At 44.7% G+C, this 144,179-nt stretch overlaps 1 protein-coding gene across 1 annotated transcript; it reads right to left on the bottom strand.

Moving 5' to 3' along the window:
- Nucleotides 1-49,514: 49,514 nt before the first annotated feature.
- On the bottom strand, nucleotides 49,515-142,803 carry TACR1 (tachykinin receptor 1). Its single transcript, XM_030551931.1, has 5 exons — nucleotides 142,073-142,803; nucleotides 101,442-101,636; nucleotides 55,939-56,089; nucleotides 54,586-54,782; nucleotides 49,515-51,696 (listed from the first exon to the last, which is right to left on the bottom strand). The coding sequence occupies exons 1-5, from the start codon at nucleotides 142,615-142,617 to the stop codon at nucleotides 51,405-51,407; spliced, it is 1,380 nt and encodes a 459-aa protein (XP_030407791.1). The 5' UTR covers nucleotides 142,618-142,803; the 3' UTR covers nucleotides 49,515-51,404.
- Nucleotides 142,804-144,179: the final 1,376 nt, after the last annotated feature.

Genomic DNA, 144,179 nt, shown 5'->3' with positions numbered 1-144,179 from the left:
GGCCGTCAGTGGCCAGGCAACCTAAGGGCTAGATCGTTGGTTAGGGGGGCTGTAGGGGGACCTGACCCCTCCTTCTTCCTCAGGACCTGGCCCATGGTCCTGTGTTGCTCAACCCCTAAATAGAGGAGATGGATCTTCCTCCCAACTGTGAGGGGGGAGATTCATTGCCTAGTTTCCTGGCCTGCTCCCTATGCAAATCCTTTTAGTTTGGGGCATGGCCCCACTAGTCCAGTTGCCCTGCAGTTGGGGCTTCTCTGTAGGATCCCCTTGGCCGGGAAAGACTTACTTGCCTCCAGTGGCTGCATTGGCAGGCAGGTTGCTGGTCTGTGCCTTCAGGCAGGCATACAGAGAGCTCCTGCCTCTTCGCCAGTGAGCCCCTGACTGAGCCAGGCTCCCTTCTTTTTTCCCCCCTCCGGGCCTTGCATTAAAAATACCTCTTATTTATATTTATTGGTAATTGTTCCACTCTACTGGGTCTTGGTGAGACTACAGGTGGTGTCCTGTTTTCAGTTTGGGACACTGCACTTTAAGAAAACTAGGGACAAAATAGAGAGTACAGAGGACAGGAATAAACATAAGAGGTTTGGAACATATGACCTATGATGAACAGCTGAAAGAACTGGGCATGTTTAGTCTCGGAGAAAAGGCTGAGGGAGGACATATGTCTTCACGACTAAAAAGGTCTTATAACGATGATGGTGATCGATTGTTTTCCATGTGCACCAAGGGCAGAACAAGAGGTAATCGGCTTAGTTTGCCACAGAGAGATTCAGGTTAGGCCTTAGGAAAAATTTTCTAACTCCTAAGGATCGTTAAATACTGGAACAAGTTACCTAAGGAGGTTGTGGAATCCCCATCATTGAAGGTTAAGAACAGGTGAGACAAATATCTGTCACGAGTGGCTTAGGTATACTTCATCCTGCTTTAGCATGGTTGAGAATGGACTAGATGACCTCTTAAGGTCCGTTCCAGCCCTACATTTTATGATGCTATGATAATTTGTTCCCATGCTAATTTACATGCATTTTACATATTGCGCTGACAATAGACGTTAAAAGCTAGAGTCACCTCCTCATTCTTGCCCTTTTGCTACTGCACTCCAGCAATTCCTAGCTGGTGGAAGGCCCTTTGGGGGCCACAGCCAGTTGGCATAGTGTAGGGCAGCTTCTGGGTTGATCTAAACTACTCTGAGGCTGCAGCCAGCATAAAACTGGCCTCAGATTTGGGCGAACGAAACTGGCTCCTTTCCCAAATTTTCTTTGGAAATTGAGTGCAGCAGAGAATCCAATTGCAAGGCATTTGTCTCCACAATTGAGTGTAAATCAGATTTGCATGAGTTAATTCAGTTGTACCCATGCAAGTGTTGTTGCAAATGATACTGCATGCTCACAAAGGTCAAAGTGAGTTGTCCTTGAAAATTTAGCCGTGAGTTTTCAACGCCTGAGTAGACAGGATTCACTGGGAAACTCCAGAGGTGAGCATGACCAGGATGTTATGTTCTTGTTCTTGTTAATGATTCACTTACTATTTGTGTGCATCAAGGTTCTGTGAGAAGAGGAAATGATAGCTTCAGTCTTTTGTTCCTGGCCCATCCCTCCAGTGATCAAAGGGCTGTTTGTCTGAACTAGAATGTACAACATATTATATTAGTTTTCTTCCCTAACCAAAGGGCAGAGATTAGGGGAAAGCAATATTGGTGCTGTCGAATCCAATCCAAGGAAACTTCATTTCTTTGCTAGTTTTGTATTGATTATGTTGCACAGCCAAAGTACTATCCAACATACAAATCATCCCATTGAGTGTTTCTTATTAAGCTAGTAGCAGTGCATGTACTAAAGACTTTGAAATGGGTTTGGTGACTTATGCTGGGTTAAAGATTTAGCAAAAATGTCTTGTTCCCTATAGGCAGGGTGTGTGAGTTGAATGTTGAACTAAGGTTGTAGGAATGTGTAGCTAGAGACTTCAGATTAAACATTGAAAACAATCCATTGCCAGAGACATGCACCCTCCAGCCTCGGCCACTTTGCAGCATGCCTTCTGCCATTGGAACGCCAGTATGTACTAGAAGAGTTTTTGGTGCAGTGGGGTTCCTGCTAGACACTAAGTGGCATGATGATGAATGCAAAGAGTTAGGAATGTCCTTGCTCCCCAACCCCAGAAAACAAATACATCATTTAATGGGGATTGGTGTATTGTTTTGGTGTCAGTTCTTCATCCATTATAATATTTGAGATTGTTTAGTCAGTAGAAGAGAAGAATGAGGGGGCATTTGATAGCTGCTTTCAACTACCTGAAAGGGGTTCCAAAGAGGATGGATCTAGACTGTTCTCAGTGGTACCACATGACAGAACAAGGAGTAATGGTCTCAAATTGCTGTGGGGGAGGTTTAGGCTGGATATTAGGAAAAACTTTTTCGCTAGGAGAGTGGTGAAGCACTGGAATGGGATCCCTAGGGAGGTGGTGGAATCTCCTTCCTTAGAGGTTCTTAAGGTCAGGTTTGACAAAGCCTGGCTGGGATGATTCAGTTGGGGATTGGTCCTGCTTTGAACAGAGGGCTGGACTAGATGACCTCCTGAGGTCCCTTCCAACCCTGATATTCTATGATTCTATGATCTCCATAAATAATACATTTAACTTATGTTCATTGCCTAACTAGTAGGATCTCTATAGAACCTAAAAAGTGAGCCCCGTTCTCAGCAGGAAGCACCTGCCGGCTCAATAGATCTATCCTCCAAGATTCCTCCAGAGTAGTGGACTCCTCTGGTGCCACCAATGGTGGCCCATGCCACTCCCCCTTCCAGCCCCTCGCATCGGGTGACTTTCTAGGAGAAAAGGGGTGTGACCCGGACATCCCTAAGGATGGCTGTAATTTATGTTAAGAGCCATTCCAACTCCTGGATTAGGGAAATGCTATGAGATGTAAAGACTGACCCTTTTGCCTCTTCCTGTCTGGTGCAGGGTCAGAACACTGGATAATATCTGTGCCCAGATATTCATTTAGAGGGAATTTTTAATTTCTGTTTTTAGGTCTTAAATGGTCCTTAGGCTTTGTATTGGCCCTCTGCACAGGGGTGCATCTCAGCCTGACTGGAGTGCCAAATGTTAATGCATTTTTCTGTTTAAACACAAATTTGGCCAAGATTTGAGAAGCTTCCAGTTAATTTTTGGGGGTGGAGGGGGGGAGAAGGTGCCTATCATGAGAGACCTTAAAGGTGCTTGATTTTCAGAGTGGGTAATTGGCACTTTGACAGCTGGGCTCCTTTAAGATATTTCAAGTTGGACTCTCAAAACGGGAGGCCCCCAAAATCACTAGTCATGTCTGAAAACTTTGGCTTAATTTTCAAGGGACTGTCTCTTGCTATATGTGTATCCTGCACCTCATGCAGTGGCGCCTGACCCAGTTGTTGCCTCTAGAGATGGTTTTAGGGAAAGGTGCAAAAGGTGGCACAAACTTCCCAAGGGTGTAGAAAACATTTTCCGCCTTGGCTGGTAGAATGCCAAGGGCAAGTCATGATTCTACAAATAATCAGGGGGAGAGAAATGTGTTACCAGTTTGCAACTTCTGCTTATTTTGTTTCCATCAGAACTTGAATATGTTTTGGATACTCTTACATATTTTATGACATAGGTATTTTCTTATAAATCAGACAGCTGCTTTCCTGAACTTCTCACCCCGCCTGCCTGAATGTTTGGCTTCAAATACCGAGCTCTCTGCACGCGTGCACACGTGCTGATTGACAGTGTATATAATAAAGCCAAGTGCTCTTTCCATTTATTGAGTGAAGACATGCTCCTCCACACAGTGTTGGGCAAGCAGGTCAAAGCCGTCAGACCTAAATTCCCCCTATGGCAATAGGCAGTTGGGTAATGCCTCTGCTGTCAACTCTGGCTGTAATTAAATATCATCTCTTTTCTATTAAGAGCTTGCTCTGTGCTCTCTTCTTCTTTAAAGATAGATAAATAAAAATCAGATGTTCTGAGTTTTGGCCCTGCCTGTCGGAGGGAGCTGAAACTAGCCCAAGCACTGGCAAACTGGAGACCAGCTTGGGGATTCAACATTTGCACATGCATATGGGACTGGATATCCTTTTCTTCCTTTCACTTAGTGTCATCTTGGGCTTAGAATAAGCAGTAAGACCCTTCCTGCTCCCTGCCCCCTCCCCCAGTTGTACATCTGGCTCTGCTGCTAATTCCCTGCATGCTCTGGGGGGAACAAGTTCCCTATTATGTGCCTCAGTTTCCCAGTCTGTTAATGCTTGTTCATGACACAGCGATATGACCGCGGGTTCCGTCCTGGAAGGTGCCGAGTGCTTCCTATGAAGCGGAATTGGGTTTGAATTCATTAGGCACTTGAGGGCATCCAACACCTTGCCACAGGTGCTCAGAAGAATCCAGTCTAATGTTTGTAAACCTATTCTGAGCACCTGTATCTTCCAAAGAAGAGGTGGCACTGACATTATTCTCCATTATACTTTTTTTTTGCTGGAAAATTGCATTTTTGAACAAAATGAAATTTTTTGTGGAAAGTCCTATCCTTGAAAATTTTCCTTTTTAAAAAACCAAAAAACAAAACAGAGACATTTTCTGCTGAAACAATTTTTTTCCTTTTTTGCCAAAGCTTTCCATTGGGCGTACGTGACATGGGAGGGTGGAGGGGGCAATAAAATCTTCTGAGCAGCTCCAGGGTTGTAGGATTCTCTCCTGATCATTCCATCATACTCAGTTTTTACTACTGACAGCATTGAATACAAGTAAAAACTGACTCTCTCTCATGAAGCTGACAAAATTATTTTCAGGGAGAAGGTAGTTGTTTTAATGCCAGTTCTGCTGGAGATGAGGCTAGGTCAAAAATGCCAGATCCAGATATCACCCAGCTTTGGCAACATATGACCCACCTTCAGATTCACAGAGTTAAGTTTGGGGCCCATCTCTCTCAGATAAAGTGTTGTGGGACATTGAGTTTGAAGGTTTTGTAATGTAGACAGAGCACAGGCAAGCTTTGAATCCTGTCAGAAGTGAATCTTTGATCCTGGGTGAGGGGTGGGATGTCAAAAGAATTTCAAAGGAAAGGGAAGGACAGCTGTACAGATGGTTTAATGAAGAAATCAAAGTGGCAGCAGTATTGAAAGAGAGTTAGATGAAAAATGCATGCCTGACCCTTTGGGTCTTTCTGAGGTTTTGGGAAAACTCAAAAAATTCAAGTGCTGATCTTTTCAGAGAAAAAAAAAACAATACTTGCACTAATTTCTCTCCTGAGCCTGAATGACCTCCCTATAATATCAAATTGTTTAAATACTACTCAGGCCAATAAAAAGCAGAAGGAATCCCTCACCACTACCAGACTCCAGTTTCACAATGGATTAATGGAGTTTGCCCAGTGTAAGATGGAAATAACACGTTGGTGATTTGGGTCCAGGAAATTCAAAATGACTTTAATTCTGCAGCCTCAGCCCATGCTGCTTGGGTGAGGTACTTATGCAGAATGGGCCGAATTCACATTTTGGCCCAATAACTAGAGCTATGAGAAATGAGTTTTCCCCTCCTGCATTTCCCAGTGTGTTCCATCCTCTTGTGTCTATTAATGGCAAGCTCTTTGGAGCAGGGACTGTCCTTAATTTGTGTGTATTGTTCAGCAGTGAGCAGAGATCTGACTCTAAAAGGCACAAGATTGGCTGTGGAACTCTGTCTCCGTTGTCAGACCAGATCAAAAGACAGGGTCCTGACCATTTGTGATAATCTCAGATTTCATGGTACTTTTTCCAAAACCCTAGTCAGAGAGATTTAAGGCTAGAAGGAATCGGTTATCAACTTGTCTGACTTGTATATCCTAGGCCACCCATGCGGCCTAGCGTCTGTGCACTCAACCCAGCAACCAAAATCAGACCAAAGTAATAGACCTCACAATTTCAGGCAGTTTCATTCTGCCCTATTTTAAATTCGCCCATGGAGTTTCAAGTGAATACAGTATTCTTTGCTTGCCATCCAAAATTCTTGGGTGATGGTGCTTGTGCACTGTGAGAGAGCTGCTGGTTCTACCCATAGGTGTTTGCATTTCAGTTGGGGGAGAGGGGGAGAGATGATTGTTAGATAGCAAAATCGATTTGTAAAGCACTTGGAAATTGTCTGGATGGCAGTTGCTGTGTAAATGTAAAACTCAAGTCCGTTTATACCACTGATAGATCAGCCTTACAACTATAATAGAGGCAGATTGCAACACAGTTGTCCTGAGATACGAATAGAGGGTCACACAAGTAATTGCTTATGTAGGCTGAGCTGTATACTAGTGAGCGAGAGCAGCATATTAAGCTGTGATCTATAAAGGCAGTAGCAGGCGGCTGTCAGGAAAAGTCCTCTGCCTGCAGCCCCAAACAGGCCTACTCTGAGCCTGATTTTCCTCTGACTTTCACCAGTGGAAATTAGACTTTTCTGGCTTTTCAGTTTTCACCAAAGTCAATAGGGCTCTTCCCACTGAGGCCTGGGATGTTCCCAGAAGCTGTTGATGTGATCACTGGAAAGTTGTTGCATTAGAAAGGCCATTGAGTTGAATGTAGGGCCTTGTTTCATTTGGCTAATGGCTAATGGAAAGCCTTTAATCATGGCTGGGCTAAAGGTTTGGACTGTCCAAGATTTTTAACCTCATTTGAGGGATACGGTTGGGTCCTGTCTCCACTGACATTGTGAACAAAGGTCTAAGGCAGGTCACGGAACAGCCATTCTGGAACAGGGCCTGTTGTGTAGATGTGAACAAGCTCATTCCTTCATAGGTTGGTGCCAGGATACAGGGCCAAGATTTTGAAGAGTGTGCAGTAAGCTCTAATTTTTGGGTGCTTGACCTAAGACCTCTGTAAGGAACCTGATTTTCCAGAGGTGGTGGTGGGCGGTGCCCAGTACCTGCTCAAAATCAGGGCCCTTTAAAGGAAAATACCAAGTTGGGCATACAGGCACTTTTTTGAAAATCTTGGCTTAGATGCATAAACCTTGTCCATGTATAAACCACCAGTGAGCCTATGTTACAGGTCTTTGTGCCAATCCACACAGGATATAAATTGTTTCAGCTCCCACTTATGAGATTGCCACCGTTTTTGCTGACACACTGGGGATTGAACTGGCAACCTCCAAAACTGAAAGCACAAGCTGCTACTTGAGCTACAAAGCCAAGACTCCCTAATCGGGGCCTGTAACAATTCATCTCCTCTATGGATCACAGGTTGGGACCTGTTACACCTGCTCAAAGGTTAGCCACTGAGAATGCAACCAGCCAGATGCTGATCTTAGGAATCTCAGCAAATGGGAGATTGTTTTGGAAGTGCTGATCTAGCCCTAACAAAAGCATCAGAAAGACGAATGCTGCCTCTTTAATATCTCATCTTACAGTATAATTTTGTCAGTGTTGTTTCTTCCCCTTCACCTATGGGTTCAATTAAAGATATATTTGTATCTTTTCCAGATAGTTAAACTTGTCACTCGAAAAGATGAGAGAGATTTCAGATACAGAGATCAAAGCTTTTTCTGCTAAGCTTTCTAACCTGACCGGTGTGTCATCATTATCTTCAAAACTACTACTTGTCAGGGGCCTTATTAAGGGGCTGCATTTCTGCTTCAGATTGTGTTTAAAAACAGGTAGCTTTCCAGTTAGTTCCTCCAAGTAGTGCCCTGAATTTGTGGGAACTAAAAGTTTTCATTCTAATAAACAAAAAGTGAATGGGGCTGGGAAATCACTTAACAAAGTTTGCTGGGAAAGAAGATGGCCAAGAGGTTGAGTCATAGTCTGAGACTTGGGGTTCAATTGTGGTCTCAGCCTCTGGCTGGCTGTAGCCTTGTCTAGATCTAAGATATTGGGTGACCAGACAGCAAGTGTGAAAAACTGGGACAGGGGAGGGGGGGTAATAGGAGCCTATATAAGAAAAAGATCCAAAAATCGGGACTGTCCCTATAAAATAGGGACATCTGCTCACCCTACGAAGATATGATATTAGCATGTGTTAGCTAACACATGCCAAGTGGCATGTTTTCAAAGTCTAATGTAGACAAGACACCCTGCCTTTAACATGTACGGCATTAAGGGAGAGTGTAGCCATAAGTTTATGCTTTAACATGCTAAACTGGACAAGCTAAAGTCAATGTGCAAACACTCGGCGATGAGAGGGATTCTTCAATTGTTGTAGTTGTCATAAACAGATAGCTAAGGGTTAATGTCTCTTACACCTGGAAAAAAGTAACCTGAAGCACCTGACCAGAGGACCAATCAGGAAAAAAGACTTTTTCAGGTCTGGGTGGAGGGAAGTTTGTGTCTGAGTTCTTTGTCTTTTGCCTGTACTCTCTCGGCTATGAGAAGTGATTTTTTCTGTCTCCTGCCTTTCTAATCTTCTGTTTCCCAGTTGTAAGTACAAAAGATCAGATAGTGATTTATATGTTTTTTTGTATTTTACATGGTATAGTTGCTGGAATGTGTTAAATTGTATTTTTTTGAATAAGGCTGTTTATTCATATTTCTTTTAAGCAATTGACCCTGTATTTGTCACCTTGATACAGAGAGACCATTTTTATGTATTTTTCTTTCTTTTTATATAAAGCTTTCTTTTTAAGACCTGTTGGAGTTTTTCTTTAGTGGGGAACTCCAGGGAATTGAGTCTGTGCTCACCAGGGAATTGGTGGGAGGAAGAAGTCAGGGGGAAATCTGTGTATGTTAGATTTACTAGCCTGACTTTGCATTCCCTCTGGGTGAGGGGGAAAGAGAGATTAGCTCTCGGTATTTCTGTTTTCCAAGGCTGGAAACGGGGAGGGTGGAATCCCTCTGTTTAGATTCACGGAGCTTGCTTCTGTGTGTCTCTCCAGGAACACCTGGAGGGGGGAAGGGAAAAGGTTTATTTCCCTTTGTTGTGAGACTCAAGGGATTTGGGTCTTGGGGTCCCCAGGGAAGGTTTGGGGGGACCAGAGTGCCCCAAAACACTCTAATTTTTTGGGTGGTGGCAGCTTTACCAGGTCCAAGCTGGTAACTAAGCTTGGAGGTTTTCATGCTAACCCCCATATTTTGGACGCTAAAGTCCAAATCTGGGACTAGGTTATGAAGTAGTAAATCCACCTCTCTAGAGGCGGTAGCTAGGTCTTCAGTTGACCTGACCTACATAGTGCTAGGATTTAGGTCAGCTTAACTACCTCTCTCAGGGTGCGAATTTTTCATACCCATGAGCAACATAGCTAGGGCCACCTAAGTTTTGGGTGTAGAATAGGTCAAGGTCACCCTTTCTCTCTTTCCAGGTGGTGTCTGTTTTCTCACTTGCCCTGGAAGTCATGTTGGTGGCATCCTTAAAGTTTGTCCCAAATATGTCCATCATCATTATTGTACCGTATTGGGCGCTTTAGATTGGTTTGGTCTACTTATAGTTTCTGATGTTACAAGCAACTCTTTCCAAAGGACTCTGCAGACCTTTTGCAGGCATTGACTCTGAAATCAGTTGATCTTGTCAATTTTTGTCTCAGATTTCCAAGTCTCTGATCCACAAAGAAGGACAGAAAGGATGCCAGTATTAAAAAATTTGTCAGTGCCAATCAGGATACTTTTCCAAATCTTTTTAAGTTTATGAAAGGTTTTTGCTGCTGTTGATTTGCTGCTTGTCTTCTATTCTTCTTCTTCTTCTTTTTTTTTAATTACATGTTGGTTAGCATATGTTTGCTAACCCATGGCAACATCAAATCTGAAGTCTTAGTGCATACAAAGCCTCTGTGACCTTGGTTAAGTCTCTCAAGGTAGGTTTACACAGCCTGGGGCAGCAATCCTCACAACTTGGGTCAGCAGACTTGGACTCAGGCTACCACACTAATGAGAGCTGTGTAGATAGGGCTTTGAAGTTGTTATTCGGGCTCTGAAGCCTAGGGTGGGTTTCAGAACTAGTGCCTCAGCACAAGCCGCAACTTCATGCAGTGTCTATGCAGCTGTCTTTAGCGTGGTCATGTGAACCCGCTTGCTGCCACAGGCTGACATACCCTTTGGGTTTTCAAAAGTGCTCTGCACTGACCGAATTCAGCTCCCACTGATGCTAATGGGAGTTCTACTGCCAACTTAACAGGGAGCCATTAGGTCAATGATGAGCAATTGTGAAAATCAAATCCCATCCAGGGGTACTGGAACGGGGGGAGGGAACGACACAGGGGACCATGCCCTCCCATTTTTATAAAAGGGAGGGCTATGCCCTTTCATTCTTACTGGGCATAAGGGCAAATGACAGGCAAGAGGGGGCAGAGAGAAGCGAGCAGGGGGTGAGGTCTTGGGGAAGAGGCGGTGCAGGGTCTTGGGGGAAGTGGCAGATGTAGGGTGGGCGGTGCCACATTTCAAGTGCCTGTGGACCACCCACTTCAGTAGTACACCATCTGTAAAAACAGATCTAATAACCCTTCCTTTGACTGGTCTGAGACTGTACGTACAGCACCGGGCATGATGGAGCCTCAATCTCAGTAGAGACTGCTGAATGCTACTGTAATAATAATACATTCCTGCCTTGAGTAATTTATATTCTTCCCTCCTCCCCATCCACAGTCCATTTAGCTCTTTGAATTAGCATTTTATAATTAGCATCTCTGCTTTCTTTGGCATGTTTTCAATTTCTTTTCTACCCAATCCTTTGTGGTGGTTGCTGGTTTGTTTTTTTTGAAAAGGAACTTGTGAAGTAAAGGCACATCCCAGGGAGGGTTAAGCTTTGGCCCAATTAGGCAGCTTTGTCACCTCTAATTGTGCTGCATTTACATGTGCGGCTTGACTAAGAATCTGCCCCTGGCTATGAAGGAGCCAAAGCTTTGCCTAATGACTCTTGACCGATTAAATTGATAAGCCCATACCTGAACATGGGGAGGCCCTGATGGGGAAAACGCAGCCTAATCTCACCTAAAAATGGCTGTGCTGAAAAAGTCTCTCCAAGGCTGCAGACATAAGACATAATAACGTGTACAGTTTTACAAGTGAGAGTAATTAAGCACTGGAACAATTTACATAAGGTCATGAAAGATCCTCTCCATTACTGGCAATTTTTAAATCAAGACTTAGTCAGAGCAGAAAATCATGTTAGAAAACCATCTAAGCAGGAATTGTTTGGGGGAAATTCTCTGGCCTGTGTTATACTGGAGATCAGATTAGATTATTCCATTGGTCCCTTCTTTGAATCTATGAACGTGAGCAGAAGGGAGTATGGCTCTTAATGCCACTAGTGATTTAGGGAGGTGCTGGGGCAGTGTCACTATGTTGTAGCTGGAAAGGACACAGTGAGGCAAACACAGCCAGGGAACATACTCTAGCGTAGTATTCTGGCTACCTGATGTAATGGAGAGGACTTTCTGCTCCTCATTGTGTTCCCACACAGGGGAGCCAGACCCTACCCCAGTTGGTGTCACACCAATATTGTCTACATTGGACTTTTAGACACTATTGTGAAGCCTGGTCTACACTACGCATTTAAACCAAATTTAGCAGTGTTAAACCCATTTAACCCTGCACCCGTCCACACAACGAGGCCCTTTATATCGATATAAAGGGCTCTTTAAACCGGTTTCTGTACTCCTCCCCAATGAGAGGAGTAGCACTGAAATCGGTATTGCCATGTCGGATTAGGGTTAGTGTGGCCGCAAATCGACGGTATTGGCCTCCAGGCAGTATCCCACAGTGCACCATTGTGACCTCTCTGGAAAGCAATCTGAACTCGGACGCACTGGCCAGGTAGACAGGAAAAGCCCCGCGAACTTTTGAATTGCATTTCCTGTTTGCCCAGTGTGGAGCTCTGACCAGCACGGGTGGCGATGCAGTCCCAAATCCAAAAAGAGCTCCAGCATGGACCGTACGGGAGATTCTGGATCTGATCACTGTATGGGGAGACAAATCTGTTCTATCAGAGCTCCGTTACAGAAGACAAAATGACAAAGCATTTGAGAAAATCTCCAAGCTATGATAGACAGAGGCCACAGCAGGGACTCAACACAGTGCTTCAAGTGTACTACAAGTGTAATGGAAAGCCAAAGAATCAAATGGATGCTCACAAAGGGAGGGAGGGAGGGGGTACTGAGGACTCCAGCTGTCCCACAGTCCCCGCAGTCTCCGAAAAGTATTTGCATTCTTCGTTGAGCTCCCAATGCCTGTAGGGTCAAACACATTGTCCAGGGTGGTTCAGGGTATATCTCATCAATTTACCCACCCTCCCCCCTTGAAAGAAAAGGGAAAAAATCGTTTCTTGACTTTTTTTCAATGTCACCATATGTCTACTGCATGCTGTTGGTAGACGCAGTGCTGTGGCACTGAACAGCAGCATCCTCTTCCCTCCCCACCCTGGTGGCAGACGGTACAGTATAAAATGACTGATAGCCGTTCTCATCATTCTGTGAGTGCTCCTGGCTGGCCTCAGGTGAGGTTGGCTGGGGGCGCCTGGGTAAAAATAGGAATGACTCCCGGTCATTCCCGACAGATGGTACAGAACGGCTGGTAACCGTCTTCATCATAGCAACTAGGGGCTGAGCTCCATCAGCATCCCCTTTTCATATCTAAAGAAAAGATTCTGTACTGCCTGGACTAGCATAGCAGCGGGAGGCTGGACTCTTCTCCCCTTCCACCGTTTAATGTCCTGCCTGGGCTATTATAGCAGCTGGAGGCTGCCTCCCCCTCATTTAATCTTACTAAAAAGTCAGTGTTTCTTATTCCTGCATTCTCTATTACTTCATCACACAAATGGGGGGACACTGCAACGGTAGCCCAGGAGGGTTGTGGGAGGAGGGAAGCAATGGGTGGGGCTGTTGCAGGGGCACCCCCTAGAATGGCATGCAGCTCATCATTTCTGCGGAATCTGACATGGAGCGGCTGTGCTCTCTGGTTCTCTGGTACCCTGGTTCTCTAGTACACTTGCCCCATATTCTAGGCAGGGCTGAATCTATTTTTAGATAAAACATAAAGAAGAGAATGACCCGGGGACTCATTCCCATTTTTGTCTTTGTGCCCTCGGCCAACCTCAGCAAGGCCAGCCAGGAGCACCCATGACAGCAGCAGACGGTACAGAACGACTGATAACCGTTGTCTCATTGCCAATTTACAATGGCATGGCAGATGGTACAATAGGGATGGTAACCGTCTCTGCTACCTTGCAAAGGCAAACGAATGCTGCTGTGTAGCACTGCAGTACCGCCTCTGTCAGCAGCATCCAGTACACATATGGTGACAGTGACAAAAGGCAAAACGGGCTCCATGGTTGCTGTGCTATGGCATCAGCCAGGGCAATCCAGGGAAAAAGGGCGCAAAATGATTGTCTGCCGTTGCTTTCATGGAGGAAGGAATGAGTGACGACATTTACCCAGAATCACCTGCGACACTGTTTTGGCCCCATCATGCATTGGGATCTCAACTCAGAATTCCAATGGGCGAGGACGACTGCGGGAACTATGGGATAGCTACGGGATAGCTACCCACAGTGCAACGCTCCAGAAATAGACGCTAACCTCGGTACATGGACGCACACCACCGAATTATTGTGTTTTGTGTGGCCACATGCACTCGGCTTTATACAATCTGTTTTACAAAACCGGTTTATGTAAAATCAGAATAATCCTGTAGTGTAGACATACCCTGACTGTGGTTGCATTATTTACGCCAGTGGCTAAAATCCCAGCACAGAGAAGGCGTTGAAAACTTATTCTTTTCAATAATCCCTGGGGCAATTTTAAGATCTCCAAGGTCTTCAGCAAAAGTCTCCTCACTTTTCTTTTTGTTTCATGCACCCTATGCTGGATAATAACACGAGAGGGCTCCAGGCTTGTAGAACTAAATCGACTCTTTATTTAGAGAACTATTTACAGAGGTTCTGCAACTGCAGTTAATTTCCCAGCCACGTGCATACAGACTGACTTTCTGGTGCATCTTCCAAACTCTTTCCTCCTGCAACCTGTGCTCTTTCCTCCAAGTTTCATGCAGGCATCTCTTCTGTTCCTCACCATTGTGCTTTTCAGGGCTATCTCCCCGAGTGGGAATCAGTGATCCATGACATCAGAAACCCTGTTTGTGGAGCTTATTCTAGAGTTAACGAAGATCTTACATCCGCTTTGAAGGTTGGCTGGTTTTGACAAAGCTCCAAGCCCAGGAAGACTGAAGGAAAAGAGGGATGACGGGGGAATGAGGAGGGAGAAATTACATATATTTTATGCAACTGCTTGGAGAAAGGCCTCTCTGATGAGGCTGTGAACTGACAGTATTGTTCAGGGAAATACAGTATCACTGGGGACAAGAAGAAAACTCATGGAAGAATGGGAACTTCAAGTCCCTATTCAGAGTTCACAAAAGCCTCAGGCAGAAAATAGTATGGAAAGAACAATATTGATTCAGTGTGAGAGATGTAGTTCTGTAGACAACCAGAGCAGAATTGGAAAGTACACTATGAGAAATAAATGAAGAGGCTCTTGATGGCTGCTAATCTTTTACAGAGCTAATTTATAAAGCAGAACTGAAGAGAATTCTGTAATAACCATAAACAAGGAGCCTCTACATGAGGTCTGCTTTGCAGAACGGCAGTTGCTGCTGCAGAAAGCAGGCTCCTAGAGATCTGAAGCAGCTTTTTACGCAGAGCAAAATAAGTCACAACTGCAAAACACCGTGTCAGGCTGACATTTTCTAATCCAGCTAGGGGATTTAGCTACACAACTTTCATTCATTTCCAGTGGGAGTTGTAGGCGGTAAACCTCAATGTTTGATGCAAGAATGGTTAGTAAAAAAAAAAAACAAACTTATGTCAGGTTTGAATAAATTTTTCTGCACTTTCCTTAAATAGGAAGAAATATTTGGGGATTGGCAATTAATAATGTACAACAGCTGTGAGGAAAGGTACCAGGGAGTCGTGCTGGCTTCTTTCCCGCTGGTGCTTTCTACCAGGCAAATTAGTCTGTCCCTGCAGCCTCCAGCAGATTGAGGGATATGATCGTTCCCCTCTATTTGGCATTGGTGAGGCCTCATCTGGAGTACTGTGTCCAGTTGTGGGCCCCACACTAAAAGAAGGATGTGGAAAAATTGGAAAGAGTCCAGCGGAGGGCAGCAAAAATGATTAGGGGACTGGAGCACATGACTTATGAGGAGAGGCTGAGGGAACTAGGATTGTTTAGTCTGCAGAAGAGAAGAATGAAGGGGGATTTGATAGCTGCTTTCATTTACCTGAAAGGGGGTTCCAAAGAGGATGGATCTAGACCAGGGGTGGGCAACCTATGGCACGCATGCCAAACGCTGCACGCAAGCTGATTTTCAGTGTCACTCACACTGCCCAGTTCTGGCCACTAGTCTGGGGGGCTCAGCATTTTAATTTAATTTTAAATGAAGCTTCTTAAACATTTAAAAAACCTTATTTACTTTACATACAACAATAGTTTAATTATATATTATAGACTTAAAAAGAGACCTTCTCAAAATGTTAAAATGTATTACTGGCACATGAAACCTTAAATTAGAGTGAATAAATGAAGACTCGGCAACCACTTCTGAAAGGTTGCCGACCCCTGATCTACACTGTTCTCAGTGGTACCAGATGACAGAACAAGGAGTAATGGTCTCAAATTGCAATGCGGGAGGTTTAGGTTGGATATTAGGAAACACTATTTCACTAGGAGGGTGGTGAAGCACTGGAATGGATTCCCTAGGGAGGTGGTGGAATCTCCTTCCTTAGAGGTTTTTAAGGTCAGGCTTGACAAAGCCCTGGCTGGGATGATTTAGTTGGGAATTGGTCCTGCTTTAAGCAGGGAGTTGGACTAGATACCTCCTGAGGTCCCTTCCAACCCTGATATTCTATGATTCTATGAATGGCCACTTGGCTGTGATTGTCAGTTGTATGTGCTTGCACCTGGATGGAGGATTCAGCCTTTTGGTCTTGGGGGGCAAAAGGGGTGGGGCGGAGGGCTGTTTGTGTGCTCTACAGACTTGTCTGATTCAACCACAGTTTAGTCCCGAATTTCTTTCATATTTGTACAGACCTTTTGGCATTTACCAGACATACACCACGCAAGATTATTAATGATCAATGTGGTGGTGGTGGTTTTTTCCAGTGATACTGTATGTAACCCCTATTAGATCCATATTATTGCATAAGTGAATTGGGGTCCACTGACCCAAATGACGCTCACTATCCAATACCAGTGAGTGAGCCCCTTGCCCTCTGGCATAAGGATGCTCTCACACTTTGTTAGGAGCTTTTAATTGCGAAGCTACTGTCGATTTTGTAATTTTGGGAACCCTTTGGTTAAAAGGCAAACCCCCAACAGGAATGCCTTCTCAAAGAACTAGCCACCTCCCCTTGTTAAGAAATGTGAAGATTCTCCTTTCTCTAAGATCTCGAAGGGAAGAGATGTATAGCATCTGGCATGTCAAGGGCACAAAAGCTAAGACAAGTGCCTCCTTTCTCCAGCTTCATAAAGAAAAACTTCAGTTTTAAATTGACACACCAGAATTTTCAGAATATTCCTATTAAAAACGAATTCATATTTCCCTTAAAGTTACATGCATAGTTGGGACACCTTTTGTAGAAAACGTTTATTTCTTAAATCCTTAAAAATAGCATAAGCTTCCTTGAGATGTTTATTTGTAAATGTTTTTTGTATTTAAAAGCAAGCTTTACAATAATGGCCTGATGTCATTGTTATATAAACAATAGTATGTTGTATGCACATATTTACTATCCCTGACTGCTAATATTAGAAGCCATTTGAGTACAAGGTATTGATTGGGCAATTAATTAGTTACCTAGCAGCACTTAAGCAACTTCTCTACCAAACTCAGAAAGATAATGCTTGAAGAGGTGGTTCTTAAGACAAATCAATGCCTTTTTGGAGGACTATTTAAGCTACAGACTCTTTAAGAATCACCTAAGTTCAAAAAGACTAGTTCAAAGCTAAGAAACTTGTTTGAAACGTGGTTAATGAGTTGTAGTTCTAATAAAACTCAAGGAATATTTCAGACATTGGACTTAATACAAGAAAGAGCTAAAAGACTCTACATTTTAGAGATGATCTGAGACTTCAGAATTATATACTTTGGTCCTATCTAGAGCTACCAGAGGCAGGGTCACTCTCAAAGGAGTAATTCCTCATGGCTTTCTTCAGACAGACATACAAAAGAATTTGTAACTAAAATAAACATTGTTTGTGTATTGTTTGTGTTTAATTTCCCCCCTTTAATAATAAAACAGCCAGTTAGTCATTGTGATTATTTTGTTTTTCCTAATTATGGCATCCGCTAAGGCCTGGCAAAGAACCTCATACGACTGTGAAATAGTGGGAATCACATCCCTGAATGGACATTTGAGAGTGAACTTAAGATTTGGCCCCTGTGTTTTCTTGTTTCTCTAGTTTATACATTTTAATAATTTTTTGGAATACCATTACTTGGTGCTCAACAGCTGGGATCTAGTTCATGCAGTCTTGTGACTTAACTCCCTAGTTGTCCTGCAAAATCTCAACGTCAGACTGTGGAATCAAAGTGAAGAATAAGACTCCAATACATTGGCTGTGCTTTTGCTTGATTTGAAAGGACTGGATAATTTTATGACCCACACCATTGACAGCATGCAGGATAAAATAATGTAAACTAGCTCTTACGTAGCTAGTCATTGGAGGTGTCCGGGAGGAATTCTCCACCTAGGCACAGCAACATGTATAGCACTGTATGATTGATTTAGATGCATTAGTTTTTCCCCTTCCTTTAGAAACATGTGATATTGGCCAGTGCTGGAGGCAGGATACTAGACTTGTGGTCCCATAGCAGCAGATCTATCCCTGTGTTAATATGGAGGCAGAGGGCAGGTGGTTGGGTCTCCCTATTAAGGAGTTCCTAGGGGCTGAGTCAGCTCTCAGTGCAGGGTAGAGCAGTTCCAGGGGCTGTTCTTACTTGTGGCCATGGTGCAGTGGCCTCTAGGACACAGGTCACCCTTGGCCATGTCTCCATCTGCCCCTGGCCAATTGGGACTGCTGCAGAAGCAAGACCGAGCTGATGGATTCAGCTCTATGCCCGGCATAAAGAGGATGATACCTTGGGAGAGGTTAAGACCGAGACACACTATAAGGCAATGACTAATCTATCTGGCCCATAGCGTGATCGGGGCAGCACATTTTTCTTTTCTTTTCTTTTTTAAATGAGTCTGGAGGAACCCCACTCCCTTGTGAATCAGGTTGGTATGAAGCTGGTATCTCTTTGGTCAGCTTCCATCCGCAGAAAGGGCACATAACAATGAGGTTCCAATAAACAGTATAAATACTCACAAACACAATGGGATCTGGGGACCAAAATAGAAGCAGCCCACTGCTTGCTAGTGATTCTCTGCTGGGATCAATCATGTTTTCTGGAGCTCGGTAGTAACTTCGCAAATGAACTGATGGTAGGTGGATATGAATTTTTATGATTAGTAGAAGTGGACTCTGCTTGGAAATAAGGCAGACGAAGTTTCAAGGCAAATAAGTGGCTGCACTGTAACTCCCTAAATTGGAGCTAGTTCTCCAAGCATGTAGAAAATTAATCCCTGTGCATTTTTCTCTGTTAAAATTTTCCATGCAGTTTGGATTCAGTCAAAATTATGTTGTTCTTGTTTTTGACAGTTCCTAGATATGATTGATGGTTTAGTTTGAACACCAAGTTAATTTGTTTTGTTGCTTCTTTAAATCACTCTTTTACAGATTCTGGCAATGTCTTTGATCTTCCCTTGGATATAAATGACTTTTCAGCAATTGAAATATGATTTTCCTTTGTGGTTTCTCTGTCAGAAATGTAACAACCAAAAAAACAAAAACAAAACCCTTTTTCCTTTGCACAAAACAATTCTCTGAGGAGTTTCTCATAATCTGTCAGCCAACAACCCATCTGTATCTTTGTTCTCTGCCATTTCCGCATGCCAACATTTAGTTTCACACAATGTAAAATCATTCAAAGATCAGGGTCGAGGCCACATAATAGTAAACCCAAAGTCTATTTGGTTTTATTCAACCGTACCTTAGGATCAAAATGCCCTCATAGAAGAAGTGAATTGGTATTTTGGCAGTTCATTTTTCTAAAGGAAGAACCTTGGTTTTCCGTTCAGGCCAATAATTCTTGCATTTAGATTTAACCTTACGGTATCTTAGATTAGGTTCAGAAGCTCTTCCTTTTTGGTACCTTGCCTGTGATCCAGTGGTTTGAAAGCACAGGGTATTGGTTTCCTGAATTCTCCGCCCTTCTCTGCCACTGACCTGCTGTGTAGCCTTGAGCAATTCTCTCAGGCCAACAATTTTCAAAAGCATCCCCTGTTTTGGGATGCCTCAAGTTTTTGGAAGCCTAATTAACCGCCAGGACCTGATTATTTCCCCTCCTACACACACACACCCCAGAGGTGCTGAGCGCCATCAGATCCCAGGGACTGCGGCTAGGGCTCTCAGCATCTGAATCTCTGCAAACTGGGTCAGACCAAAGGTCCGTCTAGTCCAGTGTCCTGTCTTCCAACAGTGGCCAATACCAGGTGCATCCTTAGTCTTAGCTAATGTTTGTAAAACACATTGTGATGTTCGGGTGTTAATATAATTCTCCACTCATCTCCGTCCCATGCTCCTGGCTCTGCCCATTTCCCTTCAATTAGTGCTGCCCCCAAATTCCTCTGTTCCACTTGTGTTATTCACAGGTAACATCAGATACTTTTAAGAGCACACGTGTTTGCTACAGATCCAGTTCAGAGCACAGAAATTCAGAGGTAGGGTAAAGGTCATTTTGAAAATGTGCCCCAAATTTAACAGGCCATAACTAGACTCTGAAACTATCACATAAAATTAATCTCCCCTTGCTAATGGAAGTGTTTTGCATATCCCTAAATTTTTCTGATATTTACTACTTGTGATCAAAGGCACCTATTGTATAGACAGAATTGTATAGAATTGTATAGAATTTTATTTGTATAAAATTCAAAATGATCTGGACAAATTGGAGAAATAGTCTGAGGTAAACCGGATGAAGTTCAATAAAGACAAATGCAAAGTGTTCCACTTAGGAAGGAACAATCAGTTTCACACATACAGAATGAGAAGAGGCTGTCTAGGAAGGAGTATGGCAGAAAGAGATCTACGAGTCATAGTGGACCACAAGCTAAGTATGAGTCAACAGTGTGATACTGTTGCAAAAAAAGCAAACGTGATTCTGGGATGCATTAACAAGTGTGTTGTAAATAAGACATGAGAAGTCATTCTTCCGCTGTACTCTGTGCTGGTTAGGCCTCAACTGGAGTATTGTGTCCAGTTCTGGACACTGCATTTCAAGAAAGAAGAGGAGAAATTGGAGAGGGTCCAGAGAAGAGCAGCAAGAATGATTAAAGGTCTTGAGAACATGACCTATGAAGGAAGGCTGAAAGAATTGGATTTATTTAGTTTGGAAAAGAGAAGACTGAGAGGGGACATGATAGCAGTTTTCAGGTATCTAAAAGGGTGTCGTCAGGAGGAGAGAGAAAACTTGTTCATCTCAGCCTCTAATGATAGAACAAGAAGCAATGGGCTTAAACTGCAGCAAGGGAGATTTAGGTTGGACATTAGGAAAAAGTTCCTAACTGTCAGGCTAGTTAAACACTGGAATAAATTGCCTAGGGAGGTTGTGGAATCTCCATCTCTGGAGATATTTAAGAGTAGGTTAGATAAATGTCTATCAGGGACGGTCTAGACAGTGTTTGGTCCTACCATGAGGGCAGGGGACTGGACTCGATGACCTCTCGAGGTCCCTTCCAGTCCTTGAGTCTATGAGCTGTCCACACACAACAAAAACATGGTCTGTGCCTGAAAGGGATTTTGCTGTGTTGTGAATAATAAACCCAGAGTTATATGTAATGTGACAGCTCCGGTTTCTGTGCCTGGACATCTGATTTATAGAACTATTAGTTCGGTTCTCAACTGGTGCAAATTGGCTAATTCACATAGCTTGAACTGGGCATCAGAGCTGCATGGATTCACCCCAGCTATGAATTTGTGTTCTAAATCTAACACAAGTTACGCACCCTTTGAAGACTGATTCTTCTTCCTGACATCTATAAAATAAGCATTGCAGTGTTTAATATCTTCTTAAATGTATATGTGGGCTTTAACGTTCAGCGGTGCCCATTTATTCTAGAAGCCAATGACAAATCCAGACTTGTCAAGACTCTGAACGCTCAACTCTGCTCGGTTACATTTGAATGAAGTGGCCTATTGGTTGTTATAAGAAAGAATGAATTTGTAATATATAGCAAGTCAGTCTTGCGAAACATTTTTGCTTGTCCCTTTTCAAACTCTACATAAAACTGTTTCATGCTGTGAAGTTATACTGTAGTGGTAAGAAACATGGGGCTAAAGCAAATATTATTTGACTGTAATTTTTGAGGGGTGGGGACTGTTTGTATGTGTGTACAGCTTTATACACAGCAGGGAAATACTGGAAAGTGACTATAAATATTATTAGGGCAGGTGTCACTAGGTGGCACTGTTACAAAGCTGCCAAGTTCTTTTTTTTAGCATACGAGCAAACGTTCAGTTTTGGGAAGACATTCAGTGGTGGTAGTGTTTAAGAGTTTTGGGTTATACAAGGTTCTATATCAAGGCAATGCTTCTTGGAGAAGGAAGCTGGAGAGCAGCAAGAGAGTTTTCTCTCTCCCTTAGTCTCTGTTGGAAGTCCATTCATAAAACAGAGTTGTTTCTTGGGAATTAAGCTTTGGTGTGGGGTGGAGTCTCCTAGAAGAAGAGATTGCCTTGCATGTTTTTTGACCATCTCTGTTCCAGGGGGTAAGGCCTGAGCCAGTGAGTGTCTTGTGGAGATGCTGAGCATGCTGAAATCTCACTTCAATAGCAATTGAGGGTGCTTGGCATTTTGTGGGATTGGGCCTTAGGAGGACAGCAACATACTGCAGTAACTAAAGTTCTTTACTGGTTTTGAAGATGTGCACCATGGGGTGGCCTATATAGACCTTCACAACAGAACTCAGGTGCTGCCTAGGTCTTGTTTTAGCACTCTACACAGAGTGTGCTTTGCACTGATCCAATCCTTGAGGGGGCCACCTAGGGATCTGAGGCAAAATCAGTACTTGGTCCTGCTAGTGAAGGCAGGGGGCTGGACTTGATGACTCTTCAGGGTTTATGAGATACGTATATCTCCATATATTATTAATCTGGAGGGGAGAAAGCCTGGGTAATTATGGTAGGGTCCTTATCTGAGAAAAAAAGTCACAATCTATTAGCGGGGTAAATTGGAAGAAGTCACTTCCTGGGAAAACAAGACCTCTGGCTTGTTAATCTCCACTAACAAAACCTGACTAACCATACCAGATGTATATCAGGCTATAAACCAGTGGCGTAGCTAGGAATGGAAATTCGGGGGGGGCCCTGACTTTCAGGAGGATGGGCAATGACAGACTGTGCTAGCTCATCCTCTCCACTGACGCCACACCCTCTTCCTAGCCTAGTGTGCTCAGCACAAGACTTCACCTGCCAAGCTGGGCACGTGCATGGGGCGGCTCAGAAAATGGCCAGGCAGAGCTGCCGGAGCGTAGCTTTCTGAAGGGTGGGCGCAGATCTCTGTCCTGGATTGCAGATGCCCGAGTGACACTCTGGGCTGCTGTGGCAGCACTACACCCCCGCTTGGATTTGGGTGGGCCTCAATGCTGAGCGGGTGGGCTACAGCCCACCCAGGCCCACCCGTGGCTACACCCCTGCTACAACCTCTAGCTAACGATGCATTCAGCTCTGCACCTGTTTAAAAACACCTGTGGTTTTGCATACCAGTCCTGGCAGCAGCAAAGAAGTTGAAATTGTTTCCAGCGTAGAAAACTGCCCCCTTCATTCTCTCTCAACACCAGTGACCTCTTGCCAAATTAATGTGCTTATTGCAGGAGCTTCTTTAGCCAGAGTGCAAATCTCTTCCCCCTGGCAGGCTTGCAAAAGGAAACGCATGGAGGTGTTGCCTTTCTAGTCCGGAGGAAGCAAACTACTCATCCTTTTAGAGCTGAGCAGAATCTGCATAGAGAGAAGAGCCTTCTGCTGTTTGCTTTCTGGCTGCAAAGATTCCATGGAGCACTGATGTGCTACCCTCTCCTGGAGTCTGTTCTTGCCACAGCCAGCTGGTTTGTGGGGTAGGGTGTCCCATACTGAGAAACCATGGTGCTAGGCATATTAAAAATGCCTAGCAAATAGGATTTATTATTTCTATTGCAGTAGAGGCAGAGGGGCCCAATGAGGGCCATTGTAGAGGTGCTGTATAAACAAATAATACAGAAAGCCTCTGCGCTAGGGGGTTTGCAGTCTAGGACACAGATTAGATAAGAGAAGCAAACGGGCTGACAGCTTCCCTGTATTTATATAACTTCTCAGCGCTTTTAAGGGGTTATATGCAGCTCACTATGTCAATCTTAATTACACACACACACACACACACACACACACACACACACACACACGAGATGGTGCAGCAATTAGCAATTATTTATCCCTTCAAGGTGTGGCTTTTCAAGCCTTGCGAATGCTCATAATATGAGATCACTTGGTTAAAAGTCAGAGACATTCTACTTCCTGAAACGTAATAACAATAATAATAATCCTTAGCTTTTACATCAACAGATCCCAAAGCACTTTACTAGGAAGGTCAGTCTCATTACTTCCATTTTACAGATGGGGAAACTGAGGCACAGCAACTTGGTTCAAGGTCACCCAGCAGGATAGCGACAGAGCTGGGAATAGAATTTAGGTATCCTGAGTCCCAGCCCTGTGCTCTATTCACTAGGACACACTTCATAATTTATTTTGTGCTTTTGAGCTAGGAGATCTCAAAACACCCCTCAACAAGAAGAATGTGTCATTACCCCATTTTTGTAGATGGAGGAGCAGAGACTTCCCCAAGCAAACTGGCTGAGCTGGAATTAGACTCCAGCTCTCCTGACTTTAGGTCCCATTGTCCTGAGCTGCCTCAACCCCAGATAAGCATGTTCAGACTTGTGGGCATTCAACATTCCATTTCAAGGATCCCGATTTAAGCAAGGCCTATACTAGCTGTAGAGATGGCGGTGGGTGGGGGGTAGTAGGGTAGTTTTGTGCAATAAATTTTCTAGTGCTTTGTTTGTTCTGTACGTAATGCCCAAAGCAATGGGGTTTCCAATTCCATTCCATTGGGAGAATATCCCATCGTTTAAATGTATTTTGCTGTGAGGAAGCTCTTTGCATAATCAGGCTATACAACCAAGAGATCGGTTCTGCAAATCCTATGGTCTTAAGACTAGACAAACTCTAATATTTTCTGAATGGCACAATAACTGCGCTCCTGAATGTAATTATTTCATTGAGAATGCAACTTCCTTCCTCCATAGACTTCAAACCAGTCAGGGCTGATGTAGTGTGAATTCCAGTGAGCTCATATGATTTTGCATCCTATCAATTTTGCAGTGGAGACTTGATTGATAATTCTTTCCAATAAGCACAGCCCAGACATTTTACTCAATGTAGGGGTATGTGTTTAAAAACTGGGTATAGACATGATGAGACATTGATTTAAATAAAATATATACCTCAAATGATTGTATCCTGGATCTAAAACAGTGAATTTTGAAGAGACGTGCTATTCTTGGACTTCACTTTTAAGGGAAACCATGTAGGGAAACAAATATCTGTGCATAATGCAGCTTCCATTCAGCATCAAACCAGAATTGTGTTTCAGACTTCTAGGTGCTACTGTACATACTCCTATTAATGTGTTTGTAATAAGAGCTGCTAGGTGCTGCTGAGTTCTTTTGAAAATCAGGCCTCTTTGCGTATGTCTACACTGCAGCAGAAGCCTAAGCTCAAACTCAGGCTCAGCATCAACCCCCTCTTCCATCTACAAACAATTCTGTCTGACTCGGGCCAGCAAGAAAGTGGGTTGGAACCCAAGACAGACTGAGGGTCAGGTCCGAATTCAATAACTTTGCAATGTGAATGCAGCTCAGGTCTGGGTCCTTCAGACTCTGGTCCTGAGAGTCCGCCACAACACCACGGGCCCAGGGTTTCTTGTTCTTTCTATCCCAAGATTAGCCAGTCAGCTCCCAGGAAACAGAAGCAACCCCCTGATTCAAGTACAGTTGCTCAGAGTTCTTTGACACCAGCTCAGCAAGCAGGTGCTTGGGGCGGCCAAGGAGAAGGGGAGGCACATCGGGCTCTTTGGCGGCAATTCAGCGGCAGGTCCCTCGGTCCCTCTCGGAGGGAAGAACCTGTCGCCGAATTGCTGCCGAAGAAGAAAGCGGTGCGGTGGAGCTGCTGACGATCACAATTGCAGCTTTCTTTTTTCTTTCTTTCTTTTTTTTTTTCTGCTGCTTGTCGCAGCAAAAACCCTAGAGCTGGCCCTGTTTGACACTGATGGCCCTGTTTGACACTGGGGTCAGGGAACAAGGTTGCTGCCATTCTACAAATGTCTAGCAGGCAGAGCTCACACGGGTGCAGAGAATCATTGTTTGAAAGAGAGGTTAGCTGCAGCAGTGCAAATTGCCATTTACCTTGTCTGCACTAGAATTTTGCATTGGTGGATGGCCTAAAATGACAGTTAATCCACAATGTAGATAAGGGCTTTCTCTGGAAATACTTATTGGCATATAAACGTAAACTATACAGCATGCCTAGAACTGGTTGAAAAAATTCCGATGAAATTTTTTTTTCGGGAAAATTCCCTTTCATCAACATCGCAACTTTCTGCGAGAATTTGCCAATTTCAATGGAATTTCTTTGTAGAAAAAATAATCTAAGCACAGCATGTGGATAATGTCAAAACATTTCATTTTGATTTTTCACACTGAAGTGCCATTTTGTTCCAAAATGTATTTGATAAGATATACAAAATTTTAAAAAAGGAACATTTTGATTGACAACGTGAATTTTTTTCTCAAAAGTTTAATTTTGCAGGAAATTTTGAAACTCTTATGGTTTGTTCCAATTCAGAATGAAAACGAGGATCAAAATGAAGGCGTTATCTCACAGAACAGCATTTCTGGTTCCTGCAAAGCTCTAAACATGGCACTTATTTAGTGTGCATTTACAGTGGAGTTGGAGGGGTAATTTCCACCCCTGTGTTAGCTCTGGTTGAGCAAGCATGCAAAAAGTAGCCATGTAGCTGGGGTGGTGTGACCAGCAGCAGGACTAACCACCATGAGTACAATCTTGTCCGAGAATATAAGAACGTACTCAGGGTGGCTAGCCCCCCACCACTCGCTCAGCAGGGGCTACACTTCTATTTTTAGCACCCTAGCTCTGATCAAGCTAGTGTGGGTGCGTCTACGTGAACTGGATTTTATCCCTCCAGCTCCAGTGTAGATATAGCCTTAGAGTTTGTCCGAGACGTAGGCCTGATCCTATAATTGTTCTGCCTGAAGCCAACAGGAGTATAAGCAAAAAAAATTTGCAAGCGATTGCCTGTGTGGGCCACAGACTCTTTGCAAGTGTATGTGCTCTCCTGGGAGAATTCAGTGCCATAATTCATTAGCTCAACACCATCCTTGGAGCTTGTGCACATTAAAAAAAAAACTTCAACTAATTTGCAGGTTAGACCTGCAAACTGAATCCCACTCGAGGCAGTTCTATATCCATTAAAACATAGCCTCTTGAAAGAGCTTGTGAAAGATCAGCTGATTGCCAGCTTGCCAGCTGATTGCACCCACAAAGTTAATGAAAGAGTCGGCAAGGGCAGATTGCTCCATTCTTAGCATCCTTTAGATAACAGGGTCTCTTCTGCAGTGATGTTCCTTTTACCTCTTGCTTTCTCTCTTGCCTGCAAACTACTTCCCTTTCTGCCCCCCGAGCCACATGCTCTCCAAGGGTGTTTCTACACTGCAACAAAAGACCTGCGGGACAACTGCAGCTGGCCTGGGTCAGCTGATTTGGGCTTAAAAATTGCAGTGAAGACAATTGGGCACAGGCCCCATGAAGGGGAAGGGTCTCAGAGCCCAGGCTCCAGCCTGAGCCCCACGAGCCCATGTCAGTTGACCCAGGCTCTAGTCTGAGGGTATGTCTACACTGCAATTAGACACTTGTAGCTGGCCTGAGTTTGGACCTGAGCCGCAGTCTGGCTCAGGGCTGTTTCATTGCAATGTAGACTTCCAAGCTCCAGCTGTAGGACCCTCGAATTGGGAGGGTCCCAGAGCTCAGGTTCCCAGCCCCAGCCCAGAAGTCTACACTGCAAGGAAACAGCCCCACAAGCCTGAGTCATTTGGCACGGGTCAGCTGTGGGTTTTTATTTGCAGTGCAGACACATCCTGAGACTTAGCGCTGCGGGTTTTTTATTGCAGCGCAGACCTACCTTAAGGGTTTTTTTGCTGCTCTGTGCAGATACAGAGTGTTGCGTGTATAAACACGAGGTAAAAGGTGATGTCTGAAGGGAGGGGCATTCCAGCAGTCTCTGTGCACATGCCCACACTGCTGGCAATGCATGTCATCGATCTGGTCTACACTATGCGTTTATACCGATTTTAGCAGCATTAAACCGATTTAACGCTGCACCCGTCCACACAACGAGGCCCTTTATATCAATATAAAGGGCTCTTTAAACTGGTTTCTGTACTGCTCCCCGACGAGAGGAGTAGCGCTGAAATTGGTATTACCATGTCAGATTAGGGTTAGTGTGGCCGCAAATCGACGGTATTGGCCTCCGGGCGGTATCCCACAGTGCACCATTGTGACTGCTCTGGAAAGCAGTCTGAACTCAGATGCACTGGCCAGGTAGACAGGAAAAGCCCCGCGAACTTTTGAATTGCATTTCCTGTTTGCCCAGCGTGGAGCTCTGATCAGCACAGGTTGCGATGCAGTCCCAAATCCAAAAAGAGCTCGAGCATGGACCGTACAGGAGATACTGGATCTGATCGCTGTATGAGGAGATAAATCTGTTCTATCAGAGCTCCGTTACAGAAGACGAAATGACAAAGCATTTGAAAAAAATCTCCAGGCTATGATGCAGAGTCCACAGCACAGTGCTGTGTGACAAATGTAACGGAAAGCCAAAGAATTAAATGGACGCTCATGGAGGGAGGGAGGGGGGACTGAGGACTCCAGCTATCCCACAATCCCAACAGTCTCCGAAAAGCATTTGCATTCTTGGCTGAGCTCCCAATGCCTGTAGGGTCAAACACGTTGTCCGGGTTGGTTCAGGGTATAGCTCGTCAATTTACTCCCCCTCCCCCACTCCATGAAAGAAAAGGGAAAAAAAATCGTTTGTTGACTTTTTTCAATGTCACTGTATGTCTACTGCATGCTGCTGGTAGACACGGTGCTGGGGCAATGAACAGTAGCATCCTCTTCCCTCCCTTCCCCTGTGGCAGATGGTACAGTGCAGTAGGACTGGTAACCGTCCTCCTCATCAGCCCGTGAGTGCTCCTGGCTGGCCTCAGGTGAGGTCGGCCGGGGGCGCCTGGGTAAAAATAGGAATGACTCCCGGTTATTCCCAGCAGATGGTACAGAATGGCTGGTAATCATCCTCATCATAGCAACTGAGGGCTGAACTCCATCAGCCCCCCCCACCCTTTTCATGTCTAAAGAAAAGATTCTGTACTGCCTGGACTATCATAGCAGTGGGATGCTGCCTCCTCCTCATTTTATCTCACTAAAAATTCAATGTTTCTTATTCCTGCATTCTTTATTACTCCATCACAGAAATGGGGGGACCCTGCAATGGTAGCCCAGAAGGTTTAGGGGAGGAGGGAAGCAACGGGTGGAGTTGTTTCATGGACACCCTCTAGAATGGCATGCAGCTCATCATTTCTGCGGGATCTGACATGGAGCTGCTGTGCTCTCTGATTCTCTGATACACTGGTTCTCTAGTACACTTGCCCCATATTCTAGGCAGGACTGACTCTATTTTTAGATACAACATAAAGGAGGAAATGACCCAGGGAGTCATTCCCATTTTTGTCTTTGCGCCCCCGGCCGACCTCAGCGAAGGTCAGCCAGGAGCACCCATGACAGCAGCAGACGGTACAGAACGACTGATAACCATCATCTCATCGCCAATTTACAATGGCACAGCAGATGGTACAGAACGACTGGTAACCGTCTCTGCTACCTTGCAAAGGCAAATGAATGCTGCTGTGTAGTGCTGCAGTACCGCCTCTGTCAGCGGCATCCAGTACACATACGGTGACAATGACAAAAGGCAAAACGGGCTCCGTGGTTGCCATGCTATGGCGTCTGCCAGGGCAATCCAGAGAAAAAGGACTCGAAATGATTGTCTGCCGTTGCTTTCACAGAGGAAGGAATGAGTGACGACATTTACCCAGAATCACTCGCCACACTATTTTGGCCCCATCATGCATTGAGATCTCACCCCAGAATTCCAATGGGCGAGGGCAACTGGGAACTATGGGATAGCTATGGGATAGCCACCCACAGTGCAACGCTCCAGAAATCGACACTAGCCTCGGTACATGGACGCACACCACCGAATTATTGTGCTTTGTGTGGCCACATGCACTCGACTTTATACAATCTGTTTTACAAAAGCAGTTTATGTAAAATCGGAATAATCCTGTAGTGTAGGCGTACCCATCTAATGGGTCCAGCCTGCCCCTACCAGGCTCAGTTGAGTTGTAGGAGGAAATGGGCTTTTCTTGTCGAGAGGAGACAAGGTCAGGCAGATTCTATGCTATCTGGTTACTTTATCACAGTAGTATTTATGCCCCTCTGGCTGAAACCTTGAGAGCTAGTGGCACTGATCGTCGGAGCCCTGGGCACATGGGACCCCAGTAACAAGTGAGTATTGAGAGAATGTCAAGTATCGGGGGTAGCCGTGTTAGTCTGTATCCACAAAAACAACGAGGAGTCCGGTGACACCTTAAAGACTAACAGATTTATTTGAGCATAAGCTTTCGTGGTTAAAAATACAGTCTCCATGTATCTAAAAAAGTGGGTTTTTTTATCGATGAAAGCTTATGCCCAAATAAATCTGTTAGTCTTTAAGGTGCTACCGGACTCCTAGTTGTTAGTCTGTATGCACAAAAACACAGCAACCCCTCTGATATTTTGTATTTGGATAATCTAAGCACTATACCCAGACATACAGACACTCTTTTCTTAACCTGTGTACTATATACTTTTTTAATATTAGTGTTAATAATTTTTTTTAATCCAGCCGCCTCACAGTTAGCAATGGATTTTGACCCTCACAGCAGCCCAGTGCCATAGGCAAGGCCCTTTGTTTTCAGTATTTACTGATTATTTTTTTTAATTTATTGATTTTATTTTATTTTATTTTTTTACTGAAAAATTCCTGGGCTGTACAAAAGCTATTAATTATTCTTTACAAATACTTTTTCTTCACACTAAGTTTGGAGCACTCAAGTACGTGAAAATACTGACTGCTAAGAAAATCCAATACATCCCATTAGATAGGTGTGTGTGTTAATCATAAATAGTCTAACTGTACATGTGAGGCTGTCCGTTTGAGGCAATGTAGCAGAAGTTATGTATGCATGCATGTGTGTTCATATTAGTAATGTACAGTTCACAAAACAAACCACAGCATTAAACCACTCTTACCATCAATACTCTTACTTTTCTTGGTTGCTTTTTTTTTTTGTCTTCCTGTCCCCCACAGTATCAATCCTGGTATTTACCCAGAACACTATTAACTTAATTTTTCACACTTATTTTTCACCCACTTTCTAAGTTTTATAATAAATGTGGATACCTTCCTGGGAAATGTGAAACAAAATAAAAACTGAAAAGGGAGGAACTTATCCACCTTTTCCAGAATTAAAGAGTGATTGTTAGTTTCCTAAGAAACCACCAGAAGCTTGAGAGAACTGTGGGAGTTGAACCTGTGTTTTCTGGATCTTACTGTATTATCCTATCTACTAAACCACCATTGCACTTCAGAAATCCCCTCTTGGCTCAGCCTTCCCAGCATCTTCCTCTCCCTAATGCTGCAGGGAAAATTACACTACGTGGGAATATTATGTTAAACATGGTTCTGTGCTTGATGTAGACTAGCATGATCATGTTTAACATCATGCCAGATAGTTGTGTTTTAACCCTAGGGGGCGACCTAAAGTCCTTTGTCTGTAGGAGAGTTTAACATCATGTCCATTACCATGCGTTCTGGCACAGTTTAATCCCAGTGTAGACAAGTCTCAAGTGGCTCCCCTCCATCCACAAGGACTCAAGCCAGGGTCCTAAAGATTAAAACACCCAAGATGAGATGATACCCTGCTGCTCTTGGAGGCAGAGCAAAGAACTCTCAGCTCTGGAGGAGGGAGGGCTAAGTCACCTTTCTGTCTTCTCCATTCAAGTCTCCGGAGGAGACTAGTTCAGGCCTAGAGCTATTTTATGTATTGCCTCCAGTGGGGCAGTTCTCTACTGGCTGGAAGGAGACTGTTGAAAGCCTCTTTAGTTTAGTGATAAACTAAACGGTAATAAGTCACCAAGAGCAGCTGGTATTCACCCAAGAGGTCTGAAGGAACTCAAATGTGAAATTGCAGGACTACTAAATGCCATCTGTAACCTATCATTTAAATTGGCTTCTATACCAAATGACTGGAGGATAGCTAATGTGATGCCAATATTTAAAAAGGGCTCCAGAGGTGACCTTGGCAATTACATGCTGGTAAACCTGACTTCAGTACTGGGCAAACTGGTTGAAATTATAGTAAAGAACAAAATTGTCAGACACATAGATGAATATAGTTTGATGGGGAAGAGTCAACATGGTTTTGTAAAGGGAAATCATGCCTCACCAATCTACTAGAATTCTTTGAAGGGAGTCCCTATCCCTTGTTTGCCAGAAGCTGGGAATGGATTACTTGATGATTCCCTGTTCTGTTGATCCCTCTGGGACAGCTGGCATTGGAAGACAGGATACTGGGCTAGAAGAACCTTTGGTCTGACCCAGTATGGCCGTTCTTATGTTCTCACTACACTGTTAGAGTGGTGTATAGGTGCCATATCAGGGGTGAAAATCTCATCCCCTGCCCCCAAAACCTGAAGTCTCTGGGTTTGCTCCTCCTTTATATGAATGAGTTGTCTTGGAGGCTGGACTGTTGAGTTAAGAGCTGTCATTCAAATTTCTTCTTTCTCAATCATCCTTTAAAATGAAGCAGTGATCAATTAAATTCAGACCCCCTCCCCCAGCAAGTTCTGCTCCAACAAAATCCTTCCCTCCCATCTTCTATGAAATATTTAATGCTTTGCTCTGAATGGTTGGTGGTCTCCCAGAGGCAGAATGGTGTTGTTAACTACAGAGGGAATCAGTTATGTGGAATGAAAGACACTTTCAAAAAGCCCAGACTCTCCATGTCCCTGAAGAGGCAGGAGAGATATTTTTAAACTTCAAACAAGGGGCAGGAGAGAAATGAAGAGGGCATAGGGACAGGCAGAGTAGGGTGATGGATCGCCTCACATCTTGCTGATCAGAATGTAGGGATTGCCAGACTGGATCATGTGGGGGTATTAAAACTGTGCAATCTGTCACTTTAAATTTCTGAGGGTCTTCCTGGTCTTGCTTCCAAGCTAGGGGGCTCTGGAGGGAAATGAAGGATCTGTGTCCTCAGCAGTCAGTTCTGCAGAGAGCCAGCCTTAAGTAAGGTGGGATGAGTTTAGAGAGCAGCCCGTTTTCTCCCTCTCTGGTTGCGGGTTCTTGTGTAGTATTGTTCTGAATTCTAAGAAACAAAGTCATGTTACATTGCAACCTTTCATCAATAGCATTTTGTTTTTATCTAGCGTAGAATCATAGAACCATAGGTTTTGAAGGGACCACAAGGGTCATCTAGTCTAACCACCTGCCAAGAAGCAGGATTTGTTGTGTCTAAACCATCCAAGAGAGTTGAGTCTCTGTGTGTATGCCAGGAAACATAACACATGGGACACTCCATAACATTCCAATCCCAGCTGTATCAGTGGACAGAACAAAAAGTGCCCCCAGAGAAAATTTGACTCATTCAATCTGTCTTTCAGAAACAGATCTCAGCCAACAGACTTCAATAGGATTATTAAAGAGGAGCTGATGCAAAAAGGATCAACTGGAGTAAAGATTTTCAGGAGAGACTCTTCTGTCTTTAATGGCTAACCATTTTAATTGTGTCAGCAGCCTTTGCTACTGTTGGTCATGATGTTTTCCTGACTTGCTTGGTCAGTCTTCAACGCCTCTGTCCCTTCCTCTTGAAGACAGCCCTGGGGAAGAATTGCTTAATTGCTTTTCTACCTCAAGGGGGGCTTTCTCGCAGGGCTCTGCAGAAATCCATTGGAGCACAGTTCCTGTTCAATGTGCCTATGAGGCCTCTGTTGAAATGGGGAGAGGTGTTTCTACCTGGCACCCAGTCAGTGCAGGAAAGGGTTAACAACATATTGCCTTGGGATCAGGCAAGTAGAACAAGGCTTTGAGAAGTTTAGGGCTTCATAGCAGAGTTGAAAGCAAATCTTACGAACACTCCAGATGGCTGACTGTGCAGTTCAGTAACACTATGTATTAAGTCATTTGGTGGAGTGATAAGTAGTCAGCAAATACATTATTTATTGCCCTGCAAATGTCTGCTTTGCAAAAGGAATCCTCTAACAGGGTACATACTATAGAACACTGCCAACTGGGCTGGAGCCAGGGCAATCTATGATACCCCTGAGGCTTCTGCATTATTCAGCGTGCTCCAAAAATAACTGGGAACTAGCGTTCCCCTGCCTTATGATTCAATTCCCGGGCCATTTTTTTCCTCCACTGCTCTGCGTGGTGTACAGTAATTTGCAGCAGTCCAGTGAGGGTGTCCAGTACTCCCATTCAGATTTGTATAAATGTGCCAGGCACTGGGGAATCAGACTTTAGATTCTTCTGGGTGTGAAAACTTATATTGCACCTGTCTCTGCACTGACATGTCCTGTGACCTGCTGTGTAGCATATCCCAACAGTCAGTAGGCGAGGTTATAGGTGCAAAATCTGGGATGTATAGAGAAGAGAATAATAAAGAGAAGGAACCAAGGGGAGACTAAGGCTACTTATATACTACAGCTTAAGTAAGTATAAGTTACGTTGCTCAAGGGGGGTGGCTTATTCACAACCCAAGTTGCACTGACCTAAGTGCCGGTGTGAACAGTGCTATATTAACAGGAGAGCTTCTCCCACCAATATAGCTACCACCACTTGCAGAGGCGGAGAGCGTCTACACTAGCAGCACTACAGCAGTGCAGCTGCATCGGCACAGCTGGGCCACAGTAAGCTCTGCAGTGTAGCCATAGACTGAGTAAATAGTGATCCAAGAAAGAGATCTGGGACATGCCTGTGGAGTATCACCTGAGGAGCAGGCGGTGCTGAATTGAAAGTGCGTCTTGCCCAGGGCAAGTGGGAATAAATTGCTGCAGAACCTACCCCCATCAGCTCCCTATCATTCAAATATTGCTACCATTGGTGAATTGATTTGGAAATGGTTCATCTAGTGTGTAAATTTAATGACCCACTGCCTAGGGCATGAGTAGGGAAGGATTCTCAGTGTGCTGCTCTCTATCTCTTGAACTAAAGGAATAAGTCCCTTAACTGGTAGCCATAGTAGGCTGTTATCTTCTAATGAACCAGCTGCTAGAGGGAAATGCATCATACCCTTTGCCAGCAAGATAGGAATGGTAAGATTGTGAGAGCAGTGAATACTTTGATACCCATATGGCTTCCGCTGGAAAGCATTGACTCTTGTTCAGTGATCCACAGGGCTTTATTTGTTGTTGGTCAGCTCACGCTAGGGAACAATCTTGCATTACAGGGACAGATGTTCTAGTTCAGGAGCCTTTTGCTAAGAGCCAGAGCCTCTAGGCTTAGTTTAGCCCAACCCAAAGGAATGTACAGTTGATAAATTGAATGGTCAGTTGCTTGATCATGGTTTCGTTAGGTGTGGAATATATTCAAGAGACAAAATAACAAATATCAACAGGTTTATTGCTAAAGTCAATAGTAGTATAGTACAGGAAGAAAGATTTCCAGAAACTGGTATTATATTGCGCCTATCTCATGCAGAGGTGTTGAATTTGCCTTATGCAGAAGATGTGCTTCCAAAGTTACACATTTCAACTAGCAGTATTTATAGGATGATTGTACAGGTTACAAAACTCTTTACACATCACTAAAATCCAACCCATCCGTTTGTACTGGTTCCTTAACTTGTTGTTCTGTACCTCTCTCAACTAAGTTTTGGATACAAGCATCTGAGGTACTGTTCAGTGACGGTACCTCCCAGTTTGTACTGAGACAGAACAATTATGTATTTTGCCTTTGATAAATTTTGCATTTTCTAATGCCAAAGATGATTTTCAGCTTTGCAAAGTGTTATGGGATACTTAGCGCTATGTGAACCAGGTTATAAAAAGACAGGCCAACTGCTAGAAATAAATATACAATATCCCGTTATATTGATATTGTGTGTGTAATGCATATTAATATATGGGGTGTGAATAACCCATATTGATAAGGTAATACATTGGCCAATGTTGTAAAAGAGGATGGGAAGGAAGACCTCTCAGGATCGAATTGAATTCAGTATAGTGGGGGAACTAGATTAAGCCATTTTGTGACTAAGCTGGAAGGAACCAGATGTTCACAATCCTTTCGGTCCAGGGGGACTGACCCTGGGCTCTCTGGACCTCAGAGGAAAAGGTCCTATTTCTTGAGCTAAAGGACCACAGGCTGGGTTTTTAAAGGTATTTAGACACTTTAAAATGTAGATTGTGCCCAGTGAAATTTTTCAGATGTGCCTAACTCCCATTGATTTCAATGAGAACTAGGGAACTAAGCCCTCTGAAAACCCCGCTGGGCACCTATCTCCAACTTAAAGTGCCTAAATACCTTTAAAAAATCTAGACACACATCTATTAGATTTAGCAGACACACAAACCACTGTACATGGCCTTAGCACTAGAAGGAGACAGAGTTGCACCATAGTATCTTTGCTTCTTCTTCGAGTGCTTGCTCATATCCATTCCAATTAGGTGTGCGCGCGCTGCGTGCACGTTCGTTAGAGACTTTTTACCCGAGCAACACTCGGTGGGCCAGCAGGTCGCTCCCTGGAGTGGCACCGGTATGGCGCTTGATATATACCCCTGCTGGCCCGCCCGCTCCTCAGTTCCTTCTTACCGCCCGTGTCGGTCGTTGGAACTGTGGAGCACGGCTTAGCTGACCTCCACGTCCCTAGCGTTTCACTCTTCTACAGTATAGTGTATATAGTTCAGTTATTATAGTAATAGTTGTAGTTATAAAGTTAGTTAAGTGTAGTTGTAAATAGTTATACAGAGGATCGGGGGTTCGCCCCCTTTTCCTCCCCGCGGTGCCGGGGCCCATGCCTGGTTCACCCAGCTTTAAGCCTTGTGCGGCCTGTCATCGGCCGATGCCCACAGGAGATCCGCACGACTCCTGCCTGAGGTGCCTAGGCGAGTCCCACCTTGCGGACAAGTGCCGGATCTGCAAGGCGTTCAAGCTCCGAACGAAGAAGGAGCGGGACAGTCGCCTGAAGCAGATCCTGATGGAGGCAGCGCTGACTCCCCCACCGTCGGCACCGACTCCGGCACCGGGACCAAGTGTCGCCTCCGCTCCGGACCACCCGGCGCCGGCAAAGGCTTCAACTTCCCGCTCGGCACCGGCCCGGCACCCTAGCCGGCACCGCTCCCTCTCCCCGAGAAGCAAGAAGCACAGGGCTCCTGCGGTACCTGCAACTGCACCGCAGTCAGAGCGTGCCTCAAAACCTGACCGCCCGGCACCGTCATCCGCCGCGGCACCGAGCGTCGTCGCACCGTCGAATCCGGCCCCTCAGAGACCGTTGAGTCCGGTGCCTTTCAGCTCCCCAGTGAAGACAGGGGTCGAGCTTGTCGCGCCCTCCACGCCAGAGACCTTCTCCGTTGCACACGACCTCATCGCCCTGACAGAGCCCGAGCTGCCCCAACCCCCGGCACCGCCGGTGCGGGTTCTCCAATCGATGGGCAAGCCCACCATGGTACGGCCGCATTCGCCAGGCACTACGGGGCATCGGTCCCGTTCCAAATCGAGGGACCACTCCCAGCGTTGCCGCTCGAGATCTAGACGCCGCTTGCAGTCCCGGGACCGCTACCTGCGGCACCGGTCGTACTCGCGGCACCGTTCAAGATCCCGGTTGCCATCGTACTACTCTCGGCACCGGTCTAGATCGCGGCACCGACGTTCCTACCGCAGCCGATCACGGCACGGCAGCGGACGGCACTGGTCGACCTCCCGGCACCGAGCTGGTAGCAGGTCCCGGTCCAGATCGAGGTACTGCCATGACTCCCGGTACCGCTTGCCGACACCGCGCAGCGACGTTGGGATGTGCAGAGGCCTGCTGCAGTCATCGACGGCTCCTCCATGGCCTTCAAGGCACTCGTCCGGTTCTTCCCATACGGACAGTGCCTCTTACGGGGGTTCGGATGTTCAGGCCCGCCCAGACAGGGGACCACCTCAATGGTCCTTTTGGATGCCCTGGGCATACCACCAAGCCCAGGGCGAACCTTCGGGCCCAGCTCGCTCCAGCCAATCAGAGCATCGTGCACCAGAGGCCACAGTCAGTCGGCCCCCCCGCCTCAGGTATGGAGGAAGACCCTACGGATCCCCTGGCGCAGCAGGATGCCCGGGAAGTGGAGGTCCCTCTGGACGAGGCTTCCATTCAGGAACCACTCCTCCCTGGGGTGTCTTCTTCCTCGTCCCCAGATGAGACGGTAGTGGGCACACGTTCATCAGGGCCCCCGCCGATTGATCTCCGGGCACATCAGGACCTTCTGAGGCGAGTTGCCCAGAACATAAACTTTCCTGTAGAGGAAGTCCCGGAAGTAGAGGACCCAGTGGTAAGCATCCTCTCTCCGGAGGCACTGACCAGGGTAGCCCTCCCCTTCATCAAGTCGATCCAGGCAAAGGCGGACACCATCTGGCAGTCTCCGGCCTCCATTCCACCCACTGCCCGCGGAGTGGAAAGGAAGTGTATGGTACCATCCAAGGGGTATGAGTACCTCTATGTACACCCCGCTCCCTGCTCCTTGGTGATACAATCAGTCAATGAGCAGGAACGCCACGGCCAACAAGCTCCTGAACCAAAATCCAGGGAAGCCAGGTGCATGGACTTGCTGGGCCGCAAGATTTATTCTGCTGGAGGCCTTCAGCTCCGTGTGGCGAACCAGCAAGCCCTCCTGAGCCGTTACAGCCACAACACCTGGGAGGCTGTCGGCAAATTTACAGAGCTTCTTCCCCAGGACTCACGCCAGGAATTTTCATCTCTCCTGGAAGAGGGCAGGAGGGTCGCCAGGACCTCGCTACAGGCGTCCTTAGATGCCGCAGATTCGGCAGCAAGAACACTGGTGTCGGGCGTAGCCATGTGCCGTATATCGTGGCTGCAGTCTTCCGGACTACCGCCGGAGCTACAGTACACGATCCAGGACTTGCCATTCGACAGGCAGGGCCTCTTCTCTGAGAAGATGGATCCCAGGCTACAGAGCCTGAAGGATAACCGGGTCATCATGCGTTCACTGGGAATGCACATGCCCCAGACTCAGAGAAGGCCATTCTGCCCCTACCATCAGCGCACTTACCCCCCGCCTCGCCCTAGACAAGATTTTAACCGGAGGCGAGGCCTGCCGAACCGTAGACGTCAGTCAGGTCCTCAAAGGGGTAACACTTCTGGGTCCGACAAGCCACTGCAGGGACCCAAGGCGAACTTTTGAAGGTGCGCCCGAGAGCAGCTTACCAATCCCCTCCCTGGATCCACTTCATTTCCTCAACCGCCTCCGCCCCTTCCTGCCGTCATGGTCCCAGCTAACTTCGGATCATTGGGTCCTGCGCACGGTGCAGTTTGATTACCATCTTCAGTTTATTTCTCCACCCCCCTCCCATCCTCCCTCTTCGTCCCTCTTCAGGGACCCCTCTCACGAGCAACTTATCGTCCAGGAGGTACGCAAGCTCCTGTTCATTGGAGCTATAGAGGAGGTGCCAAGGGAGCTAAGGGGCAAGGGGGTTTATTCCCGGTACTTCTTAATCCCCAAGTCAAAAGGGGGCCTTTGACCCATCCTGAACCTGCGAGGCCTGAACAAATTCATCAAAAAGTTCAAGTTCCGCATGGTAACCTTAGGAACCATCATTCCCTCCCTGGATCCCGGAGATTGGTACGCCGCTCTCGACATGAAGGACGCTTACTTCCACATTGCGATCTTCCCCCCGCACAGGCGGTATCTTCGCTTTGTGGTAAATCAGGACCACTACCAATTAACGGTCCTCCCCTTTGGGCTCTCCTCGGCCCCCCAGGTATTCACCAAGTGTATGGCGGTCGTCGCCGCTGCCCTGCGACGTCGTCGTATCCATGTCTTCCCTTACCTCTTCGACTGGCTCATTCGAGGCACATCGGAGGCGCAGGTGACCAGGCACATCACCATCATCACGGAGCTGTTTGCGAGTCTAGGTTTGACCATCAACCCGGACAAGTCCACTCTGGTGCCTACGCAGAGCATAGAGTTCATCGGGGCAGTGCTGGACTCCAACCTCGCAACGGCCAGCCTCCCCCCGGCACCGATTCCAAGCCATAGTGTCCATTGTCACAAGCCTACAGGCCTTCCCGACCACATCTGCTCGAACGTGCCTCGCTCTCCTGGGGCACATGGCCGCATGCACCTTCGTCACCAAGCATGCAAGACTCCGCATGCGCCCGCTGCAGACCTGGCTCGCGTCGGTCTATCGACCAGGCAGGGACGGCATAGACACAATCGTAACGATTCCACCGAATGTTCTAGGTTCCCTAGGCTGGTGGACAACGCCCTCTCAAGTGTGTGCAGGCCTACCGTTTCACGCCCCTCAGCCCTCAGTGTCCCTGACAACGGACGCGTCATCGCTGGGCTGGGGTGCGCACCTGGGGACCCTGCATACACAGGGTCTATGGTCACAGAGAGAGCTGACTCTTCACATCAATGTGTGGGAGCTACGGGCAGTTCGCCTAGCATGCCAGACATTCCAACACCATTTGCACGGCCGTTGTGTCGCGGTATTCACGGACGACACAACGGCCATGTATTACATCAACAAGCAGGGCGGAACCCGGTCCTCCCCGCTGTGTCAGGAAGCAGTACGTCTGTGGGACTTTTGCATAGCCCACTCTATTCATCTAGTGGCCTCCTTTCTCCCGGGAGTGCGGAACATCCTTGCGGATCACCTGAGCAGATCCTTTCTGTCCCACGAATGGTCCATCCGTCCGGACGTCCTCTATGTCGTTTTCCGGAGGTGGGGGTTTCCCCAGATAGATCTGTTCGCCTCCAGATTGAACAGGAAATGCTAGGTGTTCTGCTCTCTACAGGGTCGCTCCCCGGGCTCCCTGTCGGACGCGTTCCTCATTCCGTGGATGGGTCATCTTTGCTACGCCTTTCCACCCTTCCCTCTCGTCCACCGAGTCCTGATCAAGGTCTGGAGAGACAAGGCCCGCCTCATCCTGATCGCTCCAGCTTGGCCGCGGCAGCCTTGGTACACCATGCTGCTCGATCTGTCCCTGGCGAATCCAATTGCCCTACCTCTTTGGCCGGACCTGATCACACAGGACTTCGGCAGGATGCGCCATCCGGATCTACAGTCCCTCCATCTGTCTGCATGGCTCCTAGCTGGTTAAGCTGTTCAACCTACCTAGCGAAATGGAAACGCTTCTGCTGCTGGTGCAGCCAGCACAGCCACGACCCACTCTCCGTGCTAGTCCCTACCATTTTGGACTACGTGTGGTCTCTCAAGCAGCAGGGCTTGGCGATCTCCTCTCTGCATGTCCATCTCGTGGCTATATCCACCTTCCATCCAGGCGAGGCTGGCAAGTCCGTGTTTTCTCACCCTATGGTGTCAAGATTCATCAAGGACCTGGAGCGACTATACCCTCAGGTCAAACGGCCTACCCCTACTTGGGACCTGAACCTTGTCTTGACCAGGCTCATGGCGCCCCCATTCGAACCCTTAGTCGCATGCTCGCTGCTGTACCTGTCCTGGAAGGTGGCCTTCCTAGTCGCTATCACGTCGGCCCGGCAAGTCTCGGAGCTTCGGGCTCTGAGCGTGGACCCTCCGTATATGGTGTTCCATAAGGACAAGGAACAGCTGCGACCGCACCCGGCGTTCCTCCCTAAGGTCGTCTCCGCCTTCCATATTACCCAAGATGTCTTCCTGCCAGTCTTTTACCCAAAGCCGCATTCATCCCGAAGAGAGCAACAGCTCCACTCCTTGGATGTCCAAAGGGCTCTCGCGTTCTACATTGAGAGAACTAAACCCTTCCAACGTTCACCACAATTGTTTGTGGCAGTAGCGGAACGCATGAGAGGCATGGCAATCTCCTCCCAGCGTATCGCATCCTGGGTCACGTCCTGCATCAGGACATGTTACGACTTGGCCCACGTGCCAACGGGAGCCCTTACCGCCCATTCTACCAGGGCTCAGGCTTCGTCGGCCGCGTTTTTGGCTCATGTCCCCATACAGGAAATCTGCCGTGCGGCCACCTGGTCTTCTGTGCACACCTTTTCATCACACTATGCGCTGGTCCAGCAAGCTAGAGACGATGCTGCTTTTGGCGCAGCGGTTTTACAGTCCGCAACGTCTCGCTCCGACCTCACCGCCTAGGTAAGGCTTGGGAATCACCTAATTGGAATGGATATGAGCAAGCACTCGAAGAAGAAAAGACGGTTACTTACCTTTGTAACTGTTGTTCTTCGAGATGTGTTGCTCATATCCATTCCACACCCGCCCTCCTTCCCCACTGTCGGAGTAGCCGGCAAGAAGGAACTGAGGAGCGGGCGGGCCAGCAGGGGTATATATCAAGCGCCATACTGGCGCCACTCAGTGGGTGACCTGCTGGCCCACCGACTGTTGCTAGGGTAAAAAGTCTCCGACGAACGTGCACGCGGCGCGCGCACACCTAATTGGAATGGATGTGAGCAACACATCTCAAAGAACAACAGTTACAAAGGTGAGTAACCGTCTTTTTCACATAGGCTGAGACTAATTACATTTGCTCCATCCCAGCTAATTTGGGTAATAACTTGTCCCTCTGAGAAGAAAGGGAATTTGAATTCTGCTTTGAGGCCAGCGTGGGATGAGAGAAGCCTAGGCTGGCCTTTTAAGGAGGGATTCTTCCAGCATTTGAGCACGACCACTGGGTAGAGGTATCGCCAGTAAGAAGATCAAAAACAAAAAAGCAAGATGCTCTGTCATAGCATGTAGGACTGGATTCTATGGCCCAGCATGGCTGCTTTGCATTAAGCATTCTGAAAGTGATGCAAAGTGTCCTTAATGACTGTAGATAGCTAGCCAGTGGAGAACTCACGATTCAAGGGACCTCTTCACTGATGTAAAGCTCTTCGGGACAGCTCTACCATAAGGGGATTGGGAGTGTGACATATTGCAGGCAAGTTGGAGCTCCACTATCATATAGCCTCTGGCAGCATAAGGTTCTTTATGCAAGTGGTGTAAGTTAGAGCTGCTTCTGTGTGGCTTTAACTTGCATTGGGACTGGGTGACAGCTAAGCAGGGATCTGCTTCTGGCTTCCTGCACTCACGTCCCCTCACTCTAAGCAAGCTCCAATCACATAAGGTGGAGAATCATTTCTACAGTCCCCTGTTCCCCACCTGACATGCAGCTAATGAAGAACATGCATCGAGGAGGTATAATCTTCCCTCAGCTGTGATGTTCTCTCATAGCATGGCCAGCCCAAAGCTGTTCCATGGCAAAAATACGTTAAGGATCTGCCTTCCTCCCATCCCCCAGTGAAGTGACCTGTAATGAAAAGGGATCTGCCAAAAGCTAGGTATATGAGCATGTGTGCGGCTGGGACTTCAGCGGAGATGCCAGTCAAGTTAACCTTTGCAGCACTAGTTCAATTAAAAATTGTAAATTACAATCTGCTGGAGATAATTAAAAGGGACTGTGTGTGTGTAATAGGAATAGTCAGCTACTGATAGCAATACAGCCTATGCTGTCTTAAGGTATGAAGATGGGGCTGTTTTCCCCCTTAATGGGAATAGTCATGAGTGGTACATCTACAGAAAACCACTTAAATATGAGGACTGCACTGACTGTTGTGGTCAAGGCCGGATTTAGAGCCAGGTGACCCTGGGGTGCCGGGTTTGGGGGACGCCAGGCTCAGGGGGCTGTTTTTGTTCTTAGTGGTCAATGGGAAAATTAGAATGTTTGAAGTCACATATTTCAGCTATTCCGTGTGTGGGTTCATTCTTCACTAACCTCCTAGAATGTTCCAGACCTTTGTAAACTCTTGTGGAAGCTTCCAGACTTTCTGAGACTTTCCGTAAATACAGATTTACAGATCCTAGTGTGCAAATTTATCTTATGTGACCAGAATAAATCATACATCAAAGTTGTGAAATGGGCTACAAATGCAATAAAAAATAAGGTATTCTAAAGTTTAGCAAATGGAGGGGAGGGCGAAGACCCTCTTAGACTGGGGTACCATTTGGTTTAGGGCCAGCCCTGGTTGTGGTCCCTTTTTTAGAAGTAACTGCAAGAAAAGATATCATGGTACAAGCACAGAAGTGACCATACTAGCAAGAGGATGATATATTCATGCCAGGTTGGGGTAGATTGCCAGGATCATGTCCGGTGTGCTTGAGAAAGCTACGGAAGCTTAAGCAGGCTTCCCGCACGAAACCTGAGAGCTAATTAGCATCACGGTATTAACATTTTAATGGAATCACCTGCGACACAAAGGACCAGATTCATCCCCGGCATAAATAAACGCAACTGTTGTTGAAGTCAATGGGAATTGTGCCTACTCGCACTAGGGCTGGATTTGGTCCCATAATTATATTGCATCTCAGTGGTGTTACTCTTTCGCTTGTGTAAGACCCCAGTCCGGCAAAGCCCTTAAGCTCATGTTTAACTTTAAGCACATGAGTTGTCCTATTTGTCTCATGCACTTGCTTATATGCTCTATCAGATCTTATATGTCTAAGATTGTTGGCGCTACATAATTGAAAATAATTGTGTTGTTACAGGATACTGCCAGAAGGGTCTTCCCAGTTGTCCTTCCTAAGCTCTTCATGTAAAGAAAGGAGCTGGTAAGTACATTCCATTTAAAAATGTTAGACACAATGTGTTGCACTTAATGGAATGTTGAGCTACTGTAATACGGCGGTTCCCCTGATTCCCTTCCCCTAGCTGTTCATAGGTTACAGTAAGTAATGACAGATGTATCATTACTCCTTGGGACTCTGTGAGTTCTGCAGCATCTCCTATTGCTCTTGTGTGTCAAGGTCTTTAAATTCAGTGAAAGTGACCACCCCTTCATTCAAACCCAGAGAGAATACCTCCCACCCACCCACCTTTCCAGTTCTTGACTGACATCGCCAACAACCCCCACACAGCTAAAATCACTGTTTATCCAGCACCCGGTTTGCAACACAGCCTCACGAAATAAATGTTTATTTATGAAAATATGTTTTGACTTAACAGTAAACAAAATCAACAATTTTTTTGTTTTACATAGACATTAACCACAGAATGCACGTCATACAATACTGTAATCATTAGCTGGACCATGAGTTGAACATCACAAGCCACTGGTACTTCACACTGTGATTTTTTTTTCTGAATGTATCATATTGCACAGAATTAGAATCACTTTGTCCAGGGCTGAAAGCTTAGACGCAGACTATTGCCTTTAAAGCCAGAATGAAACCATCATGATCATCTAGCCTGACCTCATACCCACTGCAGGCCACAGAACCACACCCACCCACTCCTGTAATAGGCCCATAACCTCTGGCTGAGTTACTGATGTCCTCAAATCTTGATTTAAAGACTTCAAATTACAGAGAATGCACCATTTACTCTAGTTCAAACGAGCAAGTGACCCATGCCCCACGCTTCAGAGGAAGGCCAAAAAAAACCCGGTCTCTCAGGGAAAGTCAAGTGTGGTCTTTAACCTTTCTCCAGCTGTTGTTCAGATTTATAACCCCCTTTTCCAGGGCATCATGAAGCTCAGTCTAGAAGTTTTACTGTGTTTCGCCATCTGCGTGCAAACCATTTCAGATAGTTTAAAATACTGGCCTGTGGGTTTTGTGAATGGATTGACAAGGTGATAAATCTTTGAGTCTTGGGCTGTGACACTCTTTATATAGGGTGTGGAGTGGGGAAATCATGAACGTGACATTAAAAGATTTGAGTTTGGATGTCTCTCTCTAATGACAGGAAGAAATTGAATCTTGTAGAATAGGTCCATGAAGCCCGTTGCGGTTATAAAATCCTGCAAGATTATTCTAGCTAAGAGGCAACTGTGCTTTCCCAGCTCAGGGCCTTGTGGGCAGTTTGCCAAGAGCTAGTGGGCTTCACCTATATTGCATAAATGTAGCAGACTGCAAACACTCCTCTTCCATACAGGAATGGGAACTGTTGGGATGGCATGGTAGAAACTCTAATGCCTCAAGATGAGCCAAGCAACTGGTTTTAGATCATTGTGTGGCTGGTAATGGTAGTCTGAAGACCATGATAGCTCTGTGCACTGGACAGGATGATCTGTGGCTAAGTGCATTTCTCTTGCATGGGCCACAAGTGAAGGCAGTTTGGGTTATCACTTGAGCTACCCCCTTTCCGTTTCTGCAAACTTATTCTAGACTGTGGCAAATAAAATGGAGCTAATAATTTTCTTCTTGATTTATGTGTGTTGATTACTGACAGTAACGTGGCGGGTGTCTGGGGATACATAGGGAAGAATGTGTTAGTGAATTGGTATAGCCCACAGTTGGGGCTAGAAGATCTAATAAGCTTTGTGTGGGAACTTGAGTTAAGGGTCAATCCATTGGCCTATCTGAAGCCACCAGAGACAGCCAGCTAAAGCAAATGCACCATGTTCTGGAGTTGTTCTGCTGACATTGGTTTTGACCATCTGAGATGACGTCTTTATATCATGAGGTTGTGACGTTGCTTCACTTTGGCATTGTGAGGTGTATGTCATCTTGTTGGGCCTCTGTGTGTGAGGACTGGCCCTGAAGAACAGCCCCTGAACTCCACGAATCTGTCCTATTGTACTTATCTATTTTAGGGCCCAGGCAAGACGGGGGAAACAGTTCAAGGTACAAGTGCTACCAATTTTCAGCACCAGTCTGTCATCAGATGCACAACTGGATACCATACGCCAGCCCTTAGAGGGATGGGACTCATCATACCTGTTCCCAAAGGAGAATATTTTAGATGCTAATTTCAGTTTTGGGTGTTCAGACACAGTATTTTTGTTTGGTTCCTCTACAAAGATAGGGGTTGCTTGAAAACCTAGGTTTGGTTTGCAGAAATCCCCTCCCCTTCCCAATGTTTTGGGGGTGGTTTGAGGTGTTTTGGAGTGAAGTCTGCTTGGCAGCCTTAAATTTTGAATAAATAGAAAAAGCTGTATTAGTCCTGACACTCCAGCTTGTAGTGTGCTTAATTAGTAAATATATTGCTTGTTTATTGTACTTATGCATCTCTTCGCTGACTCAGGAGAGAACATGCAGCTTCCATTAATATCGGTAGGAGTAATATGTATGGGTAACAAAGGAGGAATAGATCTCCTATGTGACTATCTCAGAATATTATTATTCAACATTGCAGAAAGCCCGGAAAGAAATCCTCATGCTTTTGAATTGGATTTCTGATAAAAGAAGTGAGAGTAAACCTGAAACAGATAAAGCCCAAGGACTCTGCACTACAGTTACACTATTTGAAAGGAAAGGCATAATAGTATTTAGACTCATAGTGTATTGAGGGTGGGGGGAAGGAGGTTCCCCATGTCTCTTTCATGAGCTCTTCAGTCAGCGTAGAAGATTTACATGCCAATATCCCTCAGGGCCGCTCAGAGGGGGGGCAAGTGGCGCAATTTGCCCCGGGCTGCAGGGGCCCCCACGAGAGTTTTTTGGGGCCCCTGGAACAGGGTCCTTCACTCACTCCGGGGGCCCTGGAAAACTCTTGCGGGGCCCGGGCCCCCAGAGTTTTTTCCACTCCAGATCTTCGGCAGCAATTCGGCGGCGGGGGATCCTTCCGCACTGGGACCTGCTGCTGAAGTGCCAGGTCTTCGGTGGCAATTTGGTGGTGGAGGCCCCCGCCATGGGTCTTCGGGGCACTTCGGCGGCGGGTCCCAGAGCGGAAGGATCCCCTGCCGCCAAATTACTGCCGAAGTGGGGGCCCCCCGCCGCCAAATACCCCAGGCCCCCTGAATCCTCTGGGCAGCCCTGATATCCCTTTCTCATTGCACAAGAGGGTCCTCTGAGCTAGCTAACTTGTTGCATACATGTACGTACATCCTATTTATTTCTAATAGATGTGGACCTGAACCAAAAGCCGAACTCTAGATCCTAATTCTACAGAGTCTCTATAACAGGCTGAGGCCAACCCCCCAATTCAAATAACCTTCCATTTTCAGGAAAGTTTGGCTCTGGACTCCCTCTAGCTTTTAACTATGCTCATTTTATATTGAACACTTTGGTTTTTACTAACCCAGTCCCCAGTGAATAGAAAGAAATACCTTTGGTGGCTTAGTCCTTGGAAATTTCCTTGTCACTGGGCCAAATCCTGAGCTGGTCTAAATGCTTGACGCTCCACTGAAGTAATTGGCATTATACCCATTTACACCACTTAAGCATCTGGCCCACTTTATTTCAAAAGACTGATAAAACCATTTTTCGAATGAACAGTTGGACGCTGCAGGATGTCTCATTTTAAGATTCTGACCCTGCACCTATGATATAGTTTACACACATGTTAATAAGAGTAACCCCCTGACCTAACCTTGTAAACCAGTCAAAACTCTTTTGTAAACAGTTACAGCATACGTATATTGATGATTGTGTATTCCATCATTTTTAATTTCACCACAAAAACTGTAACGTTACTTACTACTTTCTCACTGTGTTATTACTTCAAGTAAAAACACTTGGGTATGAATGGAGTTGCTTGTAAAGTTGTACAGTATGAACAAGAAGTATCTTATGCTGTGAACTATGGCGACTTTATTATCCCTATGCGTGTCCTTAGGGCGCTTCCATCTTTAACATATTGTGTTGGTTGTAAACTTACTGTAAGTAGGCCACTGAAAAAAGAAACCAATAATTCTTGTTCTCCTTATGTGCCTTGTAAGTATGGAACAACTATAGCGTAAAGCATGCAGGAATGTAGGGTGGTTAGGTGTGTGTGTTTTTTTTTAAGGTCAACCTGTAGGTGCCAGCCCAGCACAAATTTTGTGTTTATAATGCTGGGAGTATAAGCCAAATCTTGCTTGCCTTACTCGTGTATGTACTCACGTAGAGCTTTACTTCAATTTGATGTTTCTTTTGGGGCTGCTTGTCTGAATAAGTCAACCAGCCTTTCGCTCTGAACTGGCATAAAAATGCACTCCTGCTTTTATAGTACCTTCTTAATGCAGTGCAGCTCTGATAAATTTTGCAAAAAAGGGTATTATCCAACATCTATTTAAAAACCTCCAATTAGATAAATTCCACAGAACATTGACAGAGCAAAAACTCATCGCTTGCAAGATAAACTACATTGCTACTATCCCACTAAGGCATTTCAGTTTACCAGGCTCATGCTGTGCACTGGGTACTTGAATGTTGTACAATAGCGTGATACCGAGTAGTGTAAATATAGAGTCAGACTTCAAGGAGTGGGTCTGAAGTCTGCATGCAAAAAAAAAAAAAAAATCTCTCCTCCCATCTGTGACCCTTCCTTTTTCCCACATCATGCAAGCTACTAGAAAATTATTTGAAGAATAAGGCGTCAGCAGCAGGAAAATGAATGTGAGATCTTGTCCTACGGAACAGGAAGCATGAGAGATCATCTCACGCAGGACTTGGATGAAAGGAGAGGTTGATAATATATGGGAGGTGGTACTGTAGCAAGTGTATGCATGAACTGTGGCACCCTATAACCTTATACGGTCACCACAATAAAGAATGGCAGACTTATATGATACCCAGAAGAGCTGTTTTCCAGCAGCAGAGCTTAGTAGAATGTAGACCAAAATAGTATATGATGGCTTTTGCTATTTCTACCTAGCAAAAACCACTGGAGAAATCTGTGGACTTACTAGTGGTATCCTTACTTAAATTAAATAAAGGTATTTCTACCATCTATAAAAACAGTTTGGGATGGGGATTTATTTAACAGCTGTAGCTTCCTGTGGTCAGTTTACAGGCTGCATAATAGAGTACCTCCCAAATTTAATCTCTGACTTAATTTCATACATTTCAGTGGATTTTAACCAAAGGATAGGCACCCCACAGTTAGACCCACCCAGGTATCTGCAAGGTATTTCAGTCTCTTACAACGAATCAGAGTTTTACAAACTGCAACTACAGTAGAACTTCAGAGTTATGAACACCTCAGGAATGGAGGTTGGTCATAACTCTGAAATGTTTGTAACTCTGAACAAAACATTATGGTGGTTCTTTCAAAAGTTTACAACTGAACACTGACTCAATAGAGCTTTGAAACTGTACTATGCAGAAGGAAAATACTGATTTCCCTTTATTATAGTAGTTTACATTACAGTACTATACTGTATTTGCTTTTTGTGTGTCTGTTTAGTTGCGGGTTTTTTTGGTCTATGCTGCTGCCTGATTGCGTACTTTCAGTTCCAAATGAAATGTGTGGTTAACTGGTCAGTTCGTAACTCTGAGGTTCTACCGTAATGGTGTTGAAATGCAAAGCATGCACTGGAAAGCATCTTCCACAATAGAAGCATATCACTTCCTTTTTAGTAGGTTTTGTTTTTGTAAATGTGTTAGACATTCCTTTTAGCTTTCAGTTACATCAGACATTGGTATTAGATGACACATAATATTCTTTCCTCTTAAGCCCCAATTCTATGCTTATTTACAAAATTACTTTCTGCTGGCATTGTTAAACCTACATCTGACTACATATACTATCTACTGCTACCTCTCTTGTTATCCCTGGTATAGCCCCACACATGCACACTGATGAAGTTTCATTCATTCAAAATATGCTTTTTGCCATCTCTACTGTCAGATTGCAATTACATGTGTTGGAGACAGATGTTTCTTGGCACTCTCTGAGGGTCCTACTGCTCTAGTGTCCCAAATGAAGCATAGTCAGGCCAGTTCAGCACTTAACTGGGAAACATCCAAGGAAAACCCAAGCCATGTATAGGAGCAGTACCAAAGCATGTTTTGAGGGGCTGGGAGGGGTGCACTGCTGACGGTATAGGGCCTGTTTGCAAACTATATTTATTTCCTGACAATTAGGGCTAACCCAGACATTTTGTTTCTTGCTATATTTCCCTTTATATATTAAGAATAATTTGGTAGGCGTTGGGGGGCGGGGTTTAAAAAGGGAAGAGCATAGTAGTGAATTTGGTATTGTGCGTCTCTTGGACTATCCAGATAATGGTGATAGAAGCCACAAACCCCATATAGAACTTTAAACAAAGGCATTCCCAAGCTCTAGAGTGTCAAATTAGCTTTGTGAAGAAATTAGAGCGAGGTCAATGTATTGAGGTGTATCTGAAATCCCCAGAGCCAGCCAGCTAGAGCAAACACCTAAGGTTCTGGCTTGATTCTGCAGTCCTAGATCTTGAAGTCTTTGCATCATGAGGTTAGGATCGTGCAACGAGTGAGTCTAGGAGACCCAGAGGAAATCAAGGGTTGTGCTAGAACCTTTTCAGCTGTAAGAGCAAAAGAAGCTGAACAGGTCACATGGTCAACTTTAACTTGAATCCAGTAAACTCTGCTGGATGACACTACAGATAAGATCCTTGAGAGAAGTATGCGTATACCTTGACATATACTCAGTATAGCTGAGTAGTGGAGAATAGAAAGAATGGCGTGGTAGCAATAAACCTAGCTCAATCTTTTCTTCACCTAAAAGGAACTGAAATCATCTGTGTTTAACATACCATGTGCAAGAGAGGCAGCCTTTGCTGCAGCGTTGCCTACTAAGCTAGTGGACGTGTATTGGTTGTTTCATAAGTCATCAGCTCTATCTTCCTCTTTTGGTACCATTTCTCCATTTTGTTAATCAGCAACAAGTGAATGGCAAGTAAGGGAGGAGATATGATAACAAAAATAGTGGGGAAAGGAGATGGACCCCTCCATCCCCCAGTGGAAATCTATATTGCATTCAGACACAATCAATGGCAAAGCATAGCTTGAGAATGAACAGCAGCACTAAAGGCCAAATTCTGATACCTACCATCTTTTTTCTGCAATGCTGTATCATAAATTAATATCTGCTTTCAGTGAACAGCATCGGTTAAGCCTTCAGTCCAGAAAACGACTGCAAGATACCATGGAGAGAGAAGATATTATTGATATTAACAGATGTAATTACACTGGGTCAGACAGGCACACTGCCGCAACCAAGGCATAGCATCTTCATCAGGAAAAGGTGAATACAAGTACACCTGGATATATGGTTAATGGAGACCTAGGGCACAGGTATAAGCAATATTTTCTGACCCTTGCTCAGTTGGATGGCAGCTTAGGAGAGTGTGTTGGAATAGAAGCTGAAGCTCTCGGAGACGGTTTTAGAGTCACTGCGGGAGGAGCCATTGGATGTCATATCCACGGACAGGCGCTTAATTTTGTTGCTCTCTTCAATGTCTTCCTCAGTGTTGCCGGTGACGGAGGATACAGTTGTTTCCATCCGGCTGACCTTGTACATGCTGCTCTGGGTCTGGAGGTACCTGGCTGACTTCATTTCCAGCCCTTCGTATTTCCTAGCATTGATGAAAGGACACCACCGGAAAGCGTGCTTAAAGCCAATGCGGAATCTGAGAAGACAGCCAAGTGCAGGGATGTTAGGCCTAGCACGTGCTGAGCTGGTTACAGAACGTTTTCAATGCAATCCATAGGAGGAGACACCTGACCCAACATATGCATTGATGCAGGAAGTGTGACCAGCTCTCAAACCTTAATACCCCTATGGTCCAGTATTCTGTTCACTAGACCATGCTGCCTCATTCTGTTCCCAGCTCTGCTGCTGACTTACCATGTGATCTTTAAGTCACTTCCCTTCTGTGTCTCAGTTTATCCTTCTGTAAAGTGGGCATTGGGATATCAGAGAACCCTAGAAATGTCAGGTTGGAAGGGCCCTCGAGAGGTCATCCAGTCCATACCCCCTGCACTGAGGCACTTTGAAGTAAACCTAGACCATCCTGGACAGGTGTTTATCCAACCTGTTCTTAAAAGTGGCCTTTCTTATATAGGCTCCTATTACCCCACCACCCCGTCCCAATTTTTCACATTTGCTTCTAGTCACCCTAAGCCCCTTGCTTCTTGCCCTACCTTCAGTGGACATGGAGAACAATTGATCACTGTCCTTTTTACAACAGCCCTTAGCGTATTAACAGCACACAAAACCTTAAATTAGAGTGAATAAATGAAGACTCAGCACAGCACTTCTGAAAGGTTGCCGACCCCTGTTCTAAGATGTACAAGTGCCTAGCCAGTTATTCCCCACTTTGTAGTTTTCTATCCATTGGAAAAGCACTTTGAGATCTTTTGGATGCCAAGTGCTACATAAGAACTAGGTATTATCATACAACACCTTTTAATCCAGGATCTAAAAGCTCTTATTAAGTATTCTTCATTTTGGTGCTTAATAAATAAATATTCCAGTGAATCAAACAATCCATACTATGCTCCTATCTCCAGTAGAAGAACAGAGACAGAGACATCAAACTTCCCCCAGCATCACAACACCAGTTAGTGGCAAAGCTGAGAACAGTGTCTTGTGTTGTGATCCCTAATCCACCCCATTGTAACCACTGGACTGCACTGCCAACTGTCAATCCACCATCACTGTCTCGCTATTGTACTTGGTAAAAGAGAGAGGCATGCAAAACTCTTTTGCAGTTGGGGCGTATAAATGACAAATTTATTCAGAACTAGTTCTGATTTACCCAGTCCCTCTTCGCATTCCAAGTTCTTATTTCCAAGGGTAGAGCACTTGATGGCCTTTACACATCTGTTTACGTAACAATACTGATTAAGGGCTTTACCAATGTTTGATGTGTTTCTCGCCAAGTTTAGATTGCAAACTCTTGGGAGCCTGAAGTGTGCCGTACTCAATTTGCATGAATCTATAACATTATATACAAGTTTAACATTGGATCAAATCCTGAAAACCTGACTCCGTCCAAATACCAACTTGAGCCATAGGAATTTGACCGACTAGGCTAGGGGTTGGCAACCTTTCAGAAGTGCTGTGCTGTATCTTCATTTATTCACTCTAATTTAAGGATTCGTGTGCCAGTAATACATTTTAACGTTTTTAGAAGGTCTCTTTCTATAAGTCTATAACATATAACTAAGCTATTGTTGTATGTAAAGTAAATAAGATTTTTAAAATGTTTAAGAAGCTTCATTTAAAATTAAATTAAAATGCAGAGCCCTCCAGACTGGTAGCCAGGACCCAGGCAGTGTGAGTGCCACTGAAAATCAGCTTGCACGCCACCTTCGGCACACGTGCCATAGGTTGCTTACCCCTGGACTAGACACTTCAGGATTGGCCCAGTTTTAAATTCTTGTATTTGCTAGAACAGTAACAATTTTATTTAAATGCACTTACATGTGTCTCTATATAAAGCAGGGATTATAGCTATGGGGGGAGGGTAGGATCAGTATAATCTATTAACCCAGAGACTGCCACTCATGCCATGGTGATGGGTCCCTTTACAAATACAGACCCAGACGGGCAGCAAGAGGGTCTCTGGGCATGGATTAGAGCCTGCTGATATTTGTTGGTATTTTTGCAAAATGTTTCAAAACTGGATTGCTTTGTTTTGATATTTCAGGAATTAAGATTTGCCTAAAGATTGTTTGACAGGAAAATATTTCATTTTGAATGTTGGGTTTGCCCCCTTTAACTTTTCTTCCTCCTTCTTGCCCCTGGAAAAGTAGGGGATAAGGAAGAGAGAGTGAGGAACAGCCAAGCACCTTTTCACCCCCATGGAGAAAAATGAAAAGCGTTTCCTTTTAAAGGAAAAGCAAATTGTCAAAATGAGAATTTATTTCATGCTGAATTTTTTCATTTAAGAAAATACAAGCTGACAGTTATTAAAGCGATTTGATTATGCCCCCCTCTTTTTTTTTTTTACTGAATAAAGATTTGGATACACCCCAGCTCTAGCAGGGATTTTCATCTTGGTAAGATGGGGAGCAGCGTTATTCTCCACTAGACTGTACTATTGGATCCTAGAGGAACTATTACAAATGCATATGCTGGTGAGTCTGATCTACAGTCTCTGCTGTAGCCCTGTTGACAAGGGAAAACTGTGCTGGGAAGAGCTTGGAGTTTTTATTTGATTTTGGCTGCCTAAAGCCTTTGAAAATGTAATGCCTGATTATTCAGAGATGCTCAATATCTGCAGTTCCCATTGACTTCCGATGAAGATGTAGGTGCTCAGTACTTGGGAAAATCAGCCTTTTAATTTAAGAAACTGTGGTAGGGAGAAGCCCTGGTGTAGCTGTTAATTTGGTACACTCCGGCTGTAGGAAAACCTAAACAATTTTCTGAGTAATTTGAACAGCCACCCCTGATATGTTAGCTCCCTGCTAAACTGCAACTCACCACCATGTCTAGGGTCCTCTTCTGTAGGTGAACCATCCCCACACCTTCCCTTTATTGCACTCAGTCAGTAGCCAAGCTCATAACTCACCTGTCGTTGAGGCAGCAGTAGATGATTGGGTTATACATGGTGGAGCTCATGGCCAGCCACATGACTGCTAAGTAGACCTGCTGGATAAACTTCTGCTGGTACCAATCGGGGTTAAAAAAACGCAAGAGGAAGTAGATGTGGTAGGGCAGCCAGCAGACAGCGAATGTGCATACCACAACGATCATCATCTTCACCACCTGTACGAGAGTGACCCCTGGTTATAGCAGAAGTTTACACTGTACCCTTTGAGCAAAGCATATCTAATAGAACAGAAGCCACCATGAGAAGAATGGTGGGGTGGCCATCCTCAGAAGAGAAGTTCTCTGTTTATCCAAAGGAAAATAGGCAAGGCAAACATGTGCTTCAACTCTGCCCTGGAAGGGACTGCTTCAAGGAGTAAGTAGTGGTCTTCTCCTTCATTCAACCCTTGGTCTTTCTATTGTGATTTTCAACCAGGGAAGCCAATTATTTTTGTTGTGAGAATGGTGGGGGTTTTGGATACATGTCTTTAGGAAATGGATTGAACCCAAACATATTGGGTGGCAGATGACAGAACAAGAAGCAATCGTCTCAAGTTGCAGTGGGGGACGTCTAGGTTGGATATTAGGAAACACCGTTTCACTAGGAGGGTGGTGAAGCACTGGAATGGATTTCCTAGGAAGGTGGTGGAATCTCCTTCCTTAGAGGTTTTTAAGGTCAGGCTTGACAAAGCCCTGGCTGGGCTGATTTAGTTGGTGTTGGTCCTGCTTTGAGCAGGGGGTTTGACTGGATGACCTCCTGAGGTCTCTTCCAATCCTAATATACTATGATTCTATGATTTCCTCCCTTCCTCTTTGCCCTATATTAATGACTTTTGGCTACTGCTGTCTGGGACTGGATTTGAAATGATGGCTCTGTCCCGAGCATGATCCCATTATCAGTTATCTGAGCCATCCAGTGTCTCCAAAATATAACACACACCTTAATTTCAGTTTGGTATCAGAACACTCAGCGCCACATTGTTAAAAATGTACCTCTCCTTTTTGGCACCTGAGTTTTTGGGTATCCAGCTGGCATCTGGTTGGACCTGATTTTTCAAAGGCACTGAGCAACTGCAGCTCTCATTGATTTAATCTGTGCTTGAAAGTCTCAACCCTTTTAAAAATCAAGACTCTGGATGTCAAGTTGTACACCCCCAAAAAAAGGCATCCAGGGTTGGTGGCCACTGTTGAAAAGTTTGGTCACTATGTATATGTTACATTCCATTTAAAGAATGGCTGAGAGAGAATAAATAACCATAGACCCAAGTTTGTTCAATCGTCTTTGCACACCCACTCCCCAATTATTCTGCCATGAGGTCGGAAAGCTGCTTACCTTTCGCTTGGCAGACACTTGCTCGTGGTAGCGGTCAGAAGAATCGCCAGGTATCTCACTAGCCCAGAGAGTGATACCAACCACCGTGTAGGCACATCCTATCACCAGGAGCGGCAGGAGGTAGATCAGCACAGTCACGCAGAAATGATACCTGAAAGTTTGTCATGGTAAAATGCTGTTGAGCACACAGAAAAACATTCAGGATATTTGGGGTCTGATTCTCTGATGTGCTGAGCACCAGCAGTTCTCACTGACATCAACAGGATTTGTGAGTGCTCAATACAGTTGGAAAGTCTGGCCATTGGATTTCAGCAAAGCATTCGGCACCCTCGTGAAAACATTACATGAAAAATGTTAAGGCTGGGTGTAGTGTAGCACCCGGGTCACTGAGATAATTGAGTGACCGAGAAGTTTGCAGGCTTAACTGGAATCAGTTAACCTACTGTGATAGGGATTGTTGACATTTGTGGGGCACTGATTAGGCTAATGAGATATTTAGCCCTATAAGGGGCAAATCAAATTGGCAGGAACAGGAAGTAAAGGGGGAGCTCAGAGAGTCAGTTGGGTATTGTAGAAAAAGCTCGGCGCCATGCTTCTCCTGACACATCCCTGTACTGTGTTTTGCAGTGCCTGGAATCTGAAGGTTAAAGGTAGATATAGGGAAAAGGAACAGACTGTGTGTATGTTGTGAGGCTCAAATGGGCCAGGCAATGTGATGCACTGGGTAGCTGAGGGAGTGCTCTGTGACAGCCTAGTTTAAACTACGTGTTAGTTTGCTTCTTCCACCTGTTGGATCTTTTCATACACCTTGAAGGCTGGGCTTTTCCAAACAGCTTGAGAGAATTAGGCCTCCAATTCCCACTAAAATCCAATGCCCTTTTAACAATCCTGGACACACATTCTTTGGGATGGAGGCTGTCTCTTTACTTAATTTCTGTGCTTGGGGCCACTAGATGTGAGCAGTCTACAGATCAGTTTAGTCTCCAGAGTCCAGTCAATTTCTGTTCTCAGCTGCAGCTAATCTCAAGACCTCCTGAAGTCTATTATTGTTGGGGCATCCTCTTGAGCTGTGATTTTTTTTTTTAAGGCAGTGAATCATGAGCTGTTTCTAGAGCTGACACTGCTTCATGTCGTCATCATTTATTGAAGAGAGATTCTATTATCCCATACAAATAAAGGGCTTCACACCCCAGCCGGCTATCAATCAGGCCATGTCCATCCCTGATAGGAACACAGGCAGAGCCAGCCTGAATAAGCAGCTGTCCAGAAAGGAGATCTCCAGCCCCCGTACATGCTGTTATTCTTGCTGTCAAAATGTTACAAGTGGCATCCATGCAAACATTTGAGTGAACTCACAAGCAGAACTGGAATGTTGCTGCCTGTCTTCAGTTCCCCACGGAAGCAATGCCACGTTCCATGCTGAACTGAGTTGCTGTGTTTTAGTTGTGACTGACATTAGAATCTTTCCAAGAAAAAGGAAAGAATGCACTTTACAAACTGTGTTCTAACTGGACAGGGCACTTCCTTCCCTAGAATGCAGAATCCTACTTGTCTTTGCACCTTCCTCCATATAACATCTTCTTGAAACCCCATTCTCTAATCCAGTCTACCAGAGCTCCCCTTCACTCCCACCGGTAATTCTGGTATTTCAAAATCTGTTTTCGTCCCAAATCGGAACAAAGTCAAAAATCTCTTCTTTTTTTTTGTGCAAAATATTCCAAAAGGTTTTGCATTGACTGACCAACACATTTCATTGTGATGTTTATAATTTATAAAAGTCAAAATATAATGTACCATAATTCAAAACAAAACATTTCATTGACTTCCCACAAAAATGTTGATAAAATGATGCATTCCCATGAAACATTTTGGTTGTGTGGAATCAGCATTTTCCAACAGAAAACTGTTTCATTGGAAAAAAATTTGACCAGCTCTACCTCTTACAAAAAGCCTGTAAAGCCCATTCCTCACCCAGCCTTCCCTACACAGAGGTTTAGCTAATCCACAGATGACCTCAAAACACTGTACATTCCAAATCTGAAAGAAGTTTTTAAAACATGGCCCCAGGCTTTGATTTATTCTCTTCTACATCCCTTTATCAACTGAGACTGGAAGAAGTACACCATTGAGAATTCACCTACGTAGGGGGCACTGAGCTAGTTATCAAGTCACTTGAAACAGAATGTGATGGTTTCTTTAGGCCAAGCTTGGTATAAAGAGAAATAAACATGGAGCTAAAAGAGAACTCCATGTAGAGATAGGGTGTAACATTATTCTTTGTGTTACAGCAGCAACCAACATTGGTACTTCATTGTGCTCGATGCTGTACATACACATAGTAAGATGCAGCCCTGGTCCTGAAGAGCTTACAATCTAAATACCCATCAGGGAGAAAGGAAGACTTATCCCCATTTTACAGGTAGGAAACTGAGATATAGAGATACTAAGTAACTTACTCAAGGCTACATAAGAGCCAGGAACTGAATCCATGTTTCCTGAACTTCAGTCCAGTGCCTTGGCCACAAGATCATGCTTCCTCTATAGGACACTGAGGAAAATTCAACTGGCTTTTTTTTTTTTTAAACTTGTGTTAGTAATCTGTAACCATCCATTTCCTGATTGCTGTGTATCCCCAAACTCTGGGGAAATTCAGATCTGTACTTTGCTGCTTGAGGTGAAATTTTCAGAAGTGCCTATGCTAATTAGGAGCCTGTGGTATACTGAGGACTGTGTTGGAACTACAAGCTTTAAAGGCAGAGAGTTTTCCTGTTCCTGCTTGAAGGCTCGGGGGCTCTGTAGGGAAGCATGCATTTATCAAAGGCAGTCTTCAGAAAAGCCAGCCTCAAGTAAGACTGGGTTAGTTGTGGCTCTCTGTTTTAAGGAGTAGCCTGCTTTGTGTCTCTGTTTTGGGGTTCTTCTGTGTTTGGGTTCTGAATTCCAAGAAATAAAGGAGTGTTATGTTGGAACCTTCCAGCAATAATCTTTTTTTATCTAACTTCCCTGTGTGTATGCCATGAACATAAGAGAGCTCTTATGCCCCATTTTCAAAAATTACTTTGGAAAATTTTGTTTCTAGTTCCTCTTCTAGTTTACAGTTGATGCAAGATGCTTCTTCCCACAAGAGTTTTCCAAATGCTCTGCTGTATTTACAATGGTTGTAGTTTCCTGCCTTCTAAGTTTACATTGTTCCTCTCATGCCTTCAAGGGCAAAATCATATATTTGGACAGCAAAGATATTTGGAATCCAAAAATCAAAACCAATGGCGGCTCCCTGGAAGCTGTTGCCCAGTTCAAGCATTTCTCCAGGATCTATTGCCTTGTTTACATTGTCTGACCCTGATCTTGGACGGTGCAATGGGACTTCAGCTTTTGGAAACCAGATATTGCATTAGCTCTTGTCACTTGCTGTGTTTGGTATCTAAACATGACCTGATGATTACCAAGTGCATTACAAGTATTAAATCTCAGCACTGCTCTCAAGTAGCATTGGTTATGTTAGATCCGTTATACAACTGGAAACGGACACCAGGAAGGATTAAGGATAAATTCCTCACTCAGGTGTGTGTGATTTCCATTGGGTGTTAGTGGGAGCCATGCACAGGTATCCATGGGTATGGTTTGGGTCTGTGAGTTGCCTTCAAGTCTCACCATACAGCAATCTTTTGGCAAAGCTAACAGAGCCAGAAGTGCCCACTCCCACTCTTACTCTAACCACTAAAAGACACAGAGCCCTTGGTTCAGTTATTGGATGCATGTCAGGAGAAAATCTATTGAAGTCCAACTGGTTGTTTTAAAAGTCAGTTTAAAAATCAGGCCCGTTGGGGCAAGTAACGATCTCGAATACAATGGTAAAAAGCCAGAGCTGTTAGTCACTCTGGTTTAATGCCTGGCTGGAAGGCACTCAGATACAGCGGCGATGAGCACTGTCTAAGTACCTGTATAGAATGGAATAGAGTAACTCTATTTCCAGGAGTAAATTTAATCAAGGGGAAGATTTTGCACAGTGCCTAGATGGTGCGGGAGTGGAAGTCCCATTGAAAGTCAATGAGATTTAGGCTCTTCTGAAACCTACAGCAGGGTAATTCAGGGGATTTGGGCCTATTCCAGGTTGATAAATGTAATGTGGGTTTTTTTTAAGCTATAAACTTAACCACTCCATCTAAAAACAAAGAGACGTTCCTCTGACTGCCCTTTCACTCAAGCTTTGTCTAAAAGCATCAGATTTTTCCTGAGGGTACAGAAATGGCAACATAAAATGATGTCATCTACAGAATGGTGTATTTCTATGATCGTTATTGCTTCAAAGGACTTCCAGCATCCCCTTTCCCCCATATATTAGCAATTCCGGAAGGCAATAGATCAGGAAAGCAAAGCTAGAAGCACCCTCTAGTGGCTGAAGACTAATCATTACAGGTCTGCACTGTGATCACAGCCCTGTGCAAATAAAAATTTATTTTGTACAAGATTGCAACTCTTTAAAAAAAAAAAAAAATTTTTTTTTAAAAACCACCTCTGTTGCAAAACATATGAAGACATTGGCCTGCCTCCCTCAGTTACAAATCCAGTGGGCAATTCAAAGTGCCCCAGCAAAATTATAAGTAAAATAAATAAAGCCATGAGCTCACTTGATGGCAGTTCAGTGGCTGATGTGACATGAGTTGGATGTCTCTGCCCAGTTTATACTTTGGGGGTCCTGATCAAGTTCTTAATGGGTGAGGAGCTGTGTCACAAAGGCCACCTTTCTCACTGCATGTCTAAGGAGGCACATGGATCAGCTGGGAAAAATGGGGAAAGCTTGTAATGATACATGTGCATTAGTCTCGGGGGGGGGGGTCAATCGAGTATCTGCTGCCAGGAGCAACTGACTTGAAGAATTAATGATGAGGGATGTGGTGCAGTGTACAGGGGAGTTGGTGCTGTACACGTAGGCCCAAATCCTCAAAGATAATTTATGCTCCTAACTTCCACTGATGTCAATGTAAGATGGGAGCCTGAATACCTCTGAGGATCTGGGCCGTGCTGTGCATGGATAAGTTTAGGGATCTGCATCTTGCTTAATACAAAAGGAGAATACATGGACAGCCGGCCTAATCCAATTCTCACACCAGTTGGACTATACGGGCTACTTTCTGATTTACGTCAGTTTAGGAGGAGAGGTTTGGGTCCACTGTGGATGCAGGCTGCAGGGAGGCCAGCAGAGCAGCTGGGGAGCATGACCATGTCACGCTGTATGGTGTGATGAGACAGCAGCTTTAAGGAAGCTGCATTTTAGGTCTTCCCTGCCCCTCGAGGGTATTGCTGCACAACCCTAACAAGGGGAGAAGGGGACAAGCAGAGAGTTTTTGTGAAGGTCTGTGATTAGAGAATACAGCAAAGAAGAGCCAGACTGCAGTGGAAAGAGGTGTCTATCACCAGAGTCTCTGTCTCAGAGGAATGGAGTGAAGAGAGGAATAAAAAAGGAAAAGCATGGTCTAGTCTTTAGCTCAAGAACTCTTGGGTTTAATCCCCAGCTCTGATCCTGATCCAGTGCACATCCTTGGCCTCCAAAGGCACTATGTTCAATGAGTGTCTCAGGTTTTGTGTGCTTGACGTGGCCGCCTGGGCCTGATTCAAAGATACTGAGCAACGGCAGCTCCCGTCTTTAAAAATCAGGCATAAAGTCTCTCAAGTTGGACACCCACAATCCACAGCCACTTCTTAAATTGTTGGTCTTCCCCTCTTTGTGCCTCAGTTTATCCTTCGGGAAAACAGATAGCAATGCCTGGGATGCAGACAAGCCTCAAGTCTAATAAACCATCATCCAGCAGCTCAAAGCTGGGAGGTGCTCCAATAGGCAGAGCTTTGATTTGGTCCATTATAGAGACAGGAGCCAGCTCTAAATCTGCGATCAGGGCTCAGATTCTGAACTCACTCAGAGTTGGGGATAGTTCAGATCAGAGTTTTGATTCGGGCATCACTGGGACATTGTGTGACTTAATTAGCATGTAGGAAGCACTCAGCTATAGGGCCTTTCATCTGATAATCTCCACAGGAAGCACCATTACAATGACATACAGCAGAACACTGACTCCCCACTCAATAGGAAATGCCATAAAACAAGGCACTATGAGTAGTCCGGGGTATGAATGGCAGCTCGTGTAGTTGGACTCCCCAGCTGTACAGTAGCTAGCTCACTAAAGTCAGAAGTGGGGCTGCTTTAGCACCGGCTTCAGTACCAGCTGCCCTAGCAAGTATGTACCTAGAGGAGACAGATGGCTTGTGCGGCCCACATTACAGTGTCTTCACTGCTATTTTTAGCAAGCTAGCTGTTGAATAGTTAGCAAAGGTACATCTACACCACCTGCTATTTGCACCCCTGGCTACAGTGTAGACTTATTTCAGGGTAAGGGACACCCATGATCTGGGTGTTCCAAAACCCCAGACTGTCAGAAGTTGGGACCGGACAACAGAGAAAGGATTGCTCTGTTTTGTTCATTCCCCTAGAAGCAGTTGGCTCCAGCCACTGTCGGAAGATGCAGTACAGCCGTTCTTGTGTTACGAAGGGAAATATTCCAACAGTTGAGCAGTGAATAGTTAAAGAGGTGAGTCATCATTAGAAGAACCATAGCGTACCTGGCAAAAACAGAAATAAACACAGTCTCTGCCAGGGCCAGTTCCAGGCACCAGCTTATCAAGCAGGTGCTTGAGGCGGCAACTCTGAAGGGGGCGGCACTTTCAGGCATTCAGCGGCAATTCGGCGGAGGGTCCCTCACTCCCGCTTGGAGCAAAGGACCTCCCGCTGAATTGCCGCAGATCGCAATCGCGGCTTTTTTTTTTTTTTTTTTTTTTGGCTGCTTGGGGCGGCAAAACCCCTGGAGCTGGCCCTGGTCTCTGCACCAGAGGCCTGAGTCTAAAAGAGACATTACGGTAGTTGGTTTTTTTTCTAAATCAGAAAAGCCAGTGGAGTTGAGAGGCTGGGAGATGTGGTTACATGTCTGAGATTGGTACATCTTGGTAGTGTCAAGCAGAAAGCTGTACTGGTAATTAACTAGGAATTCCCATCTCTTTGGGTTGAGTGTGATCCCATGAATACTGTTCCAGATAGCCCAGGGTGTAATTTGTTGACAGGCTCAGACGTGTTTTTTAATGTGGGATTCTAGAAAAATATGTAATTAAACGTAGAATGAATTGGAAGAGAAAAATCTGCTTGCTTGCCAGCTGCAAACTAGTGAAGCGGTGGGATGTTATTAAACCTGGCACCCTGTCACCATGGCTCTGTGTGAGATTTATAACTCAGCCTTGGCTCTTAACAGCGCATTAAAAAATGGGTGAGAAAAGAAAGTGATCTGTACCCTGCTTGGGTCACTGGATGCCAAGAATGGCTTTGCAGGACTTTTTTAATGATGATTTTCTTAAGTGAAATGCCTTTAAATGGAATCAATGAAAACTAGGATAACTCTGTTAGCAACCAGTGGCATCAGAGGCTAGTCCTGGCCTGTGACCTTTCATATCCCAGAGTCAGGTCAGATGATTGGGGTCAAGGGATAGACTTCGATCTCTTCTCAGCACTATTATCACACATTTATTGCAATAACTAACTTGGTTGCTGCCTACTAGTAATTGTCTTTGTGCTCAAAACTGAATAGCAAACCAGTTTGTATACTCTCACAGGCGCATCTGTGTCTTGTCTGTGACTCTTTATCCATCCATCTGTATTTATAAAGTATCTGTCACTGAGGTATCTAAGCGCAGAGAAATGCTCTTTATGCCATAAATACTGCCTGGGATCTAAGCTCAAATATTACAAAGAGAAATGGGAATCAGCCTGTTAGAAGAAGAGCAGGAGGACCCAGAGGCAGATTGAGTAGACGGGCTTCTTTATTGCAGAATTTGCTCCCTCGACCCAATTGTCGAGTAAGCACTGAGTTAATTACATCACACTTCTTTATTGTAAATGTAAATACCCACATTTACTACAACACCCCCAAAACACTTATTCGATAATACGAACGCCCATATAATGAATATTAATAGCTATATACTGAATTTCATTATACCGCCCGTTTACAACATTAAACATGTTATACAGAAATTTTTACCGTGAAGCTACATTTCTTTGCAGTAAATGTAGTCACATTCCCTTAATCAGCAGTTCACAGGAAAGGGAGGAAGGGGCCATGATCCCAAGCTCATCTTTGCAGCTGGGAAAAGAAGGGAGGGGGAGATAACACTTCTTTACTCAAAGGATATTCTTTAAACAATCACATTCCTTATGCGGCTGCAATGCTTATCTATCCTTAACAAGCAGAAAGGAAGGGAAAAGAATGGCTGTGTGCCCGTGCCTTTCTCCCTACTACACGGTGCTTGCCTGTGCCTCACTTTCTAATACCATGATAGCGGTCACCCAGAGTAGGTTTTAACTTAACTCTAACATATCCCAACAAAGCTGTACAGAGTCTGGTTAAAATTCTGCTCTCATATCCCTAGCTAACAGTGATCAAACCCTGTCGGGGTTGCACAAACTGGGCTCTCAGGGTTGATACCACGCCAAGCCCTGCTGTATTGCTTGAAGGTTGGGGTTTTGGTCTTCCTCTCACAGAGCACTGGAGTGGTGAAACAGCCTACTCCTACCAAAGCAGCTGCTGTACTTGGGGCAATGGCGTAGACACTCCCTAGACCTTTGTTCTGTAGCTAAAAATAGGTCAGGCTAGCCAGCAGTCCACACTGGATAAAATGCCCCATAATGTATAGAGTATGGATGCTAGAGAATGCTAGTGCTTTGTGGGCTCTAAGATTACATCTGGCTGGAAACAGGAATTTCTGTTCTGAGGGAAATTCTGACTGTCATAACCTAGTCCCAGATTTGGACCTTAGCGTCCAAAATATGGGGGTTAGCATGAAAACCTCCAAGCTTAGTTACCAGCTTGGACCTGGTAAAGCTGCCACCACCCAAAAAATTAGAGTGTTTTGGGGCACTCTGGTCCCCCCAAACCTTCCCTGGGGACTCCAAGACCCAAATCCCTTGAGTCTCACAACAAAGGGAAATAAACCTTTTCCCTTCCCCCCTCCAGGTGTTCCTGGAGAGACACACAGAAGCAAGCTCTGTGAATCTAAACAGAGGGATTCCACCCTCTCTATTTCCAGTCCTGGAAACAGAAGTACTTCCTTCTTCACCCAGAGGGTATGCAAAGTCAGACTAGTAAATCTAACACGCACAGATTTCCCCCTGACTTCTTCCTCCCACCAATTCCCTGGTGGGCTGCAGACTCAATTCCCTGGAATTCCCTACTAAAGAAAAACTCCAACAGGTCTTAAAAGAAAGCTTTATATAAAAAAGAAAGAAAAAATACATAAAAATGGTCTCTCTGTATTAAGGTGACAAATACAGGGTCAATTGCTTAAAAGAAATATGAATAAACAGCCTTATTCAAAAAGAATACAATTCAAAGCACTCCAGCAACTACACACATGTAACTACAAAAAAACAAACCTATCTTTTTGTACTTACAACTGGGAAACAGAAGATTGGAAAGCAGGAAATAGAGAAATCCTTCCCATAGCCGAGAGGGACAGATACAAGACCAGAACAAAGGACCCACACACAAACTTCCCTCCACCCAGATCTGAAAAAGTCTTGTTTCCTGATTGGTCCTCTGGTCAGGTGTTTCAGGTTACTTCTTTTCAGGTGAAAGAGACATTAACCCTTAGCTATCTGTTTATGACACTGACACTTAATTTTTTTCCTTTCCAAATTGGAACAAAAGCCAGAATTCTAAAATTTCCCCCAAAACAATAATTCAGGACTATTTTTATTCAGGATAATCAAATCACCTTGTTTCAAAGATGTCAAAACATGTAGTTTTAACTTGATCATTTTAATACAGTCTGGTTTGACTTTTCCATTCAATTAAAATACTAAATACAGTATATTTAAATCAGTATGTTATGATATTCAAACTGAAATGCACTGAAACATTACAGTTGAAACAAAAGGTTTTTACTTGATTAAAACCTTTTGACATTATCAAAATGAGACAGTCAAAATGATTAATTTTAGATTTTTTTCCCCATTGAAAATCTTGTTGAAATTGACATGAAATGTTCTGATTTTGATTAAACTGCATATTTGGCAGACCACTGTTAAGCTATTTTTTTGTTTAGCAGCTCCAGCCCTACCGCAGATCTTCCTGAATTGAGGAAGGAGCTGTTATGGCTCTCAGCTGTTGTCCCAATCTCCCAAGGCTGAGGGAAGTGTCTCCCCCACCCACTCCTCGAAGACACTAGGAGAAATGGCATGTGTGAGGCATATAATCTGTATCCAGTTGAGACTTGTTTTATGAATTGTACCTGTGGAGCAATTATGGGGGTGAGGGTAGGATATGGGGGAGGAAGGGAATTGCTGGGTCCTGGTGGGAACCTAGGGCTGTGAAAACTACATCGACCAGTGTTTGCAAGTCTAAGTTGGCCACAAGGTAAATCAGAGCCTGACTCCATCCTGGCTTCTCGTGGGTTTATGGTTCTGCTTTCAGAGGTTTATTATTCTTAATCATAGCTGATAGTTGGCTCTTCCTGTGTGCTCAGGTCTCGTGTTTGAGAGAGAGCAAGATATAGTCGAGCCCTGGCTTGCCTATCCTAGAGCAGAAAGTTACCCTGAGAATTAGCCTTGTAGCACAGCGAGCTCTGCCAGTAAAATCCCAGCATTTGAGAAGAGCTTGGAATTGAATGAGAAACATTCTTCAAGTCTCATGAATTATCATCTCCCTTCCTAGAGCAACAGCCTGCAACGGAACCTCTCTGTGTCACAGCCTCAGACACCCACGCTGGAAGTTTTCTGTTGCGGCTTTGAGCCTGGATTTCAGAAAGTGAGGGAACATTGCAGATAGAGGCAGGCTGTTCCTAGCATCACAGGCACAGCTGCTGTGAGCTCCAAGGTGAAGTAGGAATTGCCCAGCATCTAGATTCATGGGGCCCTTTCTGGGACAGACTAGGGCCTGAATAAGAGGCACTGAGCTTCTGTGGTTTCCCCTGGAAGCGGAGGTACTTAGCACCTTCGTGCAGGACCAGGTTAACTCTCTTGTGGGCCTAGGGCTATTAGATTTTTCGGGGCCCTCCAGGGGTTGGAGTGGGCTCAGGGCTGGGTCAGGGGATTGGGATGTGAGAGACAGTGCAGGGTGCAGGCTCTGGCCAGGAGGCACTTACCTCGGGTGACTCCTGGGCTGTGGCACAGCAGGACTAAGGCAGGATCCCTGCCTGCCCTGGTTATGTGCTGGTCTGCTCCCCGAGGTGGCCGACGTGCCCACAGGCACTGCCCCCACAGCTCCCGTTGGCCACGGTTCCTGGCCAATGGGAGTTGTGGAGCTGGCGCTGGGGTCGGGGGCAGTGTGCAGAAATTCCCTGAATGCCCCAAAGGGGCACATTGGTGACCTGACACTTATAGATCCAAGCCCGGGGAGGGGAGGATGCTGAGGTTTGGGGACTGGTGTCCGTCCTGCGGTGTGGAGACTTGCCATGGGCCAGATGAAAAGAAGCAGTGGGCTGCATCCGTCCTGCGGGGCCCCCCTTAGCCCGAGGTGTTGGGCTGCAACCCCTAAAGCCCCTGCATTAATCCAGACTTGCCTTCGTGGTGATGTTCTGTTCTTCCCCCCAAGTAATTGCTAGACAGTTCTGAGGAACTAATGGAGCCATAGGAACTAATGGAGCCATCTTCAACATGGGCTCGATCCTAAGTTCTTCCCTTCAGCTTCAGAATCAGGCACTTTAAAGGCTGTGGTTCAGCAAAGTACTTCAGCAGGTGTTTAAGGGCGTTACTGAACTGGGGCCTTTGTCAGTAGCTAGCCAGGCAATCCAAAGAACCATTAGGATACCGGAAAGAGGCCCAGTATTAAATATAAGAACAGAATTCCCTCTTTCTTTCACTCCCCTATTCTCTGCATCCTCCTCCCTCCCCAGCTTCAATCCCTTCTCATTGTGCTAAATTACAGAAAATACCTTCCTTAGCAGGTAAATACAATCTCTGTTGCTGGTATCGTACAAATGCACCCACTGCTCCTTTGAACCAGTGTCTGACATCACGTGGAGTTTGATGTGATTCAAAGATTTGTCCCCTTGGTAAGCAGTACTGTGCTGAAGATGTCTGGTTATCTCAGTTAGTGAAATCGCAGGTGTTAGGAAGAGGCCTGTGTTTGACTGTCCACACCACTGGTCTTGGGCAAGCATTGAGCTTGGACTTTCAGCACAGCCTTCTACCACTTCAGCTAAAGGAATAACTCCATTAGCCAACAGTAGGCCTTGATCCTCCTTGTGGACCTGCCACCAGAGGGGGATGTGACATGCACTTTACAAGCAAGTGTCGATTAGATTTCTCTTCTGGTAAGACAAACAGGGATTGTCATTTCCTTATGTAACCACATCGAGGTTGGTCTCTACTACATCCAAGTGCATCACTGTTATAATTTGTATGATGCTCATTTTGGGTCCATCATTCACAGCAATTGGAATGTACAGCGTGTGTATTTCCTAGCAGTGGGACAACTTCAAACTCATTGGGAAGTTGGATTTGTGCATGAGGCTGAAACTCCAGATGCTTGTCTGGAATTTATCTGATAATCTGGAGCTTTCAAAATTGGACTGGAAGTAAGATAACAGGCTTTTTTGCAAGATTTCCAGCTCTTCTGCTAGTCAAGGCAGAATTCTTGCAAGGAGACCATTTCTTGGAATATTTCCAAATCCCAACTAGTTCCAAGAAGAACAGAAACGGTGGAGAAGGAAAAAAACTTCACTGAACTTTTTCAAACCTGATTCTGTTCAGATGTTTGGATGAAGACGCAGTTTGGTCATTTTATCAGAATTGTTTACCTCCTTCTTAGTAACGTGGAGCCTGATCCTGAGATGCCCCCAAACCCTGCAACTTCCACTGAAGTGGGGAAAGGTATATGACAGAGACACAAGATTCAAATGCACCTCAAAACCAATGATACACTTAAGATATATGAAGATATTTGCATCCTCTGGACATACGACTTAAACTCCCTCAGAAATTTCCACCGCAATGTCAAGAGCCATCACTCCTCCATTAAACTCTCTTTCTAAGAACTCCCAACAGTAGCATCAACTCCCTGGACACCACAATCAGCTTCAGCAGTGGAACCCTACAGACAACCATATACAAGAAACCCACAGATCACCACACTTACCTTCATAGATCCGGTATCCACCCCAAACACGCCATGAAATCTGTTATCTATGGCCAGGATCTCCGGTATGACAAAATGTGCTCCAAGGAGAAAGTCCAGAATATACACCTTAACACACTCAAAACAGCCTTCACCAGACAAGGGCACTCCATCAGAGAAGTAGATTGCATCATGGAACAGGCCATCTAAATACTCAGAGAGAATCTGCTTTAATACAGCCCTAGTTTAATGCACATCCCTAATTGTCACTCGCTGCCCCACACTGGAACCCAAACAAGGTTTCATCAAACTACAACCACTCTGAAAGAAATCTTTCCTGAACCCCTTCTTCTGGCCTTCAAACAACCGCCCCCCATCAGCCTCTCCAAGTTCATCCTCAGAAGCCAGCTCCCCACAAACCAAGACCCACCAACTCAAAGTGGCACCAGCCCCTGCCAGAACAACCGATGTAAAACCTGCAGCTCCACTGCTACAATGATCAACACCCCCCACAACACACCTTTCGAGATCCATGGGTCCTTCACATGCCTATCACAACATGTGGTGCACCTCATCCAGTATGCTAAACACCTCAATAACCAGTGATGAGCTGCCAAAATCTTAACAACCAGTTCACTGCCGGGTCTTCGGTGGCACTTTGGTGGCGGGTCCTTCAGTGCCACTGAAGACCCGGAGCGAGTGAAGGACCTGCCACCGAATTGCCACCAAAGACTCAGAGCACTGCCCGGTGAGTAAAAGCCCCAAGTGGTTTTTTTTGCATATTTTTTTTTAAGTCATCCCTGCCAGGGCCCTGTCTAAACTGTTTGAATCAGGCCCCGCACTTTCTAAAGCTGACCCTGCACATCGGGGTTGAAAAATTGTATTGAGGGCTGGATAGGCAAGGCTGTGCCTCCCAAAAAAACCTGTCCCCCCCATCTGACCCCTACCCACGTCCTGCCCCCGACTGCCACCTCAGAACCCGCAACCCATCAACCCCCCCCTGCTCCTTGTCCCCTGACCATCCCTTCCTAAGACTCCACACACTAACTGCCCCCCAGGACCTCAGCCCCTAGCCAATTCACCCCACTCCCTGTCCCCTGATTGGCCCGACCCCATCCATCAGCACCCCAACAGACCCCAGAACTTCCATGCCTACCCAACTCCCCCTATTCCCCATCCCCTGACTGCCCCCCCCCCCCAGAACCTCTGCCCCCTCCAACCACTCCCTGCCCCTTATCCAACCCCTTCTCCCAGCCCTGGCCAGGCCCCCTTACCATGCTGCTCAGAGCAACATGTATGGATGCCATGCGGCCCGCTGGAGCTCGCAAACCCACCCCCTTACCATGCCGCTCAAAGGGCAGGAGCTGCGGAGCTGCCCAGGAGTGGTCCAGAGCACTGGCGCTGATGGTGCGACATGCTGAGGCTCTGCGAGGGCGGGAGGGGCCGGAGGAGCCTCCCCACCCGGGAGCTCAGGCGGGCTGGACAGGACGGTCTCACGGGCTGAAGTTTGTCTGCTCCTTTAACGACCAGTTCTAAACTGGCCTCTAAATTTAAAAACCAGTTCGCATGAACTGGTGCGAACCAGCTTCAGCTCACCACTGCCAATAACTATGTGGGTGAAACCAGACAATCGCTACACTCTCTAATGAACTTGCTCAGGAAAATGATAAAAGTCAAAAATACCCTATCTCCTGTGGGGGATCTCTTTTCACAAAGAGGTCAGCTACAAAGTCATCATTCAGTTCCCATCCTCAAAGGAAACATGCAGAACACTTTCAAAAGATGAGCCTAGGAGCTTAAGTAAATAACTTTATTAAGACCATGATTTATAGTGTCTAGCAAAGACACTGGATTTATGGCTTCTTATAACAATCTGTTACCCTCTGGCTACACTTCACCTTGAATGAAATATGCTCTAACTACTTATGCTAAACTATCTCTTCTACCTTGTATTTAGCTGTAACTCTCAGCGTACCTTTCCCAGACCTAAAGAGGAGCTCTGTGTAGCTTGGCAGTTTGTCTCTCACACCACTGGTTCAATAAAAGAGATCACCTCACCCACTTTGTCCCACAAGATTCATAAGGCAGTCTGGGGCAAGCTAGGAAGAGTGGGCCATGTTATCGACTAAGGGCCTGTCATGGTATAATTCCCCACTCTGAACCTTAGCGTCCAAAGAATGGGGTACCAGCATGAATTCCTCTAAGCTCAATTATCGGCTTAGTACTTGTAGCGCTGCCACCAACCAGGAATTCCAGTGCCTGGTACACTCCAGTCCCCCCCAAAACCTTGCCCGGGGACCCCCAAGACCCAGTCCCTCTGGATCTTAACACAAGGAAAGTAAACCCTTTCCCTCACTGTTGCCTCTCCCAGACTTCCCCTCCCTGGGTTACCCTGGAAGATCACTGTGATTCAAACTCCTTGAATCTTAAAACAGAGAGGAAAATTCACCTTCCCCCCTCCTTCTCTCTCCCCCTCCCAGGACTCTCCCTGAGAGAGAAAGTAATCCTAACACAGAGAGAAAATTAACCTTTCTCTCCCCCTTCCCTCCTTTCTCCCCACCAATTCCCTGGTGGATCCAGACCCAGTCCCCTGGGATCTCACCAGAATAAAAAAACAATCAGGTTCTTAAACAAGAAAAGCTTTTAATTAAAGAAAGAAAAACCAGTAAAAATTATCTTTGTAAATTTAAGATGGAATATGTTACAGGGTCCTTCAGCTATAGACACTGGGAATACCCTCCCAGCCTAAGTACAAAGTAAAATCCTTTCAACAAAATACAAATTTGAACTCCTTCCAGCCAAATACACATTTGCAAATAAAGAAAACAAACATAAGCCTAACTCGCCTTATCACCTAGTACTAACTATTTTGAATCTATAAGAACCTGTATCAGGGAGATTGGAGAGAAACCTGGTTGCACGTCTGGTCACTCTCAGAACCCAGAGAGAACAACAACTAAAAACTAACAGCACACACAAAAACTTCCCTCCCTCAAGATTTGAAAGTATCCTGTCCCCTGATTGGTCCTCTGGTTAGGTGACAGCCAGGCTCACTGAACTTGTTAACTCTACAGGCAAAAGAGACATGAAGTACTCCTGTTCTATTAACCCTTAACTATCTGTTTATGACAGGGCCTGATTTTCAAAAGGATTTAGGTATCTAAACATGGAGATAGGGTACATAATGAGATTTTCAAAAGCACTTAATTGGGACTGTTTGTGGAATAAGATGCCATTCAACTTGGTTTCAGAGTTTGGCTCATGGAGAGTAGTTTCGAAGTTCTTTGTTTCCAATCACGTAGAGCAATCAGTGTGGCCTAACACAACACATAGGATGGGCTGGTGTTTTGCTTGAGCAGAATTTATCAAGAAAGTGATTGCTCCATTACGTTTATTATGAAGCTCCAAACTTTTGGAGCTGATCCAACAGGCTTAGCTGAGCTGGAAATTTTATCCAGTGTCCCAGTAAGCATTCATCCAAACTACAGCAGCAGAGATAGCTGTTCTCTTTGAAATACTTACTCTGTCGAGCTTCTGAAGAATTCTGCCACGTTTCAGCTCTTTATGGAAAGCCTATCAAGAATACACTTTGCCCTACGCAGAGGAAAAGAGAGGCATGGAAACAAATGCCTCTCAAACCTTGTACCATATAAGAAGGAACTGGTTCCAAACAACTGGGAAGCAGTAGAATTCTGTTGGCTCAGCCATGTCTTGGGGCCAGATTCTCCGTGCTTGTCAATTGATGCAGCTATTTACCTCAGTGGAGTGACACTAATTTACATCAGCTGAGCAGCTAGTGAACTGGTACAGGTGCCTGACAAGGTTGGCCTGGCGAATATTTGAAAATGGACAGCTTGGCTGGATAACACAGATGGATCTGTGTTCTTCTGGCGCTCTTATAGCTGTGTCATAAACAGATAAGAAAAGTTAATAGCACAGAAGTACTTTATATCTCTTTGACTGTAAAGGGTTAACAAGTTCAGTAAGCCTGGCTGTCACCTGACCAGAGGACCAATCAGAGGACAGGATACTTTCAAATCTTGAGGGAGGGAAGTTTTTGTGCTGTGCTGTTAGTTTTGGTTGTTGTTCACTCTTGGGGGCTCAGAGGGATCAGACGTGCAACCAGGTTTCTCTCCAATTTCCCTGATACAGGTTCTTATAGATTCAAAATAGTGAGTACTAGGTAGATAAAGCGAGTTAGGCTTATGTTTGTTTTCTTTATTTGCAAATGTGTATTTGGCTGGAAGAAGTTCAAATGTGTATTTGGTTGGAAGGAGTTCAAATTGGTATTTTGCTGAAAAGATTTTAATTTGTACTTGTATACTTAGGCTGGGAGGGTGTTCCCAGTGTCTATAGCTGAAAGACCCTGTACCTATTCCATTTTTTTTAAATTTACAAAGATAATTTTTACTGTTTTTTCTTTCTTTAATTAAAAGCTTTTCTTGTTTAAGAACCTAATTGTTTTTTTTATTCTGGTGAGACCCCAGGACACTGGGTCTGGATTCACCAGGGAATTGGCGGGGAGAAAGGAGGGAAGAGGGAGAGAAAGGCTGATTTCTCTCTGTGCCAGGATTACTTTCTCTCTCAGGCCTGGTCCACACTACAGCGTTAAATCAATTTAAACAGCGTTAAATCGATTTAACACTGTACCCGTCCACACTACAAGGCATTTAAAATCGATTTTAAGGGGTCTTAAAATCGATTTCTGTACTCCTGATCAACGAGAGGAGTAACCGTAAAATCGATATTACTATATCGATTTAGGGTTAGTGTGGACGGAAATCGAAGTTATTGGTCCCATTCTTTTCAGAGTGCACCGCTCCGGAAATCGATGGTAGCCTGGGACCATGGACGCACACCACCGAAGTAATGTGCCCTAGTGTGGACGCGTAAAATCGATTTTATAAAACCTGTTTTATAAAATCGGTTTTATTAATTTCGATTTTACTCTGTAGTGTGGACGTGGCCTCACAGAGAGTCTGGGAGGGGGAAAGAGAAGGAGGGAGGAAGGTGAATTGTCCTCTCTGTTTTGTGATTCAAGGAGTTTGAATCACACAGTGATCTTCCAGGGTAACCCAGGGAGGGGAAGCCTGGGAGAGGCAACGGTGGGGGAAAGGGTTGACTTTCCTTGTGTTAAGATCCAGAGGGTCTGGGTCTTGGGGGTCCCCCAGCAAGGTTTTGTGGGGACCAGAGTGTACCAGGCACTGGAATTCCTGGTTGGTGGCAGCGCTACAGGTTCTAAGCTGGTAACTGAGCTTAGAGGAATTCATGCTGGTACCCCATCTTTTGGACGCTAAGGTTCAGAGTGGGGAATTATACCATGACAAGCTGACAGGGGCTATTGAATCTTTTCTGGCTGATCACCTTTGTTTTTAATATACCATGTGGCCTGTTCCTCCATGGCATTGCAGAGGAGTAAGTCATTTACACCCGTGTCAGGAGGGTGTTTAAATCAACTACTCTGCCATAGAGGCCCTGTTGCTGTGTCTGTGCAAGTGGCTGCTGTGTTTTATGCAGCTTGCTGTCAAGTCTGCGTGGCAGACACTCTTAATGGATCATGATTGCAGTCTGTAATCATCCAAGTTCCATACCAGTGTGGTTAATTTCAGTGCCAGATGTTATCCTGTAGGTTCAGAATGACTGTGTGTGTTTTACAGAACAGAAAATTGTGTGATTGAATAAAAGCTCAAAGCAGTGAGCAAACTTCCCAACAGCATGAATTATACGTAGCATTATTATTCCTAAACACATCTTTGTTGCAGAGGTTAAACAAACCTCAGGTGCCATGCCATGATGGCATCAGAATCTCAGCATCACAGCAAACAACTAAAGGTAAGAAATGAGTAAAGGTTTTAAGCAGTTTCTTATGTTTTTACGTGGGAGCCAAATCTCCTGATGAGAGATGCAGCATGCGCTCTGTGTGGATGTTCTGAAGTGGAATACAACCCTGATTTTCTGGAGGTGTGGAGCAGTGGCACCCAGGCGCTTTGGGGTGGGGGCAGGGCAGAATTTGGGGTTTAGGAAATAGAGGGGATCTGAGTTGCAAGGCCACAATTTGTACCCTAGATTCCCCCTTCCAAGTAACATAAGTTTTGCTGACATAAGTGGTAGTGAAGACATGGCCTGACTCTCTGTTTAGAAAAGTCCCCAGACAGTCAACACAGGCTTGCTTACAATGCAAAGAGACACCAGTGTCAAGTATTTTGCTCTCATTGCCCAGCCTCAGGAGCTACATAAAGTAATTAATACAGCATGGAGGAAGATGGTTTCATGAACTCAGCAGTGCATTCTGTTCTCCAACTGTCACTCATCTATTACTTACAGGTTAGGACATTAATGTCAGTAGAAGCGAATTTTAATTGTCATTAGAAATGTAATGCAATTAGATCTTACTAATTACAGTGGCCTAGATATTCATGGAGACTGAACAGTGCAGTTCAAGCCTCCACAACGTCAGCTTATTTTTCCTTCTTGTACTTTTCTATGGGGGGAAAATTCAAGCCATCATATTTCAGACCTCACAGCTGGGAACGATGTTTGGTTTAAAATAAACAGTGACTGCATTAGCCTGCTGGTACCTTTTCTCATCTTCATTCTCACCTTTTGATTTACTGATGCCAAAGGCCTTTGAACATATCAGTGAGGTGCAGCCAATATTTTAAGGAGCTCCCACCCACGGGCTCTCCCATAATCCAGGAAGCAGGTGATGCTACTTGAAAGACAAAGTATGGAGCAACCACTAATTGCTCCATGGTTAAGGTGGCAGCTAAATTTCTGTTTTAAAGCTGAATTTTGCTTCCCCCTTAACATCCACCTACTCGGATAGTTCGAAAACTAGTTTGCCATTTCCAGAAGCAGGGTAGAGTTTGTGGTGTAGATCTAATGCCATTTGATCAAGGTATCCTCAGTGAGTGAACACCGTCACTAAAGTCAACAGCTGAGGCTCTATCTCACAGTTGCTACTGATAACATTTAAAGCATGGACACCAAAACCTAACTGGTAAAATGCACGTATTTGTAACGAATGACTGTATCATTGCATCTGATCCAGACAATGTCAAAAACCTCAAACCATTCCTAAATAACACTCTCACCACATGGGAGTGGACAAGCAAAAGCAGTGCTGCACAAACTTAACCTGGTCCTGTTTGTGTGAAGGAATGAAACTAACAAGAAGGAACAGAAGGGAGTGGCTGCAAAGCACTTTGTTTATTAAAAAGACCCGGGCTAGCAAAATAGATCCATGATCTTGGCACAGGGCATTTCTGGGGGCACAAACCACTAGCTAGAGTTAATCGACTCTCCCAGGTGGTCACTAACCCTCAGGAGATGCCCTCTGCTTTGACTGTGTTGGTGTTTAATGAACAGCCATGCAAATCAAGCATGCAAGGGTTCAGCTAAACAGGCAATGCAAAGTAAAGCAGAGTCTCTTCGCTGTGTGCTCATCCGAGCCTTTACAAACATGTTTTTGATCAGCCCATTGTAGCGAGGAGGCATGTGCGGTTTGCTTTTTTTAGTACAACACTCCTGCAGATCCATCCTCGCATTCTAATCACAAGCCGTCATTTGAAAACATATCCAGTTACCCTCCACTCCATATATGGCATCTTTCTGCCAAATTTCTCTTTGTCTTTAGTCATTGGGTCCCTGGGGTCTGTTCCTGCCTATGTGTTACATGTCCTTCGACAGTTCACTTAGGGCAAACTTTCTTCCCAGCATTCAGCCTAGGTGAAATTCATCCCTGTTCAGAAGGCCATGAAGGCTTGAATGGTGAATAGACCTCATGCCGGCTCTGAGCAGGGGTGACTGTACACTTTGGAGGTCGGCTGATTCCCCTCCCAACCTGCTCAGGGAGAGACTGACTGATGTCGCTTGCTGCGTCTTAGAGTGGCCACTGCCACAAAGTAGATGTTGTTCCTCTTTAACCCTGTGCAGCTTGTGACGTCATGTATCAAGATTGTTAGCTAGCGCGTAATGCCAGAATCGTTAGTACTGTATCCACTGTGGGGCTGTGATCACTGCTTCAGAAACTGTGGATGGAGCCCTTGTCTACTGTCCCTCAGTCCAGTGTATCTGGAGAGCAGTGAGGGGAGCACACAATCTTCCCATTAACCTGTGCATGATAATCTCTCCATCTCTGAGTAGAATGCTCACTTCCCTCACCTGGAAGATGTGTCTATAAAGTACTCTGAGCTCATAAGAATGGCCCTACTGGGTCAGACCAAAGGTCCATCTAGCCCAGTGTCCTGTCTTCCAACAGTGGCCAGTGCCAGGTGCCCCAGAGGGAATGAACAGAACAGAAAATCATCAACTGATCCATCCCCTGTCACTCATTCCCAGCTTCTGGCAGGCAGAGGCTGGGGACACCATCCCTGACCATCCTGGATAATAGCCATTGATGGACCTATGCTCCATGAATTTATCTAGTTCTTTTTTTAACCCTGTTATGGTCTTGGCCTTCACAACATCCCCTGTCAAGGAGTTTCACAGGTTGTGCGTTTGTGTGAAGAAATACTTCCTTTTACTTGTTTTAAACCTGCTGCTTATTAATTTCATTTGGTGACCCCTAGTTCTTGTGTTGTGAGAAGTAGTAAACAACACTTCCTTATCTACTTTCTCTACACCAGTCATGATTTTACAGACCTCAATCAGAGCTCCTCAGACAGAAGGTGCTGTATCAATGTCTTAGTATTTTTAGGCCAAACACTGTGAACCATATTCAATTCTTGCTTGGACCAAGACTCTTGTTAAGTCTTAATGGGAGCTTTGACTGAATAATAACTCCAGGGTTTAGCACATAATTACTGGGTCAGATTCATCCCTGGTATACCTTCACTAGCTCCAGCGGAGCTGCTCCAGGGATAGGTTTGGTGCAGTATCAATTAGAAGGCCATTTTCTACTCGTTTTGTATGTGAAATCTCATTTGGCCTCATCTCTGTGAAGTACTAATCCAATTTACGTTGGATTTTGTAGGGCTGTTTTCTATTTGGTTCATTACAGAGGCGTCTTTGCGGCACCACAATTATGGTTGCGTTGTGTTACCCTTTAAACGCAGGGTCTATAGCAGTCTCAAAGAGCTGAATCCAATTGCTCAGTGGCAGCAGAAATATCCCAGTGCAACAAGGGAGGATGTACTTGACTCTGTGAATGACATCAGACAGAAATTAGGTGTCCCTTTTAAAAAGGAGCCATAGAAGGTGTAGGGGGGTGGAAATTTGCTCCTTTTGGAGCAAGAGTGTTGTAACTTTTCAGACCCATGTTACTCAGGATTGACAACAGGTAGCCATCTGAAATTTCCTGCGTCTTTTCTCTGAATGTTATGTTGTTTTTGAAGAACAGGGACTAGTGTAAATGGCTAGACGTGGGTGAAATTTGCTTGGTGAATTTCTCAGCAGAAAATCTAAGGAGATTGAACTGTCCTCTCTAGCAGCCAGGTCTGAGTTTAAGCATAGTTCCGGGGATGATGAGTAGGAAGCCAGGTACCCTTCGTCAACACGGAAGCTATAAAATACACTGACCAGTGAAAGGAACCCCGTGACGTTAATGCACACTCATGATAGTGAGGAAATACGGCACTGGGCAAAGATGAGAAGGATTTCAGTTGCAGTACTTGAATGTCTTTATTGTTCCAGCAAAAGTCCTATAAAAAAGTCTGCAGTGGCCCTTCATCTCTTTCTGCATGCACAGGCCAGCATGTAGATTGTATTTCAGCTTGGAGGTTCAGATATTTAGCGTTTACTTAGCCACTGCTAGAAATTAACATGGGACTCTTTCTGTATTGCTATTATCTAAAAAAAAAAAATAGCAAGTGGAACAGCATGTGCATTCACAGAAAATTATTCCAGGGCTCTATTCATCAGAGAAGAATCATTCAGTTCGCCTGAGAGTTAGTGAGTGCGCTCGCTCTGTCTCTCCCTCCTTCCTTTCTTGGAGGCAAATATTAAGCCTAGTTGAGTGAGGTGGTTTGAAAAAACCTGTTTACAATGGATTTGGGATCCAGAGAGCAGAGTTGTTGTTTTGTTTCCCCAGGAATTGCATTGTGATGGTTTTATAGCGTGCACATGCTGCACAGATGTGAATTTTCATCCATAAAAATGCAAGGTTTAGCCTCTTTTAGCTGTGTCGTTATCTCAGGAAGCAGCTATTTTCAAATGCACAAACAAATCCCAATTGCTGTTTTTTAAGAATACTAGTGTGATGGCTGTCTTCTTGGCTGATGGACTGGGGATTGAACTGGGGAACCTTTGCAGCTAAAAGCATGAGTTAAAGTGCGAGGGCTCTGCAGCTCAGGGCTGTAACAGCTGATAGCTGGGGCTGCATAGAGGTTTTTCAGGGTTGGGGCAAAATCTGAAACTGAGCACCCCCCCCCTTCCAAAAAATGATCACTGAGGGAGGCATTTGATCGTTGGATCGTTGAGCCCACCCTGCACTCATCCCACAGCGGCCACTCCCAGGGATGCGGGAACAGTTTTTATAGTGGGGGTGCTGAAAGCAGAAACCATGTGTTTGAGTTGTTGTTACTACTTCAAGGCAGGAGGTATGGCAGCAACCCTATTTCCTATGGCAGCTCCTGGCCCATAGGCCTGGGCTCTGCTCCCCACTCCAGGTGTTGTGACCTGGTATGCAGGGTCACAGCTCCATTCAGGTTTGGTCCAGCTGCCTCTCCATTGCAGCTATAGATACAGCCAGGCCTAATGTTTTAGAATTCAGTTAGTGAGTTTAGGCGGCTCACTTTTTGGTTGCTTAACTTGAGAGAGGCCCAATTTTCCAAAGAGATGAGCATCTACCCTCTGCAAATGAGGTCCATTTTAAGGTGTCTGAAGCGGAGTGCATAGAAACGGTGCCAATCAAAATCACTAGTCACCTTTGGAAATGTAGGCCCCCGGTCTTTGAGTCAAGCTAAGCTTTCCATGCCCACTGCTTTAGACCACATGTTCTCAAACTGGCAGTCTGAGAGCTCCATTCAGGTGGTCCATGGATAGTTCCCTCTAAGTTGCGCACTTGGGTGGCCACACACAAGCAATTAAAGGGCTACCCACCTAATTAGTGGAGCCACGCCTGGGCAGCTCCACTAATTAGGTGCCTGGACCCTGGAGAAGTCTCACATGTAAGGTGAGGTGGTGGCCTTGGGGGGAATAGGTGGGAGGTGAGAGGGGGCAGTGGGGTGAGAAGGGGGGGGGGATTTAGGGATGTACACGGCTGCGGCAGCCAGAGGAAGAGGCGACTTCCCAAGCTCCAGGGCTGTGGCTGCCAGGGAGAGACGGTCCTCCTTCCCAGCCCCAGCTCTGTGGCTGCTATGGTGTGAAAGACACCTCCCTCCTTTCCAGCCCCAGCTCAGAAGCTGCCATGACGGGGGAGAGGGACACATCCATCACATTAGAAAGGTAAGACTACTGATATTAAAATATGAGTAGTGTGGTTTATTTGTAGAACAAAAAAAGTTAATTATTGTTGTGTGTTTTTTTTATATAGCGCTTTTAACCAAAGTGTTTTACAATAGGGAGCTAACAGTACAAACAACATTTGGAAAGATTATTAAGTGGTCCGCCGAGACCCTCACCAACTTTTGAGTGGTCTGCAAAAGAAAACGTTTGAGAACCACTGCTCTAGACCATCCTGGCCCTCAATGAGAGAGGGGTGCATTTACACACACACACACACACACACACACTCTATCTCTGTCTCTCACTCATTCTCTCTGCACTGGAATGAAACTGAGACCTTTTCATGGAAAAACCCAGGTGGCAGGGAAGGAGAGAGATGCACCCCTAAATAGTCCCATGTTTAGAGCACCAGATATGTAGGAGCTCACCTTCAAGTCCCTACTATGTCTCAGAGCAGAGCCTTTCATCTGAATGCACTAACCACTGGTCTGCAGTGTCAGCCTTTCTTGTTCTGTGGCCCAAAGAATATTTAATCTACCCTAATGCAGCTCCTTTCAATAAGGATCAGTCACTGGCTCTTATCAAGAGAAAAGATGTTGATCTGACAAGTTTGAACAGCAGGTGGTTGGTAGTGCCAAACGTAACTCTACTCTCCAAGTGTAGAGACTGCCTATTAAATTGATCAAACATGTGTCTCATGACAGCCCACTTGTGAAAGACTTGTTCATGCTGCACTGCACCCTGAAATAGCCACAGGGGGGCTTAATTCAGAATCAGGCCCAGACCTATAACAGCCCTTTGCTGTCGTTAACTTTGGTGGAATTAGCAGGTGTCCGGCACTTGCAAAATCGGGCCTTTAGCAGGTGAGTTATTGTCTTATTTGTTTTACAGCAGTAACTAGCAGCCCCGAGTGAGATGAAGTGCTGGGTGCATACATGTAAGAGCCATAAGAAGCCCACACTGTAAGTAGGCAAGACAGACACTAATAACTTTTAAACTAAGTTCCACTACCCATTTCCCCACCTTTCTCATTGTCCAGATACCACAGCCAGCCAGGGATTTGGACCCATGCTGGTTTTATGCCAAATTAAATCTTAAATGAAAAACTTCAGATGCTAAAGGCCAGATGGTTAAAAATGGCTTTTAAAATGTGCCCACAGAATTTGCTGGGGGCATCCATGGTGGCACAAATGGACAACCGAGTGCACAATCATGCAGACTTTGGTTGCATTTTGAGGCTGTGACTCTCAAATTCTTCTTTCCTGGTCAGAGCATCAACAAATCACGAGTCGAATACACATGTAACTTGGCAACAATGGGCCAGGTTCTTGTCTCATCTTTGTTGGTCTGATAATCGGCAGTTACCTCATAGAAGTCAGTGGAGTTACCACTATAAAACAGGTGCCAGGGGAAATCGATATTTTTAAAAATGGATATGAAGCTTGCAAAAGTGCAAAGAGGCAACTGAAAAAGAATGAGAGCGGCAAGAGAACATCACTTAACCAGCTGGTCTGGCATTCAGAAGACTCCAGATTGTGAACTGTAAATCACTAAGAATCTGTCCTTTTATTTTGCAAATGAAAGAAAAATAAGCTTATTTTTCTTGGCAGTCACGTACAACCATCTTTCCCTTCTCCTAAATTTAAAAGTATTGAATCAGCAGCTAATGAAACTGGAATAGATTAGACCTCAGTTTAAAAACAAAGTCAATTGTTTATTATAATTTGTTAACAATGATAAAATTAAGTTCTAAGTAGACACCAAAATGGTGTTAATTCAGAGCGGCCTACACAGGCACAGTATTTTATCCTCTCAAGAGGGGCTTAACTTCTGTAAAGAAAGAGGTTAAGATTTATTTTCTCAGTATCCCTTATAGCAGGACAGAGTAGTCTGCTAAATGGAGTAAGGGACTTTGAGTTAGGACTCTTGGATTCCATGCCACCTCTGCCACTAATTTAAAATGATCTTGGTCAAGTCATTTAATTCTCTACACTAGACCTTTGCAATCCAACCCCAACCCAACTACAAGTGTTGGGTTCGGGTTGGGTCTGAAAGTTATTTGACCCTCTTGGGCTTGGGATAAGTAATCTCTGATCAATTCCTCCTGCCCGTTGTGGTCAGCCCAGCAGTGGCTGCATGTTGTGCTCTCAGCTGGCTGCTGCCATCTCTCTGTGTTGAATATGCTGTGGCGTGAGCGTGCCTGAGAGTTGCAGTGTCTCTCACTGTGCAGCATGCACAGCATAGAAGAGGGCAGGATTGGGGCACACAAGCCAATCCCATGGGCAGGAGGCAGCCAGAGGAGGATTGTGGGCATGGGGCCAGGCCCCAAAGACAAGGCAGAGATGGCAGCAGTGACACACATTCCAGGGCAAGTGTTGGGTTCAGATTGGGTCTGAAAATGACTCAACGCTCAAGATGGATTCTGATCAGTTGTGGGCTAGTTGGGTTTGGGTTGGGCTTTAAAAAATGAGACCCAAGCAGACCTCCTGTCTGTGCTTTTGTTGATACATATCTGGGTTAGTCATTATAACTACTTCGCCTCACCATGGTAGTGAGGCTTTATTTGTCTTATTCATTCATGCCTGAGAAATGTTCTGACCTTTTATGAAAGGTTCTTTGTAAATGCAAAGAGGAAAATAAACTGGCTAGTGTGCATGTGCACCCTTGCCCTGTACTGGATGGAATTAGAACTGTTCACCTGTGTGTCATAGGTCCTATGCTGCTAGCAGCCAACTGAGAGATTCTCCTTTAGCTCAAGTGGTAGATGAATGCTCTTTTGGAATAGCAGGATCCAAGTTGTGTCCTCACTGCCTTGAAGTTCCAAGTGGCCGTGGTGTGTAGCTTATTGACAACTAGGAAGTGATAGGTGACCGGGTTTGTTACATTATTATTAGAATTGTTCAAGTTTAGTTATCTTCCCAAATAAGGTATCTCCTTAGATAAAGAAGCTCTTTCCTTTTGTGATCCACCTCCCTACATGAAGTATATGATATTGCCTACTTGCCCTGTGTCTGGCTACCAGAGACAATGTTTCTATTATAGCCTTTTCTTTCCTGTCATCTTTACTAATTGTCCTAACGTTTGTGAGTTATGTGAATTGGGTTGGGTTTTTTTCTGAAAAGATATGATATGGGATATGGGATATGAAATGCCAAGCGGGATGATAAATATCACCAAATCTAAGGGAACAAAAGCAAAAGAAAAGTAGATTCATAAGGGGCTGGTGTGCTCCTCTAGTCTGACCTCCTGCATAAGACAGTCCTGTAAAGAACATCTGTGAATTATGCTCTAGTTCAAACAGGAATGATCTTTTAGAAAAACATCATCCTGTTTAAACATTGGCACAGCATTAGCTTTCTTCTAGTCTTCTAGAACTTCCCCAGCATTCCAAGATGTATTGAAAGTCACAATAACAGTCCAGATTCCTCCTCAGCCAACTGTTTTAAAACTCTCAGATGCTGATTTTAAATGTCTGATTTAATAGCTGTGTTGGGTCTAAACTTTTGGTGAACTTTGGAGCCAAAACACACCCAGACTGGCCGTCTCTGCATAATCCTTTCTGAACCCTTTATCGAACAAAGCACTGACCTGCAAACTACTCATGACACCCCCTTTATTAAGTAGCCATTAGCCTTTATCTCTATGCATTTACTTGTTAAACTTGCTTTTCCTGTAAAATCTTGATTGATTATGCATGACCATTATCTTTTATTAATCACTTTGTTTACTTCTGTGTATAAATATTGATGCTCACCCCTAATAAAGGGGCCACACTTATTCTAAAGCTTTTGGGTTAGTGTGAGCCCGTTGATCAACGCATTGGTGTCTGGTCTCTGACAGAATTGTGTGCCCAAATACCAACTCCGCACGAACTTGGGTGTTGGAGAGGTGAGTGAGGACTTGCTTTATTACCTAACAGCTGCTGTTTAACTTCCTCCTGAGTTAATTCTGAGATGAATAGTGCCTTATAGAAGCCCTATCCTGCAAACTCACTGACATCAGTAGCCCCACTGAAGTTAATGAGATTTCTCCTTTGAGTAAAGGTCTGTAAGAAAGTCTTGACAGGACTATGCCAGTCTATGCTGTAGAATAGTTCTGGTTAGAATGGAATTGCATTGCTAGCTGTTTTCCCTTTTCTGATTTTCTGTATACTCAGAATATACAAACCCAAAGAACAAGAAAAATGACTATTAATAGGGAGGAAAAAAAACAAACAGATCATTTAATTTAAAGCAAATAACTTATTGATTTTTTGATAGCAAATAACTTATTGATTTTTTGATAGCAAATAACTTATTGATTTTTTGATAGCCTTCTTTGTGGTCATGGTACATAACTATGATTCATGCTCTCTTGCAGTTATTCTAACAAATGCACCATAAAATTTAACTGTTCATGTTGTGCATTAACAAGGCATCTCCATGGCTACGTAAAGCCACTGGCCAATATCTCCTGCAGTGGAGGAGAGATACGTTGACAAAGATGCTATGTGGCCTATGCCAGGAAGATTCTGACCCAAACAGAGAGCCCCAGCCCATCGTCTATTTATCTGGATTTGTCCCTAAAGTGGATTCTGATAAATGAAAACTGTCAGACATAAAGGGCCAAATTTAGATCTGCTGTAACTGTTCTGTTGGGGAGACTGCTTCCAGCTACCAACACAAGGCATCGGATATTGCTTTGGTTCCAATTATTATTTCAATTTCTTCCATAATGGGGAACCTGGTTATGGCAGGGTAACCCCCATCTTGGTGAGTACATGGCTGGATCTTGCAGTGGAGAGAGGACCAAAGTGCATTCCAACTAAACACCCAGTTTGGGCCACAAAAGACCAAAGCATGATTCAAGAATACTATGTAGCCATGGTTCAGTGCCATGAACACGGCAAGACTAAATGATGTATCTGTGACTTGTTACAATCAGGAGTGCTCCAGTATGGTAGTAGTGGAGCTCTGTCCCCACCTGTTTGCCTCTGTCTTTCTTCCTCTCCCATTTCAAGCTCTCTGCCCATTATCTCGGCCCTGGGACTGCAAACAAGCTAGCAGTGACAGCATTTCCTTCCTTAAAGAAACCCAAGTTGTTCACAGTGTCAGAGTGGCATTTGACACCAGCCCAGCCACCTGCCTCTTCAAGGTTATTTTAGGAAAAGCAAAACAGCATCCGGAATTAACACTGGCTTCCCATTACTAGGGCAGTGCTAGAACTGGGACCCACAGGCCTCTCAGCCTGCCAAAGCCCAATTGCAAGGGAGATCAGGGACACAAGATTGTAATAGCGCAGGGAACTTAAAACCAGCAGGAGATGAATGGCCCTGATTCTTTCTTTTGCTACATTATTTCAGATCCACACCACTATAACCGCAATGATTTCCCGGGGAGAATTAGGTTTAATATCTTTGTATGAAGACAATATTTTACATGAGCGCCATTCGCTGATGTAGCTGCATCTCTGCAATAGTGACAGGCCTGTGTGGAACTAAGGAGACTGGGTTCAATCAGGACGGGTGCCTTTTTGCTTGGAGCAATGTGTGCCGTTTCAACTTGCTTTGCATTCCTACAGATCGTTCATGCAAGCAACTGGAGCATTTGGCCAACATCAATCAGTATTAATCATTTCATGCATCCCTCTAGGAGGCAGGGTTTAGGTCCATTTTATACATAAATGAACTAACAAAAGAGGAGCTGTACCCAAAGGTAATGCCTATTACTTCATGTTTATAGAAGGATGTATCCAATATACCAGGGTGCAGAATAATAATTCTAAATATACAGGCACCAAAACAGCACATATAGACCTTCCAGTGGAGGGGGGTGGGGAATGGAGAGAGTTCAGGGAGCAGCCATGGGAAGGATTAAAGGATTGGAAAACCTGACTTATGACAGGCTCAAGGGGTTCCATCTGTTTTCTTTAACAAAGAGAAGGCAAAGGGATGACTTGATCACCATAAGCTCCTTCCTGGGGAACAGAAATTTGATAAGACATCTCTTCAGTCTAGCAGAGAAAGGTATAACAAGATCCAATGGCTGGAAGATAAAGCTGGATGACTCCAGACTAGAAAGAAGATGCAAATTTTAACAGTGAGGGTAATTGACCTGCTGTTTTTCTAAAAGATCTGCTCTTGTTCAAAAGAGAATTACTTCGGGAAGTCTTATGGCCTGTGTTATGCGGGAAGTCAGACTATGGGCCTGTCTGCTTTAGAATCTATGACCAGCAAAACTGTCTTCCAAGGGCAGGTGCTGAAATCCTCACCACTCATTCACATCCAGATGAATTGCAGATTAAACCTTATTCATTCCATCAGGGCTCTACGCAGGGGTGCCTCTAGGCATTTTGCCGTCCCAAGAAAGATAGGCAGGCTGCCTTCGACAGCTTGCCTGTGGAGGGTCTGCTGCCCTCGTTGCGCCGACAGAGTGCCCCCTGCGGCTTGCCGCCCCAAGCACATGCTTGGCGTGCTGGGGCCTGGAGCCGCCCCTGGCTCTACTCCAGTGGAAAGAGGCAAAATTCAGCCCCCTCCAGGCAAAAACCAGGACACTAGGTTGACATGTGACCCCTCACCCCCTGTGTACCACCTCCTCTCATCTCTCCGCCCCCCACCCCCACTCCTGCCCCAGGTTTTTTTCAGTCTAAGAACTTGATAGTAGTCACATCTCCCTGTCTTGGTTGCAATGGACCTGGGGCTAGTAGATCCACATAATGACAGTCTGTAGCCACTTCCAAGGCCACTGTCAAGGTGACATCCTGCTCTGCCCCAGCATGAGCTGGCCAAGGGACTAGTTTGGCAGCATGCAGAGCCTGGGGAAGATGCATGAAGCCTTATGTGGGGCTTCCGTGGTGTGGAGGACCTAGCACTGCCAGCCTTCTGTTGCCATTTAAGATGGGCTAGAGAGAGAATTTAAGTCTTGCCTGGGAGCAGAAGTCCAAAGATGGCTTGTAGTAAAGGTAACTCTAAGAACTGAAATTTTAATCTGTGGTGTATTTTTAAAAATAGCTGTGCAAATAACGTGTGCAAAAGATACAACAGATAAAATTGCCCAAATAAGGGGATAAACAATGAGTAACTATCTGGAGAAAATAACCTAAGAAGTATGTGCCCAAAGAAGGAACTGGGTAAGGATTAGAGTGATAAACAAGAAGGGCAAGAAAGATTATACTTACCCTAAATCATCATGAGGAAGTAGAACCATGCAGCTTGGATGTAGGCTCTCGGAGCGCTACAGGAGATGTTGGTAACTGTATGCCTCTGTGTGTGTGAGCTGGCTTTGCTATTAAATCAATAAAGCCAATCAAATGGATTTATCCAAGGTTTGTTGTTGATGAACTAATCCAGACTTGACTGAACCCCTCTCCTTAAACCTCTAATCACAGTTAAAATTTGTAATCAATTATTGGTTATCAATTCATTATTAATTATCAGCAAATTATCAATACTGTATACCAGAGATTAGTTTCACCCTGTATGAGGAAGAGTAGTGTCTGCAGTGACACTTACCACCAAGCCTTACACTTCCAAGGTATAATCTGAGGGCACAGATCACCACCTGGGTTCAGGAAGAAATCTGCCCCCTCACCCACACTTCCCCCATGGTGTAGTGTTGCAATTAGCAGGTATATTGTATAATTTATATGCCACCTTCTAAAGCATCCAGTGCTGACCACCGTTGACTACAGAATGCTGACCTAGATGAACCAGAGATCCTCCTCAGTGTGATCAGCTCTGGTATGAGGAAGCTTGGGATTCCCAGTCCAGCCTTCAGTGCAGCTCTAGTTTTGGCAGAGGGTGTAACTGACAATGAAATATTCTGTGCTCAGCATGCCAACCTGCTAAGAACATTAGAACAGCCATACTGTGTCAGACCCATGGTCTCTCTAGCCCAGTATTCTGTCTTTAAAGAGTGGCCAGTGCCATATCCTTCAAAGGGAATGAACAGGGCAATTATTGAGTGATCCATCCCCTGTCCTCCAGTCCCAGCTTCTGGCAGTCAGAGGTTTAGGGATACTTGGAACATGAGATGGCATCCCTGACCATCTTAGCTAATCAGAAAGAGAAGGTGGATAAGGTAATATCTTTTATTGGACAAATTTCTGTTGGTGAAAGAGAGACCCATGTTGTTTGACACAACCACACTTCATAGAGTTTGCAATTCTAAGGAAGGGTAGAAGGGAGTACAGCAAAATAGAGACAATGGATTTCAGGAAGGAGGATTTTGGTAAGCTCAGAGAGCTGATAGGTAAGGTCCCATGGGAATCAAGACTGAGGAGAGTTGGCAGTTTTTCAAAGGGACACTATTAAGGGCCCAAAAGCAAGCTATTCCGATGGGTAGGAAAGATAGAAAATGTGGCAAAAGACCACGTTGGCTTAACCACGAGATCTTGCATGACCTACAAAATAAAAAGGAGTCATATAAAAAAAATGGAAACTAGGTCAGATTACAAAGGATGAATATAGGCAAATAACACAGGAATGCAGGGGCAAGATTAGAAAGGCAAAGGTACAAAATGAGCTCAAACTAGCTATGGGAATAAAGAGAAACAAGAAGACTTTTTATCAATACATTAGAAGCAAGAGGAAGACCAAGGACAGGGTAGGCCCACTGCTCAGTGAGGAGGGAGAAACAGTAACAGGAAACTTGGAAATGGCAGAGATGCTTAATGACTTCTTTGTTTCAGTCTTCACTGAGAAGTCTGAAGGAATGTCTAACATAGTGAATGCTTACAGGGGTAGGTTTAGAAAATAAAATTAAAAAAGAGCAAGTTAAAAATCACTTAGAAAAGTTAGATGCCTGCAAATCACTAGGGCCTGATGAAATGCATCCTAGAATACTCAAGGAGTTAATAGAGGAGGTATCTGAGCCTCTAGCTATTATCTTTGGAAAGTCATGGGAGACGGGAGAGATTCCAGAAGACTGGAAAAGGGCAAATATAGTGCCCATCTATATAAACGGAAATAAAAACAACCCAGGAAACTACAGACCAGTTAGTTTAACTTCTGTGCCAGGGAAGATAATGGAGCAAGTAATTAAATAAATCATCTGCAAACACTTGGAAGGTGGTAAGGTAATAGGGAATAGCCAGCATGGATTTGTATAGAACAAATCATGTCAAACCAATCTGATAGCTTTCTTTGATAGGATAATGAGTCTTGTGAATAAGGGAGAAGCTGTGGATGTGGTATACCTAGACTTTAGTAAGGCATTTGATACGGTCTCGCATGATATCCTCATCGATAAACTAGGCAAATACAATTTAGATGGGGCTACTATAAGGTGGGTGCATAACTGGCTGGATAACTGTACTCAGAGAGTAGTTATTAATGGCTACCAATCCTGCTGGAAAGGTATAACAAGTGGGGTTCCGCAGGGGTCTGTTTTGGGACCGGTTCTGTTCAATATCTTCATCAACGACTTACATGTTGGCATAGAAAGTACGCTTATTAAGTTTGCAGACGATACCAAACTGGGAGGGATTGCAATTGCTTTGGAGGACAGGGTCAAAATTCAAAATGATCTGGACAAATTGGAGAAACGGTCTGAGGTAAACCGGATGAAGTTCAATAAAGACAAATGCAAAGTGCTCCACTTAGGAAGGAACAATCAGTTTCACACATACAGAATGGGAAGAGACTGTCTAGGAAGGAGTATGGCAGAAAGAGATCTAGGAGTCATAGTGGACCACAAGCTAAATATGAGTCAACAGTGTGATACTATTGCAAAAAAAGCAAACGTGATTCTGGGATGCATTAACAGGTGTGTTGTAAACAAGACACAAGAAGTCATTCTTCCGCTCTACTCTGCGCTGGTTAGGTCTCAACTGGAGTATTGTGTCCAGTTCTGGGCACCGCATTTCAAGAAAGATGTGGAGAAATTGGAGAGGGTCCAGAGAAGAGCAACAAGAATGATTAAAGGTCTTGAGAACATGATCTATGAAGGAAGGCTGAAAGAATTGGGTTTATTTAGTTTGGAAAAGAGAAGACTGAGAGGGGACATGATAACAGTTTTCAGGTATCTAAAAGGGTGTCATCAGGAGGAGGGAGAAAACTTGTTCACCTCAGTCTTTAATGATAGAACAAGAAGCAATGGGCTTAAACTGCAGCAAGGGAGATTTAGGTTGGACATTAGGAAAAAGTTCCTAACTGTCAGGGTGATTAAACACTGGAATAAATTGCCTAGGGAGGTTGTGGAATCTCCATCTCTGGAGATATTTAAGAGTAGGTTAGATAAATGTCTATCAGGGACGGTCTAGACAGTGTTTGGTCCTGCCATGAGGGCAGGGGACTGGACTCGATGACCTCTCGAGGTCCCTTCCAGTCCTAGAGTCTGTGAATCTATACTTCTTAGCTAATAGCCATTGATGGACCTGTCATCCAGCAACATATCTAATTCTTTTTTTAATCCAGTTATACTTCTGGCCTTCACATGAACCCCTGGCACCAAGTTCCACAGGTAGACTGTGTGTTGTGTGAAGAAGTATTTCCTTATGTTTGTTTTAAACCTGCTGCCTATTCATTTCATTGAGTGACCCCTGGTCCAGGTCGGCCATAAAAATATTGGACAGTTGCTATGGAAAAGGATAAACGGACACAAATCAGATATTAGGAATGGCAATGGTAGGAGAACACTTCAACCTCCCTGGCCACACTATAGCAGACCTTAAGGTGGCCATCCTGCAGCAAAAAAACTTCAGGACCAGACTTCAAAGAGAAACTGCTGAGCTTCAGTTCATCTGCAAATGTGACACCATCAGCTCAGGATTAAACAAAGACTGTGAATGGCTTGCCAATTACAAAATCATTTTCTCCTCCCTTGGTTTTCACACCTCAACTGCTAGAACAGGGCCTCATTCTCCCTGATTGAACTACCTCATTATCTCTAGCTTACCTGCATATATATACCTGCCCCTGGAAATTTCCACTACATGCATCTGACGAAGTGGGTATTCACCCACGAAAGCTCATGCTCTAAAACATCTGTTAGTCTATAAGGTGCCACAGGATTCTTTGCTGCTTTTACAGATCCAGACTAACACGGCTACCCCTCTGATACTCAGTCTTTTAAATCTCTCCTTATGTAGAAGCTGTTCCATATCCCTGATCATTTTTGTTGCTCTTCTCTGTACCTTTTCCAATCTGTTGTATCGTTTTTGAGATGGGGTGACCAGAACTGCAGTATTTCAGGTGTGGGCATACCATGGATTTGTATAGCGGCATTATGATATTTTCTGTTTTATTATCTATCCCAATTATTATCTAGCTGTGCCAGTTCATTTGCTTCTAGCGCTTTTCCAGCCACCTGGTTGATTTCCTGCAGCTGAGAGGACTCAAAGGTTTGCCTCCTGCAAGGGAAAATGCTGCTCCATCATGCACTGAATCACACTGGAGAGATTTGCTGTTTACTGCGCCATTAGGGTATGCACTTAGTTCAGTATGAGATGAACAGCAGTGTTTCAGAGAAGAACCTTTCAGTGCAATAGCATGGTGGGCTGCAGGACAAATGGCTTGTACAAAACAGCCTCTTAAAGCTGCTTGGACATACAGCAGGATTCACCAAAACACTGGTAGCTAGATTTCATCTGCTCAGCTGTCGTAGGGTGTACTAGCCTGGGGAGAGGACCCAGAGAGCCTTTCCCAGCAGGTTAAACTGCTGGTCTAGGACTCAGGCCTGAGCTCAATTCCCATCTCTCTAACTCCTGACCTAAGGCAGTTTGCTGTGCTCCCCCATAATCCTTCCATTCTCCAAGCCTTTGTCTGGGCCTGTCTATTTAGATTATAAACTCTATAAGGGTCAGCTAGCGCCCTCGGCAAGGACAGTAGCAGAATGGTGGCCCATAGATTTCCTGGATGGCTGTGTGGTGAAGGACACGGGCTACACTGGGGTAGCCCAGGGACTCCCTTCCTGCATGTCTCCCAGTCCTTAAGTGTTGCTCCTTTGAAAGGTATCACACCTGTAGGCATGGTCACTCATGCAGGGCATGTCCTTCCCTTTCTTAGTGCTGTCCAGGTTCATCAGAGCCACTGTTAAGCCCCATGGTCTTCATCATTTATAACTCCAGATTGGCATAGCGTTTTGGATGAAAAAACAGCCTGAAAGCAGGGATAACGAAACACATTCACCCAGTGCTAATTGAAGGACAAACCCCCGTGCAGTCACCAATAAGTTGTCTTGTATTTTCTGCAATATCAACCCTAGATATTTCTACAAGGAATTGATAGAAAAATGTGACACGTTCACAAAGCATCACTGGTTTCCTAACAGCCTCGGTGAAGATACTTAGGTTTTAAATGGGGGTGATCCCAATGCAAGGCGAGATGGTTATGCCCATTCAAAGCCAGAGGCCTAGAGCGCTTAGCTGGATATTTTTCTTCAGATGATGAGACACTAGACAACCATGAAGAGTGCCAGAGTATCTGGGATGAATTCTTAACAGGATCAGAAAGGCTTTTGTTTGAAAGAAATAGTGGGGAGAATGGATTTAGTCAGTTCCTGAAAAGGATGCTCAAATTTTCCCAATTCTCCCAGGAAAACAGAATTGCAAACAATCTGCATGGAAAAGCAGCCCAAACTTGTCCTCCATCAGCTGGGACTGGACAACAAGGGAGGGATCACTCAATAAATTACCCTGTTCTGTTTTCTCCCCCTGACACACCTGTCATTGTTGGAAAACAGGATACTGGGCTAGATTGACTATTGGTCTGAGCTAGTATGGCCGTTCTTATGACATTGTAGTATGAACAACACATAATTGGGAAGTCTCATTTTGTTTACGAGCACTCAGAGCAGTGTGTAGGAAGCCTCTGATGACAGCAGCCTGCATTTGATTGTAGTTCAACCTGGAGATGTGCGGATTGCTCCCCGACAGATTTTTTTTTCCACCCAAAGACAGGGTGTCCTCTGTGTATCTACTGGAATCCTGAGGATCTCCAATTCAAGCTATGTAGCAAAATCTCTAGGCTAAATAGGACTCATGTTGGAATCAGTCAACATGGCTCCTTAATCATCCAAAGTCTTGTTTCACTCGCATCCTTGCCCGTCCTTCATAACTAAAGAACACTGGTTTAGTAGTGCTCCCAGGCTGAGATGCAAGAGAGTCACTGAAATACATTCTTCTGTAATGCTAGTTTAATTCTATTTGAGTCGATGCATTTTTAATGGTCCCACTGAGAGGATAATTTAGTTTCAGGGCTTGGATTAGGGCCTCAATTATGTAGCAATTTCAAGCACAGCTACTGAACTGGCTTCACAGCAGGTATCTGCATAGTGTCTGACGCAATACCTTTCATGTGAGGGTGTTAAACTCCCCAATGCTTATATGTTAATTAATATTCCCATTTTGCAGAAGAAGCTGAGTCTTGGATGAGTTCTGAGGGAAGTCCTATTGGCTGAGCCAGGAAAAAAACCCAGACGTCCTGATTCCATCCTCTGCTTTTAGCACCAAGGCCTTGTCTACACAGAGGAAACTAACTGGCATAGCTACTCCAGAATAGCTATTCTGCTGTAGCTATTCCAGTGTAGCTCCCCTGTGTGGACGCTATTCTGGAAAAAGAGATTTTATTCTGGAATAATCACTCTGCCACCAAAGTGAAGTATCAGAGGGTAGCCGTGTTAGTCTGGATCTGTAAAAGCAGCAAAGAATCCTGTGGCACCTCGTCTGTTAGTCTATAAGGTGCCACAGGATTCTTTGCTGCTTTTACAAAGTGAAGTAATTATTCCAGAATAAAATGACTGTTATTCTGAAGTAGTGTCCACAAGGGGAGCTATTCTGGGATAGCTATGCTGGTCAATTTCTCCATGTAGACAAGCCCCAAGATACTTCCTTGATTGCTTCCTTTTAAACAGTGTTCCATCGTTTCACCCCCAGAAGACAGACTATTGTACACTTGTGCATGTCCTGTGTTGATAACTGAAGTTGAGTGGGGAGGCGGAAAGGAAGTGTGTGCATGACCCTGGGCCTCGCTGTAAGCTGACAATATCCAAAGTGGTTACCGTGCAAGGAATTGAGGCAGACTGGAGAAAGTGTTCTGTTACTCTGAAGTCTCTGGCAGAGATTAGCACACATGTGGTATTTATATTCTGACACCTCTCTGCAGAGAGATTATCAAAGAATTCACTCTGTGTCCAAGCTGAGAGGTAACAATGCAGTCACAGGTGCAAGAGCAAAGCATAGACTCATAGACTCATAGGTCAGAAGGGACCAATATGATCATCTAGTCTGACCTCCTGCACTAGGCAGGCCACAAAACCCCACCCATCCAATTTTATAACAACCCCTATCCTTTTTGCTATCACACTGACATGTGCAGAGTGTTTTGTGGAAAGATTAATAGATTATAAGTCCAGAAAGGACCACTTCGATCATCTAGTCTGACCTCCTGTATAAACACAGGTCATAGAACTTCCCTCAATTCCAGTTTTGAACTTGAATTTATAGTTTAGAAAAACATCAGTCTTGATTTAAAAAATGTCTACCACAAACCCTTGGTAAATTGTTCTAACGGTTAATTACTCTAACTGTTAAAAAATTGCACCTTATTGCTAGTCTAAATTTGTCTAGCTTCAATTTCCAGCTATTGGATCTTGTTTACCTTTCTCTGCTAGATTGAAGAGCCCTCTATTCCCCATACAGGAACTTCTTGACTGTGATCAGATCACCCCTTAGCCTTCTCCTTGCTAAACAAAGCAGATAGAACTCCTTAAATCTCTCATAAGTCAGGTTTTCCAATCCTTTAATCACTCTCATGGCTGTTCTCTGAACCCTCTCCAATTAACATCCTTCTTGAATTGTAGATGCCAGAAATGGCTCCAGTAGCAGTCGCACCAATGCCAAACACAGAAGTAATATACCTTCTCTGCTCCCCTGCTTACACAACCAAAGATTGCATTAGCCCCTTTGGTCGCAGCATCGCACTGGGGGTGTATGTTCAGTTGATTATCCACTATAGCCCCTGGTCTTTTTCATAGTCACTGCTGTAGCCTATAGGACTAACCTGCTTGCTTGCCTATATATATGTATCTTTTTTCTTATCGTTTAAGTATTTGTTTTATTGTAATAGGTTTATAAATTTACATTAAAGTAAGTTTGGCTGTAATGCAGGAGATCTACAGGCCATATCCTGTATGTTAAGATAAGGCAAAATTAGCATATCTATATTAAGACCTTTTACTGAGAAAGTAAAGGTGACCTATACCTTGTTACCTAAATAGATAAGTACTCACGCCTATGTCTATGACCTTTTATCTAGACCAATAGACAATGGAGAATGGCATAGGAGGGTTTTCAATGTTGTACTCACAGACTTAACAGGTACTCCACAAGGAAACATACGTGCGTATGTACATGTCATCAGTATGCACAAACATACTAGCCTATGGGGTAAACGTACCCTAACATTTTGTGGATGAGGAATGAAACATAGGAGGAAGGATTTCCGGCACTTGTGCCCTATAAAAGAGGTGACCCACCTCGCTAGAGCACTCCTCTCTATCAATCTCACTTACATTCTATTTCTACTCTATCTCTCTATCTATTCTATTTATGATGACTGCTACTATTAGTGGGCTTTACTAGTTCTTCTTAAACTTTGCCATGCGTCGGAAGAAGTGGGTTTTTTATCCACCAAAGCTTATGCCCAAATAAATCTGTTAATCTTTAAGGAGACACCAGACTCCTTGTTGTTTTTGTGGATACAGACTAACATGGCTACCCCCTGATTCTTAAACTTTAAATTTCAAAGGAACTAGACTAAGCTTGGTTTCCCTAAGTTTTATTCTTAGTTTTGTTTATTAGGTTGTGATTTTAAATATAAGTCAGTCAAGTAAACCCTAAGTAGCATTAGCTTTTCCTAAGCACTGCATCCCTCACTCAAGAATTGAGAAACCTGAATTGCGAGGCTGATCCTGTGTCTCTTCCAACTAGGGTGGTAAGGAAAGGTGTGAGTATATTAACCCAAGCTTTGTGGCATATAATACTATATTACCATATGTATCTTTTAAATAGCAGTAATGCAATTATCACTTTGTAACTCTGAGTATTTTACCATTTACTTACTATTATTGATTTTACTAAAAAGTTTTTAAGGCTATATCTGTCACAGTGTTAGCTTCCTGTCATACCCCCGAGGGCCTTTTGTAAATTCTGTGGAGCCTGATTCAGGACAAGAACCTTTATCTTCTAATCAAACAGATTAGTATTAATAATTAATAATAAAATTAATAAATTAAATTCCCATATTATCCAAATTAATATTATTAGTACACCCTAAATCAGGCTACACTGCTTCCCAGGAGAGAGTCCCCTATCTTGTAATTATTGCATACATTCTTTGCTTCTAGGTGTATGACCTGTATTAAAACAATACATTGTCCAGCATCTCTCACTATGCATTAGAAAGAGCAACAGAATCAATCATTGTGCACCGAGAAGCATAAAATCCTCATTCACTTCAGACTGACACCTATATTTTGGGGCTTATCTAAGTCTAAGACTTCCCTTATCCTCTAACACCGTGGTTTTCAAACTTATTTGATTGCTCTCCACCCCCACCCCACCCCACCCCTTGTCAGTAGTAGTTCACGTTCTCCAGGCACCCAGCCGTCAGCCACCACTCTTGGTCACCTGACTCTGAAGGCAAAGTGGAGAGCAGAAGCTGCTGGCTGGGCACCTAGCTCTGAAGGCAGCGCTGCCGCCAGCAGCAGCAGTGGAGAAGTAAGAGTGGCATGGTATGGCAATGCCACACTTACTTCTCTGCTGCTGTTGCTGGCGATGCTACCCTCAGAGCTGGGCACCAAGACAGCAGTCACGGCTTTCCAGCCACCCAGCCACCCCACTGCTTCCCTAATGCATCTCATGCATCCCCCGCAGACTAAATTCTACCACGTACCCCAGTTTGAGAACCTCTGCTCTATTACCTACACTGTGATATTAAAAAGGGACTGGAGTGTCAGGCAAGCAGTATCCAAGGCTGCTACTGCCTTGTCCCCCTTCCTAAGGGCAGTCAATGGACACTTGCCTGTGTAACAGAAGTCAGGATTTTGTCCCAGCTGTACCTGTGGAAGTGCTTCATTTCATCAAAGGCAAAGGATTCATGGAGAAATGAGGCTGTTCAGAGTCCAGGCTCCCTCGCTCTGGGTATTTATTAATGCAAGAAATATTCTGTTCAGTGATGTCATGATTAAGGCCCCCAAGCTGTTAACAAGTATTGGATCCTCACTCTGCCTCCAAGCTGAGTCTGAAGACTTAAATTAATGACCTGCCAAATTCTGAAAACCCATTGGCGTAATTAGACTACAGTGCATGCTCCTGAATAAGGTAACAAGCCAGCTATATGCCACCTGCCAATAAGTCAGTCACTGAAAATGTATGACAGGCTGGAGGTGAATATGGCGGCATTTCATAGGAAGCTGATCTTTGCTTTCAGTTTCTTCCTTCCACCCCCATCAGATGAGTTTGTGATCAGAGCCTGAGCAACTCGACTTTGCACAAAGAGTGTATAGGGTGGGAAGTGGCAGGGCAAGCTTCCCTGCAGACACAACCCAAGCCTGACAATAGTTGGGGGGAAGGGTGTGGGCAACTGGCTTCAGCAGTGTTCATGTCAGTACAAGCCAAGCATCAAATCTGAGGGCAGGGGGATGTGATCCTGCCTGTCCCCCATGCATTGCCTCTGCTTCCCTTCGTTACTCAATGCCAGGGATACTGTATATTTAGGTTGGGTTTTTGAAAGGAGCCTAAAGGATTTGGGAAATTCACTGTCTTAGGCTCCCTTGACATATCAAGGCCATAATCCCATGAAGTGAAGTCACCAAATACTACCCAATTCCAGCAAGTCTTCACAGAGCTATCCCCACCCTACCTATCATCCAAACCATCCAACACATCAACACAGTGCCCCAAATATGGATCCAAAAGTGAATTGGATGATATCTCCAATGTCACAGAAGAAGCTTTGAAATGGCTTGTGGCCCTACAACTGTCTCTAGAGAATGTTGCTCTGCAGATGCTGTAGCACATGTGCGAGAGAGAGAGAGAGACACCCTACGTATCATCCTGTATTTGCTACCAAGATGCTGACTCTCAGCCCACAATGCCAGCCTCCATCGTTACACCTTCTTGCTTTCTCCCATGCTGTCCCTCATTCTTGGGAGGAGCTCCCCATAAAGCTCCTCATGATCCCCCTGCAAACCCCTCCTTAAAACTCTTCTTTGCTGTGATACCTACAAAAAGCTTGACGAAGATTAGGAAGATGGGGTGGTGAGACCACTCCCTATCGGGCTGACCAGCATTCTTTCCTTGTGCTTCCATGTCTGTCCTATTTTCTCCTGTTGTCTTTTGTCTTGTACTTAGATCAGAAGCTGCAGAGGCAAGGAACCATCTTTTTGTTCTGTGTTCATACCACACCTAGCACAAAGGGGTCCTGGTCCATGACTACAGCTCCTAGGTTCTACGGTAATATGAATAATTAATAATAATAATAATAATATCACAGCTTGTTATTATGCAACCAAGTTCTGCTGTAGCAGGTAGAGTCAAAGCTGGTATAACTGTAAATAGCTGTGCTTGGAATTTCAGAGCATTTTCATCTTAGCAGAGGCTAATTTTATCATGAAAGGCATAATTAACATTCTCCTCCTTAGTAACTTGTTTGCTACTCACCATCCTCATAAGAAAATTGCCCAGAGCCTCTAAGCCAGTGTATTGCCACTGTAACTAACAAAATGCAATTAGAGGATGAAACACATGGGGCACATTGAGCCTTCCGGTTGACAGATTGACAAGAGAACAAATTTCCCAGTGTTTGGCATGCAAAGCGAGAGACATTGTCTCTCTTTACAAAACCATGACCAGATAAATTCATCTATTTGTAGTACTTGTTTGCGGCTTGTAGAGCCGAAAGAATGTAGCTAAGGAAATATTGAGAGCTATGCTTAATTTATTTTTCTGCATGAATTGTACACTGAGGCACATGTAATTCCACCCATCCAAGACAATCCAGCAAAAAGCTTCATGGCTTCCCCAAACTTTTCACTGTCACAAATCCAGAGATTATGATGTGTAAGGAGCTGCATGTGTAATATAATCTGTGCAGTAGCAATAATATAGATACGTTAGCTCATATAGCACATCGATAGATTAATCTGCCTCACAGTGGCACTTCTCAAAGGATTCAATCAGTGAACTAGCATGAGACAGTGTTGTCAAGTAGAAAGGGCATTGGGTTGGGAGACAGGACATCTGGATTCTAGTCCCAGTTCTGCCACTAACCTTCTGTGTAATCTTGGGTGAGTCCCTATGCCTCCTACCCATTCCATTTTGTCTATTTAGACTACAAGCTCTCTCAGCGATGACTGTCTTGCTATGTATTTGCACAGTGCCTACACAAGGGGCCTAAATCAGGACTCTAGGTGCATAAATATAAATAATACTAATTATCTGAACCTCCCAACGTTTGAAGTTCCTCAGTCAGTATAATTGACTAGATCATCTCTACTATGAACTCTGGGCCATTACCTGTCTGATTTGGGGCTCTGCATCAGGATTTGATACCCTTTAAATGGCTCTTAGAGAAATAGTTGCTTTGCTTCAGCCAACCAACCAGTTTGATAATGAGTTTAGCAACCTGAAACCTAGCTGATCATTCCTCTGGATTTTAGATTGCTAGTGTCTTTTTGAACTCATGACATTTTACTTCACCCTCTGATTAAGCTTCTACAGAAGGGAAGTGAAACAGCCAGCCTCTCTGACATCAAAGGGCAAAACAAAAACGGCTGTAGCGCTGTCAAAGCAGTGGGGTCACCCAAAATCTTTTGAAGTATTAGAAATAATTAGAAGGAACCTCAGTGGGAGGAAAATATATTCATGCTAGAAAAACTTCTACCAGATCTTTCACCTGCCAGTCTTGCTCAGGCTTTATAATACACACAGGCATAGAGAGCACCCAGGTGATTTGATGTTAAAATGTTTATTTATTGGCGTGAGTTTGGGATGGTTATATTATTCACTCACAAGTGGTTTAAGTGAAAATTAAGGAGGCAGTCTGGAGCTCTCAGTGTGACCCAGTGGCTAAAAGAGTTAATATGATCCTGGGGGGTATAAAAAGGGCAATTTCAAGTAGGAGCTGAGAGATTATTTTACCTCTGTATTTGGCACTGGTATGGCCACTGCTGGAATACTGTGTCCAGTTCTGGAGTCCGCAATTCTGCCTCCAGGACAAGTTCCCTCAGTTCTCTGAGCCAGTTTCCTCAACTGGTGATAATGATAACCTCCTTTAAGTGTTCTGAGATTCTCAAGTGAAGGAAGAGCTACAGTGTATACAGGCTAAAATACACCTCTACCTTGATACAACGCTGTCCTCGGGAGCCAAAAAATCTTACCACATTATAGGTGAAACCACGTTATATTGAACTTGCTTTGATCCACCAGAGTGTGCAGCTCTGCCCCCCGGAGCACTGCTTTACCACGTTATATCTCAATTTGTATTATATCGGGTCATGTTATATTGAGGTAGAGATGTATTGCCATGATACTGAATCTTGCTTCAGGGGCTCAGCAAACTTAGGAGCAGGAAGACTTTTTGATCATGGAATATAATAGTGGGAATATTTGCATGGGAAGGTAGGAACCCTCCTCCCACAACACTGAGTACATTGCATGCATTGAAATCAGATGGGTGTATCCCCCCCAACCAAATGTCCTGTGATTGCCAAGAGCCTGCACCCTTTTCCATTTCTCCCCTAGGGTTACCAGACAGCAAGTGTGAAAAATTGGGATGGGGTGGCGGGTAATAGGAGCCTATATAAGAGAAAGACCCCAAAATCGGGACTGTCCCTATAAAATCGGGACATCTGGTCACCCATTTCTCCCCAGCTGCTTCTGTGTCTGTATATTTCACATTGTTTTTCCCCTCTGTGGAGTGCATCCTTTCTATACTGTGTAGCCTCCCTCTCTGCCTTGCTTTTCGCTGCAGGAAAAGGAAAGACTCACGTTTTTTCATACGCTCTGGTGTCATACTCCGACCAGTCCACCAGACACACCACCCTGTTGGGAAACTGTATTGTCGTCGAGTAATAACCCTGCGGGAACGCCAGCAATAAAGCCAGGGACCAAATAACAATGATGACCACCTTGGTGGCTGTGGCTGACAATCTGGGTTGCAACGGATGAATAATAGCCATGTACCTGTAACAGAGAGAGAGAGAAGGGCTTTAAAAATGTAGCCACGCAACGTGGGACGTAAAACACACGGATTCTTATTCAATGAGACTGTTAACATAGTAAAGGATCTTCTCTATGGATTATAGGTAGCAGAATCTGGCAGAACAAGAGTAGCTGAGGTCCGTTTGTTTTATAATGATCTCTACTCACGGGGTTCAAACCCATGACCTGCAGCATTAAAGCACTATTTAAGCTGAAGTACTATCTCTGTTAGCCTCTATATGGACCAAGCAGCAGAGGGAGGATGGAAAACACATGTTAGACACCCCCATGATACACCCCCCCCCACCAAAATAGTCCTGCTTCTTGGCTTGGTTGATAGTGATTTGGTGGCATAAAGTTGGTGGTTTCTCAATTGACTGGTGTTTTCTCATGTCTTTTTTTTTTCAAACTCCTCCTTTAACAGCTTTTTACCATTTTGGGGAGGCTCTTTCCCACAGAAGCACATAGAGCTTGATTTCCCTTTCTAGTTCTAGCCAGTTTGGGATAAAGAATGATTTGCAGGAGTTCTTTGCATAATTTTGAGTAAGGAATAAATGTGACAATCACCACAATCATAAATCGGAACAGAGGAGACGTTCAACAAATAGTGCGCCCAGCACTACATCTGGAAGCTGTTCGGTGACCAGTACAAAGTGATTGCTTAATCCAGTTCCTAACAGATAAGTATCCATGTCATAGTTATCTTTTCAACTGGCACTAATGAGTAATCTCAGCAGAGAGACAAAGGGATGAATCTGTAGGTACTTTAAGACCCCTGTCAATGTAGTATTGGATCCTCTAATAATTTCTATCCACACTGCAACTCTGTGAGGTAGGGATATGTTGTTATCCCCATTGCACAGATAGTGAAGTGAAGCATAGAGACACCATAGTGAGAGGGAGCCAGATTTTAAAAAGGTATTAAGGTTCTTAACTCCCACTGAAATCAATGACGGTGAGGTAATTAAATCCTTTTAACAAGCCAGACCTAGGGCATGATTCAGTTGGGGATTGGCCTTGCTTTGAGCAGGGGGTTGGACTAGATATCTCCTGAGGTCTCTTCCTACCCTGATATTCTTTGATTCTAGCAGGAAGACCATGGCAAAGCTGGGAATTGAATCAACTTGGCTGAGTTATAGCCTGTTGCCTTAACCACTGGATCATCCTTCCTCTTTGAATACCTCCCCGGGAATAGGAATGAGGTAACCGTCTCAGCCTTTCCTGTGGCTGCAGTTCATAGGCATGGGTTACAGATATCACTGACAATTTTGAGGTGTCTCCCAGGGTATATAAGTAATAATGACATGTTTTTTCTTGGTGGATTCATGCTGCTAGAAGTTTAGAGGGGAAATAGGCTGAGAGCTGCTGATCTGACTGTTTTAATTGTTCATTTCCCTTACTTCCTTGTTCATTGTGAGTATATAATCACATGCAATCTATTTTATCATATAGTGCTAATTCCTTTTCCTGACTTCAGGTATTCAATTTTTGTCAAGCCCGAACCTCAGTGCATCTGATACTTTTGCCATACAAAAAGAGGGGCTATTTTGTGCCTAATTCCATAATAAAAATTTGTATCTGCTGAGTTGGTCAAGCATGTGTTCATATTAAATGTGGTGCTAAATTGCAGCCAGAGCCATTACTCCTTTCTGTGTCTGAAAACCTCTGTTACTTGAATGTATATTTTGTAATCAACATTAATACCTCTAGGCAGGTTGCAATTTCCCAGAGTTTTGTTCAAGGAACTCACTGATTAGTTATTTTTTCTTTAGAATAAAGCCAAATAGGAGGAAAGGGGAAAAATCTATCTCGTAGATGTTTTTTGGTGGTTTTCTTTAAATAATTACAATAATAAATGATTTCATAAGATCTCAAAAAGCAGGGATAATATGTGAAATATTGAAGGAAAAAATAGTGTTGCTGCTAGCTGCCCTGAAGTAGCAGATGGTGACACCTTGCAGGTTGCTTCCTGTTAAGAGGAGAAACCAGTGATGCAGTGTCTGGGTGTATTGTTAATGCAACTGTTTATTTATTTAATATACACCAGTCCTTGAACAGAGGTAGTCACAGGTAATCCTGTTTTCAGGAATCTCAGCCAAAACTCTAATGCCCCACTTCCTAGAGGCAAGAATTGACTCTAGTTAGCGAGATTAAGACAGAGAGCAACCTCTCTGTCTGTTTGCCACAGCTCCCTTGAAATGGAATGACATCACAAAACAACAATGCAGCATTTCTTCAAAGGCTGATCAGTGCACGTAGGCAGTTGCTAGCCAGCCATTCTGGAAGGGTTAACTGGGCATGGCAAAAATTCCCTCTTGCCCCAAGTGCTTGGGAAAAATATATGTCATTTTCTGGTCCAAGGAAAGTGACTCAGTTTCAGCATGCATACTGGTGCATATGTCATCTCATACTTGGAGAATGAAAGACACATGCAGAGGAGTCTCACCATCTGTACATCCAGTAACTCTGTACTCTGCCAGATTTTTGCTTCCTGCCACTTCACTTGCCTACAAGTAAAAGTAGCTCTCTGATATCACAAGTCAAATGTAAATATTTCTGTAGCTCAGCGAGGGCTTTTAAACCCTCCCAGAATAAAACAGGAGATAGGCACAGTCTCTATTTTCTGTATTATGGACCCCGAGTTGCCCTGAATCTCTCTAGCTACTAAACAGCCTCAGGAGAAGCCACTGTCTCCATAGGAATTCATGAGTTATGCAGAAGGGACAGGCTGATCAATGTAAAACAAGAAGTTATTAAACAACACACGTCTTGCGTCAAATGGAGGAAAGATAAACTCTCCCTTTCCTCCCAGATGGGAAATGTTTCTCTTGTTTACTGGTCGGAGACTCAACTTCTGCATCCCAGGCTGAGTCAAACTCCCCTCTTCTCCAGTAACACTGCCCCATGGCTGCAATGGAATCGCAGCAGCATAACCAAGAGGAAAACTTGGCCCCTTCTATTCAATACTTCAGTGACGCCTTGGGCAAAGTTACCTTCTATTGTTGTTCTAGCCATTTTAAGGCTGTGATGTTTATCTCTTTCCCCTCACCCCCTGTTCTCCTTTGTTTTTGGTTTTCCTCCCTATGGGATTGGGATGTAGAATAGCTCAAGTTTCAAGGTTTCCTTTTCTTTATTCTGCCCCCATGTTCATACCTCACATGCACTCCCAGGCCTTATGTGGCTGCATCTGTATCACTATCTATTATTTGTATCACAGCTCCTAGAAGCCCTGGTCATGGACCTGGGCCCCGTTGTGCTAGGTGTTGTGTAAACACAGAACAAAGACAGCCCCTGCCCCAAGGAGCTTACAATACAATCCTTGTCTCTCTGCGGACTGGATGTGTTTGCCTTCAAAGCCCTTGGACATTTAAGTTTCCCAAAGAAGAGAGGAGTTTCCCTGTAAAATGGACCTGGCAGCATTTTACAGCAGAGGTAGGCTCAAACCATAACACTTGGATCCAGTCTTTGAACGCCCCAAATTTGGAGGCGTATTCAGATCTGGAGTCTGGGGTCAGGCCTTTCTGAAGATAGGGGCCATTCTTCACCTTCTGTGTATGAAGGCAAGTTCTGATGCAAATGTCTCCCTTCCCTCCTCCCCCCCCCCAATTAAAAACTGGATTTAGGAGTTTGCTTTGAGCTCACCTCGAGTTTGCAGTAATGACTCAAAACGTTAGTGCTTACTATATGGTTGCTACCACCACAAAGGACTGTTGTGTTTTAATGGACTGAAATGAGCTGTGACCTCACTGCAGGGTAGCACATGGCAAGTCTGAGGTGACTTAGTACTGGTTTCCGTTGTAAACACATTTAGGGTTTGATGCTGCAAGGTCCTGAGCACATCTGTTAGGTGCTGAGCACCCTCAACTCCCACTGATGGTAGAGAATTGAGGGCAGTCAGTGTCCTATAAGAACAGTCTACACCTTTCAAGACTAAGGTCCTGAGACAAAATTCTGTGTTTTTATGAAAATGAACCCATTGACAGCACGGAATGATAAAGAATCCAATCACAGAGGAGGAATCATGGGAATGGGATTACACTGGAATTATTTAGAGCTGCAGAAATACAAGCTCTGCAATGTGGAGCTTTTTGTAATAAATGCCCTGCATTACTATGTGGTCTGTCAGCCCTACTACTGCTGATTTTATCCCCTAAGCTTGCTGTCAGAGCCGAATTCTTCCACCCCATCAGCTCACAAACACTCTGAGCTGCTGCATTTGGTGTTTAATGGGCAGGAGTTGAGTTTTCTTTTGCAAAATTAAAATGGACAATGTATTGCCCTTCCATGAGAAATTGACCCGCAGGGGCGGGAAAAATAAAGAGAGATTTATGTAGAAACATGCAGGAGACGCACCTTGCCAGCTATGTGCCTCTTCCCATGGGTACCACAAAGCCTTATCAGTCTCTCACAGCTTATCCAGCCTGATAATTATCCATCTGAAGTCCCCGTCAGCCATTTGGTACCTAAATTCAAATCTAGTTCTAAAGATGCAAGTAAATAGGGCTTCCAAGACTGCTCTGGGGAGAATATTTAACAATCTAATGAATCTCGCTGGGAAGGAATTTTTCCACCTACACAGCTGAAATTTGCCTTTTCTTATTTTCACCTCATTACTCCTAGCTTTGTTTGCTGGGGCCACTCCAAAAGAATTCCTCTTCCTTCTGGATGCCTTTTGAATTCTTGTTGACTGTTATGTCCCTCTGTCATCAGCCAGCCAAGCTACACTATACTTTATTTATTCCCACTCTTTACTGGGGCCATTGAGTCAGAGTGTCTCAGTACTTATGGCACCAGTCTGAGACACCGGAGGCTTGATTTGCAAGAGGATCGAACTTCCATAACCCCACCTGAAGTCGACAGAAGCTACCAGTTCTCAGCACCTCTGAAAATCAGGCCCATGGTTGCTCAAACTGGACACCTAAATTGAGGTGGCCAAAATCAGTGGCCACTTTTGAAAATTTGGACCCTAGGACTCTGTTTTCAGCTGCATAGGGGAGAGGAGGTATTTTTGAAGGCACCGTAAACAAGGTGGCTGCCACCTGTGTGCCCCCTCATGACTGAGGTGCCTCTGCCTTGCCCCACTTTTTATTCTCCCTCTTCTAGGCCCCTTTTACCCAAACTTCACGTGTTGCTCATCCAAACAAAGCCCTTATTGGGGTCTGGGTTGACTCAAATAAAACAAACTCCAGAGGGAAATCTCAGGCTCAACAATCTGTTCCAGGGCCTGGCTCTTACCTCAGAGCCTGGGTGAGAGGAAAAGTCTCTTTATCAGTTCTTAAGAGGCAACCTGCTTTGGGGTTGGGCTTGCAGCAGCCCTGCTCAGGGCTGACTACTCCCTCACAGATTTCCCAGAGTCAGCACCCCTCAAGGACTGCTTCAGCTCCCTTTATAAGGAGCCAGCTGCTCAAGGTTTCTTCCTTGCGCCATATGTTTCTGGCTGGCTCATACAGCAAGCCAGCTCCAGGCTTTGAGTCTCCTGCAGGCAGCTCCCTCATTCCTTCTGCTCTCTTAGAATTAGGGGCCTAACTTCCCTTGACTTCCAATGTGAGTTAGGCACCTGGCTAATCTATGCCCGGGCACCTAAAGTTGGGCACTCAATGGCCTGATTTGGAAAGATGGCGACATCTTCAGCTTCAGTATGTCCTGCAGATCCCTCAGCAATTTTGGAAAATCATAACATTGGACTCCAAGTGAGCTCCTGGGTCATCAAGTTCAGTCCCTGCTATCACAGACAACCCCACCATTCTATCCCCCTCAGAAACTTATCAAGTTCCATCTACTTTAAGGAAGAGATTTTTCTGAAGCCATCCAGGTGATTCACCATGATGAATACCATTGATAGTCTATGGGACTGGAGCTTTGGAGTCATGGAGGCACTTCAAGAAGCTTTCTACCCTTTAGCGCTGACTTTGTCAAAAGTGTCCCTGGACTTGGTTGCTCCAGCTTGCAGTTGTTCAGCCTGAGATGCATTAAAGGGGTCGGATTTGAGAATGGGGATGCTCAGCATTTCTGAAAATTGGGCCCCTTTTTAAGGCCTTTGGAGTTGGGAGACAAGAATGAAGGTGCCTGGAATCCTTAGTTGCTTTTGAAAATTTAGGACTTGAGTCCCAGATCCTCAAAGGGAATTTAGGCCCCTCATTTCCATTGAAATCTATGGGAGTCAGAAACCTACATACCTTGTGGTCACCTACATACCTTTGGCTTTCAAGCCAAAAATTTGAAACTTGGGTGCCAAAATGTAGGTACTTAAGTGACCTGATTTTCAGAAGTGTTCAGCACCTGCAATTTTCATAGATTCCAGAAAGAGAAGTAATCATTATGATCATCTAGTCTGACTTCCTCCGTAACACAGGCCAGACAACTTCCCAAGATAATTCCTAGAGCAAAAGTTCCTATTGACTGTAATGCAAGAGAAGCATTTTAAGCCCCTCTGAAGGTGAGGCTTTCTTCATTTAGGTGCCTAGCTATGGATTTATTGTGGGTTAATCCAAGTATGAAAATTTTGGCTTTGAGTTTGAAAATTGGGCATTTGCTTCCCTTGCTCAGTGTTCAAATACAACTTTAAAGGATTTGAAATCATGATGTAAAGCAGACCCATTGTTTGCTGGGCTATGCAGCTTCATTCGTTAATAGCTGATTGCAGTCAGACGTAACAAACCGCTTTTATATCTCAGATTGAATTTCTGGCAACACACTCAAGAGAACTTTCCTCCTCAATTAAAGTGCTTCGCAGCTGTGAAAACCTTCCAGATGATGAAAAGGGCAAATAATTGTCATTATGATTAAATAAAATCCAGCCAAATAGTCCAGAGATCCCTTTAATTGTCATCTATTTGTCTATGACACTGGCTGCTGTAGAGCTCCTGATAGAGGCAAGACGCCAGAATAAATGAGGCAAGTCATACAGAGGAGGAAAACGCACATAGAGAGTGTGAGAGACAGAGGGGGAAAAGAAGTAATTCTACAATACTGCATAGGCATAGTGGTGAGGAAAAGCAATATAGGCAGGAGAAAGGATGGGTAGGGGATAGCCTTGGGACTTAAGAGACCCCAGGTTCAACTCCTTGCTCTGAGCAAGGACCTTAGGCCGTCACTCAGGGCTGGTCTACGCTAGAAAGTTAGGTCCACCTAGCTGCATCACTCCAGGATGTGAAAATTCACATCCTTCAGAAATGTAGTTAAACCAACCTAAGCTTCAATATAGACAGCACTAAGTCAATGGAAGAATTTTTCCTGGGACTGGTTTTGTTCAACATCTTTATTAATGATCTGGATGAAGGGATGGACTGCACCCTCAGCAAGTTCGCAGATGACACTAAGCTGTGGGGAGAGGTAGATATGCTGGAGGGTAGGGATAGAGTCTAGAGTGACTTAGACAAATTGGAGTATTGGGCCCAAAGAAAGCTGACAAGGTTCAATAAGGACAAGTGCAGAGTCTTGCACTTAGGATGGAAGAATCCCATGCACTGCTACGGGGTGGGAACCGAGTGGCTAGGCAGCAGTTCTGCAGAAAAGGATCTAGGGATTACAGTGGACGAGAAGCTGGATAGGAGTCAGCAGTGTGCCCTTGTTGCCAAGAAGGGTAATGACGTATTGGGCTGCATTAGTAGGAGCATTGCCAGGGCCGCCCAAAGGATTCAGGGGGCCTGGGGTCTTCGGTGACGGGGGGCCACCGCTGCCGACTTGCTGCCAAATACCCGGCACTTTGGCAGCGTGCGCTGGGGTGGAAGGACCCCCTGCCGCTGAATTGCCACCATAGACCTGGAGCAAAAGCTCCGGGGGCCTGGGCCCCACAAGAGTTTTCCAGGGCCCCAGGAGCAAGTGAAGAAATCTTGCTCCAGGGGCCCCAAAAAACTCTCATGAGGGCCCCTGCGGGGCCTGGAGCCTGGGGCAGATTGCCCCACTTGCCTCCCCCTCTGGGCGGCCCTGAGCATTGCCAGCAGATCGAGGGAAGTGATTATTCCCCTCTATTTGGCACTGGTGAGGCCACATCTGGAATATTGTGTCCAGTTTTAGGCCCCCCACTACAGAAAGATAGAGAGAGAGTTCAGCAGAGGGCAATGAAAATGGTCAGGGGGCTGGGGCACATGACCTACGAGGAGAGGCTGAGGGAACTGGGCTTATTTAGTCTGCAGAAGAGAAGAGTGAGGGGGGACTTGATAGCAGCCTTCAACTACCTAAAGGAGGGTTCCAAAGAGGATGGAACTTAGCTGTTCTTCGTGGTGGCAGATGACAAAACAAGGAGCAATGGTCTCAAGTTACAGTGGGGGAGGTCTAGGATATTAGGAAATGCTTTTTCACTAGTAGGGTGGTAAAACACTGGAATGGGTTACCTAGGGAGGTGGTGGAATCTCCATCCTTAGAGATTTTTAAGGCCCAGTTTAACAAAGCCCTGGCTGGAATGGTTTAGTTGGTCTTGGTCCTGCTTTGAGCAAGAGGTTGGACAAGATGACCTCCTGATGTCTCTTCCTTTCCTGATATTCTGTGATTCTATGATCAGCCTAGCTACCATCTCTGAGAAGTGGATTTACTATAGTGACAAGAACCCCAGCGGCACAGCTGTGCATCAGCAGTTGTGCCACTGTAACATTTCTAGTGTGGACATTCCCTTAGGCTCCTACAACCTAAGTCTTGTGGCATGTCAATGGGACTAAGACAGCTGGGAGCCTAAGGACCAGCTTTTGAAAATGGGATTTAGGATCCTACGTCAGTCAGGTGGGGTTTTTTACCCTTAGCATCTCTGGGCCTCAACAACCCATTGGAAAGAAAATTGAGATATTTTCCCACACATAGGTGTTGAGCATATAAATACAATAAAAGGCTTAGGAGATGCTCCAATACTATGGTAATGGAGGCCATGAAAGCATTTCAGTTAGATGGAAATGTCTAAACATATGATGAGAAAAAATTATACCACTATTTCATATTAAAGTATCTTGTAATTATATAAATAACTATATCACTGTGCAGAGAATAATGATATAATTATCACAACCGCCTCTTTTTTTCCCTTCTTGACATGAACATTTGATGAGAAATACAAGGGGGAAAATGTCATCCTGCAACTTCCTTAACACCACAATAAGAGCTAAGAACCAGGGCTGTCAGCTTGCTTGCATTTGTGAGACAAAAGTATCACATTCTCCCCGCCAGCTTCACAGCTGACCTCTCCCTGCCCATGCACCAGATGTTCTGGCAAGTTATGGAACAGGACTATTGAATTTAGTAACTAGTGAATTCATTCCTAGAGAATTGTATCCTGGAGGTAGAATTCTACAGCGTTTAAAGATAAATTTCTATAGAAACATATTGGGAGAGGGTATATAGCTTCTTCTGAAGCGCTCACCTGCTCTTATGTATAAGGATATGTCTGTACTATAATCAGGGGTGTGTTTCACAACTGGAGTAGACATGCTAGAGCTAGCTTTACTCTAACTAACTCAGGTACTGGTAGCACACAGGCTAGTTCCTTGAGCGATTTCCCAGGGTTCCACACTGCCGCAGCTTCGCTGCTCTGGGACTGGAGCTAGAGAGATTAAAGTTACCTCAGCTATGGCAGTTTGAGCTGTAATCACAGGGTGCCTTGTACCCTTAGAATCAGGTATCTGATTCTCACCTGGGCAGGTCCTTGCAATACAGTGTGTGAAATGCACAGCTCTTTCTCACCTTCTCGCCTAGATTCTCCTCACACCTCGTTAACCCCATTGACTTCAGTGGAGCTACTCCTGATTTACACCAATGTGAGTGGGAGGTAAACCAGGCTTTCTTTGTTTCTATATGAAAACTGTTGAACATGCCATTATTTTCTTTTTTCTGCAGCACTCAGAGATCAGTCTGTAGCAAAACCCCAGAACTGGACACTCCTGAACTACAGGAAGGGAATCCAGGCTTTTATGGGTTAGGCCCATCTCTATAGAGTAGTTTTCATCTGTGTGTATCGGAATGGGAATTTCCTGTCTCCTAGCCTTGCTGCTTTTTCATCTCAGCTCTGCCTTGCATAGTGCAGTTAGCAGTCCCTTCTCTTTACCAACTTTGCCCAACCCAGGATTTAGGGAAGACCCTGTTTGGTGACATTAGGTAGGACAAGCTCTTACTCTGGGAGTTACAGGCCCAGAAAGAACCACATGGTTGGTCTGTGTCCAGCAGCCTCAATGAAGAATCCCTCTGTGTATTCATAGCAAACTGCATCTGTCTCTTCTCTGACCCAAGGGACACGACCCAGAGCAGTACTAATCCTGTGCTTGCAGCTCGTTGCCATGGAATGTGCAATAGATAGATACATATAGATATTCACACCCTGAGTTGCCAAGAGACAGCAATTCAACATAAACACAGTTCCTGGGTATGTTCTGAGCGGTGTTCGTTCTTATGATTATTTCTGATTTTCAGTGTTTACTTTTGGAACATGATGGCTCTTTTTTTTTTCCTGGGGAATCAAAATTGGGTTTTATTGGTATTTTCAAAAATTAGTTTTTCTGGACTTCTGTTAACTCTTGTATCAGAGGGGTAGCCGGTTAGTCTGTATCCACAAAAACAACGAGGAGTCTGGTGGCATCTTAAAGACTAACAGATTTATTTGGGCATAAACTTTCATGGGTAAAAAACCCACTTCTTCAGATGCAGAAGTGGGGTTTTTTTACCCACAAAAGCTTATGCGTCTGAAGAAGTGGGTTTTTACCCACAAAAGCTTATGCCTAAATAAATCTGTTAGACTTTCAGGTGCCACCGGACTCCTCGTTGTTTTTGTTAAATCTCAGTCTCTCTTGCATCTCTTTCTCCCAGGGATGAGGTTGCAGAAAAGCGACCACCTATCTCAAATAATTTTCAACACTCCACAAATGCTAAATTTTGTTTTGTTGTTTGTTTGTTTTTTAAGTAAAAACTTCTTTTCCAACACTTTTCTGCTTTGGGGGTTTATTGAGCTTAACCAAAATGTATTTCAGGGAGGAAAACGCAAACTGGAGGGGTCATGTAGGGCTCAGAGCAGGGAATTCCGGAGCATTTTGTCCCAGTTCTGCCACGGAGTGACTGGCTTTGTATGCAGTTTGGTTATCACCATGGCGGTCCCAGGATAGAAGATAGACAAGGTGGCTGAGGTGGTATCTTGTATTGGACCAGCTTCTGTTGGAGTGAGAGAAAAGCTTTCGAGCTACACAGAGTTCTTCCTCTGGTCTGGGAAAGGTACTCAGAGTGTCACAGCTAACGACAAAGTCGAACAGATCATTTAGCATAAGTAATTAAGACATAGGTTTTCAAACGGTGGGGTGTGCCCTACTATGGGGGCACGGAGGAATGTCTAGGGGGGCGATATCATTGAGCTGCAATACCAGGCGGCTTGGGCTCAGGGATGGAGTACCATCTCCACCGCTGGGAGTCGGTGTTCACATCCACCATGGCCACATTAATTTCCGCTCCTGGCAGTCTCCTCCCCCAGAGCGTGTCGCATGCACCTTCCCCCACCCTGAAAGCCTGAGAGGGGAGGGGCAGGTATTGTGTTTATTTTTGTCTGGGTTGGGGGGCTCAACCAAAAATTGTAACTCAAAGCGGGGGCCTGACCTCAAAAAGTTTGAAAACCGCAGTTCTATGGGGATGACCTCTTGTAACTCACTTCCCTGACACATGGTTCAGTTTCTCCTTCTTTAAAATGGGGATAAAACACCACAGAAAGGGAGGCATCGGTCAGCTCAGCTAGTTAGTTTCTATAAAGTGCTCTCAGACTCTGCAACACAAGAAGCTAATTATTAATGTGTTAGTGATCCGATCCTATATCTTACAGTAGTGACATCATGGCTTCGGTCTATGGCTGTGATCTCTTGGCAAGGAAAATCTTAAATAAGCCCCTCAGTACGATTCTTTATTAGAGCTGGTCAAAAACCTGACATTTCAATGAGAGTTGAAAAATATGGACAAAGTTTTCAAGAAAAAGGCCAACTCTCTTCTGCACTAACTGCTTTCCCTCTCCCTCGTCCCGTTTTGTTCTCATCTGTTGTTTAACACATCATACAGCAAGAGATTAAAGGGACTAGAACAAACATTTTATTCCCTCCTTTTCCACAGCCTTGCCCAAATTTCACTTCTCCTCGAACCATTTCCCTTCACGTTTACACCTGCCTGAGCTCGCTCTGGCTGCGGTGACTCAGTAGAGCCACCTAATAATATTTAGCACTGCTATCATGCATTTCGTTCAAAGCCTCACAGAAAATATTAAGCCTCAGAACACCCTTTGAGGTAGGTGCTGCTATGCCTATTTTACTGAATGGCTAACTGAGGCACAGTGGAGTTGGGTGATTTGCCCAGTGCCGTACAATGACTCAAGGGATTGAAATTCAGGACTACTGTTCCCAGACAACCTGATTTAATCACTGAGACCACGCTTCCTCCCAAAGCAAGGATAGAGCCCAAAACATTGTCTCCCTATCTTTGGCTCTAAAACACTTGATGACTCTCTCCCTCTCTATGGCAAAGTGTTCACTCCCCTAGCAGGGTTATTTATATAGTACCAGCCATCGGATAAAGCATCTAACACGTGTAGGAAAACAAGGACACTGCTCCAAAGAGTGATGAGTGGGGGTCAGACTTGAGGCCAGCTGTGAAGGATTGAGGCTTGGCACCAAACACAGGCTGAGACTCCCATCTCTTTGCTTTAACAAAGCACTCTGAGCTGCAGAAGCTAAGATAGGATGTCTAGGCTGCATGAGGCATGGAGGGCGCACATCCTATTGTACAAAGTCAGCTGTATGGGCTCTGCCATAACTAACACCATCCCTGGTTTGGCCAGTACCAGCTGCTTTGAAGAAAGGTGCAAGATACTCTGCAATAGGCAGTTTAGAATAACTTGGCCCCAAAGAAAGTTTCCTCCTGACCCCCATTAGCCAGAGGTTGACGTATGCTCTGAAGCATGAGGGTTTGTACCCTTTTTGTAACTTGTGTGTGTAATTTTTTGTAATGATCACCCTTCGCGAATGAAAAGAGGGTTGTTTGGGGGCAGGGTTCACCTGGAAAGCTCCTTCCAGCACAGTTGATGGTTTGTTTTTCCAGAGGCCCCCTTGGGAGGAAGGACATGAATTTTAAATTTATTTTCAAGCCCAGCTGACAGGAAAACATCTGATTCAAAGGGAAAAGAGAGACCAACTCCCCCCGCCATCTAAAGATTAGATGTCAGATAACTGACCGTGGCATGTACTGAAACCAAATCAATGTCAATAATTTATTACTGGGGAAAAATAACACGTCAATTGCAATTTTGCTTTAAAAAAATCTCTGCAGCTTTTTTTTTAAATGAGTAAGTTTCTATTAAAATGGAAATTAGATTTCACAGGCAGAGTACAGAACTTCTGTGATGTGCAGAACTTGGGTGGATAGATATGGCCTGATGGCAGGTGCAGGAAAGCAAAAAGGAGGTTGAAGCAGTTAGGGCAGATTCAGAAGGACAGCCTTGTGGGTAAGGCACTGGATGGAATTCAGAGTGGGTATGTCTACACAATATTTTGGAGCAAGCCTCTGAAGCCCATCCCCCTCCCTAGGTTTCAGAGCCCACTCCCTAACTTCAAATCATTGGCTACACAGCTTTTTATGGAGCACCAGCATGAGCCCTGCTAGACCATCTGTCTGTCCACCAGGCTGGAAGGCTCACTCCAAAATAGTGTAGACAAACCTTTATGGGTTCTGCGCCTCAGTTTCCCCATCTATAAAATGTGTTCCTAGTGCATAGGAGGGTGGTGAAGGTGACTGTGTTAATGGTTGTGAGGTGCTCAGATACTGCGCTAGTGATGGCCATAAATATCTAGACAAACAGTAAAAGAAAGAATAAGTCACAGCCAGATCCTGCATTTCACTTGTCCGCACAAAAGAGGAGGAGAAAGTCATATGATAAAGGCACCGGCCTGAGTGATCGGAGTGCTGGCTCTGCTACAGACTATCAGCATGTTACAGGCTTGTTTTCCAACATGTTGAGCATCTCCAGCAAACACTGCATTCAGCGGGGGTTGAGGGTACTCGGCCCCTCTGGAAAACAGGCTGTTAATCCCCGTGCACTTCTGCAGTTACTCCGCTGTAAAATAAGGCTAAGCACCCCTCCCTGGGGGTGAATGTGAGGTCTGAATGCACTAGTGCCCCAGCCCACTATGGAAGTGAACAGGTGTGTACTCAAGGGACCACAAAGGTGTTTGTGTGTGAAAAGCACAGCTTCCCTTCTTAACTAGCCTAGCAGAGTTTGAGAAAGGGCTGCTGCTCAGGGGAGGATAAAAGGATACAGAGCCTTTCAGTGGTTTAAGCATAGGTCTGCTAAACCCAGGGTTGTGAGTTCAATCGTGGAGGGGGCCATTTAGGGAACTGGCATACAAATCTGTCTGGGGATTGGTCCTGCTTTGGGCAGGGTGTTGGACTAGATGACCTCCTGAGGTCCCTTCCAACCCTGATAGTCTATGATTCTCTTCACTTGTTGCTCCCCAGTCTGAATCCAGCCCAGGTTGGTATCTGGAGGATGCTTCGTGTTCTGTGGTAAGACAGATTCACAATGGGCGTTTAAGGTTCAGCATTGTAATGCCTAACTCCTAGATGCCCTGCGGGCCAGTGGAATTCATGACCCCAAGTTAGGAGCCCAGGTTCCTTCTCTATCTAGCCCTTAGTGGGTTCCCTCCAGTTCTCAGTGAACAAGTGACCTTGGAGTGACCTGAGGGGAGAGTAGGGAGGCTGAAATACCCTCACTCCAAGATAAGGAAGTCACTCCAAGTCTGAGAAGAGGGATAAAGGGGGTGTGAGGCTCCTCAGTTGACAAACTCTAGGACGGAGCTTGTTGGAGACAGGATATAGGCCCCTCTGTGAACAGATCCACAGCTGTCCAACTTACTTCAAGTGGACATGGGTCTCAGCCTGAGCCTTCCTACATGAAGAGCACATGGCAAGAGGGAGCTTTGCTGTCGTGCACAAAACAGCATTCAAAAGTTATTCACAGGGCTGGGTTTATAATGGGAGTCAAGCCATGATCAAAGACAGAAACCAGAATTTAAATTGAACCAGCCCTTTTACTGAGCTCAACAATACAAGTTGCAGCCTCTGATAAGGAAAAATAGTATTTAAGAAGAAGGCTAATGATTCTACTATTAGTTCATGTCCCAGCCCATTAAATTTTGTGTGCACAGCCCTGTTGGTTTGCTCTAAGACACTGCCCTATTAAAGGGATGTACAGTTGAGACTCTTTGTTACAGATGAAACTTCCAATGGTTTCCTTAGTTTCACCTTAAGGGAAGAGAACCTGTCAGTGGGTAAAACACTATATTCAATCAGGGTTGTTTAAAAACCAACATACACCTTTGTGCAGCACTGTTTGGTTTAGGTAAAACTACAGAGTGCAGTACCAGGATACTGATCTCCCTGTGTGCCCTGAGGATGCTGGACTTTTAGTAGAAAGGGTTTTGCTCTATTCCATATGTTGCTCTAAAAGCAGCTTAGAAGGGAGAAAAATCAGTGTAGCATGGCTCTTTCTCAGTATAGTTATGGGGAAGGTTCCTGCATCTGTTGTATTAGCATGAATATTTCAACCCCTCTCTGCAAACCACACCAGCAATTGAACTCTACCTGACTTCCCAAAATCCCCTATGAAACCTATGTTATTAGTTATACTTTCTTCCTGTTGCATGAGAAGTTACCTGCTCTGCGCAGGGCTGGTGTCTTCTCTATCTTATAACAATATAAATTGATTCACCCCTGCCTTCCCCCCGAGGAGTGGTTTCCACCTGTACAAAGTGAGGTGTAAAATGCTACCCTCCGTGTGAGGCAGTGGAGAATTCTGATTCAGGAGCATTTCACATCCATTTTGCTACACGTTGGACGAGACAGGTATAAATCAGTCTCACTAACTTTGGTGGAGTTACTGAATTTACAGCAGTTTCAGAGCAGAATCAGGCCCTCGGGGTTTTTTTGTACAAGGTTGCTTGGGAACCCTCTTGATTAATAATTAGAGCTGGCAAAATCTTTTGGACTAAACTTTTTTCCTCCTCTCCCCCCCATCCCCCAGAAAATGCAGATTTGAGTTAACTGAAGCATTTCACAAATTTGTGTTGAATTCATTGAATTGTTTTGGTCAGGAAATCCAGCTCCCTCTCCCTAAAAAAAATTTGGAAAAAATCTAAATATTTAATTGATCTTTTTAAACAAAGTGTTTAAATTTGTTGATGATTTTCATTTTGAAAGGTACTTCAATTTCATTAAAAAAAATTCAGAGTAAAAAAAAAGTGAGAGCAAAATGTTTTGTTCTACCTGAAGTTAAATTTTTTTCACCTTTTTTGGTTTTCTGAAAAATTCCAAAACTTTTCATTTCAGGTCCACCCTGAATTTTCTTTCCTGATTTTTTTTTCGGTTTGGCCAGTGAACTGAAAAATTAGTTAGCTATTCACACAGCTCTGTCAATAACACCCTGAACTCTGCTCACCTCAAAGACATTACAGGAGTATGTTTCACAGCTGTGTTAGTCTCTGCTCATCCCATCCCATGACCAAACCACGAAAGGAGCAAGCAGCACAAGACAAATTCTGCAGCACATCAGCTTCTTTGCTAACAGATTCCTCCTCTGCCAAACAACCCCTGTCTCCACTGAAAGTTCCCAGGTACTTGCTGGCATTTGGCTGAGGGCAAAATCTCATCCCAAAGGCTGCCAACAATGTATGGTGTGTATTTGGAAATTCAGTTGTTTTCTCTGGGAATGTTACCAGCCACGGATGGAGGAAGAGAGATGCTGTGAATCCAGAACCAAAACAGCATATTTGAAAACTGCTTATTATATTCTATCTTGGCTGTGTCTCCCTTGACTCTACTTAATATTTGCTTTGGCAGCTAAACAGAGAGAAAGGGTACATGTCACGAGGTGGAGATTGTATGTTTTTCTTCAACCATGTGTGGAAAATTACATCTCATCCTCTCTGTCAATACAAAAGGACAAAATCTGAGCTGTTCTAGTTCTAATTGCTATCAGCTTGTATTGTATTTATATAGGGTGTTTTTGAAACTCGTTATATTCAAAATGCCATATGCACAAGCCCCAAAATCAGATGGTTTGAGCAATAATTATATCAAAGTAAAGAAGAGAGAGCATTTTTATTACAGTGTAAAGTACATTTATCTCAGTTATACCAGATGGGTCAAGAAAAATTCAAGACCTGCCCACAATTCTGATCAGCTGTTTACTAATGTTGCCAGTTTTGATTGGCCATATTCCTTGAGGTTTCATCACACGACTTCTTTAATTAAGAATTAATCTTTAATTCCTGGAGACTCCAGGACAATCCTAGAAGGATGGCAAACCTATTGTTTAACAAGGGTGAAATTCCTCCTGTGCGGAGAACCAGTCTACAGTCCCTATACACTACTGAAGCATGACTTTAAAAAGCTTAGCAAGAATCATATACTCTAGTCCAGATGAATGGCTACCTAGCAGCTCACAAGTTGATGTTACCACTATCTGGCCATCAGAATCCTGGCTGGAGTCTGCTGCAGAGAAATCCATCCTCACATAGAGACATGCACTGGAACTAGCTGCAGCCAGAGTGGATTCACCTGTGTCTGCCATGTTAAATTCAACTGGACTGACATTGGGTGCACAACCTATCAGGCCAGATATTTTCCTGCTTTAAAAAAAATTATGTCAGCAATGCTGTTTTCCATTATTGAAATATTTTATTGTTTTTTTTTCAGTTGTTACCATGACAATAAAATATCCCTGGAGTGTAGGGTTACATCCGGACAGCTGAGGATACATTTGTTTATTAAATACAAATAAAATTCAGGGTGGCATAGTTATGTATTCCTTGCATCTAGAAATCAAGAGCATTCTGGATAACTAACAGAAGGCAGTTATTTTCACCGCTATGGAGGTAAAATGAATCTAATAATAAAATCTTCATTTATAAAGCATCTTTCATCCCAAAAGCTCCTGAAGTGCTTCACACACTAAGGGTATGTCTACACTACGGGATTATTCTGATTTTACATAAACTGGTTTTTTAAAACAGATTGTATAAAGTCGAGTGCAAGTGGCCACACTAAGCACGTTATTTTGGTGGTGTGCGTCCATGTACCGAGGCTAGCGTCAATTTCAGGAGCGTTGCACTGTGGGTAGCTATCCCGTAGCTATCCCATAGTTCCCACAGTCTCCCCTACCCATTGGAATTCTGGTTTGAGATCCCAATGCAAAAACAGTGTCACAGGGGATTCTGGGTAAATGTCGTCACTCAATCCTTCCTCTTTGTAAGCAACGGCAGACAATCATTTCTCGCCCTTTTCCCCTGGATTGCCCTGGCAGATGCCATAGCATGGCAACCATGCAGCCCGTTTAGCCTTTTGTCACTATCAATGTATGTGTGCGGGATGCTGCTGACAGAGGCGGTACTGCAGCGCTACACAGAAGCATTCATTTGCCTTTGCAAGGTAGCAGAGACGGTTACCAGCTATAGCACCGTTTGCAATTGGAAATTGGTGATGACGGTTATCAGTCCTTTTGATCGTCTGCTGCTGTCATGGGTGCTCCTGGCTGGCCTCGCTGAGGTCGGTCGGGGGCGCATGGACAAAAATGGGAATGACTCCCTGGGTCATTCCCTCCTTTATGTTTTATCTAAAAATAGAGTCAGTCCTGCCTAGAATATGGGGCAAGTGTACTAGAGAACCAGAGAGCACAGCCGCTTGGGGTCAGAGCCCCAGAGATCCCGCAGAAATGATGATGCCATTCTAGGGGGTGCCCCTGCAACAACCCCACCCGTTGCTTCCCTTCTCCTCCACCCCTCCTGGGCTACCATGGCAATGTCCCCCCATTTGTGTGATGAAGTAATAAAGAATGCAGGAATAAGAAGCACTGACTTTTTAGTGAGATAAAATGAGGGGGAGGCAGCCTCCCGCTGCTATGATAGTCCAGGCAGTACAGATTCTTCATTAGACATGAAAGGTGGGGTGGGGGCTGATGGAGCTCAGCCTCCAGCTGCTATGATGAGGATGGTTACCAAGCCTTTTGTACCATCTGCCGGGAATGACCGGGAGTCATTCCCATTTTTGCCCAGGCGCCCCCGGCCAACCTCACCAAGGCCAGCCAGGAACACTTACGTCATGATGATGACGACGACGGATATCAGTCTTTTTGCACCGTCTGCCACCGGGGAGGGGAGAGGATGCTGCTGTTCAGCGCTGCAGCACCTCGTCTACCAGCAGCATGCAGTAGACATAGAGTGACATTAAAAAAGGCGAGAAATTATTTTTTTCCCTTTTCTTTTGGAGTGGCGGGGAGAAGGGGGTAAATTGACGACATATACCCTGAACCACCCGGGAAAATGTTTTTGATCCTTCAGGCATTGGGAGCTCAGCCAAGAATGCAAATGCTTTTTGGAAACTGCGGGGACTGTGGGATAGCTGGAGTCCTCAATCCCCCCTCCCTCCCTCCATGAGCATCCATTTGATTCTTTGGCTTTCCATTACGCTTGTCACGCAGCACTGTGCTGAGTGCCTGCTGTGGCCTCTGTCTATCATAGCTTGGAGATTTTTTCAAATGCTTTGTCATTTCGTCTTCTGTAACGGAGCTCTGATAGAACAGATTCGTCTCCCCATACAGCAATTAGATCCAGTATCTCCTGCACGGTCCATGCTGGAGCTTTTTTTGGATTTGGGACTGCCTCACCACCTGTACTGATCAGAGCTCCACGCTGGGCAAACAGGAAATGAAATTCAAAAGTTCGCGGGGCTTTTCCTGTCTATCTGGCCAGTGCATTCGAGTTCAGATTGCTTTCCGTAACAGTCACAATGGTGCACTGTGGGATACCGCCCGGAGGCCAATACTGTCGAATTGCAGCCACACTAACCCTAATCCGACATGGCAATACTGATTTCAGCGCTACTCCCCTCATCAGGGAGGAGTACAGAAATCGGTTTTAAGAGCCCTTTATATCGATGTAAAGGGCTTCGTTGTGTGGACGGGTGCAGAGTTAAATCGATGTAATGCTGTTAAATTCAGTATAAACGTGTAGTGTAGACCAGGCCTAATATATGTGCTATATATAAAGGATGATTGCACCAACCATTGAAATACAGCAGCTGTTTAGCAGCATACGGCGACAATGTACAACAGTTTAGGACAGGAAACAAAGAAGAATGTTGTATCCAAATAAAACTCCAGGAGGAATTTCAGTTCAGCGGGATGCCATTGCCCCAAAATGGAATTTGGGATGAAACAGGGAGATGAACAACAATAACAACAAGTAACTAACTTTTCCTTATTCACTTTCTCCACACCACACCACGCATGATTTTATACACCTCTATCATATCCCCCCTTGCAGAGAAAAGAGAAAGAGCAAACCTAGTAGAACTTCAGTGTCCTGTCATGCTCAGAGGAGTCTTTACTGACCAGCTCTGGGCGAAGGGAGCAAGGAAAGGCTTGCAGTTTGGCAAAGCAAAGTAGAGCCTTCAGAGAAAAGCACAAATAAAAGTGGATAGTCAAAGCCAAGTGACACTATGGCACACAAGGAAGGGACCAGCGAACAAATACTCAGCTGCTACAGCTAGCAACTCCAGTGTCAGACAAAAGGCAACTGCTAGGTGTAATATATCTTCACCAAAACAGATGTTTAATAGCAAAGCTGACCCCCTTCTAGCCCCTTAATATCCGCTCACCAAATGTCTGGATTACAGCCTAGAAGGATTGCTGACCTCTGTATCCTCTGAACATAACAGTGACAATGAGGCAAGACACGCCGCTGCTTGTTTGTGCATATTGCTTTGACACAGGACAACCCTGCCCCCAGAGAGAGAGAAAAAGGACCAGATCTCCAGCTATTGTAAAACAGCATAGCTTCTGTTGTACTGGGTGCTCTCTAGACATATAGACAGTGACAGCCTCTAACCTAAAGAGCTTACAATCTAAAAATACATGGACCAGTGTCCAAGCCATAAATTAATAAGGACCACTGACACTATTACTCCCCTATATTCCAATGAAGGGAAAAAAACAAGATACCACTACCATCCTCTTCCTCTCCCCCTCCCCCAAAATACCGCCCCCCAAAACCACCAATTGTTAAAGCATAGGCTAAAATTTCAAACATTTGCTGGAGAGTGAATATGGACAGTATGGCAATTGAGACTAAAGCCAAGAATCAAGATTCCCAGGTTCTATTTCCAAATCTCCCATTGACTTGCTTTGCAACCACAATAATCTTAACTCTCTTCACAAATATTCACATCCCCCCTTGTAAAGCATGTTAAGATCTGGGTGTGAAAAAGCACTGTATGGATGCTATGCAGTATTGTTTGTTATGAATGCACATGTTCAGATGAGAAACAGGGGCTTTCTTTTCTACATGTGTGATTACGCAATGGGCTTTTTGATGCCAAGCACTCCAGGCATCACATGATCATGGAGGTCTGTGTATGCATCTTAGTTTCTGCCTGCCAGCATGCAGCTCATCTGTTGCACTCTGATTTGTATAGTATCATTTCCAAAGGTCATAGGCCAATGTTTCCTGGAGTGGCCAGAGATTTTAGGTGCTACAGCTTTTTAGGTGCCTAGCTTCAGACACCATAGGCCTGATTTTTTCAGGAGTACTGAGCAGCCACCGCTCTAACCAAAGCTGTGGCTAATCAACACTTCTGCAGATGAGCCCCAGGGCTCCTAAAAGTTGAGGCATTCAAAATTAGTGGCCACTCTCCAGAAGGTTTTGGCCTTAACAAGGGATTGGCCAGAGCCATCAGCTCAAATGTTCATAACTAGCTGCTGCTTCATTAAGGGGCAAACTTGAAGACTGGACGTAGTAAGTCAGCAGGAGTCAGTCAAGATGGCATTGACCTGGGTTCAGTGCTAGTTTGGCCAGTGACCTGCTGCATGATCTTGAGCAAGACACTTTCTCTTGGTGGCTCAGTTTCCCGATCAGTATCACACTCCTCATTTTACAGACTTTCCTTTTCAACAGCAGATCTCCAAGGGCTACATAAGAGTCAAACATTAGATCCAAAGTTTGAAGGAATCCTGCTCAGTGGGTCTGATTTGGGACCTTCTAACTCTGGCAAACTTTTTACTTTCCCCTGTCCATGGTACCCTATACAAATTTTTACAGTGGAAATGAAAGATTTGGAATGCCTTTGAATGAAAGCACGTAAGGGAGCCAGTTTCATCCTTGCTGGCAACTGAGCTACTTATTCTTCTTGAATCAAGTGTTTGCAAATGGATGCAACAGACCTAGTGTCGTATCTTCAGTAGTTAGAGAGCAGAACTTGGATCCAATTTCCACCCTTGAGCAAGTATCTGACACATAGTGAAGTATCGACAACCCTGGTCCCTCTTCTCTGCTGTGATTTAGTTTTCCAGACTTTTGTGCCACAAAAAAGAAGACTGTATTATACACCAATAAAGAGTAGAAAGGAGAAAAATGAGAATTTTCTTTACTTCAGCAAGGTACCTTCACAGCCTCATCTGGATTCACAAAAGACCTTTTGGATTATCAGCCTACAGTGCATTCTGAACCGCAGATAAATACGAAAAAGGTGTCATGCTTATTAACATGGATTTTTATAAATATGCATGTAAAGGAAAAGAGAAAACCTTTAACCAGAGAGTGACTGTGGACATGTTCCCAAGACTGTGAATGATTTTTTCTATGAATTCTTTGTATGGTATTTATACTACTGGAGATAAGCTTCAGTGAGTCAAAACAATCCCCCACAAATTTCCTATTCTCCCTGACACGTTTCTTTATTGAGAACTAGGTCTTCTCATTAGATTCAACTAGTAACCTAGGTCTTATGCAGCTCACATATTCCAGCTCTTTTTCTGTGTCCATTGGAGTTCGTTCCATCTGTTGAGTTTATTCCCTTGCCAAAAGTCAATTGCTTTATCCTTCTAATCTCTTTATTTTCAGCTGGAGTTCTTACCCTGTGCTCCTTGAATGGGTTTGTAATTCTAGAACGAGGCAGGGGAAGAATACATGCACACAGTAGAGGTGATAGCTCTGCATTGTTGGCATCCAAACAGAAAGATGTGATTTAGTTTTTGAGATTTTTGCACCATTGCACGTACCTTGTCAAAGTAACAAAAATTCACATTTTTCTCCTTTCTACTCGTTACTGGTGCATAATGCTCCTACCCCAGAACTGGAATGGAATCCATTGCATTTGTCTCATGAAAGTCTCAGAATGGGGTTAGGTTGCGACATCTGGTTCTGATATACTTGATGACTCACGTAAATGGACGGAGGTGGCATTAGAGACTCCAAAGCCAATAGCACCACGGATGTTGAATGCTTACAATTAGCTGGTACCAACTGTGCCAAAGTCAACCCAGGAATGTCATCTAGCCAGAGTTCAGAAACATGTAAGGGCCTCTATAGAAGCCTGCAAGTGCCATCTATACACATCTCCCTGCCATACATAATCCCAGGGACTAGACCACAGGCTTCATCCCTGATTACAGCCTGGCCTGTTGATACTTTACAACTTCCATAGTTAGTATTTAACAGAATAAGCTTAAGACTGGGGTTGCTCCAAAACTCTTGCATTCTGCTGGTCTCCCTGCCTCCCAGTATCTTAAGTTCAAGGAACTCAAGAGCTCACGACAGATTGCCTCTGTTTGATTTCCATATCTTCAAGGTATGGCCGTATTGTTCCATCTCTCAGCCACCTTAAGGTGGCTATCAAAGGGATATAGCTGCTGAAGCTACAGGCGAAAATAAAGATCTTCACAGAAGCCTGTCAAAGTCATCTGTACAAATCCCTGCTCCATACTTAATCTAGTGCCTCATTTGCTTTTTAACTAAGGATGGCTTTCCTATTCTTGGTGTAATTCCATTCTTCTGCTCTGTGTGTCTCTGCAAGGCACACAATCTGAAATACGTGAAACAGCATTTTCAAAGCCAGCGCGAATGACAGTACAGCTGCTCTCTGAAGTAACATCAATGCTGCCTGCTTTCATTTCTATTTTCTTCCTCAAGCAATGAGATCTGACTGATACTGAGCTTTCATTGAAGCCGATTCATAAAGCAGCTGTAGGGGATATTTGTGCCATTTCCTCAAACCTCTTCCCTAACCAATATGTTGCAGCATTTTCTGCTCAACAGCAATTTGCCATTGCTCTCAGGGACGTTCTCCTGACCTCCCTACAGAAATGAATATTTACATACCAGCAAAAGTGACCTGAGATTTTTTCTGAAAAGTTTGCAAACATCTCTGTTATTTTGCACTCAGAATATTAGCTGTACTGAATGCCCCTGCAGGCACTTTCGTCTGTAAAAGATTCTGACTCTTAAAATAAATCCCAGCTGAGTAGATGCAAGGCATATCACTAGAGGTTATTTTAGACGGGTGGGGAAGAAAAGAAAATGAAGTGTTTTCACTTTCAATTTTACACATCACTTTCAGTCACAGCACTTACATGCTGCAGTGCAATGTATTACTCAGGTGTTCAGAAGCCAAGGACAAGTTTAAAGTATGTGACAGATACAGCTTAAACAAGATTTTAAAAGGTTATTTTCAGCAGCGGCACACTGTATTGTACTAACTACAACAGATCTTTACTGCCAAAATTTCATGCCTATTCAGTGGATCAGATTTGTGGGCAGGAGCAAAGTAAAGCAGTTAGTACAAGAGGATTCACTTTAGCTCCAAAACACATATGTGATAATACAATCTGATTGTGTACCCATTTAATTATGGATTTTTATTTGTTTTGCATCATGGTTCCTATATCATCTAAAATTCAAGATCTTCTGTGCAAATACTATTATCTAACTTATTTGTATAAAGAAACTGCAGCCCACAGCTGATCCCTAATAAGTTCGTGCTCATCTGCTGATTATGCTGTTCAATTATTGCAGTCAGACACTTTTTTTGTTTGGAAATATTCTGTCCAGAGCTTTGAGTTTCCCGCCCTTGCTCGGCTTCGGTTCTTGAGCCAGGGTTTTTAAACCTAGCCTGTTAATTTCCCCATCATAATTAATTACTGGTAGAAAAAGTGAGGATTAGCTGCTCTTATTTGAGGTAGACAATTAGTAACAGCCCCATCTTATAGACAGGAAAATGGAGGTAGAGTTTTAGGCCAAGTTTTTCCAAGTGGCCTTATACTTTTGGGTGTTTAAACCCAAATACTTGGAGCCTGATTCTCAGAAGTGCTAAACGCATATGGCTTCAGCTGAAGTCAATTGTACCTACCGGTGCTGAACACCTCTGAAAATCAGCCTCTAGATGTCTCAAGCTGGGCATCCAACAGTTTGCAGAACTCAAAATTTAGCACCACTTACGGCTTTTGGCAAGTCACTTAAGCCAACATTCTATCAGGCCCTCTGGGGGTCAGTGTCACAACCACAACTGGAATTCAACTTCCTGGCTCCCTGGGCTGTAGATAACCTTCTGTCTCTACTCATTACTCTGTGAAATGTTCCACTGTTTACATGCTGTTTGCTGGCTCATAGCTACATAGAGAGTCCAAGGAGAAGGAGCTCATCACTGGCAGACAGCCTGGAAGCCTGATAGATTCACTCCATGTTCCTTCATTCCACTTTTGAAAATAACATTCAGTCTCCTCCTCACAGCTGCTATCAGACAAAACAGACCTCACGCTTTCCCAGGTCATCCATCAATTCCTTTACAATGGGTAAAGTTTGCCCAGGTAACTTCCTCATTCACAGGAATCTCTTTGAATTGACAGCTCTACAGAAAGGCTTTAATTCTCTCAGCCTTGCTTTCAGAGAGTTTGTCGATGCATTTCCACATCTTGCTGTAATGCCAGCAGTGTCCTTTAATTCTCTACCCCCTCTGATGATGTTCGATGTGTCCTCTTCCCTTTGATGTGATACTTTAAAATCCCTACGAATCTGACTGCCAAAATGAAAGTCCTTGGTGGTCTCCATAGAAGCATCATCTCAACTCCATTTATAGGCGTCTCTGCTTGGGGTGTAGTGATTTTTGGGGTGTGGGTGTTTATTGTTCTTTTTTGTCTGGAGAATGCTGTCAGTTTTGGTAGGACTAAAATTTCAACCCATCTTGACATATTAAAGGATTTGCCCTTAGAATTTGAGGAAAGATGGCTCAGATGGTAGGTGCTAACGTCAGTCATGTGAGATCCAGGTTCAAGTTCCTGATTTTCATTGACTGTGTGACTTTGGGCAACTCCCAGACTCTGTAGGCCAGGGGTTAAGTACCTAAATACCTTAATAAATCTGGGCCTCAGTAGCCTTATCTGTAAAATGGGGATAATGGCATTTTCTTGCTTTACAACTACATTGTGAGGATAACCACAGTAATGATGTGAGATGCTCAGATACCATGGTAATGGTATGGTAACATTTAAGTATGACTCTTAAAATCCATTTCTTTTGCAGAAAATCACTTTTACCTGGGTTGATGAGAGTGGCCAGGAGGAAACAGATTGCTTTTGGTCAATAATTCCTAACCAGATTTTTCCAAAAAATCATAAGGAAGGTGGCTTTAATTAATGCCAGCCATTAACAGTATATCTCCAGTGGAGTTGGATGCAAGCCTAGGTAGGAAGAGTTGCACTAGCTCCGCACAAGCTAACCTGCTCAAAATAGCAGTGTGAACATTGCAACATGGGCAGTGGCTCAGGCTAGGCATCCAAGCTCAGACACAGGGGCTCAGGTGGGCTTGGGCTCAGGTGGCTAGCCCAAGCCGCCACCCATGTCACATCGCCCATGCTGCTATTTTTACCACACTCGCTCAAGCCAAGCTATTGCCTCTCTGTCTATCCGGGCTGAGTGGCTTGCCACCCGCTGCATTGTAGACATACCATGATAGCTGCCAGGGGTAGAAGATGCAGCCTAGGATCAATGTGAAGTAGAGACACACCCTGGCCTGGCCTCTTTTTTTTTTTCTTTTTTCTTGCAACACTGGCAGCAGGGGAGGGTAGGACGCATCTGAACCTGTAGAGCAGCTCTGCTGGAGTACAGAAACACTCTGGCATTGGGATGACCCTCCCTGGGCCAGCGAGGCTGGCTTCTCAGCCAAATTATGCCAGTGGTCTGGTGCGACACAGTGCCCTGCAGATGCACCACTGCAGGTGATCTGGCTTCAGAAGCAAAGTCCTCTGGCAGTGCCCAGCCAAAGCCAGGATCTAGGGATTCCTTCTTCCAAGTGCTGACCCCCTTCCCCTAAAAGAGGAGGGGTGACTGCTCAGAAAGCAGAAGGGGAGCTAGATGAGGAATCAGCATAGCAGAACCTTGATTAGAGCGGAGAGAAGATTCACTTAGCAGAGTGATCTGGCCCTATCCCTTGCCCTTTCTAGTCTGTATCCTGTAGCCCTGGAGACTGAGTGTCTAGCTGCTGTAATCCTGCTGGGCCCTTTTTGACTCCCAGCTAGTTCTGTGGTGTGTGGATGTTCTGGTCAGTGGGCTGCTGGGTGTCTGCTGAACCACAAAGCTTAGAAGAAAGCCTGGTTAAGTGACCTTCTCCAGCCCCCAGCCAACACAGCTTTGTTTCTCTCACAAATCTCATCTCCGTTATCCTAATTGTAAGTCTTTGCTGCAGTGTAAGCCCATGCTTGAGCCTGGGCTCAAGGCTATATTCCTCCTTCTCCCCCCACCATTGCATCTATACTACAGTTGCGCTAACCCTGGTTTGGACTCAGAGTTCCAGGACCTTGCAGGGCTGGGGGATCCATTCTCAAGTCAGGCCAGAACCCAGGGTCTGAGCCCTGTTACTTAGCAGTGTAGCCGTAGCCCTGCTTGACTCAAGTTCCTGGAGCCATCTGGAACATGGGACAACTTCTGTCGTCCTGTCTATCCCAACAATCTGCAATCTACACTACTGAAAATGTAAGCCCCCCGGCACACACACTTGGCATATGGCACAGCTCTGGTCAGCATTTAACCCATTCTCTCCTGATTACCAATCTGTAAGCACACTATCAGAGAGCCTCCTGGGTCTGCAATGGAAAGTGAACCCATCAAGCCTTTTGCAAAGCGAGGTGCTTCCTGGCAATGTGCAGGGCGGGCAGTAAAGTCTTCCCACAGTGCACTATGTTCCTACGGCTAGAGTGGCTACATGTCAGAGGGGTGTGGCAGTCAGGCCTCAGGAATATGGTTACTTTGACTTGGGTCTGCACACTGCAAGTGTGGATACTGGAGTCCTAGGTTTAAGCATGGGTCAGAAAATTTTTAACCTTGGATTAAAATACGATGTAGACATTCAATTCCAGGGTTCCCTAACACAGACCTGCTGACTCAAATCCCACTAATCCTGGGCTTACATTGCAGTTTAGACATTACTTTAATAGTTAGGAATTCTCCTATGGTCCTTAGTCCAGATTCACCAGTAGCCTCTGGCTGCTTTGCAATACTCCAGCAGGTTAAACAGTGTTTACAGCTGCTCCATACGGCAAATGGCATAAAGCAGCTAGAACATATGGCCCCTTCTGTCCTATGATCAGTTTAATTCTGTTACCCCTCTTTGGATTCCTTTAACCCCATCCTCTCCATCTATGGCCTTTATACACTTTGTGTTACATGCTTATAGAACCAGTGTTCAGTGGTGCTGGAACAATTTGTATAGTGGGGATGCTGAGAGCCATTGAACCAAACTATAAACCCTAGATATGATGGAAATAACTTCAAGCCAGAGGGTGCAGAAGCACCTCCAGCACCCCTAGTTCCAGCACCTGTGCAACTGCAATCTTTTGCCCTATGTGCTATTCAGATTGACAATAAAAACTGATGAAGACATGATGATAAAGGAGCTACGCAGAGGCTTACAATGACTAACTAAACATGTCAAGGGTGACAAATTACGTCAAATTACAGCCAGATGAATCTATCACCTTTCAAAGAATCTGCAAGATCATCTATGATTTCATTATTAAACATTTGACATTCAGCTGAATCACAAGATTAGCCCAGCTACTTGTGTGCAGACGGTATGTTGCATTTTAGAGAGAGGCCTAATAAAACCCACGTTGCTACATGATTCAAACGTACCTCATTAAAGTGCCTTTGAAAGCTAAACAGTCAAAAGAGGGGGCTTTATGGCTAAGAAAAAGTGATGTGTCACACACCGATTTAAAAGTGTATAGGGATTGAGAAAAGAGATTTCAAAGGTGCAATCAGTTACTGACTTAATTGCATAGTCAGTCATAGAATAATAGAACCATAGAGTTAGAAGGGACTGCAAGGGTCATCTAGTCTAACCCCTTGCCAAGATGCAGGGTTTGTTGTGTCAAAACCATCCAAGACTACCCAGTCTCTTTTTGAAAACCTCCAATGAAAGAGCTTCCATGACTTCCCTAGGCAGTTTGTTTCCTTGTCCTACTGTTCTTACAGTTAGGAAGTTTTTCCTGAGTTTTAATCTAAATCTGCTCTGCTGTAGTTTGAACCCATTGCCTCTTGTTTTGCCCTCTGTGGCAAGAGAGAACAACTTTTTTATGGCAGCCTTTCAAGTATTTGAAGATCGTTATTATGTTCACCCATAATCTCCTCTTTTCCAAACTAAACATGCCCAATTCCTTCATCTTTTGCTCATATGGCTTGTGTTCCATCCTTTTGATCACCTTTGTTGCTCGCCTCTGGATCCTTTCCAGTTTCTCTACATCCGTTCTATACACTGGTGACTAAAATCAGACACAGCTGAAGCCTAATGAAGCGCTAGGTAGAGCGGTACTATCATCTCCCATGACTCGTATGCTATACCGCTGTGAATCCCACCCAAAATTTCATTTGCTTTTTTCAACAGCACCACATTGCTGACTCATATAGCGATAGTGATCCACCATGACTCCAAGATCTTTCTCAGCAGTGCTGCCGCTGAGTCAGTTATCCCCCAGTCTGTATTTGTGCATTTTGGTTCAAACAATGCAAACAAAAAAATGAAGCCTCAGTTCCTGATTGCAGGCAGTAACAATTTTATTAGCCATATAGGTGGAATAAAGGTTTATCCAGATTTACTGTTTCCTCTCTGATTGCTGTTTGCACATTGAAGAGCCTTTAAACTTCTCACTTAGCTGCATAGTATGACATTAATGGCCCTCTCATTTTGCTTGCTGAATTCCAGCACATCCCATGACAGCACGGGGGGGTCAAACTGAAAGCGAGTGTGACAGCAGGGTGTGCAGGTGGGTGGACAAAGGAGTTGGAACGGAGCTGAAGTTAATAAACCTCAAAATATTCAGAAAAATGATTGGAAATCCTACTCAAATATGCTCCCTAGGTGAAATTTACTCCTGTGCACAAGGCCAGCACAAATTTGCACCACCTAAGTCCTCAAAATAGAACTTCAGTGGTGCATAGGTCTTCTACTGGCTTTCTGCACAGGAGGCAATTGCACCCTATGTGTATTCAGAGTCAGAGCTGACTACTTCACTGACAGAAATAAGTGTCTTTTTTCCCTTCATTTAGGCCTGGTCTATACTGGGGGGGATCGACCTAAGATACGTCGACTTCAGCATAGCTGAAGTCAACGTATCTTAGGTTGACTTACCTAGCATCCTCACGGCGCAGGGTCGACTGCCGCCACTCCCCCATCGATTCTACTTCCACCTCTCTCCACGATGGAGTACAGGAGTAGACAGCAGAGCTATCGGGGATCTACACTAGACACGATAAATTGATCCCCGATAGATCGATCATTACCCGCCGATCCGGCGGGTAGTGTAAACAAACCCTCAGTCCTGCAGAGCCAGTACAGAAACAACAGAAGGAACTACAGGATTTTATTTTTTTAAAACTTTTCCTTACAGGTCAGGTTTTCAACTTTTTTGTTTGTTTTTTACATTTTTGTTGCTCTCCTCTGGACTATCTCCAATTTGTCCACGTCTTTCTTAAAGTGTGGCACCCAGAACCGGACCCTGTACTCCAGCTGCTTCCTCACAGTGCCTAGTAGAAAAAGACCATTACTTCCCATTTCTTACATACAACATTCCTGTTAATACAAACAAAGAACAGGAGTATTTTTGGCACCTTAGAGACTAACACATTTATTTGAGCATAAGCTTTCGTGGGCTACAGCCCACTTCATCGGATGCATAGAATGGGACATATAGTGAGGAGATATATGTACGTACAGAGAACATGAAAAGGTGGGAGTTGTCCTACCAAATCTAAGAGGCTAATTAAGAGAAAAAACTTTTGAAGTGATAATCAAGATAGCCCATTACAGACAGTTTGACAAGAGGTGTGAGAATACTTAACATGGGGAAATAGATTCAATATGTGTGATGGCTCAGCTATTCCCAGTCTCTATTCAAGCCTAAAATGATAATGTCTAATTTGCATATTAATTCAAGTTCAGCAGTTTCTCATTAATACAACCTGGAGTGACATCAACCTTTTCACAACTACATCACACTGTTGACTTGTATTAAATTTGTGATCCACTGTAACCCCCGAGTCCTATTCAGCAGTGCTGCCCCCTAGCCAGTTACTCCCCATTTTGTAGTCGTGCATTTGATTTTTCCTTTCTAGAGGTAGTACTTTTCATTTGTCTTTATTGAATTTCATCTTGTTGATTTCAGTCCAATTCTCCAATTTGTCAGGGTCCTTTTGAATTCTAATCCTGTTCTCCAAAGTGCTTGCAACCCCTCCCAGTTTGGCATCATCTGCAAATTTTATAAACAACCTCTCCACTCCATTATCTAAGTAATTGAAAATATTGAATAGTGACAGACCCCTATGGAACCCCACGAGATACATCCCTCCAGTCTGACAGTGAACCATTGATAACTGCTCTATGAGCGCAGTCTTTCAATCAGTTTTGCATCTACCTCATAGTAATTTCATCTAGATCATATTTTCCTAGTTTGCTTATGAGAATGTCACATGCAACTGTGTCAAAAGCCTTACTAAAATCAAGATACATCACGTCTACAACTTCGCCCAATCCACTAAGCCAGTGGCCCTGTCAAAGATGAACCACTAACCTAAACCTAAAGAAGCAGCTGCAGACAGAAGTGTCAAGTATACATACTTCACAAGAAGTTACCTGCACAGTCATTGATGGTTCTTCAGTTCTTTGGACAGTACATTGGCTAGTACGCAGTATCGTTAAGGAATTTTTGACCAATTTAAGAGTCTCATTGAACACATGCTAGCAGCAGGTGGTGTATACCTTGTCTTTGAGGGGTATAAAAACTTCAGCACAAAGAGTGTCACAAGACAGAACTACAAGAGCAAGCAGAGTGCATCAGTTGTGTATAAATACACAGCTACCTCCAAAGAAATTTGTTAGGTTATGTTGTTTTGCCATGGTTTGCTCTTAGCAAATACACGTTGGCTATTACTTGTAACCCTGTTATACTCTAGGTGCTTACAAACTGGGCTTGCTTCATCAGCTATGAATGCAAAAAAAAAACTGCTTGAGCCCTGGCACCTATTTCATTACAAATTAAGCACTATGTGGACCCCATCTCTTCCAGCAGACCTCCTTCCCAAAACAGCATCCCATGTTTCAGAAGCCAAAGTCCTCCCATCAACACCATCTTGTAGCCGTGTGTCCCTGCTTGGACCCTTACCCTCAACTGGGTAAGCCACCTGCACCCCAGCCCTTTCATGCTCACTCCCAGAGCCTTGTAGTCACAGCTGATTGGCTCAGGGTCATAGCAGGCAGTATCATCAGTGCCTATGTGGATGAGTAGCATGGAGTAGTAGCTAGAGGGATGGATAAGCCTCAGCAACCTTTCTGTAATGTCTCAGCCATGGGTTCCAAGCAAGCACAGATCTCCCAGGATGTCAGGTCAGGAGATGGATGCCTCTGACCACCCCAGAAGGGAGTCCCTGACCAGCAGCACCCTATGTTGCTTCCTGTTGGATGTAGTGGTCATGATCTCCCAGCCTTGGGGACAGGTGGCAGCTCCTACTCAGCCACTGGGATCTGCTCCTGTCCTCCTGTTGCCAGTACAACATACCAGTTCTTCACCTCAGTGGACAGGGGACCCGGCGGTGGGGGGCAACAGTGTCTACTGCTGAGTGAGCCAGCAGCCAGTTTCTTCCCCATAGAGCAACCGATTCTCCTACCTACTCCTGTGCCACTGTAGTTCATCTGTGGCTAGCTAGCATCCTCTATTCCAGATGTTTCCAGGTGCATCCTGCCAATAAAATCCTCGCGCTCCTGGAGGCTGCGCAGATGAGCCACCTCCTCCTGCAGCTCTTACCTGCTTCTGGAGGGACTCCACCAACAGACACCTTTCTCACAAGATGGTTCCCCCAGCCTGGCTTTCATTGGTAGGGGCATGCAGGTTGCATTCCCAGCAAGTCGAAACAAGGTCCTAGGCAGAAATATCCAGAGTCAGGAAGCCTGTCTGGCCAGGACCCCCACAGGTGCAGTCAGAGGAAGAGCTAGCAGTGATATTGGCAATGTGCCATTTTCCTCCCATTGCGGGTTCTTCCTTGTAGAGTATCTGGAAGTTAAGTGGGGGGAGGGGAAACTTACCTCTCTGCCTTCCTCCACTGGTGAACTAGACTGGCTCTTTGCAAACTGACTGCTGAAGACCTAGATTGCACACTTCTGTATAAAGTCCCCTAGCCTGCAAGCAGGCCCAGGAAAACCCAGGAGAATTTTAACACTGTTTTCAACACACTAGAATTAGAATCCAAATTATTGTCACGTACAAGCATTGCCACCTCACCTATCTTCCAGACCAATAAACTGAAACACTGATCTGAGTTCAGAGCCTGGAGACCTTCTGCTACAAACCTGTAGCCATGCTGAAAACTGACCACTGATGCCATATACTTATTCCTACTCTTTCCTTTCATCTCAGCCAGTTTCTAGTTCATGGTGGTAGTTTACTTCTCACCATCTGATGTAACAGTTGTTTCTGAGGGACTTTGTCAAAGACTTTTAAAAAGACAAAATAAACTGTATTAACTAGTGAGTAAAGGAGAACCAGGGCTTTCTTAGCTCACATAATAGATTGAAGAAGCATTATTTTTCTAGGCAGGAGCCGTGCTGGCTTGTCCTTTCCTAGCTCGGTGTTTATAATTCCGTCTGTAATTATCATTTTAACTAATTTACCTGGTATTGAATTCCGTCACTGGAAGAATTTTAAACTGGAATCTGGGAAATGACTGTGCAGATAGCAAGCACTACTGTGCTCCCAGTTGCATAGAAATGAAATGCTGCACAGCACCAGACTTGGGCAGCAGGTTCTTACCAAAAATCTAAAGGGAGGTATCTGTGGAGCCCTTGCAATGCTTCTGCCCAATCCTGTGTAGCGCTGAGTGGTCTCAATTCCCTTAAATTTGGCAGCAGTTAAGAATGCACTATTACCTTTCAGGAACAGGCCTCCTTATCTGCTGTAACAATTAGCTCCGAGCCTTGCTGTAACGCTGTGGCACTTGAAGATATTTTCCACGGGAGATGATAATCAGCCTGATTTTTTCAGAGCACCTGCAGCTCCCGTTAACTTATACTAGAAATTTGGCACCTCTAAAAAAAACAGGCACTATATTTGCAAGTAAATATTTTTTTTTAAAGCGACTTGCACAATCCACTTTCATAGACTCATAGACTCTAGGACTGGAAGGGACCTCGAGAGGTCATCAAGTCCAGTCCCCTGCCCTCATGGCAGGACCAAATACTGTCTAGACCATCCCTGATAGACATTTATCTAACCTACTCTTAAGTATCTCCAGAGATGGAGATTCCACAACTTCCCTAGGCAATTTATTCCAGTGTTTAACCACCCTGACAGTTGGGGTTCTGTATACCTAAGTTCTATTATGCATGAATTTTACATAAACATCATAGCTTGTAAAATGTTTGCTGATTGACTGTCGCATAGGGTTTGTTCATTCTTTAGAAGACAATTTCGCATCCTCTGGCAAGTGTGGTATAGAAATTATTTACAGAGGGCACATTTTGAAATAGACTGAACAGCTTTTTGTAAAGCAGTGTTCTTGTGATCAACTTGATGGCTAATACGCCAAGCATCCTTTAGATTACATATCCAAGTTACAGACAGAGATGAATCACTCCACTTGGGGTATATAAACCATATTCAATTCTGTACATTTTTATTCCACACCCCCCCCCCGCATCTACTGAAAATAAGTTGATTTCAAGTGTATTTTCCTAGCTGTAAACCATCCCTTGCTTTGCTGAGACTACATAGCTGGCGCTGGTTGTGTCGATCTTATAGGGTACGTGGAATTCCGGTACATGTTTTCATCCTTGATGCATGGGCTATCTTTAGGTTTGCGGTTTTATTGGGAAGCATTTGTCCTAGCCCTTACTGGAATGAGATACTTAATTTAATCCACGCGATAAGCTCTTGTCTTGAAACATCACACAACACTCAAAACTGATTCCTCAAGCACACAAGTCTGGATTGAAATACCTGGCTGAAGTAGATGAATGTTTTCATCCACCCACCATTTCATCTAATTACTGATGCTAGATCCAATCGCAAGATAACAAGTGATTTTGTAGTGTTATCCATGTTTCTCGACCAAAGGGAAAAAAGAAACAGAGGCTACCCTGAATCCACATTCCAAAGAACAATAACTCATGTGAGATTTGGCATCAACAAATGAATCAGATAATTCACTGCCCTCAGCATCTTATTCTGTAATACTGCGGCCTTTACTGTATTTGCCTATTGTCATTGCAGATTTCCTTGATCAGTATCTTTTTTCCCTCAACTCACACGTTATCTTCGAACTGCCTGAGCCTAATTCTTGTGTGATGCAGCACCTAAGAACATACATACTGATACCACATGCACTAGATTTTCTGTACATTAAATTTAATTAGTTATTTAGCAAGCTACCAGGTACAATTTTCAACAGCACCTTAAGAGCCCAAGAGCCTTTTTGGAAAGTGATTTAAGTACTTGAGAGACTAAGGTTATGTCTACACCAACACTTTTGTCAGTATAAATTTTGTTGCCCAGGGCAAGGTGTGAAAAAACACACCCCTGAGCAACATAAGTTACCCTGACAGAAGCGCCGGAGTGGATGGCATTAAGTCAGCAGGAGACGCATTCCTGCTGACATAGCTACCACTACTTATTAGGAGTGGGTTAATTGCATCAATGGGAGAGCTCTCTCCTGTCGGCATAGACTGGCTACATGGGAGCTCTTACAGTGGCACAGAGCAGTGGCAGATTTAGAGTTAGTGGGGCCCTGTGCGCAGCTTCATTTTCACCCCCTCCCCACCCAGGACCCAGCCAAGAAAAAGAACATTCTCTTTTATCTCCTCCTATATTATAAGTAATGGAAAGGAATAGAAAATAAAGTGAGGTACCTTGATTAGGGCAGGGGGTTGGGGTGCTGGAGGGGGCAGGGGAGCGCTGCGTACTTTGGGTGATGCAGCTCCCAAAGTGATCAGCACACACACCCCTCCAGCAGTGGGTTCTAGGCGGAGGGGGGTCCAGGGGATCTCCACTTGCCACTGCCTGCAGGTACCACCCCCGCAGCTCCCATTGACTGCAATTCCAGGCCAATGGGAGTTGCACAGTTAGTACTAGGGGTGGTGGCAGCGCACAGAGAGAGAGAGACACACACACACAGGGTCTGCAGAGACATGCCAGCTGTTTCTGGGAGCAAAGCAGCATGGAGGGAGGAAGGCAGAGTGGGCAGGAAACTGCATTTGCCCTGCTGATGGCAGTCTCTGCACTCCCCTTACGGGGAGGGGGCAGCGGGTCTCGGTGCACTGCTCCGTACACTGCCTTCCACCCCCGCCAGGGGCACACAGAGATGTGCCACCTGCCAGCCATTTCCGGGAGCAGCATGGGGCCACCAGCCATGGCATGCAGGCATCGTGCCTGTCTGTCTGAGCCCTGCTGCACTGCTGGCCGGGACTCGGGGGCAGAGTGTCAGATATTTGTCCTGCATTTTTGGGGGCCCATGCCACCCCACAGTTTGTTTCATGGTAAATCCGCTCTTGGCACAAATGTATCAGTACAGCTATGCTGCTCTGAGTTCTCAAGTGTAGACATGGCCTGAGTCTTATTACAAGTCATGGGATGCAGGCTGCTAAGTCACTTAGGAGCTCTTGAAATTTAGATCCACTATCTGAGTGCTAGATTAAGCAACTGACAAGATCCCATGATTGTTTATAGTGTTGTTGTAGCCATGTTGGTCCCAGGATATGAAAGAGACAAGGTGGGTGAGATGATATCTTTTATTGAACCAACTTCTGTGGGTAACAGAGACAAGCTCTTCTTCAGGATGTGAACATGAGCTGTGCGGAGCTCCAAAACTTGTCTTTCCAAAACAAAAGTGAGTCCAGAAATAATTCTATAGTATTTGTGTGTGTCAAAGTCTGGAATGTTAATTCAACAGATGTTCAGCCCCAGGCCTCCAATAACCTACTTGTGTTCCGTTCACTGAAAATACTCATTGGCAAGTAGTGCAGATTTTCCAGTTTTCTTTAGGAAGGTTCTCTTTACAAACTAGTTATCTTTGCAGTCAATGGTTATTTGAGAACTGTGCACTAACTGAAAAAACAAGCTACTACTAGAGCGTCACATTTATAATGCTTTGAAGCCAAAGGATCTCTTTCCACAGTGTTGCTCTGTAGGTACAACACCCCTGAAATACAGATACTTTTGAGATGGAGGAGAACCACGAACTACATAATATTTGGGGAGGGAGGAATTTGGGCAAAGATCTCAGGGCAAACAAAACCCATCTTCTTCTGCAGAAAATGCAATGGGATCTTCATTTTCCATGCAGAGCAACTATGATCTTAAGACAGTGCTTTTCAGCCTGTGGCCCACAGACGCCTGCAGGGCCACAGACTATGGTTGTCATTACCGTAGATGGGTGATTTTTCAACATGTGATGCATGGACCTCTGAAGGTCCACAGACTAAGATTTCCAAAGGGGCCCACACCTCCATTCAATTTTTTTAGCTGTCTGCAAATTAAAAAAGATTGAAAACCACTGCCTTAGGATAATGTTTTCCTAATTGCAGGTGGCGTTGCCATTTGGGGTTTGAGTCTCCTCTTATTTCCACCAGTGTAACTCCATTGAGTTCAGCGGAGTTACTTTGGATTTACTCCAGGGAAAAGTGAGAGGAGAATCAGGCTCATTCTCTCAAGCCCGGCATGATAAAGAGATTAAACTTGTCAATGACTTCCCGTCTCCTCATCATTAAAAACAAGCTAACAAGTCTTAAACTACATTTCACAAGCTGTAGATGAATGAGTAATGACATCACTGTCAATTGCCTTCAGAAATTTCCATTAACAGTTTGCATTTTACTTTTCAAGTCAGTCTAATTCTAACAAGTTAGCCAACATGCCCTCAGCAAAAAAATAATCTTACTTGATCTCGATTCTAATTACTGCAGAACGTGCAGATGAGGAAAAAGAACAGAAAGAGGGAAATTCTAGAACATCACTCTCTCTATATATTGAATTTTAGATACCAAGTGTCAGCAAAGAATCACAACATTTTCTAGGAAGTACCAACAAATAAAATGTATCAGCATTTTAGAAAGGAGTGAACTGAGGCAGAGACAGGCTCTGATTTGCCCTCAGTCACAGAGCAAGTCAGTAAAAAAATCTTCTAAAGCAAAATCCAATTCAGCTCCGGGGCAGATTGGCAGAGGCCCTGGAGGTTTTTCGCCTTCCCCTGCAGCGTGGGGCATGGGTCACTTGCTGGTGGATTCTCTGCAGCTTGAGGTCTTCAAACCACAATTTGAAGACTTCAATAACTCAGGCATAGGTTAGGGGTTTGTTATAGAACTGGATGGGTAGGGTTCTGTGGCCTGCTTTGTGCAGGGGGTCGGACTAGATGATCACATTGGTCCCTTCTGACCCTAGAATCTATGAATCTAAGTCCTAACCTCTAGTCCTTTTCTTTAACCACTAGATCACAATTCATCCCTCCACTGACCTGCGTTTAAACCCTAAGTGCTAGTCTGGACATTTGCTTCCTTGCCTCAGCAACACATTGGCTGGTTGCTGAATTTGTGTTCTGAGAACAAAATGTAAGCGAGAGGCTGGTATGTGCTGGCAAGCCACAGAGAAAACAGGTGTATCCATCACTCACTATGAGCTGCACAAATCACAGGACAAACAGAACAGTGATAGATAATAGCATTTTCCATCCCCAACTTTGTAATCAAAGTAACGTTATTTCAACAATCCAGTTGCCTTTAGTTAACACATTTGTACTCAGCTCTAAAATTTGCACAAGTCAGTCTCAGAACAATATAAAGCAGCAAATATTGAATAGAACCTTTTCCAGACAGAGGGTTAAATACTGGAGGTCTTTAAATAGGCTTTCTCCAACTAAAATCAGGAATATGGTTAAGATCTATCATATCTGGCCCATAGATATCTCATGCATGTTCAACTATAAATATATCTCATGTAATTGGATTATACCACGCTGTTTTAAATATAGATTTTAGTCTGAAATGAGGAAATCAGGAAAATTAAATGAGACAGTGAAGTGAAATTGTAGAGGGAAAGACTATAGATTTCCTCTGATTAAAAAAGAAAATAAAATAGCCACAGGCTTCTCTGGGGCTCAATTAAAACAGACCTTTTCATTAAGCTAACAGCATTTTCCTGAAGAGAATTATCAGGCTGGGTGGGGGAGGGAGTTATCTCTTATCTCTAGTGCTTTTTAAAAAAACTGGTCATTATCTCTTTTGCCATATTTGGGGAGGAGAAATCAACAGAATGCTAAGGCAGCAGAAGGAACTCCAGCCATGGGTCTCAACCCGGGTACATGTACCCCTGGGGGTACGCAGAGGTCTTCCAGGGATACATCAATTCATCTAGATATTTGCCCAGTTTTACAACAGGCTACAGAAAATGCACTAGCAAAATCAGTACAAAAGTAAAATGTCATACAATGACTTGTTTATACTGCTCTATATACTATGCATTGAAATGTAAGTACAATATTTATATTCCAGTTGATTTATTTTATAATTATATGGTAACAATCAGCAATTTTTCACTAACATTGTGGCTGTCACACTTTTGTATTTTTAGCTCTCATTTTGTAAGCAAGTCGTTTTTAAGTGAGGTGAAAGGTGGGGTACACAAGACATATCAGACTCCTGAAAGGTTGAGAGCTACTGAACTACAGAACTTTATCATATAAAGTGTGAGAGCCCCAAACGCTAGGGAACTGAATAATAAATGCTCTTATTTTTTTCATGTCCCAGGAGCCAGCTCTTTCACATATCCTGATTTCCCCCCTCTCCCAGATCCATCCAGAGCCTCAAAACTGGACTGCTGCAGAATTATAGCCAGGCAGGTTGGACTGAGGTCTTTATAGTCTAGTGCCTGCAGCCTTATGTTTTATGACCTGTTAACTAAAGAGGAGCAAGGACCGGGTTAAAAAAAAATCCGCCCGTGCTCTGAAAACAGAGGTGGTGACTGTTGCCTGTAGTTGAGAACCCCACCACCAACTCCTGGGCCCCTTCCTACCACCACCCTACTCACGCAGCCCTTCTGGCTCATGCTCCTTGGCAATCCCAACTGGCCTCACCTGTCCACGGCGATGGCTGTCATAGAGTAGATGCTGGCAAACACTGCGGCGATGGGGAAGAAGTTGTGGAACTTGCAGTAGAGCAGCCCATAGTACCACTCGTTGTGGATGCCATAGGTGAAATTGACGACGGTGTTAAAGGCGGCCATGGAGGCTTCTGCAAAAGCCAGGTTCACCAGGAAATAGTTGGTCACCGTCCTCATCCTCTTGTGCGCTAGGATGATCCACATCACCACGATATTTCCCACCACCGCCACGATCACAATGAGAGAGTAGGCGACAGCCCAGAGGGTGATCTGCCAAGCGGGCTGCTCGAACTGGTTGGCATCGGATTCATTGACAGACCTGTTGTGGGACAATAGATAGGTTATGTTCTCCTCCGCATACAAGTCATCATCCATCTTCCCCTCTCTCCTCCGCTCCAAGAAAATGCGGTGTGTGGGGGAGAGTCCTCCTTGGCCAGCGGTGCTAGAGCCAGATGGCAACTGGTCATGAAGGTTTGGGTTAGGTGGAGCGAGAGGGAGTCGGCTACAGCTGTAGCACATCTGTCATTGTGGGGCACATCTGTAAATTCTGTCTCTGGAGCCTGCCTCCGTGGCTGATTGTTCTCCAAAGGAAACCAGACAGCTATCTCAGTCGCTGATCAAGCTACAGCTATGCGCAGGGAGAGGTAGTGGAGTTGTTTCTCATCACCTCTCCCTCCGAGTCCCAGCGCCGGGCTGGGCTTGAGAGGGGTTTTATATAGGCACCGCTGACACGTCAGGGGAGCTGGGCAGAGCCGGCGCTCAGAACCCTCCCTCCCAGCTGCGGCGCAGCAGCTGGGCAGATGTGGCCGCGCGGGCATCACCTCTGGAGGGGACCTTCCCCGCAGCCAGCCAGGGGCGAGGGGAAAAGCTCGCTCGACCAGGATCCTGCTAGAGGCGTCAGGATCTGGGGATCCGGAACCCGAATGTGGCTTGATCGGGGTGCCGCGAAGCCGGTTCTTGCAGCGCTTGGCTGGGTGGTTTCGATGCAGTTTGGAGGCAGCCAGATTCGGCAGGCTGAAATCGGGTCTTTCCGCCAGCTAATCCTTGGAGGAAGAAACCTGGTTCAGCCTCATGCTGCATTAGCTGGGCAGAGGTGGCTGCTGGTTCCTAAATCTGGTCTCTACCACCCTCTCTGGGGGAGTAGTAGTAAGCGGTGCAACACCTGGCCAGATGTGACCGCCACGGGCAGCTCTGGCAGGCGGGACCCTCCCAGGTTGATCTAGTGGCTGGCGGGACAGAAGCGGAGGCTGCCGCTCTGGAATTGACAGTGTCTGGGCTGGAGGTGCCTGAGCCTAACAGGGAAATAACCCTCTCCCCCGCCCCCAGCAGCCCCGTTCAGTACAGACAGCAGGCAGCTTATCCCTGTTCTCCTGCTGACACTTCCTGGAGCTGACTTTTCCCAGCTCAGTTTGGAAAATGCCATTGCAAGGGACCAACAATGGACACATGCGGCTTGGGAGTGGAAGGAGAGATTCCCTGTGCGGGGGGAGGGGAGATAGGGAGACTTGCATATACATCTGCTGTTCTGTGCACAGTGTGCATGGGGAAGGGAGCTTTCTGCATTCATCTCGATACAGGCTGTGTGGGAGGTTTGCAGGCTATGCAGGGAGTGAGCTTTGTGCATCAATCTGTCCCCTAAAGAGGGGTCTGGGTATGCCACATGGTATCCCTCTCTGGTGGCTGCTTGGGCAAGTGCCTTTCTGCACTGTGCACAGCGGAGATAGGTTGTGCACCTGGATATCTCAGCTGCATGCTGGTCTCAGAGTAATAGAATATCAGGGTTGGAAGGGACCTCACCAGGTCATCTAGTCCAACCCCCTGCTCAAAGCAGGATCAACCCCCAACTAAATCATCCCAGCCAGGGCTTTGTCAAGCCTGACCTTAAAAACCTCTAAGGAAGGAGATTCCATCACCTCCCTAGGAAACCCATTCCAGTGCTTCACCACCCTCCTAATGAAATAGTGTTTCCTAATATTCAACATAACCCCCCCCCCACTGCAACTTAAGACCATCATTCCCTGTTCTATCATCAGGTACCACTGAGAAAAGTCTAGATCCGTCCTCTTTGGAACCCCCTTTTG

This window comes from Gopherus evgoodei, chromosome 2, assembly GCF_007399415.2.
Source record: "Gopherus evgoodei ecotype Sinaloan lineage chromosome 2, rGopEvg1_v1.p, whole genome shotgun sequence".
NCBI lineage: Eukaryota > Metazoa > Chordata > Testudines > Testudinidae > Gopherus > Gopherus evgoodei.
This window is presented reverse-complemented; position numbering and strand designations above follow the sequence as displayed.

Coding starts and splice junctions, on each gene's coding strand:
- TACR1 (XM_030551931.1), bottom strand. CDS start 142,617: ATGTGCTACAGCTGTAGCCGACTCCCTCTCGCTCCACCTAACCCAAAC. Junction 101,637..142,072: donor ACAGCCATCGCCGTGGACAG/GTGAGGCCAGTT, acceptor TCTCTGTTACAG/GTACATGGCTATTATTCATC. Junction 54,783..55,938: donor AAGTGTCTGCCAAGCGAAAG/GTAAGCAGCTTT, acceptor ACTCTCGTACAG/GTGGTGAAGATGATGATCGT.